Genomic DNA, 136312 nt, shown 5'->3' on the forward strand with positions numbered 1-136312 from the left:
ATTTCATTACTGCTAAAGTGTTGTGTTTTTTTGTGAACCATTGTGAAAACCAGCACCAGAACTGATATATTTTGTTTCATAAAGTGAAAATATATCCACTAAAGGACTGGCAGTGTCACTAATGATCTCCCTGCAGAGAGAGGCAAAGTGGCCTCAGTGAACTCAAAACGCAGATTTTAGCCAAGTGAAGCACACAAGTGCAGTGTTAAGTGTTGGGCCGAACAATCCAGCACTCTTTTAAGGGTCAGTTATCCCCAATCACACAAAAACATATTTTGCAGCTAGTAATGACAGTTTAGTTGATGCGGACAGTTTTGATTGGGACGCTTCCCTCAGAAGAAAGTTTGTACCTCGCCAAGAAAAAAAAAACAAATCTTTGACAGCCAGTTTTCTGACTGATGTGTGGGTGTGTGGGTGTTTTTGGAAGGAACCAGATGGTTTACAGTAACAAAACTCAATCAACTGGATGCTAGCTGAGCTAAATGCTAATGGCTGCATGTTAATATGTGATCATCACAATATGATCACTCACATATTACACTTAGACAGACACATGTACATCTGGTTTGTTTTCTCAGACACTAATCAATCACTAACATTGCTTTCAAGAAGTTTCCCCACAAGAGGTCAAAGCTGCCAGAGACACTTCTTATTGGCTTTTTTGTGTCTGAATGATCATACATCATATTCAAGTCTGTCACAACCTCATCATTCATATGTTCAGTAACTGGAAAACAATAGACACTTTGTGTTGAGTCAAACCTCAGCAATTCTTAAGGATTGTGAGTTATCTTGGATGCTATTGCATATTTCATCACCTCTTCTTACTCACGTCCAGCTATCTGTGGCTGTATTGGAATTGATGTGACTTACATAAATCATATATTTTAATGTGTTCAATTTGAAAATTGATTCATTTCAGCACAAAAATCATCTGACGTGTGACTGTTGATTAAACAACTGACTTGGCGTGGAGTCAGTAGTTTACTCTACACTCTGCGGTGACATCTGTTGGCACAGCAAACAGTAGGATATCTGCTTACACTCTCCAGCACACACACACACAGGCAAGGTCAGTTTCTTTAATACAACTCTGTCATTTTTTTCATTCAGCCGCAGTGGGATATTTTGTATAGACGTTCTCTTTGATTTGGTGGCTGCACTCCACTGTTCTCCTTGATCATTAAGTCAAGCGTTAATGGGTGGATTATGCGTGTTTCTTTGAAATCACACAGCAGGTGAATACTGTGTGTGCACACTTTCTGCTTCTAGTGTGTCTGTGTCTCTCTGCGAGAGGAAGTACGTCTGATACCAGATTGTGCACCGGTATGGCTGTCCTTCCACATCACACAGAGCCTGCTAGAATTAAAAGCTAACAGGCTAATTAGTGTTTGGTCTTTGGTTTTTCTCTAACGACCCCATGGTGCTCTGTGTCCTGATTGGCTCTGGCACGGCAGGCCAGCACCTAATTAGATCAACACGATTTGCCAACATTCTTACCAATGCTTGGATTTCTTTTCATGCATTGATTTGCTGGAAAAAACTTCATTTAAATTTCATGCGATGAGACATGTATTCACACAGATTTCATGGGTGCACGTCAATCTGTTCACTTTCAAACACATATTAGTACATATGTATGTAGTGTAATCTCTGACCTAAATCTCACACTGTTGGTCATATATTGCTTGATGATAAGTTGCTGTGAGCAGCGGCAGTTTGTAATTTTAAATGTTGAGTAAGGGGAGACTTAGGAGTTAAGATAAAGAGGAAGCTAAGTGCTTTGTTGACAGCTGGAGCCCTGCTTCAACTCTGGTTCCATATCTGAAAAACCAACATGTCAAATATTTCATTACCTCGTGGGTAACTGTTTTTACAGCCCCTTACTTATGTCTTCGATTTAGCTCCCCCAAGGCTCTCCCCCCCTCCCCTCTACATTTTCATTTTTCCTTTACTTGTCTTCGATCAGTGTCTCTTTTTTTGCCCTATACACCATTTGATTTAAAAAATCTTATTATACAGGCAGAAATAAATATTGGGCAAGACCTGTCACTTCCTGTTACATTGAAAAATGTTATGCTCTCCCTTTCTCAACAGGCAAGGTATCAGGTCTTTATTTGAAGCTGGCTTGTATTAAAGGCAGGTTTTTGCCTTAAAATAAATAAATCAAACAGCATAGTTACATCACTTTGAAAGTGTATAACAATACATTTAATGTTTACCTGCACATCATATGACAGGAGTTATTTCTTTATTCATCATGTTTATATGTTTTACACACATTTGGGAGCAAACCCTATTTTTTTGTGTTGACCATTATCAGAGATCTTGCTTTTAACAGATTTTTATTCAATAAAATACGATATGCAGAAGCATGAAAAGTTACTTTTAACAAATGCAGCCTACCAGGTGTTTCCAGCATATAATAATAATAATAATAAATATTAATAATAATATAGACTTACTACATAATAACAAAGACTTAGCACAATCCTGAGGGACAACTTGTCTTTTTAATGGTTTTTAACTCATCTCTGCACTTGCCGGTATTTTTATATAACCATGGATAAAGTGCGCAAAAAAAAAAAGTTCCTCATGGCTCTATTGATTTTTGTCACTCAGCTGGTTTCTGCCTACATTTGACAGTGGATGAGAATTCAGCAGTTAATAAGACAGATACTATCCTCAGGAGTTGTTAGAGACTGAGCTAAAAGTGTGATGGATGTTTATTTGTCTGCTAATTGTGTCAGAGAGGTCAGTTCAGTATTATATTTCTACTTCAAATCCATCTTAATGTTCTCCTGTACATATGTAGGTCAGTATATCATGAAGTGTGGCTAAGGGAGGAAGGTGAAATGGACATAATGCACAAACTAATTAAATAGAAATATATTGACAAAGACAGAGAAGGATCAGTGAAGACAGAGTGTGTATATGACTGTTGAGAGAAACCACTTCAGTTCATCTGCTGCCCATTTGGCTCCAATTAACATGCAGCCCCCTCTAGTTCCAGCTTCCTCTTTCTCTACCTCCCTGCTTCCCTGCCTCGTCTGTTCTCTCTTTGCACCCCCCCCCCCCCCACACACACACCACCACCCCTTAGCTCAGCTTCCTACACCAAACATCTCTGACACAATTACCTCCAGTAACCTTTCAGAAAAAGTGGTACGTGCGTTGATGCACATGTGCTTATGTCCACTTTGAGGCCTCTGTGTGTGTGTGTGTGTGTGTGTGTGTGCTTAGCCTCCTGCTGCCTTTCTTAACAGGCCACCACCAAGGCGGTCCCCCCCTGTCTGTTTGAAGCACAAATACTGAACAAAGCCCTACAGTTAGGTCCATGGAGCTGCACTAGTGTTGGGATTTGTAAATTGTTGTATGGGTATAATGAGCACTAGGGGGTATTTCAACATGTTGGATCAAATGATGCCTCTGTGGTGGTCATGATATTGACAAAAATGTTCTGTGCTATGGTGAAAACTGGTGGATACAGACACCACTGCAGTTTAATAACGCCACATTCCAGTTGGCCATTATGTCATGAAAATACCTCTCTCCACTTGAGTGTACAGGCATGTGTTGGTGTAGAACATGACACGGCAATGGATGACATCACCCTGAGCATATACGCACGTATTTTTATTATTGCAGTTATTAATTCAGGTTCTCTCTTGGCTCCTTGTGTTTGTTCTACTCTGATTGGCCAGGGGTCCACTCAGGATAAGCGCTTATTGAGTCATTTAGAGACTCTGGACTGTGATAGCACCAAGTGAATAACCTGCACATCGCACCCTGTTCTCGTCTGTGTGTCTCCTAATCATAAAGTAATTAATGTAAACAAAAAAAAAATGTTAGAGAAATAGAACCAACGTGAAAAAGGAATGTAATTAAGAGACGGAGGTGTGTGGAGGTTAACTGAACATAAGGAAAGGCACCTCCCAGAAGGATAAATAAGAGAACTTCAAATGACAAAAATCATTTAACCTCCATAAATGATTATAATAAATATTTTAGAATATATCTTGTGTTGATGTATCCAGGTTGAAGAAGCTCTCTTGGCAAAAGTATGTAAAATTCATCGTTGCATTTTTCAAGCCTCTTGGGCCTTACTGTGTCAATTTACCACACCTCATTGTTAAGACGTACAAACAGTTTGTGTGGTATGTCTGGTTTGGAGATCTATGCCTCATAATGTCTTTACTTATCTCCTGTTTAGAAGAGAACAGCTGTGGAGGAAGTTTAGAAGGTCAGCTGCATCTAACAATGAACAGTTGCAGAGTCCAACTTTAACTGGTCAGAGACAAGAGGGACTTAAAGTCATGCTGTGTTTTAGTCATGAGTGGTTAAGCGTACAGTAAGTCCCTGTTTGTACCAGACTAGGCATGAGTCTTACTGATAAATGTTGTTGTTACTTAACTTTATTCCTTGTATGGAAGATAATATTCAATTTTGCAATGCAGTGATATCCACGGTTTCCACCAGAAATATATGGGAAGTGCATGTTTGGTAATAAAACACATTCACGGCAGACCGGGACAGATTTGTTTTAACCAAATACGGATGTGAATCACTCCTCATTGTAATGCTCAGCCCCTGTTTCAGCATTCAGCAACTGTAAAAAAAAAATGCCTGTGGACTCAGGTTAACTCAGTGTTGAGAAAGCACTTTGGATCAAAGAAACCACCAAATGGCATACAATGCTCCAGCCTCCAGATGGTGAAGGTTCTGCAGGGGAGTTCAGTTCCGCAAAGCTGGTATAGATGTCCAGTGGTTTTTATTTCAGGTTAGAGTGGGGACAGAGGCTAACCAACTGACAGTTAACAAATGGTCTCCCAGCTTTTATAGAGCAGGGGAAAGGAAACCATAATGCCACTCAACTTCCTCCAGCTGCCACACAGTCCTGCAGGCCACTAAAAACGTGATGAGGAGCGGACTGACTGCGGTCACATTTACAAGAAGGCTCTACAGCAACCTACAGTTTCTTAAACAGATTTAAGAGGGATTATGTTTTATTTTTTGGTTAGTTATTACACCGCAATGTACAAATACCCTGCTTTTATCAGGGACGCACATATATTTCTTATTATCTGAATTACAAGAAGGAGGGTGAGTTTAATGATTCTATAGACCTAAGGCTGGACAGGATGGACAACATGTCAAGGATTAATGACTGGACATAATAATGATGTATTGTTACTAGCACTCTTGAGATGTTTTTAGGAGGTCTGTGTTTGGAAAACATCCAAAATATGACCACATCCTCTGAATTTATAGAAAATCTCTATCTAAATCACATCAAAAGTAAACAGTGATTAACTTTATTATGTTGTAGTGTTGCAGAGGCCTCATATGTAGATAAATAGATTGAAAAGAAGAGCAGTTAATTCCTAGACTTTGAAGTAGCAAAGTAGCATCAATTTTCTTTATCCACTTTGTCCTGTGACATGGTCACAGGGGACTGGAGCCTATTACTGTCAATGGAGGAGAAGCGGGATACACCATGGATAGGTCGCCTGTCTGTCTCAAAGTTAACAAAATCATTTATCTGCAACTCATCAATGGTGCATCCTGGGAACAACTGGTGTAACCAGGGGATATCCGGATAACACAATCCGACTGAAGGTTGCCTGTTTACAGTCATACTACACCAAGTTTATATGTGAGAATGGAGTTTACACTAAACAGTCTAAAACCTCAACAGCTTTGTTTAAGGTATTTTCTTGATAAATGTGATATCATTGCTTGCTTGTTGACAAGGTATGGCAAGCCTGTTATGTTCTCCTCTTGGACTGTTTACCTGCATGCAACCAACTCAAATGTGACTGATCAGAATGCTACAAAGCAGCTACAGAATGCTACAAAGCAGCCTTCTTGAACCAAAATCTAGCCCCTTACCTGAAGGTTCTCCATTAAGCTGACTGAATTTTCAGTGTTTATATTCTCCTGCGGTCATGTGAATAAATGTATGTAAGATTTTTTGGTCATCATCATGAAAATGGTAGAGAAACTTGTGCAGTGTGATGATGCCCGAAGCTGTAAAAATTAGGGATGTCCCGATCAGGTTTTTTTGCCCTCGAGTCCGAGTCATTTGATTTTGAGTATCTGCCGATACCGAGTCCCGATCCGATACTTTCAAGATTCTCTATAAAGGCGGTAAATAGCAAGTCACTTGTTGCAGCAAAACCTGTGTGTGTGTGTATGTGTGTCCAGAGCGCCACGCTAGGTGATTTTAGCAGCTCATCGAGACCTCGAACCCAGGATCTCTCGCACCAAAAGCAACTGTCATACCCCTACAATACAGGACACAGAGCCACCCTGCACAGAAGGCGTTAACTTTGAGAGCCCTAATAAATATATATCCGAGTCCTGATCGGGAGGCAACATCCGATTCCGATCGAGTCTGAAATCACGTAATCGGGATTACCAGATAGTTAATTATATCAGTTAAAATATCATGAACAACAACTTTAAGCCCTGAATAACACAGGCTACAGTGCATCTACTCTGCATCTATCTAAGCTCCATGGCCACCCACTGAAACTACACTTGTTACAAAACACAAAGAGGAAACAGCATGAAATCAGGTAGCACTCCAGCTCCCATACTGAACATCAAACAGTGTTCCCCGGGTTTAAACAATTTTCCCCTTCAGTGACCATGTATCTATTCACTCCTGTTACCTTCTATTATACAAGGAAGCTGTTTAACCCTCATCCCTGACCATGGGTCAGACATTCAATTAAACTAGTAAATCTGAGTGAATCAAGCTGGAATATATCCTGCTTCCGAGATGAGTCCGATTCAAGTTGACCGGCTCAGGCTGTGGTCACAGCAGTGCCTCCATTCACTCGTTTGCTGGGTTTGGTTCACTTGGCTGTAAACGGACACCATTAGCCGGCAGTGTCGTTAAGCCACTTAGACCAATTAACTTCCCTTGACACGCAACACACCCAGCTGGAAGGCTCATGTTTGGGTTTTAACAAAGAGAAAGAGGCGAAGAAGATGGTGAAGGGAACAAGACGTGGATTTTTTTTTTACATTATCACTTCGTCTTTCATGTTGCTCAAAGTCTATTATTGTGTTGTGTCAGTGTACTAATTAAAGGCTATCTTGGTGCAGATGTAACCGCAGTTAATGCTGTGGCGTAGATGAAAAAGAAGTGGGGAGTGAGAGGAAGGATATGGAAATGAGAAGGAGCAGAGGTAGAAAGGTCAGGTAAGGAGAGAGTGAAAAAAGTTAGGGAGGAGCGGAAAGGAAGCAAGGCAGTGAAGCAGAACTTTAGTGCTGTTTTCATTATGTATCCCAGGGTAATCTGCAATATTTTCAAAGGATATTTCAGCATTCTGAAGACTAAACTGCAACACATGCACAGCAGCATTTTCATGCAATAACTATAAATTATGAAGAGAACTGTAAAGCTGTAGAGCTTAGCTGGTACAGTACTTGGAGCAGCAACAACTAATACTTGTGGAGTAACATCACTGAGATGAAACAGTGAAAGTTGAAACTGTAAAATGAGACATCTGTAATCACAGAACAAAATGATAAGAAAGCCAAACAAAAATTACAAAAAAAATGTTGTGGTTTCTAAATTACAGAGGAGAGAGGAAGACAGAGAGAGAGAAAGAGGGAAACACTTGAATGGCACAGTGAGAGACGTGTATATACAAAAACATGAAAAAAATGCAGTGACGATGTGAAGGGATTATGCCCTTACTCCTATACCCTGCAATAAAAACTTCCTATAAACTGTTGAGCTGTGTATTTACTAAATGCAACCACTGCACTGTTTACAGTCTGCCTCAATTCTACAGCAGGATGCATGTCAGGTTACTCCCAGACAAACAAGAGAGAGGCTGAAACATTATATATGACAAAATGAAAGGGGGAATGTCCCTCATAAATGCTCTGTGTAATGCAACAGATTACATAACACTGGCCTTGTATACTTTGATTACAGAGTGCATCGTGCATATGTAAACCAGCTGGATATGATACCACAGGAAGTTAAAGATGTATGCACGTACATATACACAGAAGACTGATGCTCCATGATGATTCAGTCTGATACAAGTAACCACAGTTTGGTCAGCCGCTGCACCGAATGTGCTACAAAGAGAGCGCTGTTGTTGCGCAGGTTTGTTTTCCTCCATTTACAAGAAGCTTCTCCACCATTTATTTGGTAATGAGTCCCACCCATTGACAGTAGAAATCTATGGATGAATGAATGAATGAATGAATGAATGCGTGATCTTCTTCCGTGAGGTTTCTGAAAATTGTTTTTAGTCCCTGTGGGAGGCTCTGACCTTCGCCATGTTGGCAGTGCCTACAAAAGCTCCAGATACAGACTAAGTTGTGGCCAAGTGGAGCTGAGGCAAATGGGCACTCGCAGCCATGACTAATTATGCATCCTAACATAATTAAAACAAATTAAAATTCACTCCCTGTACAGTTGTCACTAGAAAGGAACTTATCAATAAGGACCTGATTTGTTTTTTGAACCAGGCTGTGAACATGTTTATTTGCTGTAAAGTTGCACTTTAACATGGTAGTCTATGGGGATTGACTCACAATTTTTAATGCTTCTGCTGAGGCTTCGTGTATGAGCCCTGAAGGGTCCCTCTCGGCTCCACCCTGTGGATTACATTTGATATGCACTATATTTAAATAAGCACAGGCAGACCACAATTACATCCTGTAACGACTATAATAATCAGAAAATAAGTGTAATTAATAGTGCAGGGGTACAATTAAAGTCATTGGTGCAATAAAACCAAGCAGCTATAACAGCTTTCTATACTTCAACTTGCTAGAGGTTTAAAGTGAACTCACCACAAATGCTGAAAACACAATGCCACTGCACTGCCACAGCACAACAAATGGCACATTATGAGTGCCAGTAATGTCTACAGTCTAACTTCCTGGAGCTGCTCAGGCTTGTGCAACAACTTAGCCTAAATTCTTGCATGGAAACTTGGAACAACAAAGCTCAGGAGCTGTGCCTTGCCAGGCAATATATATATATATTTTCTTATAATCAACAGTCTGTCAAGTGCTGCTGGGATGGGAAAAAAGAAGCAGTGTTTCAAGGATGACAAGACTGGAAAACGTACAGTGGCATGAAGCAGTGCTCATCGCTTGTTGTCACATCACCCCGCACCTAGCCGTGATACAAAATAGTGGTTGGGCTAGCAATGAATGTAATTAGAGGATGTAAAGCAGAATTGGAACAACTCTTTTACTCTAATAAACGTCTCAAATTGCCCTCTTTTTGTGCCTTATTGTACATCTCTGCTTGTCCTTTTACATTTACTCTGTCAAATGTCTCTCTTCATCTTCTTGTCTTTTCCCCCGCTCTCCCCTTTACAGTATTCACACATCCCCATAATTTCAACCCTTGTGATTTCTCTCCCTCTCTCTCTCTCTCTCTCTCTCTCTCTCGCCTTTCCTTTTTCCCAATGTTTCTGATTCTCGAAGCCATATGGTCTAACTGTAACCATGTGCTTGTTCGATGAGTGGTAGCTCTGTCAGACTGAGAAACATTACAGTACCATGCAGAGGTGGTACCTATACAGACACGCACATGCTCACAAACAAACACACTTGCATCAAGCCAGCGATGACTCCACTCATACTACGCACATTTCAAACGCACAGAGGAAGCAATTTTTAAAGCGTCTCCTCCCAATTCATGTCATTGCGGTGATTTTTTTCACATCATGGTTTTGTGAAGTGACAGTACCCTAAACCGCAAGGATAAGTGATTCACAGAAATGGAAATGGGGTGATGAATTGTTGGGGGAAATGGACCACTTCCTCTTTTTTGTGTGTCTTGGGAAAACATAATACTGCCAAGTGTTGTGCATTGTGTTTGCTCAATTAGAAAGAAAGCTCTTTTTGTCTTGCAAAACAAAGAACTATGTAGATTTGAAATCAATGAAAGCTGAGGCATAGATGGAATAAGAGAGAGGTGGGAGCAGGGGGGCAAAGAGGAAGAACAGAGATTTGGTTTCCCTTCCTTGCTGTGACTTGTAGGATTTGGGATTTTTCTTCATCAAGTTAATTGGAGGAGATGGGATGCTTTAAAAAAAAACCTATTTGCTAGTTGAGAATTTTTCGCATCATTTTGCAATCTGAAGAAATCATCTGCAAACATCTCCTCCTTTTGAACAGCAGACAGTAGCTGGATCCGGGCCTGTTGGCTCTACTGTCCACTGTTGTTTGAAAGAGAAGCCTGTGCTGTGTAAAACAGCTTAATCCAACACAAGACCTTGTCATTTTCTGTCAAACCTGCCTGTGTGTTTACTGACACTGTGAACTTAATTGACCTTTCAAAGCCTCTGGACGTAATTAAGCACCGCTCTCCTGAGACTCAAAAGGGATCTGTGCATCCAAAGTTACTTTGCCAGAACACTGTGGGAGCACAGAGAACGCTCTCTTCAGGTCATATCGTCCTTATCCTTGTGCTCTTATAAAGTAGAAAATTCATAGCCTTTCGTGTGGAGCCCCCTGATGCTAATCTCCTACTCTGCTCTTTCTCTTCTTTTTTTCCTCCTTCCTTCCTAAAGTGACTCCTCCTCCTCCTTCTCCTCCTCCTGTTCATTTGCTGTATCATGGTAGTATCAACAGCTGTGTCATGGTTGAACCTGAACGTGGGAAAAGAAGTGGGTTTTGAGGTTGCAGCGATAACAGGATTTATAAGCTCCCGAAGGATGAGTAGTCTGTGAATGTATCGTTACCAAAACAGTTTCCTGATTACACTCCAGCTGTCTGCTGTTTGAATGGGCCAAAACTGCTCACCGGGGGGAAAGTACAGACACAACACACATATAAACACACACATAAATGCACACTAACTCCACAATCCTTCTTTGAACTAAAGATTCTTTGTTTCCTAAATTGCCACTCTCTTATTTCAGAGATAAAGATTTAATTGTTTGGAGCCTGCAGCTTTTATGAGAACCACTCATCATTCTGCATCCTTGTGTCTTGAGCAAATACACCTGCTATGACTGTACTCTCAGCTTTGTTTGGGTGCAAAACTTCTAGTTGTTTAAATTTCCCAACATAATCATGACTTGTGCAGGAAGAATGAGGTGTGGAATAGCTGCACCATGGATGGATTCAGGTTGTCAATGGCTGCAATGATTCAACAAATGGAGTGAAACCGAGATATGTGTATTATGTGTGTGTTTGTGTATTGATATGATAAACAAAACACACCAAAAATGAACCTATAAATGAGCTAACACACGTAATGTGACAGTCACTGAATGGAGTCTACTCAGTCTTATTATGCAGAAAATGAACTGCAGTCAGTGAAGTGCAGGCTGTAAAGCTGTTAGCCACAAAATGAGAAGCACTTATCCCACAGTGCACTTCACAGTATCTATGGTGGAGTGCGACGAAAAGTAGAGAAGAGAAACTTACACAAATAAATGTGCCAAACTTTAAGTAGATTAGATGATTGGGTGTGGGGAAAAAATAAATACACACAAGTGCAACAAAACGTCTTCAGGAAACTCTACAAGTTCAGCTGATTGGCTTTCAGCTCTTGATGTCAGGTCTCCTTCAGATGGTTTGACTTTATTTTAAAAAAAGTTGTATTACCTATTTTATTTTGTTAGTTCTAACACTCCCTCTCGTTTGAGGTGTCTTGTCTTCCTCCTCCTCGTGTATTTTCCCTCCTCCCGGTGATTACCGGCCTGCCCTGATAGTGTGTCACCTGTGTCCTGTTGTCTCCCTCTTCTCTTCTTGTATTTAGTGTGTGTCATTCCCTGCACTCCCGGCCACAGATCTTGCGTGTTTTCAAGACTTCCAGCCATCGTATTCATAGCCCTAGTTCTAGTTTGACCATTCGACTGACTGTGTATCGAACCTTGGATCTTGGAAACCTGGACTGTTTTACTCTGCTTCTTCCTTCACCTGAGTCCTCCCAACCACACAATCCTGACACTTGAATCAAACTGACCTGAAAGACAGAATCTTCATCAACATATTTTCAAGCCAACAATTTAAAAATGACTTCTTAAATATGAATTTGTTTTACACAGGACGCCTCTCTGCACCATCTACTACTAGTAGCAGCAATCTTAGGATTTTTTGTAACCTGAATATTACTCCTTATCTATTTCAGCTTGTTGAGGAACTCCAAGGGTTTGCACGCTTATTGCTTAACATTTGTTGTTTCAGAGTGGGGGACTGAGTCAACAACAAACTGGCAGATGATGGACAAACAAACAGAAGGAAAACCCTCCACTGATGTCATCCTGGGAATGTATAAATGCAGAACTGTCATCCAAGTCGTATATTCCCGATCTGTCAGCTACCATCTGACCACACACTGAAACTGTCATTAACTACTGTGACAGGATATTGTGCCATTAAATCAACTTTGATTCTGCTTCTCTCTGTGCTTCTCTCTCTGTCTGTCTCTGGCCTGCCCTGTTTAGATGTTAGTCCTTTCCAATAGTTACCGAATGACTAATTAAAGAGTCTCATCTCTGTTTATTCACTGATAGGTTGGTCAATCCTCCACCCTATTACACAGCCAACCAGCGTCCAACTATATAAAGTGTGATGAGACAGACTTTTGGCTCCCTCTAGTGGTCTTTTATTCAAACCACACTTGAGGCAATATCTGGTGATTTTGATGCACACTGTATGATCATACAGAGTGTAGAAAATAGATGGAACCTGAAATATACAACACCCATACCTGTACTGTAATATTAGAAATGAGGAGGAATTAAACATCAAGAGTGCTCGTTTATAATGTCATGTAGTGAGTTACCTACTCAGCCATTATTGGATAAAGCCTCATTTACCTTATGTATTTTTTACCCTCACTTGTGGGCATGTGTGCAGACGTAACAATGCACTGTTATCATCCTTTAGTTAGAAAAATAACTGATTTACTGTGGTACTGTTATTATATGACATGTAGTCATTAAAATGCATAATGTGTAAATGGTTAAAGGGCATATTGCTCAGGTGAAATCTGACCATCAGCTGTGGATGGTTGCTTTGTCCTGACGAGTCTCACGTGAAGGTCGGGTGTGAACCTCCTCCATTTTTGTCCCACCATCATTTAAATGTTCACCAATCAAGTTGGTATGAATAATAAAAGAATAAATCTCCCATTAACTCCTCTTAAAGATGAGGATAGAGGTTAGTAGTGACAAACACCTACTAAAATCAATAACTCAGTTTTCCTGCACATGGTTGGAGAACACATCTGCAGTTCATTTTGACTGTGTTGATCTGGAAGTAAACAACATGCTGCAGCTCAGCCTTTACCTTTTAATCATGACACACCCTCTAATCGTCAATTTAAAAAAGAAACAGACACAAAATGGTTAAAATAATCTTCAAATATGCTTTTCCCTGCACATAGACAGCTTATCCCCCACTGTGCGGCTAACCTTTAAATGGCTGCATTAGCAAAGCAGCATGCCACACTATTTCAAGGTGAATTAACTCTGTTTTTACACACACACATACACTGCAGAGCTAGTGACTGCAAAATCAGTACAATGTTAAATAAAACAAATGGGATCAAACTTCACTAAATCTATCTAGACAGCAAACGTGAAAATGACATTTTTCTTTTTTCTTGGAATCACACAAACAGCAATCTAAGGGACAAACTTTATGTTTTTTGGCAACAAAATCCTGTTCTTTTAATAAAAAAAACAGCCTCAGCTGACATCCTGCTTTAATAATACAACACTGGAACATTTGTTTTTTGTCAACACCAGAGGAAATCACTGCAGAATAATTAATGTATGAATCCATCAATATGTACCTTGTTACATGAAGGATGTGATGCATGCTGAGGCCAAGGTCAGAATCACTTCTGAAGTGGATCCAGTGGAGGTCACTGTTGTGTGTGAGCTCACTGAGTTGTGTGTGTGTGTGTCACCTCAGGGCAGATTCACCAGTATAAACAGCTGACCTCAGACGAACCTTGGTAAATACTGTGAGTGTGTTTTTCTGTTTTTCTGTGTGTGATGCTCAGTCAGAGGTGTAGGCAGGTCTCCCCTGCTGCTGCTGGTGGTGGTGGTGGTGCTGCTGCACAGTGCATGGCAGCCTCCAGCTGAGAGAGAGAAAGAGAGAGAGAGCACTGCAGCAGCTCCACACCTCACATCACATGCATACAGGGAGATACAGCGGTGGGCGGGGTTAGAGCCGGTAGGTGGGGACTCTGTCGTCGTAACAAACGCCCCCATCTGCTGCTGCTGTAATATTCAATTAGCTCCAAGCACAGAGGCAGGCAGACATCAGCACAGGGGGGCAAGTTGACGGCAGCAGGACGCAGTTCATTCAATTTTAGAGCAGCAGGCATGCTCCGTGCAGACAACGGCTCTGTCCAGGCTGTTTTGACGGAGAGTTGTGTCACTTTCCACCGCCTGCTGCTAAACTTTTGACGGCTGTAACACCATGGAGCCGCTGTGGACGGACACCGGCGCCTCGGTACGGCATGCAAATACGTACTCTGACGTCGGCGATCATGTGGCTTTTGGCGTAGATCCTCCTTGTGATCGCCAATTTTTCCTTTCCTGTCGCCTGTTGTGTGCTCGCTTATCGGGCCGCTGTGAGAGTGTTTAAAACAGCCTCGGCGTCTTCCTGGCTTTTAGCAGACGCTTTCGGATTGTACCGCACTACCTGAGCGTCGCGCCAAAAGCGGTGGGGCAGGTAAGAAATGGATAAACTCTTCCTCTGTTTTTCACCAATACGTGACAAAAGTCCCCCAAGTTAATAACTGCTAACTGTTTTAAGGCTGGCTCTGCCTTTTTGCGTGGCTCCCGAACAGCCACACGCCTCTGTGTAAATATTTTAACTTGTCTCGCCGCATGAACTTTGCCTGCCCCGGCCGTTTACACCTGCGTACTCCCGACAATGTGTCCACCAAGTTGATAATTGGACGTTTTCTCCTCCGTGTTTTTAAGTTTCACTTCGATATGTTGTGACCGTGGTGGGGGAGAAGACAGAGGAGGAGAGACATCGTGTCTACTTTTCCTCCTCCTCCCCGTGTCGACATAACCAGCAAAACATGGCCGTCCTTTGCCGACATGTTGTTACGTCGATGGCGAGAGGGGGAACATTTGGGGAGAGTGTTTTTCTGCGCCCCTCTGTCACATCTCGGGTTGGCCGGGCTGAAACGACTGTTCAAGTCGGCTCCTGCTGTCAGTGTAGTCGGTCACATTCGGCGGGGCTGAGGTTTGAGTGCAACTTTTGGAGTCCGACGTTGTTTATACACTTTGATTTGTGCGACTCTGCGATGTAGGCGTACCGTTACCCCTGGTGATGCCTCCTCCCCTCCGAGACCACGGCTCTTACTGCAGGCAGGCAGACAGGCTGTACTGTGGCGCTGGAGCTGACTTGTATCCCTTCATTGCAGTGGCTCTAAAACTGCTGTAAAAGTCAGGCGTGGTTATTCATCTTTTTCTTAATGTAGAATATAACTTTGCTTATAACAAACTGTACGCAGTCTGCACTGGAGCCAGCGTGTCCTCACTGACACATTTCTGGAGGGCTGATTCATTTAACTGCGTGTTTGCACTGTATGAGGTTGTATCCATGGAGATATATGAATATGGGTAAATATCGAGCACAGATGTTAAAAAAAATATTTATCGATTAGGAGAAACTGGGTTATATTACAGTTGCTCCCACAAATAGATGTTGAATTGGTAAATAAATAAAAACATCCTTATCATATTACATGTCATAGTTTGAGTCCTTAAATCAGATATATGTCTTTTTGCTGCATGAATGTGAACTGTCAAGATGAACAGATATGACCCACATAATAATAATAATACAAAAAAACAATGTGGCTTGTAATGTGATTGTCTCTCCCTGTTCACGTGGCCTGTCCAAGGCAGGACTCTTCCACCCATTCTGTAGATTTGTCCCAACTGAGGACGTGGTCGAGGTGTAGCCTTCAAAGGTCACACCAATGGATGTTAAACAGGGAACTGTTGGTTGATATTTACATTTAGTAGAATCCAGCTATTGCCAGCATGCTATGAATCCTGGGATATCGGGCAGCGAAGGATCCGTCTGATGCAGCTTTCCTTACTGGGAAATTGCACTTGAAGGGTTGTGCCCTTAAGTTGACAGTGGAGGTAATGGCAGAGTTTGCTTCATGTTTGCTTTGAATGGAGCATCCTGTATGTAGGGACATCCGGCAGTTTTAGACTATAGGCGTTGTTTGTTTGTTGTGAATGAGCAAAGCAGCAAAAAGATGGCGACATCTGCAGGTTAAAGCATGATCTCTATGTGAATTTAGCTACAAACTGTACTCTAGGATAGTTTATTCTGGTTTATTCCAGAATGTGCTTGCCATAATGTTTCCTGTGACTCACAATGTCTTGGGTATTCCTGTTTAATTAATACAGTTTTTTGTTAACACTTTAATAAAATATGTAGTTTCTTCTGTTATTTATTCAGTGATTATAATTATTTTTTATAATGTAAAATTATCAAACATTCATGTTATAACTGTAGTATTTAGGGTAATGTATTGGTGTTGTGATGACTACATCATTGGGGGTGAAGCAACACCACCTGGCCTTACAATAGCAGTTACATGTTGACAATCAGCTTGGAGATTAAAATTAAAGTAGCTTTTCCCAAGTGTTGATAAACAGCCCCTTAAGCAGATTTATTATGCAATAATTCAAAGCACCTGTACAGTAGTGTTGCAGACTTAGTCTGTACACTTTGTCCCACAATTAATTGGAGAAAAGATGGACATGGATTCAGCTTTCGAGATTTCTCGACTGAAATGAAATATGTTTTTCATTAGACGCTGTTCTCTCTGCACCAGGAAGATCTAATGTTTTGTATTTGTAGACATTCTCTGATCAGTGCTACCCCTGCCTCCCTCTGTTGTAAAAGATGTAAGTGATTTTGATCACAGTAGTAGTTAACCCTCCTGTCAGGCCCCGTTACCAGCTATTCCTCTGGGTATAAACTTGGCTCCCGCTCACTAAGCCACGCACTCTTGCTCTTTCCATGTGAAGAGAAATTTGGCTCATGTTTGTTCTTCACATGGCTTCCTACTTGTGATCTGCCAAATCACAGATAATGTTATATAAATTGGAATGACAGGCGGATCATTTTTATTGGTGGCTGAACAATCAAAGCACGTACCTGCTTCTGTTGATGAAAGAACACTAATCGCATCGTAAACCAAACACACACACACACCGATAGTTGTGAAGCCAAGCTTTTAATTTTGCAGATCAATGGGAAATACAGATAAAGTGGATTTTAGTAATTCATAAGAAATCAACATATGTGCACTGGCAAATCATTTTCAATAACAAACCAAGATTGTTGGAAGTCAGTGTACTAGAAAGATGTCTTTTAAAAAATGTGTATTTAATATCCCCATTGACTCAGATATGGGACAACATCACAGAATTGTTACAGTTTGACAGATGCAAGATTAAGTCAGCTTCATTTTTTGGAAGGGGGGTTGTTGTTCTCAGCATTGCTCAAGGGATTAGTGAAATGCACAGATGTTAACATCCTACCTTGTTGTCCATAACGGTGATTGGACCACCATCTACTACACTATGGCAGCAATGGATACTAAGGAGACTTCAGCAAGAAGAAATACGTGGCCACATAATTGTTTCATTTACAATAGGAAGTGGCTCAACAGATCTATCTTTCCCCCATTTAAGTGCAGGTCCTTCCACATTTGCCCATCCACGCAGTCTCAATGTAGTGTGACCTCTCAGAATGTCACAGCCAAAACATCCAGCTGTGAGGTGATCCGCTCTATTTGTTCCTAGAGGCGCTTATTCGTTTGCTGTAGTCAGACAGTGGAAAATGGAACAAGACTCAGTCTGTCACTTTTATTTATATTGGGGGGAGAAATTACAGCGCATCAAGAATTGGTGTCAAATTATAACAGAGGTTTTGAATGAAAGCACAAAGATGTTTCTGTTTAGACAGATTTGCTCAGACAGCGCGCACACAAGCTGTTTCATATCAAAACACAGACAAAGGTGTGTGTTACTGTTGTAATGTCAAATTAGTACCTTATGTTTTTTTTTAATAACATCTCAGGTGATAACAAAACATTTTTTCTAAGTGTTTATTGTTGTCTTACATGATTTATATAAATGACATGTGGTATGTGATTGCTGACAGTCATCATACTGCCAGATTTTGAATGTGTCAATTATAATAGAAAGAGCTTGTAAAATTATCTGAAGCAGAAGGTTGACACGTAAACATACTTTTATTGAAAAATTGTGTTTGGTTTTGATAAATGCAAGTTGACAGGAGGCAGGTACTATGTCTGACGAGTGTGCTTCTAATGTTCTGTCTTTAGAAGAAATTTGTTTCAACCGTTGACTATATCTCTCTCTCTCTCTCTATATATATATATATGTATATATATATGTATATATATATGTATATATATATATATATATATATATGTATATATATATATATATATGTATATATATATATATATATATGTATATATATATATATATATATATATATATATATAAGTGATAATATGTTTTATGTTGTGTATGTCTTTATCAGAGGGAGAGGATGAACAGCACAGTAAAAAGCTGTGCACTCAGTACTACAAAATATATATATATATTTATAAATTGGCGGCAGGATTGGCCACACTTTCGCTGCTGGTGGCTGGCAGTATAGGTCATAACCCTGCCTCCCACATGTTAGTGGATGCAACAAAGACCTAACTAAAACCTTAAAGCACTCCTCAAATGTTTTTTTTTCCCAGAGATGGTTTATGGCTTGTCAGCTAGTTTTTAATCACACTGATCTGTGTTCAAGTGATAATATGTTTTATGTTGTGTATGTCTTTATCAGAGGGAGAGGATGAACAGCACAGTAAAAAGCTGTGCACTCAGTACTACAAAATATTATTAGATCCATAGACTAGTTAGATTATCAGGTTGCTTAAAATAGATTTTCAGTACTAGTAATTACATTAACGTTGGCATTACAATTCACTTTAAATTGTCATGCTACATTATTATTACTACAAAAATAGCCAACATTGGATAAATTGACTTCAGACGTATAATATTATTAGATGACACTGACAGCTGTGTTTGTGTAGCTGCTGTTCATGTCAGAATGTTCAGAGCTGATTTTTATTTTGTTGGGTACAGGCACATTATACTGACTGTGTTGAATGAACTCTAGCATCTTTATAACAGGCTTGTGGTTGATTTAGCAGTATATTACAGTCAACCATAAACCCATGTTCCTTCTGTTTTTACTTTCACTACTACTTTAGACATTGCTGACAGATATAGTTTGGGCCATGTGAGTTTTTGTCTTGGGCTCATCCCTACTTATTCTACAATAAATATGTATTTGTTATATTTAGAGTCGTGCTAGCTGGCCAGTGGTGAGTTTCAGCACCTTTTTGTTTTTCATATTCATCATCATTTTCCTGACCACACATCACATTTTCACATCCAGCCCAGAGCTATATAATGGCTGTCCATTCTCCTGGTGAAACACTGGAATGAGTCATCACGGGTTGGAGTTTGTTGTCATCATGGCCTGTTGTGCTCTGCTTGGCTCTGTGATGACATCACCAACATGTACACTGTGCTTTGTTCCAGTGATTTTCGGTTCAGGTCCTCTTGCTGCGCCTCTGCCAGCTTCTCAGACGTGTTGTTAGGTGACTAAGGCAACCACAGAGATGAGCTCACCACCTGTAGGTGGGGCTGAGAGGGAGCCGTGATGGAGGGAAGGAGACAATTAGCGAGGCAGAAGAGGAGTTACATAGGGACAGACAGAAAGGGAGCATGAAATCACTGTATGTGTGATGTCTGAGAGACAGAGCGAGACAGGAGAAGAGACAATTGAATGGCAGTGCATAAAAATGGTGAAACGGGATAGTGAGAATGTGAGACCGATGGAGACTAAAGCCCCACATGCACCTTAAACTGTAAAAGCCATTCTCCATGTTGGTGTCAGGTCGATTTTCAGCGTGAAAGACTGTGATTTGCTAGTCCAGGAGCTTGTTGGATTCCTGGAAATCTTCCACTCCAGCAGCAATATTTCCAGGTAAAGCACACAAAAGGTCACCGCATTCTAACATGTAATGGTATTATGTGTCCAATAAGATCATTTCCATCTCTATTGGTGTACTTGATATGGCATCGGCAGCTACAGCTCTTGGAAATCTTGCTGGAAAAATCTGGAAAGAATGGAATGTACGTCTGTGGTACTTTACATGTTTGAAATTCAAAACGAACTATAGATGTCAAGAGAGAAAACTAGTGAGAGAAGCAAGCAGCGACAAAGCAAAGAAAGAGGACACTAGAGTCAGAATGTCTAAGCGGTGTGAATGAGAAACAGGAGACGGCCTAGCATTGAGACGGCAAGATAAGTGTGTGTGTGGGAGATAAAGTGCGTGCACTGGAACCTACCATTAGTATCTCCAGCCAGTCATTTCATAAGCTGTGGATCACTGTATTTTATGAGGGACCCCACTGCATCATTTCTGCATTGATTATTACTTTAGCATAAAGGTGCATACAACAATTTGTACAGTGGTGTGGTTTTGCATGTGTTAAGCTACCCTATGTACTTCATCCACCAGTAAGAGGTAATTTCAGAGCAACTGCAGAGTTGCAGAGCTTAAAACTGCTTCTGCAAATGAAATAAACCCTCTGCTGAAATTCTAAAAGAAACAACCAGCCCATAAACCTTGGAAAAGGCTAGCTTTATTCTCCTGTATGTCAGGTGGGCCATTCATGCCTGTGCATGTGTGAAGCCTGGCTTCCCCCGTCCTCAAGATTTCAAGTTTGGAGGGGAAAAAGGAAAGAAGAGAGAGGGAGCTTAGTATAAAGGCTTCTGCACTGCACCACGTCAGCCACTGGAAGAACGGAGACACGCCCCCTGTGCCAGCCTGAAACCAATGAGGAAAGGCTGGAGACCATCCACAAGCCACACCCACTGCAGGGAAGGCAGCGATTGACAGGTGGAAAAACTGGCCACACAGGAGTACTGAATACTCGCTGATGCTCAAAACAAATGCGAAATACTCTCAAGGCTTTCTCATTTGAATTTGGATAGAGAGCAGTGACAAAACCTCCTCTGCCGCTCATGCAAGGGAGCGCATGTGAAGGACATACTGTATAAAAACATTACAGTGTGATTTCAGTGGCAGTGATTCACTGTGGTGAACCTTGTGCCATAGTTGTTCAAAACAACTCCCATGTGCAACTGTTGACCTAATTTGCCGGCTGCACGTTGGCCACATGATGACCTTTGCCTTACTCCACTTAGTGTAACTAAAAAGGCACAATTCACCCCTTCCCAAACACAAGAGCACACAAGAGTAGCCTATTTTTAGAGATGGTTAAAGCTCTTAAGAGTTGACGCTGTGGAGTACAAGATTTTTAAGTGAGAGTAAGACAGTGTGTTTGTCTGGCTGGCTGTGCAGAAGGCCATGAGGGACAATGAAAGAGAAGAGTGTAGAGGGGGACATGGTGGGTAACAAATAGGACCACAAAACTGAGCCACACATGTTTGTTCAATTGTTTTAAAAAAGAAAGAACTGCCCCACATTCCGTCTGCTTTTCATTTCTTATCTCAGCCTGTGTATTATGTGAACGCGCTGATGTATCAGCCCCATCATTGGGGTCATTTTGTGTGAGTGCAGAGGGTTTGTAGCAACAAGTTGAACAAAGGCAGCTTCAGATGTTGTACAACAGTGTGTTGGATACGAAGACAACACAGAATCTGAGGCCTCTGGTGTGTGCAGAATAGCTTATTGCTGGCCTGTAGTGATGATTTTTCTGTGACTGATGTGACCAGCGCTCGGAAAAAAAAAATCTTTAAAAAACACATGTACGTCCAAATGAGATTTATACTTCATAGGTTACGTAACGTAAATCTTACTGCCACCCATAACGAATAAAGTTGAGATGAATTTTTTTAAGCAGTGATTTCAAACATCGATGTTGTCGTGCCACTGATTGACCTCTGCGGGGTTTCTGCTCCAGGATGCAAGCGCACACGCACGCACACTTTCTCTTGGTTACAGTGTTACCATGGTAACCCAACAATCAGCCGCAGAGTGGGTGACACTTGGATATTTTTATAGCTTGCCCTTTGTGTGTGTGACGGTGCGCCTGTGTGCGTGTTCAGTAAGGAGACTGATCTGGCAACGTGAGACTAGTGTGTGTGTGTTCAGTTTTGTGCGTACCAAATTAAATGGAAGACTGGATCCTTGATCAAATACAGTGCAGCCTGCTTGACAGTGTATGCAGTATGTAGGCCATTTGAATAAGGTCACTGCAGTGATGATCAGGCTAGTTTACCAGAATGTCCATGTGAGAGTATGGCCGCTTGTCACAAAAGCTGATAGTTGTGTGTTGGTAGGAGAGGAAGAGTGCTAAAATTGGCAAAAACAACAGAATAACATAATGTTAAATTCAAAAAGTTGCTACTCATGCACTGTTTATGCTTCTAATTGTGTCCCAGTGAGAACGAATTTTCTGCTCATTTTGAAGCATTATCAGTTGTGTATGAATTTAATGTGTAATCAGAACCTATAGAACACCTTTACAAAAAAAAAATATTTGCTGTTAATGTTGCAGATCTGTCCAAATACATGTACCATTATCTGCACAAAACAATCCCCCCCAAAAATAACAGTATTTCCAGTAGATGAGAACACACCTGATAGGGGCTGTGTGTGAAAAGTCACTTCCAGACAGTATCTCTACTTGATGTCAGACTTTTGAATAGTCCTTGAATACACCATGTGACACAACACAAAAAATTCAAATGAATAATTAAAGAATTTCCTCTATTTTCCTCTCTTTGTTTTTGACTTTAAACCTGTTGATTACAGTGGTGCAGACTTAGAAATTGTGTATAATGCAACTAAACATGAGAGAAACTGAGGCTCTGAGGGTTAGTAGCAAATCTAAAATAAGTAATTTTATATATTCACCAAAAACACACTGTTGGAAATTTAGTCCGGCCCATTTTCCTTACGTGTGTACAGCCCAGGAAAGGTAGTGCGGCTCTGTTGCTATGCAGAACATACCAAGCACTCAAACACATTACAGCACTTTGCTTTGCTCTAGAGGAGCCGCGTGATGAGATTTAAATTAATTCTGCAACGGTCCGAAATTCTGCCTCTTCCCCCTCCTGCTGGGACACGTTGTATTAATGGCGGTGGTGCTTCTATTCACCCACACAAGTCAGACACATGCATTGTCCTCCTCACTGTGGTGGCTGACTTGTGGAACAAGCAGTCATGAGGGAAAACATACTTAAAACAAGACAGGAAAAGTGTGCGGAACACAACCCATACAGCAAAGCTAACAAAGCAGAGTGTGCACTCCCTGTGTGTGTTGTATGTGATGGATGTGTGATTTGTTTTTTGTTTTTTTTTTATTGAATGTGATTATTTGTGATTTTATGCTACCATGATGCCTTGTGGTTGTTATTTTAGCTCCACTTTGACTGGCTTATTTGTACTTCATGCATGACTTCAAGTACAGGAGCAGCAGAGGTTGCCAGTCACATGCCTTTGTGTTTCTGACTGTATTTGTGTCCTTGTATTTGTGTCTTATTCTAAGAGCAATAATAAGTTCGCCAGAATGTGTCAGTTGTTCAGCCCAATCTTAGATCAGCTTGTCCAAGAAAGAGGTGAGGCACATTGTTTCATATTTCAGGCACAGCATGGCCTTGAAAGAGTGTGAATACCCGATGAGTCTGATTATGATGTTGATATGGTGTTTGTGTACTGTGGGTACACAAGTAGTGCAGGTATTGAGACACTGGCACGTAGGTTATTTGGTTTGGAGAGATGCTTTTTTTTCCACAAAGACATCTGCAACAAAAGCCCCACAGATTTTTCTAAACTTTCATTTTTTTTTGTAGACACAGTCTGAGACACTTTTATCCACTACTCCACTTTGAGATTACGTTAATGGCATCCAGAAATAGGAACTGCTGCTGTGAATCATCTGTTCAGAGTCATTCCCTTCTCACTGCCGTTTGGCTAGAGGTCCTCTTTATAGCCCTGTTATGTTTTCGTCATATCGAATCATCTGTTTGTCTCCATACATTAGAGGCTGCTCAGTGGCATGCAGCATTTGTAATGATTCTCCTGTGGTCCCAGCAGTATGGATGCCACTGTGTAGCTTAAAATGATTAGTGCCCAGACTGACAAATGCTTTTTGCTGCCTGGCAGCATTAAACACAACTCCTTGAGAAAGACGGCTGCGCTAATATAATGCACCAATCAGACAGACAGTCAGACAAGAGGAAAGTACAGACAGACAGACAGGCAAGCAAAGGGCTGCCAGGCTGAGTATTCATACAAGTTTAATGAGCATCCAGACAGTAGGGAGTTTGTGGCTCCAGCACTGAGCTCACTGTGCACACAGAAGCTGGCTGCCTAGGTTAGACACACTAACGAACAGGTGGAAGACTGACCGTTTGACCTGGGTTATGAAAGTGGCCAAGTTTATCCACAATTAATTTTTGTCTTTCAGTATAATGTGATTGTGTGGGAAGCTCAGACATCTGAAAGTCTGAAATATTAGTTTGAGCACATTTCTTTCAGCTCTAAGGCAGAGATGTTTACAGCTAAATAATCATACAGCTTAGATCCAAGAGAATTTTTATCTCAAGGACACAAAATAATTATGTTTTATCTGTACGACTGGATCACATTGGTATGCCTGTTAGAAAGACATAATTCAAGTTATTTTGATAAAATCTGAGTGACTGTTAAATAGAGTTCTACATTACCATGGTTATTAATCACACTTCTCCTTTCCATGATGGCATTCACTGCTCCCAAGTAGCCAGCCAAGGCAGCAGGAGAGCAGCCCCTCCCTCCCTCTTCTCCTGAAAATGATATTGGAGAGAGGAAGAGGCTGTTGGTGCCAGTGTATCCTCATCAGTATTTACAGTGGCTCCTCTCTTTGTTTGAGACGGTAATTGCACATGTTTAACTTCACTGCAGCAGCTTAAACTGCAGAGCTGTTTGTGTTTACATTGTGTAAGATAATGTTAATTTGTGTGAGTCAGCCTCAGCTCAAAATCTGACTTGCTGTGAACATTTTTTTTTTTGATAAATGACTCAGTGCGCACTTCGTTATTATGCAGACCACTGCATTGATTCTGATGTTTGTGAAGTAGTTGACAGTGCTGACGTTTTTTTTTTTAACTGAATAACAGTTGCTATAAGTTACTAATGCAGATGTTGCATAAATAGAATTGCTCATCTTCTCTCCACTCTGCTTGTGTGGGTTAAACACAGCAGTAGGAGGTAAAAATCCAGCTATAGCTTGGTGATATTTTTCTTTCTGTTTCCATTCTGTTCTGCCTCGATCTCTTATCAGCACATCCAAAATGTGTTCAGGCTGTGTCAGCAGTAGTTCAGCAGGTCACATGAAGTGGCACTTCAGATGCAGCTGACAGATGCATCTCCCATTCCTTCTTACCAAATGCTTGTTACTCTGCTGGATTTTGCAGAGGCCAGATTTGAGGCACACTGATGGTGAAGGGTGCACTGATATGCCATAATAAACCAAGGACAAAAAAATTGGCCCTGGCATTGTAGCTTCAACCAGCCTATCACATCGTTGCAATACTTTGTAATTGCTGAAGATTAACAGAGAGGAGAATTGAAACTCTCAACTCCAGCGAATACTAGAACTAGCAATAGCATGCTGGATGGATAAAGGCAGAGAGAATGAATGATCGATCAGATGTTCTGCATGTGCCAGTGTAGTGCTGAACAAACTGCAGATGTATTAGGTCAAAAAGATGACTGTAAATTCATGAATACTTAAAATAAAACAAGTAGAGCATATGTTTATCAGGAGGGATGGAGTACATATGATAAATGATTGATCAGCTGATTAGTGTATTCCAGCAGAGTTGCCCAGAGCTGGCTTTGCCCTTTGCAATGCAATGCAGTGTTTTATTATAATGTTCAACATAACTTTGCAGATATAAAGTGGCTCCTATTTTTTTCTGTAGTTCACTCTAAGCTAATAAAAGTTTCAGATATAACACCACCATATTTATATTCTAGTGTTGACAACATGCATGCTTATGTGCTTAAAACTCATCGGTATCTAAAAACAAAGCATCAGAAGACTTGTAACAGTTAGTGCTACCTCAGCAATCATTTCTAATGGTTATGACTGCTTCTTCACCTCTGTTGTCACCTTTCTTTAAGTTAAGCTTACAAACTCATGCATAACATTCACCAGCTTCTGCGTGTTATGTGAATGGGATTTCTCAACCTATTAAAACGCACAGCTTCATATTTATTTATTTATCATTAGGATTTTTTTTATGCCTTTAAAAACACCATGCCTCCTGGTGGTGCCTGTACATACAGCCTCCGTCAGTGACACGGATGTCCCTGCCACTTGACTACAGCTCTACGTCTACAGTTGCTATAGCGACACCATGGTAATGAGTCTGCATTCTAATGATGCCTCAGTGAGTTGTTTGAGGAGTTGAGATGTCTCGGGACAATGAGTCGGCTTGCAAGTGACAGTGTTCAAGCCTTGAAGGGTACAGTGCAATTTCATTTCTGTGCTGATATTGGAATGGTCCAAATTAGGCACTTTTATGTGATTATAAAGTGCAGAACCAACATCCCGGCTTGACAGAAAAGCCTTAAGTTATATTTAAACACTCACCATCTCCTCATCGTGCAGCACAGCTTCATTATTTGGAAGGGTTTATTCTATCAGTATTTCTGTATGGGCATCACATCATTAAGTGGTGTCATGAAGAGGAGATTTGGAAGAGGACGTTCTCTCGTCCTCTGCTCACTTGGTTTTATGAAACCTCATTATGTCCTTATAGAGCTGCTGCATCGACTCATTTGATTTTTACTCATGTGAATATGAGTATGAAGCTTCTGCATGAGGCCTTTAGAATATCAATAGACTCTTTCTAGTCAGATCAGCTCCTTTCTCTCTCCTCCCACTCATTACAATATCACCTTAGGTACAGTTCATCTGCTCACTCTGCCTCAGCTTTTTGTATATGTTATTTCTTGATGAAGGTGACATTTACACGAAACCTAAATAAACCATCTCCTGACTCGTTAAAGACATGTATCTCAACATGCTTTATCGCTGATGTCTCACTTCATTCACACTTGGGAACACAACCTGATTCGTGATTAGTCAATATTTTTCAGAACAATTTTTCTTACTGACAGCAGCAGACCTGTCGGCTGCATATGTTTGCATATCAGCTATATTATCGAAACCACTAATCAATGATGAAAGTTTTTACTATACATAAAAAGCCACCAGAATAGTATGGTTGCTGATAATTTCAAATCTCATCTGGTCTGTTAACATAGCTGTCAGATGTCTGACGTACAAGAGAAAGTGACAGACTATAATTATGTCAGTTGTGTGTTAGAAGTAGGAAAAGTCATTATGGTTTGCATCATACTGACTTGTTTATTGTTTCTCTTTAGCATAGCATGTGTAGCAGCTGGTATAAATGGTCGAGTATTTTTTGTCTGGCATCAACAGACACAAAGGTGTGTGTGTTTCAGATCCACCACTTTGCAGCTTGTTGCTGTCTGCAACTTTAACACAAAGAAGTTTGACACTCTGACAGAACACAACGAGAGATGTCATCCTGGGGAGAGCAACTTTAAATTCTAACGACTTGTTTATTGTTTCTCTTTAGCATAGCATGTGTAGCAGCTGGTATAAATGGTCGAGTATTTTTTGTCTGGCATCAACAGACACAAAGGTGTGTGTGTTTCAGATCCACCACTTTGCAGCTTGTTGCTTTTCTCCTGATCAACTCATTGTTTATTCTCGATACTGCAATATCACTAAATCACTCCTGTGTCATGTCTCTCCCCTTCCTCCTCCAGTTGTTTTGATTGAAGTTGATTGAAGTCATTAGTAATATTGCCTTTGGCTTCTTTTGTGACTTTGGTTCTTCACTTGCTACTCAGTCTATATTAGTTAGGTTTTCCTCACACAGGCTTCCACCCTGCTGTCAGCTCGAAACAACAAATGCTCATTAAGGAGTCCACAGTGGTTTTTCAGTCCTCCAGCATTGAGTGATTTTTACTTTACTCCTTATGTTCACTGCCGTTGCACAACATTTTGAGCGTCTTACACTTTTGCAGACTTTTTCAGAACCATCTTTGACCGCCTGTAGGCTGTCTGCTGTGCTGCACTGTTTGTCAGCTGGGTTTTTCATTTTGAATCAGTTTTGCACACTAATCAGCAGTTGGCTCTCCCTCTTTTGGGTGGTGGCTTTCTGCAGAGCCACATGGGACTTTGTTCAGCTAAAATCAAACACATCATGCTGCAGTTCTTGACTACCATATTTTTTTTTCTGTACCCGTGCTGTTTGTGTTTGCTTTTTTTGCCATTGAAAGGGGGATTTAAGTTTTCAGTGGTGTCAATGCATATTAGGGCTAAGTGGCATGGACCAAAACAAATAAGACACTTTTTTATTTCCCAGTCATTCATGATATGTTTTGTCAGTAGGGGAATTTGTTTAAGTGGATATCTGGTTTTCAATTTCAGTGTAGTAATAATAGTATTTCCCATTAATCATATGGGAATTATAGCTACAGTATTTTAAAAGCTTAGGGCTACAGCCATAGCACTGCAGAGTTTCATGACACTAGCTGCACATTCTCCACACTGGAACACTTCTCTTCTTTGTTAGATCCTTTTCTATGCGCACAGGTATGTCTGTGTTTACCTCTGCAGTGGTTTTGTTTGTTTGAGTTTTAAGCTGAATGAAGGTGCATCTGTGTTTGCATCTAGTCTCTCTATATAAATAAACATGGGACAGTTGAAAAGCATACAAACACACGTCACTGTCAAAAATTTGAAAGTTCTGAGAGACACTCTGTAACACATAATTTAACTGCAGCTGATAAAATATATCTGTGTGACAGCTCACCTTTCTAAGGTGAAGATTTGTCATGATTGGTCCATGTGTATATTATGTTTTTTTAACTTATTAATGACTGATTGTATGGCTGCCACGCTCTTTGAAGATGTGAAGGATATTGATACAAACAATGATTTTTCTTGTATTTCTTACATGAAAATAAATTAAGGGTATTGCCGGGCCCTATTAGATTTATTATGCAAACTGATATATCTTTACATATTTAAATAAAGCTGCGTCATCTTTTTTATATAATAATTATTCTTTCTAAATCCTCATTCAGGTAGCTTCCTGTCATGCAGTTCCAGGAGGTCAGCCAGCACTGGAGCTGACACTGTCAGCAAAGCCAGCCTGCGCTACACTACACCAGCCTCATCTCTACCAGACCTTCACCTCCCACTGCCCTCCCTTCTCTCCATGCACTAATCTTACCCCAGGGGAGGACTGCTCTCCTTGGCTGCTGAGTCCAATCCCAGAGACTGTCCTGTGTTTGCTACCTCCACTAAAAGCCTGGGCCTTTATCTGCATTCTGCCACCAGCCAGTCCTCCTGGCTATATTTCAGCACCTTAGGCTGTCTTTCCACAGTACTCAGCCATACCCTCCTTTACAACATCCTTGTGCTAGCACAAGCGCTGATCGAGGACAGCTGTCAGCCAGGACAGACCAGGATCTACTGTCATCATGTCGAGTCGACGGAAGGCCTCCACTCCCTGTATGATTCGACCAGAGCAGACTATGGTGGAGCTGGATGATGAGGCAGAGGAGTCAAACAACATGGAGGTACATTCTATGTGCCGGTTAAATAAATCAACAAGGATTTTGTCTTGTATGGAGCTGTCATAGCTTGTATGGATGTCATAGCTTCTGGAAAAGCTGTCAGTAATGACTTTGTTCCTTTTTTTCCCAGACAACAGAGAACCATACACAGGAGGGACTTATAGATGGAGACCTACACACACAATCAGAGCAACCCATGGATGTGGATCTGCTGGGCAAAGCCCTGGACCTCCCTTCTGCTCCTGACAAACCAGTGACAGAGCCACCAGCCCTTTCCAAGCCTCAGCGTAGACAGCAAGGGGGCTATGAGTGCAAATACTGCACCTTCTCCACACAGAACCTCAACACTTTCAAAGAGCATGTAGACGCCAACCACCCAAATGTCATCCTCAACCCCTTGTACCTGTGTGCTGTCTGCAACTTTAACACAAAGAAGTTTGACACTCTGACAGAACACAACGAGAGATGTCATCCTGGGGAGAGCAACTTTAAATTCAAACGCATCAAAATGAACAATCAGACAATCTTAGAGCAGACAATAGAGGGCTGCAGTAACAACGCTGTCATCTACAACACTTGTGGTGTCATATCTGGCAAAGGGGATGAACTAGGCTCTATGCCACCAAGCAAACCCACCACAGTCAAGCTCAGCAAACCAAAAATAATGACATCCGAAAACAAACGGACAGATTCTCAACTGGGTAAACTGACCCCTGATCTCTCCAAGAAACCGATCACAGCTGTCAACGTGAACGGGACAGTGATCATACCAGAGTCAACTCTCCTCAAAGCAGATGGCCTTTCTCACATCATGCCTTCCCTACAGCGGCCTCTAAACTATACCCAGGTAAGATGAACTGGAGTAATGAAAAAGAAAAAAGTAAAGGAATATTTTGATATTCTGTGAAAAGTAATTTGGAAAAGATACAGCCAAGCTAGCTGTTGTTAAGGTCAGTTATTTTTTAAATAGAAATAAGTCAGTTTGTCTCATGCTTACTAAGCTAACTGTAACTCTTGATTTGGCTGAATATTTAATGTGAAGCTAAAAGTGGGCTCCTTTAACATTTGGCAAAAACACAAGTATAACTATTCCCTGCTTCTGTTTGACAAAATTAACATTTTAATGCTTTATTTTATTAGCTTTTTAATACCTTCCAAGGAAGTCACCTGGAAAAACAATGTACTCTAGTGCTCATTATAAGCATAAAAAAATGTGGCAATTTGATTAATTACCAAGTAATTGCTAGTCTAGATCAGTTTATCATGCAAGAATGTGTACAAAGTAAGCAAGTAATTATAATTATACAATACAATAATTACAAAGAATTTTCCTTTCAATTATTTATTTTATTTAAATTTATTTGAGTGATTTTCTCTAATTGGCAATTAATTTTATAGATCAGTTCACTAAACTTCAGAAGAAATTATTTGGAAATCATAGAGACAAATAATTGGAAATTGTTGTTTGTTTTCAGGTGCCGAAGATTGCAGTGCCCCTCAACACAACCAAGTACAACCCGTCCCTGGATGACAACCTGACACTGATCTCTTCATTCAACAAGTTCCCCTACCCAACACAAGCTGAGCTGTCCTGGCTCACTGCAGCATCGAAACATCCAGAGGAGCAAATTAAAGTCTGGTTCACAACTCAGAGGCTTAAACAGGGTATTAGCTGGTCACCTGAAGAGGTAGGATATTAATGGAGATGGTGAAGATGTTTTATCATTTGTAAATGTAGCTGGTATAAAAATACGACATCTTTTCCAGGTTGAAGAAGCCAGGAAGAAAATGTTCAATGGTACCATCTCCTCTGTGCCTCAGACGTTCACTGTAGTTGCATCTCAGCTCAACTCCCAACCCTCCACCAACCAGTCAGGCCCCACCACAGCATCCAAATCCATGCAGCCGGCAGCCTCTGTCCTCCAGTCCCTCCCGTGTCAGCTCCTGGGACAGACCAGCCTCGTGCTGACTCCTGTAGCCAACGGCTCTACTGTCACTTGTGCACCTTTGGCACTAACAGTGGCTAACCAGGTGAACATAAAAAAAAACATCTTACAACACACAAACCGAAATACAGCAACTGGACATGTCATTTTAAGCAAGTGAATCTCCCTCCACAGGCTGCACAGTCACTCAAACGGCCCTTGGCCTCTCCTGTAATCGCCACGGAGAGCAAACGACCCTCCATCATTCAAACCATCTCTGCGCCTATGGCCACATCCAAGCTGGCATCACCGAAAGTGCTGAATTTCACTGTTGACCCAAATAAAACAGCAGAGCAGCTGTCAGTGCTGAGGGCCAGCTACACACAGTGTCCTTTCCCTGAGGAAGATGAGGTAAGAATAAGTGAGTGAAATGACATTTCTTGTGCGATGCCATACATAGAAAAATGATTGTCACTGTATTTATTTTCTAATAATGGCTGCTGCCTTCTTAACTCAGAAACAGTTAAGTGCAGGTGGTTCTCAGTGACGGCTGTTTCTGTTTCTGTAGATCTACAGGCTAATAGAGACCACTGGGCTTTCCAGAGGAGAGATAAAGAAATGGTTCAGTGAACAGAGGCTACTCAATCTCAAAGGTATGTGGCCTGATCAGTGCTGAAATGTAAATTTTAGATTTTTTTCATAGAAAAACTGATTTTTAAGCACCAACATTGAGTTATGCTAGTCATCAGTCAATATTTGTCTAGCATATGTTGGTCCTAAAATCTTTCCTTTTTTGCTTCTCTTGGAGGGGTTCCTCCACCACCTGTGCTGGTGAAAGCAGAAGCAGCATCACCACCTAAAGATGCCCTGGTAAAGAAAGCGGTGCCCAGCCAGTTTCCCCTGCTGGAAAGAGTGAAGGGAAAGTCATCAGAGCAGATGAAAGCGCTGGAAGAGAGTTTCCAGAGGAGCAGCTCTCCAACTGAGGCGGAGCTAGGTAAAAGCCTACAGCCAACCCTCTCACATGCACATGAACGTAATCTGTTAAAATGTGTTTTGTTCTGTGTTGTGTGTGTGTATATTAGGATTAGCAAGAAAAAAGGGGAGAGAGAGAGGGAATGCAGTCGTTTGCCATTGAGCTATATTTAATATATAAATTCTTTAAATTTATAATCTGACCTGTGCAGGTCCTGCCAGGCCAGCTGTTCTAGATGGCTCTATTTAATGTGGTGAAAGCCACATGTGTTGTACAGGTTGTGTATCTGTACAATTAAAAAAGTGCTCATTAAATAGGAAGTTTTGATTAAAGTCTGCCAAATTATCCAATTGGTTGTTTTCTTGTCAGGTTTATCTTTACTTTAGGACTTGGATGTTTAAATTTCTTTAAGAAATCCAGCAGTGTTTTCTTCTATTTGTACTAGTTCACAGCATGTGACTTAATTTTCTTTCACCCCAGAGAGAGCTGCAGGCCCATCTCTGGTGGGTGACTGCATGACAGGAATAGCAGAAATGTTTTTAATGAGCCAATTTTAAGTCCCCCTGGAGAGAGAATGAATTCCCAGGTTGTTGAAAAAAACCTTCCATGTTGAGGATACACGGCTTATCTGATCCACTGACCTCTGTTCTGCTACAGACCAGCTGGCTCAGGAAACTAGGCTGTCTAAGACGGAGGTGGACTGCTGGTTCTCGGAGCGCAGAGCACTTAGGGACAACATGGAGAAGGCTTTGTTGACCATGGCCTCAAAAAACACTGAGGACAGAACGGAGCGACCAGGAGTGCTGCTAAATGGGGCTTCTCACCGAGAGCAGGACGGGAAACCACCCCGCTCCTCACCTCACCCACCTGTCCTAACTTCTTCCTCCTCCTCATCCCCTCCTGTGCTAGCAGCTTCTTCCCCACGTCCAATAACCCATTCTTCCTCAGCATCTCCTCCTGTCCTCACTTCATCCTGCTCTTCTTCCCCACATCCTCCCATCCTGTCGGCCTCTGCAAGCCCGGCGTCCATCACCAGTCGCTCTCTCACCCTCCTCAGGGAGGTAAGTGGAGTGACTTACTGAGATTGTTGTGTGCAGCTTACTAAAGTTAGATGCAGTGGAAAACAAAGCATCTGTTTACTGGTGTCTTGACAGATGTTCTGCCGGACCCAGTGGCCATCTCCTGAGGAGTACAGCCAGCTGGAGGTCCAAACAAGCCTGGGACGCACCGACATCGTCCGCTGGTTCAAGGACCACCGCTCGGCATTGAAGAACGGCGAGACCCTGGACTGGATGGAAGGTTTCCAAAACCTTGCAGAGCAGCACAAAGCAGACCAGGAACAGAATGGCCAGAGTTCTGAGAAAAACCAGAGCGTTTCCTTGGAAGTGGAGCCAGTGAAAGGTACATGTCATTTTTACAAAGGGGTCGGATATACTTGTTTGTATTTCTGCTTCCTCTGTTTTCTTAATGCTACATCCCTGTGTGTAGTAGAGGAGGCTGCTGAGAACACAGCTGCTGCAGAGCACTCCAAACTGCCTGACCAAGACAAAGTGCAATGGCTGACTGACAGACTAACCCATGGTGTGACGGACCTGAGCCGAACCAAGCAGGACCAGACGAGTCCTAATACTGTAGACAAAGGGAGGTAGGTTGAGACTGATTTTCTGCCGACAAAATCATAATATATTGCCCCCCAAAAAAACATGCACTCGTTGTTACATTTTAGAGGACTATCTGAGGAGATATTGTATTTTAAGTTTTTTTTATGAATCAAAAAATACAGCACCCTACAGACACAGAAAACTGTAGGTGCTAAATTATCTATTTTTTGTTCAACTAGATTTTCATTACAAGTAGACTATTATCATTAGTATGCTTGAGTGCCTGTATTTTGCTGCTTCAATAGTGAAATTTCCCAGTTTGGGATGAAAAAAGTATTTTCTATTCTACTCTCTTGTCGTTTTCTTCTTTTGTTTTAAATCTTAACGGGACATTGTACGTGTTTTGTTGCCAGGTGGGTAAAGGTGACTGTGGCAGTGGGGGAGGAGAGTGAAGCAGGAGTGGAAAGACAGAGGCTGGCAGGAGACACAGACGTTCTTACCATTGAACAACCAGGGAGAGTTACTGGTTAACGGTATGAACTGGTTAAATGGCTGGACGTGAGCTTAAAGGAAAAAATGTCTTTGAAACCTGGATCATTTTTTTCTACATTTTGAAAAGGTTGTTGTTGTTGCTGTTTAAACATTCAGCAGACATGGAAACAGGAGGGGTGGCATACTGTGTAAGCTGTGTTGCTCCCCTGCTTTTCATGGTGCATGCTGGGAAACACTTCACTTCTCTGACCCCTCACAGGAATCATTTGGCATAGAGAATAGACTTTGGTAGCTTCGCTTTCTGACTTGGCTTGAATAAAGGCAAAATAAATGGTGAACTGTTCCTTTAAGATGGCACAGCTGCAGCCTCCTGCTACCCAGGAAGTTATTAGTGTATAATTATCTCTGATTGGTCCTTGACAAAGATGGCATACATACACCATCATTAGCATCACGAAGATACACATGCGCATCCGAGTATGTGGTTACAAACAAAGGCGAAGTGTGCAAATGTTCTTTGTGTAATTATTTGTGCTTTTGTAGCCAGTGTGGTTTTGTTTTTACTAAATCCCAATTGACAATATGAATATCAAACAATCATATATTTATATAATTATAATGTATTTCCCATTATATAGTCTAACAAATCCATGTTGTATCTGTTTTTATTCTAGGTGAAGATAATCCTTGTTGGCTGTCACTGGTGACCCCTCATGGAACCAGTGGTGCATCTTGTCTGTGATGTCATCACAAAGCGCCAGGGACTTTTAAAGTTCCACAATTATAGCACTGATGTGAGGTGCAGACCCTGACATTAAGAGGAGTGCCAAAGCTGGACTTCATGCATTGTTCTTACTACTACTTTTTTTGTTTTTTTGTTGGTAAAAGAAAAAAACTGTAAATATTTTTCTGTAATACAAAAAAAAAGTTTGTACAGTTTTACTGGGAGGGCAACTTTTGTTACATTTTTCTAAAAAAAAAAAAAAAAAAAGTCTGATTGTTGCCCCAAAACATGGAATGTTTTTTTTTGTTGCTGTTTAAGATCAAAATGTATTATAGTCTGTTATTTGCTGATAATCAGTCCTATTTTTTTTTTCATCATACATGCGCACTGCTCATTATGAGTAGACTTTGATGGCACTTGCATATATCCCGGTTGTAGTGATAGATATCTTCATACGCGTTTGCTTCATCGCAAACTCTTTGAAAACTGTAACTTCTCCTTTTCTCCTGCAGCCACACCTCGACTCGCCCTCTCAGAGCTAAGCCACTAAAATCACTCGCAAATGCTAAGGGTGGCGAGTAGAAAAAGACGGTGTTTGGGTTTCAGTCTTGCTGCTGAGAAACCCGTGAATGAACACACACACACACAGTCACATGGGCAGACCAGCACTAACAGCATTAAGACGGATGCATGAACACACTGTACATCCTAAATTCTTTTCCCATCAGCTGGCTGTGCCATCACTACCCGAGGCTGAAACAGTACAGAATGTTCACTTTCCTGATTTAGAGATGATTAATTACAGAGCAGAGTCGAGTGTCTGTTTGATCGCACCATGCTGCCTTTTCTGCTCTATTATCTGACATTTCCTGTCTGCCTCATAAGTGGGTAGCGATGATGTCAGTGCATCACTTTTTTTTCTGTTCCCAAAATATTCTTAACGAAACGTTTTAAGAGCATATTGGTGAAAAATGTTTTACGCATGATAAAGTTTCCTTTATTTGAGTCCTTTTTGAATCTCCATTTTGCTCAGCTGTGATCTGTGAACACACCTCCTGTCTTCTCTCTAGGCTTTCTGTTTTTAGGTTGGTTCTTCTATTCAAAGTAGGGTTCAGTACAGGACGCTCAAAGTGAGGTTTAATGAATGTGAAAAGAGATAAATGACCAAATGAGGATGTTGTGAATAACCGCAAAAAGCATTTGGAATGTCACAGCAGCGGCTCGCATGTGCTTCAACAAGTTTAACTCCTTCAAATTTAAAAAAAAATAAAAAATCTGAATTCTGGATCAAACTGAAAATCCATACAACGAAGAAGTAAAGCTGTCATATAACCCTGGTGTGAACAGCAGGTGTATGATATGCTTGCTGGCTGAATGTCTGTTTCTGCTGCTGCTGCTTTAGTCCCATGTTCAGACAAGTATCTGGGATACTGTACACTTGGTTGGCTAGTACAGAATACCGCTTTTATTTTCTACTTTAAGTCTACTGTAACTCAATAAAAACACAACCTACTGTAAAACCTCCCCTCCTATTTTAGTTTCAATGACACCCACTCAGATAAGAAATTACACTCAACAAAAATATAAACGCAACACTTTTGTTTTTGCTCCCATGTTTCATGAGATGGACTTGAAGATCTAAACTTCATTCCAGATACACAATATTACCATTCCTCTCAAACATTGTTCACAAATCTGTCAAAATGTGTGATAGTGAGCACTTCTGCTTTGCTGAGATAATCCATCCCACCTCACAGGTGTGCCACATCAAGATGCTGATCTGACATCATGATTAGTGCACAGGTGTACCTCAAACTGCCCACAATAAAAGGCCACCCTGAAATGTGCATTTTGTTTCTGCTTTATTGGCGGTCTGGGGACTCAGAACCAGTCAGTATCTGGTGTGACCACCATTTGCCTCATGCAGTGCAACACATCTTCTTCGCATAGAGTTTATCAGATTGTCTATTGTGGCCTGTGGAATGTTGGTCCACTCCTCTTCAATGGCTGTGCGAAGTTGCTGGATATTAGTGGGAAACTGGTGCACGCTGTCGTATACGCCGGTCAAGCACATCCCAAACATGTTCAATGGGTGACATGTCCGGTGAGTATGCTGGCCATGCAAGAACTGGGACATTTTCAGCTTCCAAGAATTGTGTACAGATCCTTGCAACATGGGGCCGTGCATTATCTTGCTGAAACATGAGGTGATGTTCATGGATGTATGGCACAACAATGGGCCTCAGGATCTCATCACGGTATCTCTGTGCATTCAAAATGCCATCAATAAAATGCACCTGTGTTCTTCGTCCATAACAGATGCCTGCCCATACCATGACCCCACCACCACCATGGGCCACTCGATCCACAACATTGACATCAGCAAAGCGCTCACCCACACGACGCCACACACGCTGTCTGCCATCTGCCCTGAACAATGTAAACCGAGATTCATCCGTGAAGAGAACACCTCTCCAACGTGCTAGACGCCATCGAATGTGAGCATTTGCCCACTCAAGTCTGTTACGGCGACGATCTGGAGTCAGGTTAAGACCCCGATGAGGACGACGAGCATGCAGTTGAGCTTCCCTGAGACGGTTTCTGACAGTTTGTGCAGAAATTGTTTGGTTATGCAAACCAATTGTTTCAGCAGCTGTCTGAGTGGCTGGTCTCAGACGATCTCGGAGGTGAACCTGCTGGATGTGGAGGTCCTGGGCTGGTGTGGTTACTCGTGGTCTGCGGTTGTGAGGCCGGTTGGATGTACTGCCATATTCTCTGAAACGCCTTTGGAGACGGCTTATGGTGGAGAAATGAACATTCAATGCACGAGCAACAGATCTGGTTGACATTCCTGCTGTCAGCATGCCAATTGCACGCTCCCTCAATGCTTGTGGCATCTGTGGCATTTTGCTGTGAGACAAAACTGCACATTTCAGGGTGGCCTTTTATTGTGGGCAGTTTGAGGTACACCTGTGCACTAATCATGATGTCAGATCAGCATCTTGATGTGGCACACCTGTGAGGTGGGATGGATTATCTCAGCAAAGCAGAAGTGCTCACTATCACACATTTAGACAGATTTGTGAACAATGTTTGAGAGGAATGGTAATATTGTGTATCTGGAATGAAGTTTAGATCTTCAAGTCCATCTCATGAAACATGGGAGCAAAAACAAAAGTGTTGCATTTATATTTTTGTTGAGTGTATAAACCTGCACTTCTTTACTTCAGTACAAAAAAAATAAATTACACAAAGAGATCCAGCACCTACAAGTGAACACACACCGGCTTGTCAAATGCACAAAGGTGCACTTTTTACACTCTTTGGCCTTCTAAACAGCAACTCCAGAACTGATTAGGACACTCTTTAAATAAAGCTTCCTGCCAAGAGCCCACTGACCACAGTACATAAATATCAATGCTGCGTATATACACGTTAACTGATGAAGCTGCTTGGAGGAGCAGCAAAGTATTTCTAAGGAAATCCAGTTGCCTTTTGGTAATATTGGCTTCTGATGGCTGGAAAACTCTGATCCCCAAGTTAAGGGTCTTAGACTAATAATCAACAGATGTCCAAATGTTCTTTGAATCAATATTAATAATTGTCTGGACAATTTTACTTTAAGCACATTAAAAGAGTTGCACAGTAATTACTGTTTGCTCGTGTGGATTTGAATGCAGCAAACTGCTCTGATAATTTAATGAGTCAAAATAATCATGAATTCTTCTTGAAATACAAGTGATAAAATGTCATGTAAATGCGATGAAATGATTTTTGAATTGTAAAAAAATTGTGATTGGAGTTAAGTTGTACAGAGTAAATTTATGCTTTATAAATAAACAAGACTTTAAGAAAAGGATTAGAGAGCACATCTGCGACAAACTCGGGGTTAAAATGAATATCTGTGTTTAGCTCTGTTGGATCCACAAGTAGTTTTCACAACAGAAGTAGTGAACGGTCCCAACAATAATTAGCCCAAAAAACATGATGTGCAGAAGTGTCCTTATGTAAGTGTTATGCAATATAGAAATATGCTGTATATAGCACGATGATCACAGACTCAGACTCACTTATCCTTTCAATAAACAATTGTTATATTTACATAAAAGAGCAACATCCCATCTTTACCTCATTTTGGTTGAGATCAGATTTTGTGACAAAAAGATGCAACATGTGCCACAGAGGCAGGAAATGTTCACATCCGACCTGGAAACAGAGCTCTGTAAATAGCTCTGTCCATGTTCTGCTAAGGGATGCGCACTCCCAGTGTTGGTAATTACAATGTAATCTGATATGGCATCGCAGAAAGAGAGAGAGAGAGAAAGAGGGAGGAACATGAGAATCAAAACCAATGGCGTGCTGATGTGCAGCTGCAACAACGCGTCTTCATAGTCCAATGGCAAGGTGTAGAAAAAAAGGCAGAGGAGGGGTGAAAAGAAGAGGACAGCAAAGAAGAAGGAAAAAAATGGGATGGAAGCTCAAGAATCGGCACCAAAAAAAAAACAAAACTTTTTTTTTTATCTGCTTCACATGGACACATCTGCAGTAGTAGTAATAGAGGAGCTGGCTTTACTTCGTTAATTCAGCCTATAGCCAGTCTTGAGTCCTGCTGTGCAGTGTGGTCTCAGCTAAATGTAGGCTTCCTCAAATTTCCCTCCTAAAAACGTAACATGAAAATGTATTAAATCTGAGCATTTTAATTCCTTCACACAGGAAAAACATGAGGAAGCAAACATTTAAACCAGAAACATCAAAGGCCCAGCCATTTGTTATTAGGAGCTAAGGAGCTGTAGTTCTCTCTTATTCTCCCCCGAGGCGGAAGCCTTGGCCCCAGTTGTGACGTCCTCTTTCCTGCTCCGGGGCAACCGGCCTCCTGGCAGGAGGGACTCCGAAGCCTGACACACCTCCTCGCCTGCTGGGAAAGAACCGATACCTGGAGAGAAAAGGTCATCTTTTAGGGAATCAAGCAACAAGTATATCTAAAAAATAAATAAAGGAAAGGAAATTTGAAATCTGACAACACAGCTTTAAGTCTCTTCTTACAACCAGAATAGTTCTCTTCTTTATATTGACAAAAAATGCATATAAATAAAAACTTACAAAATCTCTGGTGTGGTCAGGAAGGCACGTCCTCCCAGGTCTATGGGGTACTTGAACATGAGGAAGAAGTAGAGATGGCCGACCAGGTTTCCGGTCAGTTCATCCACTAAACTGCAAAATAACAAAGAGAGAAAAAAAATGATCAGACCTCACGGGAACACACGTTTCCTAACGTACGGCATAATCACTTATTGAAATATTAAATGTGTACTTACGAGCCTCCAATGATAAAGTTGAAAACCAGAATGACCCAAGGTAGATAATATGCCTTAAATGAAAACATTGGGATTATTGTATGTTTGGTCATACAGACTAGTCTACATCTGTGTGAAATTCAGCACCTTACCTTAAACTGTGTTCCAAACCAGAAGGACACAACCATGTCTTTGTTGAACTGAGCCCAGACATACAACACTGACATAACCATGGGGATCAGCAGCAGCTGCAAACATAAACAACAGTTTATCTGCATCAACAAGTCGCTTGTGTATACAATACAGTGGTCATAATTCATGTTGGGGTATACAGTAAATATGGACAGATGAGGATTCTCACCTGCATGTTCATCAACAGCCCAGTTATCTACAGTCACAGAGTCAAGGATGAAAACCTCAGTGTAATCATAGCTGTGGCCTTAAGATTAGAGCAGCTGGTGAGTGGAAGGTTGCCAGTTCAAATCTCCACACCAGCCAGTTACTTATACTGTCTCTAGCTCGAGCAAGGCATCTGACCATGGCACTTTACCCCTCTTTCATAACGGAAATGAAAGTGGGTGTAAGGGTTTGACAAAAAAAGAGTTTATATTAGGTGTAAATCAAATAAAAGTCTGGCCAAGGAATATATGTGAAAACCTAAACAAGCAGACTCATCAAGAGCTGAACTCTTGACAAAACACCACAGTGTTCAGATGTGGGCCGGACTGTTCTGCTGGTGCTGCATGTGACCTAGATTAGGTTTCTCTGCTCTGCAGGGGGAGACTGACACTGGGCCACTGGCACAGAGCCACCCTGACATGGCACACTGCTGCAGTGACAGAGTGTGGGGTTCAGAAAAGGCAGTTGAAGGAGAACCACAAAAAAGAACACATGGAGCAGAGTATAAGAATTTGTAGCAGAGTGGAGTACCAATGACCCTCCTCGTAAGAAGGCACAGAGCAATAATAAACAGAAGATGACTTGAATAAGTATGAGGAAAATAAATAAGAGTGTATGGGATTTAGACAGCTGATTCACCAGCATTATATTTATAAATACATTTAAATATAAAGACATAAAAACCTCCCTTTACACAATATGGGACCAAGAATTTATATCAAAGGATACAGCAATGCAGATCCAGTTGAAAAGAAGCATGAAGATGTAGTCTGCAGGTTTGCCATCAAATACCCCTGCAAGGCAAGGAGATGAAAATATTTTCAACATAATATAATGTCATAATATAATAAAAGAACTGTATCACATAAACAGCACTGTATGCAACTGCATGTGCACCACCAGAAGTCTCACCTGTTTCCAACCGAGTGGAGTAGTGGTAGAGGAAATACAGGTTGACCAGGTACTTAAACCCAGTTGGGAAATAAAAGGTGGCTGTGACCAGTCTCCAGATCTGAAACAAACAGAGGAGACTTGAATCAGACAGAGCTGACAGTGTGTGACATCTCTTTTTACATAACACTTTTTATTACATATGTTGTAGCTTATACTACATAGAGTGTATCGCAAAATAACAGCAAACTACGTAGAAAAGTCATATATTAAAACTTGCATGTAAATAAAATATTTGATAATGTATCTGTGAAGGCTCTCAGCAAGCTAAGTGCCTGAGGGGCTAGTTTATAATGAGCATCCTAAGTAATTACTCTAAAGTCTCCACTTTCTTTAATATTACTAAATAGTATCAACTTGAACATTTAACCATGTTCACTAGTGATAAAAATTCTATGGTTTTCATTATAATGCTAAAAAACTAATATTTTTTTTCGGCGTTTTAATTGTTAGTAACATTTTGACAGCACCCGGAAGTCCTACCCTCCTGCGTCGCGTCCTCTCATTGGCTGTCACACAATTCAGGCCTGGTGACCATAGCTAGCCCAGCTAGCCACCTGCTAACTAACCGACCACATTCGAAACATAACCACACAGCAGCATATAACGGCAAACACTCACACACCAAGACACCGAGCAAAGCTAATAAAGAACTTACTTGAAATCTGGTGAATACCAGCTCCGGAAACAATATGAGGTTCCTGAAATTAATCAATCCTAATCTCCCAATAAGGGGAAAAGCAACCGAAGCTCCAAACCATGCCCGGGTGATTAAAGGGACGCTCCTGAACCACTCTGTGATATCTGACATGTTTCCATAGAACTAATGCCAAATTATAAACCTGAAATAAAAGCTTCTCTGTGAAAATGAAAACAACTGCAAGTCCTTCCTCTCTTTATATTACAACAGCTCCACTGCTAAGTTTACATGACGTGGCTAATCAGAAGGAGCTAGCTTCTCTAACGGAAACATCCGGTTTAGATTTTCAAAGTAAAAACGAATCAACGTATTATACGTGAATTAATCTCATGAGGAAATGTTTATATTTTATAGATGATTTAGAAATAATGAAACTGAATAATAACATTTCTCCACTTTAACGCTGGCTTTAATATTGCTAAGAAAAATTTCTGTTCCGACTAATTAAAAAACACTCTTATTAGGCAGTCACATTTTTAAATGCCTTTACCTTTTGAAAATATTTAACATAAATAAGGGTTTTTGTCAACTGATACTAAAGGTGAAGTGATGACCTCTTAATCTGAAGGAAAATGCTAAAACCGGATGTATTTTTAGTACTTGTACCGCATTATTTTGATATGTTTTGCATTATTGTAGTATTTCCTGTCAAATTTGCCAAACCATTCACTTGACCATTCACAGGCAGCCAGCAACAGAAATAGGCGTGTAAAAAAAAAAAGAAAAGAAAAGAAAAGAAAGAGGCGTGCCACCTGTAGAGTGGCGATAAAACAGTGAAAGAAGACGTAACGGATGGAAAAATCTGTGACAGAGTGAAGGAAACAATGAATATAATTAAACAAATACAATATCATTATTATATACAAAACAGTCGGTAGTATACGATCCCTTTTGTAAATGTAGGAAATCTTCATTTAATTCACAGTTGGAACTGCCTCCATGCGACGTCATCATTGGGCGACCAAATAACCGTCTTCAAAACAAACATATAAATTCAGATTGTTAACGTAAAATTTGCTAAAGCGTTATGAGGCTACTGAAGAAAGAATAACTCCATACGCTGGTGAACTTTAAACGATATTTTGTGGCCTCTCGCGTTGTTATTTTCAGCTAAATCTACTGATTATTTCTCATTTAAATTTCGCGCTGTTTGCTCCGCCTGGATTAGCGGCTAACCTGTTAGCTGGGAAGCCATGTATCAACAGGGGTATAAACATTAAGTTAGGTAAAGGTGTATTTTTCTAAATGTATGCTGTAAGTTTGTTGAGATTTCTTTAACATGGAGGTGACGGACATCGGAAACAAAGAGGAGGGTAAAATCTGGCACCGAAAACCAACACCAGGGAAAAGGTAGGTGCGATTTAACAAAAAGGATTATTGACTCCCAACCAACCTGTCTGCAACTGATGTTCAATGAGTAACATACCTACTGCGCTGTTCATGTGCCATATAGCACGCTCTTTGTCCTTTAAAAAAGTTATATAGGTATATATCATGTCATTTTTTATGTGTTCATTTCACTTAAAAACCAACACTGAAGCTCTTGTTGAAGCATGGTGGGTCAAAACCTTCCAAAAACTCACCTGTAATATCTGCTGCTTGTCGCACAAATTCATACAAATCCATAGCTGCATGTGCAAGTGGTGGTTAATGATTGTACAAGTGTTTGTATCAATGCAGCAGCAAAGTATACTTTGTCATTTTCTGTTTAAGAAATATAGTATTTAATTATTTTTGTACACTTCCAAAAGTAAACTGTAGCCACTAGAGAGCAGCCATGTGTCACTCTTTTATTCTTTATCCTTTCTAATGATCACTGCTTGTGTTTTTCATAGTGTGTTGGTGACGGTTGTCCGTACTGCTCAGCACACCAAGACTGTGCGTTTCCTGCATGTGGCCTTTGACACCACCGGAGATTCCTTCCTGGCTGGAGATCACCATGGCAATATTTACGTCTTTGACATCAGTAGAAACAGGTGAATATATGAAATGCTAAATGTGGTATTTTTTTACTAGTTATTAACCTTCAACTGTACCACTTGGCATGCGCTATTTGTTTGATCCAGTTCTTTTCTCCTGTCTTGGGGTAGATTCCGGCTGGTGCAGAAGACAGGACAGGCTTGCACTGCTCTGGCATTCAGCCTCCGTAGGACCGCAGAGTTTCTTGTAGCCTTGGCAGACTACACTGTCAAATGCTTTGACAAAGGTAGATTTGAGATGTCTATTCATTTAGCATTTTATTGTCTTTATTTTGTTGTTATACTTTTTTTCCATCAGACTAAAATGAACTATGTCATTTTAATTGAGTGCTATAAAAAAAACAATATTTTTTTTCCTTTTTTTCCCCCAATACTACAAAGACACAAAACAGCTGGTCAGTTGGATGCGAGGTCACGAGGGGGCAGTTTCATCCATCTCTGTCCACAGCTCAGGACGCTATGCCATCACCACATCATCAGACACAGCTCAGCTCTGGGATCTGGACACTTTTCAGAGGAAGAGGAAACTCAACATCAAGCAGTCTGTTGGCATACAGAGGGTAAAAATACACTTACTGTATTTCAATCAAATGAAAAGACAAGCAAATCAAAGTTTGATGATCACTTCAGTAATGTAATCGTTCATGATGGTTTTTAAAATGTCTGTTGTTGTCTTTCTCGTGGCACATTGTGTTGCAGGTGTTTTTCCTGCCCCTCAGTAACACCATCCTTAGCTGTTTCAGTGATGACTCCATTTTTGCATGGGAGAGCGACACACTGTTTTGCAAATACCAGCTCCCTGTTCCTGACTGTGGACCCAAAATCTCCTATAAGGCCTTTGCTGTCACACGGTGGGGGCGCTGTTCATTATATTTTTATGATTACATTTCACAACATGATATTTTAATGCTGAGAAGATGGATGGGTGGGTATTTCAATGCCATCACGATAATAATAAAAGTTGATTTAAATTGTGATCAGAGGTCTGTGACCAACACTGACATATACTGTATGTGTTGTGTTGACAGTGATGGTAAGAACCTTGCAACAGGTGGCCGCTCTAATCTGCTTCACCTGTGGTGTCTGGATAGCCAGCAGCTGGTCAGGGTGATTCAGATGCCCACACAAGTTCGAACTGTCAGACAACTGGAATTCCTGCCTGACAGCTTTGATGGAGGAGCCAGCCAGGTACAGAGATCAAGACCTCGTTGTGTCATGGCTTATGTCCTCAGACTCCGTGTTTTTGTGTGGCTAAAGATTTGTGATTCTGGTTTTTGGTCATTGTCTCATGCTGACAATGGTTGCCTTAATGGTATTGTTCTAAAACGATTGCACTTTACCATGTATCTGTTTAAACAGTGTGTAATCTCTGCAGAACCTGTGTGTTTATGTCTTTATGTTTCTCCATAGACACTGGGTGTATTGAGCCAGGATGGCATGATGCGTTTTATTAACATTCACACATGCAAACTCCTCTTCCACATGGGTTCCCATGATAATGCCATTACTGCAGTGGCAGTCAGCCCTAATGGCCGACATGTTGTGGCTATTATGGATAACGGCAGCATCAACGTGTACTGTGCTCAGAGTTTCACACAGGAATTAAACAAGGTGATGGTTGATAACATAAGATTTATCTGATTTGTTGTTTTATTACACTTTATTTATATCATGTGTTGTTCTCTGCCCCCAAAGCCTCCTCCCTCCCGGGTGGCTGTAGTCTCAGATGGTACTGCAGATCAGGACTTGTCTAACCTAAAGGTCAAGGTCAGGTCAGAGGTCACTCACAGGCCAGCTAAGACCTCAGGCCGGCAAACACAAGTGAAGATACTTAGACCACCTGCTGGATCTGGAGCTGAGGATAAAGAGGTACAATCAACATACACACACATTTTTGTCCAAATCAGTCTCCATGTCAGTTTATAGTTTTTTCACTTTATAGGCTGATGATTGAGTTTAGACTTGTTTTTCTTTAAATAGAATGAACTCCCAGCTGGTCTGAATAAGAAGAGACTGGTGGCTCTGCTGAAGGCGTTTGGAGAATATCCTGCTAAATACAGGTGCAAATATCTGTGGTTGTAACCCAGTCACGTGTACTGATGACTGAAATTTGTATGCAGAATAAGATTCATACCTGTATCTGTGTTGCAGGATGTTTGTGTGGCGCTCTTTGCTTTGTCTGCCGGAGAACCATGCAGCATACAGCAGCCTGACAGACAAAGGCCTGCATTCGGCTTACCTCACTCTTCATGATAAATACCCCATCAAAAGTCACAAACTGCAGCGAGGACTGCAGAGGTACTCTCAGTCGTACACACAAGTGACACTTAAATGTTTACTCCTTTTGAAATGAAATGATTGTCAGTGAACCCATGATTGTGTTTCTTTGTATGTTCTACAGGGTTTTGTCTGCCTTAGCTCACTGGGCAGCCATCTTTGGAGAGGTCGAGTACCTTCCTCTGATAGCGTTTCCTTTTGTCAAGCTTTTCCAGAACAATCCAATGCTCTGCTTTGAGGTGGTGGCCACTGTCATAGGTACTATTCTGCAGTGCTCTGTGTCACAGCAATACATTGTTTGAGAAATGTTTTTGAAAAATTAAGACTTTATCAGTCAAGAGTCTTTTTTCTGGAATCATTACTATTTTGGGGTTTCATTGTGCAGTGAACTGGTGCCAGCATTGGTTTGAGTATTTCCCCAACCCTCCTCTGAACATCCTGAGCATGGTGGAGAATGTTCTGGCTCATCATGACAAGGAGCTGCTGCAGCACCTGGTAGACTGTGGCATCACTTCACAGGTAACAGCAGCTGGTCACATGGTTGGATATGCTGATCTATGACTGCATGTGCTCATTTTTTTTAAGATATGTCTCTGTCTGTCCCAGCTTTATGTGTGGCCCCTGCTGGAGACGCTATTTTCAGAGGTTCTGACTCGTGATGAGTGGCTCAGACTGTTCGACAACATTTTCTCCAATCATCCCTCATTCCTGCTTATGGCCTGTGTGGCTTATGTCATCAGCTGCCGCGAGCCTCTGCTGCTGTGCTCCCAGAAACAAGACTTCGAGGTATCCCATTCTTTACTTTTCCCTCTCATTTTAAACTGCAAGTGAACACAGTCAACATTTCCATCTCTCCCCTGCCAAAAATTCTTCTCCTTTCCTTTCTCTTCAGTATTTTTTTCACCATCGCAACAATCTGGATGTTGGAGCCATGATAAAGGAGGCATATCGACTTATGGGCAGCACACCAGCTGACATCCACCCTAAGACTATGCTCTCTGACTTTACACCACTGACAGCAGGTCAGTACCCCGTGTTCAACCATTACCCAGAATTCATAGTGGAATACCAAAGCCGGGAAAGGGAGAAGATACGACTGCAGGAGCTGGAGTATCTCCGTGAGAGGTCAGATTTATAATAAGAAAGTCAGATATTTATTTTTTTAAAATAGGTAGGTATCGAAACTTGTGTAAATGTGTGTGTCGTCTACAGACAGGAAGTGTCAGCATTGCATGCAGATTTTGTGCGTCGCAAAGCTGAAGAGGAGGCCTATTTTGCACAACAGGTAAACTGATTGTTAGAACTTTTCATTGATTTTGTCTGAGTGTAACAAAAAGAACCGATTACTTTGCACAAAGTGAACAAAAGTTTCCTTTCTTAATTCTCCTGAGCACAGGAGTTGCTACAAAAAGCAGAGGAACAGCGCAGAAACATCCTGGCACAAGAAGAGGAAAAACTAACAGAGCAGAGGGCAAAGTAAACCACTTGTACTTTTAGTAATTTGTTTTATGTTGTCAATGTCGGTGTCAGTTTTGTTATTGACACTGCTTCGTCCTGTTCAGGTTGGCAGCCATGAAGAGAGAGCTGAAGGTGAAAGAGTTACAGCTGCTGGATGCAACGAGAAGACGCTTCCTCAAACAACAACAGGACCTGCAGTCCTCACAGATACAAAGACTAGACCATGAGATCAAACAGAAGGTAAATGCAGCCCTGTATACAGAAAATGTATTTCTATAGCTTCAAAGTGTCATTTTGAATTCTGTCATTTTAATTTATTCTTAGAGTATATTTAATAAATTGTTATATTTAATAAAGTTTTTTCATCATGTTAGTCACCCTGGTCTGTTATGAGCCTGCTTACAAATATTTGTGAAACTATAACCTGTAAATTCTTCTTCAGATTGAGCTTCGTGAGCAAGAGACTGCTGCAGCAGTCCAGGATCTGGAAGTAAGACAGATGGAGCTTGAAGCTCAAAGGAAGAGACTTGAAGAGGTAACATACCGCCATTTCCTGCTATGTCATGCTTCTCTACCTTTTTATTTCTGACTTATAAGATGTCCTACAATGACCTAGATGTTTTATTAGTCCCTTCCAATATATCGGTATCTTTTAAAAAAAGATATATTCAGAAATGTCATCACACAGTTTGTCCAGCAGAGTGGGCTCTAACTTTACAGTTTGCAATATCATTTGGCAAATTTTAGGAATTGCAACTAAGCAGATGGTGGAGCAGAGTCATGCAGTGTCAAGTAGTTGGTTTAATACTGGGAAGTTAATATACTGTGGCCTTTTGTAAGCAAACCGACACTTAATGGCCCTTGATATCAGTTGTTGTTCTACTGTTGCAGACCTTTAGAAATGCCATCAATACTTACTCAGAATATGTGACATATATTTTTACCATTGTTCATGTAATTTGTGTTTCTGACTTCCCTGCTGCTACTAAAAGTTTCACAATGATTATGTTTTGTCTCAGCTTTTGCTGAAAGAGCAACAGCGTGTAGGACGGGAGGTTGAGGAAGAGGTTAGGTTGAGACTGAAGGAGGCAGAAAGACAGGAGGACAGCTACACAGAGCTGCTACACGGCGCAGAAACAAACATGCAGGTTAGTGTGACATGATCTTCTGTAGCCATCTGGTTTTACAGGAAACTGTCTAAACAACACAGTCTGCCAATTTTCTAGAGGTACTTAAGATATCTTCTGTTTGTATTTGATTTAAAAAAAAAAATCTACATACACTCAGGCCCTGGAGGAGTCCCTGGCAGAGGTGTGCCAGCTGGGCTTGCAGTCAGACTGGCAAAGGGAGGTGGCGGAGCGCCTACAGCAGGTCGATGCTGAGCGGGAAAGGAAGAGGGAGAGGTTGGCAGAGCTTCACAGGCAAACCTTGGCAGAGGAGGAGAGACTGGCTGACACTATGAGAGATGTGGCAGGAAGGAAGGTGAGCAACATGTGACATGTATTTGTCAACATAGCAGTTAAATGATGTATGGGCTTTCTATTTCCAGGAAGAATTACTGTGACATAGTGTATGCTCTTTTATTATGATTCTGTCTGGGAAACAAAAGCTCCTAATGTCATAAGACCTAACGAAGTAGGACTACTACACTACTGTACTTAAGTATTGAAAGGCTGGGTCTGACTTTAATGAAGTCTTATTTTTTTTTCTCCTACTTCCACTGTTTTGCTACATATTTCGATGAGTTGAATACTTTTACTCCGTCACATTTTCTATGAGCAGCATCGTTACTCGGCACATAGACACACCCGACGGAACACTTCTGTGCAGCACAGCGGTTAATGAGCACATACCTGCCTGCGACTGAGGCCGAGACTGAGAGGAGGTCGATGTTTCTCAGCAGAGTGTGTTGCTGACCCACGAGTAAACAGCAGTTTGTGTTGTTATTCAATGAGCCAGATGCCTCAGTTAAATAGTTCCTCCTAATCCTGTGTTAGTTCAATTAATTAGCAATACTAGCGGTTAAGATAAGAAGATAGATAGATTGAGTAATAAGAAAGACTGTTCCGCTCTATGAGCTCTATATTATGGTGAATGTGAGGTTGTATTTCCAGTATAGCTTTGGAACAAAGTTGTTTTTAATATGTTTTTGTTCTTTTATAAATATTAGAGCTTTGTGCAAAAGAGAGAATAACATATTTTAAATCCACCGTGCCTGGTGGCTATTAGATTGTAGTACCTATTATTATTATTATTACTTCAAGGAATTTGTTTAGGCTAAACTAATGACAGTTCTGTCGTTCCACTCCCTCCCATCTACATACGTAAAGAGAATCCCTCCCTGTATCCTCTGTAGTCATGTTGTTGCCTTAAGTTATGCACTGTGTGCTCAGTACCTCCATTACAAATCCAGTATTGCTGCCAGAGCAGTATGGCTCTCCAACTGATTTCAAGCAGGTTTGAGTGGAGTCTTGTCATTAGATGTCGTTCAGTTAGCTCCTGCCCTTCTTCTTGGTTTGCTGCAACCACAGAACCACAGAGCTATATGGACAGAAGCTTGGATTGCTTTCTTTATTACTACAAAACATATTAAAACAGCATACCGGTACTTGTTTTTTTTCCTTTTTATTTTAAATACTTAAGTACAAAAAAAGTTGAATACTTTAATACTTCTACTTGAGTATGGTACTTAAAGAAGACTTTACTTCTACTCAAGTCATTTTTGGTAGAGTATCTGTACTTATACTTAAGTCTGGGTCTCTGGTACTTTATCTATCTCTGATTAAGACAAATGATTACTGATGTGACTTGTTGATTTGCAGTGGGATGAAGTGATGAGCGCCAGAGCACAGTTACAGGATCAGCAACAACCCTGCTCATCAGCAGGTATTATTTACTATAAACACACAGTTTGTTATCCAGACGTGTTTTTAATAGCAGTGTTTGCTTCATGTTAGATGGACAGAGCCAGCCGAGGATAATGTCACAGTGTCCGATTAGAGGGCTTCCTCACAGAGCTGGTGTCACAACTGCTGTTTCTGTTGGAACCGAACACGTCAGTCCAAGAGTCAGAGCCAATGCTGCCATCACTCCAAGGAAGGCAGGAACTGACATGGTGTGTCTGAACGGCAGCTCACCTTCAGAAAGCACCTCCACCAACTGTAAGTCACTGTAGCTATCTCACGGTACAAGAGGCAAAGTGGTCGGATAATGTCCTGTTATTTATCACTTCCTTCAGTAAAGACAGGGGAAATGTATTGCTTAACAAACATACGCAAATTGATGTAGACCACAACATGGATCTCATTACAGCTAATAGATATTTTAAAAAATGTGGTCAGAGTATTTTTTTTTTTAATATTCCTGTTTTTCTTTCCTTCTTTGTATTCTGTCAGTCTCCCTGGACCGAGGCCGGGCCCAGCTGGACAGCAGCGAGAGAAAACTCCTGAAGGAAATCAGAGAGCTAAGACAGAAGCTGTCAGCCAGAGCCAAAGAGGGCAGCTCTGCCTCCTCACAGTCTGTCCACACACTGTCCTCTGTCTCCCAGTGACCACAAACTGTCCTCTGCCTTAATGGTGTCAGGAAAACATATTCTTTATCTCACTGACTGACAGACTGAGGAGCATACTGCACTGCTGTCAGTTTACCACTATCCAAGCCAGTTTGCAATATAAGGATGGGTTCATCAGTTAATTATGTGATGTAACAGTAGGCTCCAAACTTTACTTCATATATGGTTTTTAAAATGTGTGCTGGTGTTTCATTTTGAATTTTTATTATGAATTTGATATTTGTTTTATTTAAAGCTTGTTTGGATAAAATTAGTTTAAAAAGTTCTGATTGACTTTTCTGGTTTATTGTGATACATTTATTGCTGACTGAATGCAATTAGATCTGATGATTATTAAGGCAGTAAGAACTCTGTTTTCTGCCCAGACCAGCAGCTGCTCAGTCTGGGTGTGCCTCGATGCATTCAGGTGCTGTTTGACATGAACTGAAGCGACAAGCATGTGCAGTCCTGTCATTCATTTGTTTCTGTCCCTCCACCCTTCTTTTATTTGTGCTAACATGCTGTCCATCATGTGTGTCTCAGGCCCCAGGAGGGAAAAATAGCCCACAGTCCTGTCACTTCTCACACTTCTCAACACTCAAGTCTGGTGCTATATTAGAAATAGAACAAGTCACCTGTTACCCTGCTGCTGTGAGCCCTAATTATATGTATGGTATACATTCCTGTATATTTGATTCTGAATGACTTTAACATGCAGTTCATACCTGTCATAACTCATCATGGGCTAGGAGATCAATTTGCCCCTTAGCAGGGGCGGGATCTTCTCTCTGTGTGTTCAAATCAGTAGATCTCTTTCCTGCAGAGCTGTAACATCATCCTGTTCCTTTTGCATCTTATGTTTTGTTAAGTCAGACTTTAATGTCTATCATTTATGGATGCCTGCAAGACTGTATCTGTGTTGTCGTACCGAGAGTCCAGACCTCTGGGGAAGGTGAGACGACGGCTTCAGGACCTCCGCAATCCTTCATCCTCCGTTTATGACTTTATAGCCAGTGGACCCACGTTTGACCTAAGCCACAATGAGAGTGCACGACTTGCAGTGGACTGCCTGCTCAGCCAAGGCTTGGAGGGATACCACAAGATGTTAAAAGCAGAGGGAGAAGTGGATTTTCTGTCAGAGCAAGAGAAGAATTACATTCTGGAGAATGTGAAGGATTTCAACACCGGTACATTTTTATAAGTATCACCTCATCTTTGGTAACAGGACTGCAATCAGAATGATTTGTATTTACCATGGCTTTATACAGTGTTTTGCTTTATGCAGATGATTCTGATGTACCAATCAATGATGACGAAAAAGAGTTGGAGAGCTTATCTGTTGGCTCCCAGTCTCCCACCCAGTGCCAGGCCGCGTCAACAGACAGCGATCCTACCGTGGCAGAAGTGGCCCAGAGTAGCCTGAAAGGTAATTATAGAGTAGAAACTTTTATTATTTGCTATGAAAAGTGAACCTGGTTGTGTTTATTTTGTTAAATGAGTGATGCTCCTGCCTTTCCAGATTTAAAATTGAGTGATCCGGTCCAGGATGACCCTAGCACTGAGGTTTATTTCCAGTCTGACAGCAGGGCAGCCTGCATGAAAGACTTGCTTCGACAATTCATCAGAAGAGCTAAACAGGTATGTTAGAAGGTATTTTTTTCCCCCATGTGTGCACATGTGAGACTGAACATAAGCCTGTCAATGTGAGAGGAATTCTTAACATTAACTGTCTATGCTGACCTGTCTGGTGCACAGTGCCTTCTGTGAATCTCTGTAGATAGTCTGCAGACTCTAACTGTGTGTGTGTGTGTTTAGGCCCTGGCCATAGTGATGGACAGCTTCAGTGATGTTGAGCTGCTGTTTGATCTACTGGAGGCAAGCAAGAAGAGAAATGTGTCTGTTCATTTGTTGCTGGATCATCTCAACCTGAATATGTTTGTCAGTATGTGGCAGGACCTCAAACTCAACAGCAACAACTTCCCTGTGAGTCAGTTCACCTTTTGTAAAACAATCCCCATTTCACATCACTACTTTATAAGTATTGAATAAATGTTGTGTGTCTAGAACCTGTCAGTGCGAAGTGTCCATGGACAGACATACTGTGCCAAGACTGGCAGGAAGCTGACTGGGCAGATCACTGAGAGTTTTATTATCACAGACTGGACTGAGGTGCTAACTGGTTCATACAGGTACACACAATTATGATCTGTTTATGCATTCTTGTTATGTATATTTTGTGTTTTTATGTCTGTTGTGTGTGTGTGTGTGTCCTCAGTTTCTCCTGGCTGTCCTGGCAAGTCCATCGGAGTCTTGCGGTTCATATAAAGGGCAGCTCAGCCACACCTTTCCAACAGGAATTCCAAAGACTCCACACCAGCTCCAAACCAGTCGCCGGCTTCGTCACCTTTATCCCTCTGCCGCACACTCTTTGCTCCACGTCACATGCAACTATGGATGACATCACTGGTGGCGGTAAAGAGAAGTCAAATCACAAAGAAGGAAGTGCTGCTTTACAAATGCAGGGCAAACCTCCGCAACCGTACCCGGTTTGGTTGCAACCGGTTACTTCTGTGGAAAAGTACACAGTGGGACCTGTCCGCACCATGCATGATGCAAGAACAAATGTGGAGCTTCTGGAAAAGAATCCAAATCACACAAGGAGTCATTTAACTCCTCTCAATCAGACCCACTTCTCAAATGTTCAGCATGAAATTGCTGGCCTCACCATAGCTGAAAACAGCGTGTGGTTTCAAGATCCAAACTCTCCACACACCCCTTCCCTGCAGAGGACTGTACTAACCCAGTCACCTTTGATGAGGACTTCACATCTTGACCAACCAGATGTGGGTACCACGCAGCTTTTCTTTCAGCAAAGGAACAGGAACATGTTGACACAACCTGCAGGGCTGAATGCGCTTCAAAGACAATGGAAATGCTCCCTAAATTTTAATTCAAAGGTGGACCTTCCATCTGAGAATCTCAAACTCCTCTCTCATACACTACAGCAAAGTCAAGAAAAGGCAATCCTCCAGTTCCCTTTCACACATCTAAGAGGACACAACTCAGGGCGACAGACTTCTCTAGAAACCAGGAGGCAAGATCAGCCTCCACTTCAGCCACGAACTCTTCTCAGTTCTCAGCTCCAGAGAGACTCTATGCTGTTTCTGCCAGGAGCAAAGGAACAATTACAGATGAACCCTCCTCCAGGGCTAAAGTGGACCCCCCAAAATCATCCTAATGCTGCACAACCCAGAATGCTGGCTCGCCACAGCTCCTTCATCACCAACCATGGAATAGGACAGACAACAAGGACACAGCTGGGCTGGAGGCCATTCCAGAGTGGCATGAACGCAAGACTGGAAAGAAGCAAGAGCATGACTGAGAGACGTGCAGCAGGCTTCAGTTCAAACAGAAACCAGACTTGATGGAAATAATCTGACTATATGGAATGTGGAAAGCTGTTTAAGTCATAAATAAACATGTATTTATTCATTTCCACATTTTTTCCCTGGGGCTTTCTTCAGACCAGAGCAGCTGTATCTTGAAGAAAACTGACAGGCATCAGTTGCTGTGGTCTGAAGAAAGCCCCGCCCCATCATTTGCATATCATGGCTGGAAATATCTTTAAAAAAACTCAGTGTGGAAACAAATAAATAGGAAATTGTTTGTACATTTATTATGACTAAAACAGCCATTGGTGATCTGATCTATTGGCCCCTTATTCATTAAATTATAAAAGAGGGTTACATAAGTCGTAGATATATTAGTTGAATGTTTGCGTGATATTACACCATGTACTGCGGACCCACACGTGTTTCGACTGGTTAGCTAACTGAATGTGATGTGAGGAGTTGTGTGTTGTTTCATTAAATGTCATGGGAACAAATCACACACAGCATAACTCCATTGTCCTGAGAGACAGGGTGTGATCAGGCAGTTAAATGCCAACAGCTGCTTATCTGTGATATGGGATTGCTGGGGATTTTATTATTCATTTAATACAGAGGATACAGGCTTTATTAACTAATGGCTCCTTTATGTTCTTGCTTCCTGTTTAAACAGTGTGAAAGTGGTTAGGGTTTGATTTAAGTAAAAGTTTAAGTATAAACAACATATTTTATTTATGGATATGTAAATGCATAAGTTACAGTTTTGGTAAAAGATAAAAACATTTCGTTTGCAAAGCAGGCACAGAATTACTGTCTTACAGTGGATAAAACATTAAGATTTAACAATGACCGCAGTCATCACAGTTCTCCCTGTTCTTCAGATACATTAAAGTACATTCATATCTGAACCATCTTTAAACGCTGCAGCTTCAGGATTTTGTGTCTGTCCGTGTCCCATCAGTCGCCAACACGCCTGTCAGTAAGATCTTGTCCCACCAGCGCTCTCTGAAGCTCTGCAAACACACGCTGGTCAGACTCTCCCCGTCCTGGTAGTCCTCCCTCATCTTCTCTGGGATCAGGTCCTCTGACATCACCTAAAACAGATTGTCACTGTGTTAAAGTGATCTGACTTAAGTCAAGATTAACCTAAAACAAAAACACAGAGCATGTCCTCACCTCAGTGAGTGCCTGCAATGTTGCTTCTCTGGGATTTAGTTGCTGTAATGCCTCTTCTGTTATCTGTAGGACGCTCTCACTGCGCTGCAACACAAAGGAGGACTGCTGCTGCCGAAGGATTCTCAACAGGAGTCTGTGGAAAGCATTACGATTTGCAGAGGTCTGATGTGGCCGCATGTTCGACAGTGGAATCACAGATTATCTTACTGCATTGGTGTTTGAAGAAATATTGTTTCTCATATCTGTGGTAACATTTAAAATATACTTAGGAATTTGATTGAATAAATCCATGCATCTGATTTGCTGTGTGTGTGTGTGTTATATGATAAGTGCTGTACCTTGTCCTGATGTAACAGGTGCAAGCTTTGAGCCAGACTCTGTCCTCCCTGAGCTCTGCTGCCTCCTCCTCTTGCTCCTCAGTTTCTTCACTCACCTGTTTTTCTGTTGTTTCACACCTTTTGGAGGAAATGGAGCCTAATAAAAATACAGCAAATCACGTCAGAGGATCAGGACAACACCTCTACGAGGTATTTAAAAAAAGATGATAAAACAATTAACTTGTATAATTGTTCAGGAAGTTAACTTTACCTGTGGTTGTGTTGCTTTCCAGAAGCTGTAAACACGTCTGTCCCAGGCTGAACCAGTGCCAGGGGTTGAATGGCAGCAGGCTACACAACTGCTGTAGAGACGACATCTTTGCCCCTACTGCTCCAAAATGCTGGTAGATGCTGACTTTTAGCAACAAGAGGCTGGTCAGGTGAGAGGTGTTGGAGGCTTCTTTGCTCTGGGAAAAAAAAAGATTATGAGGATATGACTTTTGCTCCCTTAGCCATTTTAGCTTCATATATTTAATCCAACAAGTCTGTAGAAAAATGAATTACCAGTAAATCAGCCAGGTCCAGTGCCCTGTCTCTCTGTCCTAGTTTGGTGCAGCATCTGGCCATCCCCTCCAAAACATCTCGTCTAATGGTCAGGTTGTTGTCAGCAATCCACAGCAGACAGCTGCTGTAGGCATCCAGGGCTTTCTAAACCAAACACACCAAAAAAACATAAACAGATCATTCTACATCACACAGTGGGCAGTAATAGGATCGAGAAATGCCAGCGTGTTTTAGACATATTATAGGTAATAACATGTTAGATATGTTATGAACACAACATCAGCTTTTTATGTTTAAAGTTGTTCTTCTGTTTACATTATGCAAAAAAGACCCACTGGCTTTCCTCCAGCCAGTCACACGTCAACCACTGTAGAGGAATATTCAAATACTAGCACATCAAAACAATCCTTGAATCCTTGAACTGAGAGCTTCTTCGTGTTTTCACAGGGTGCTTTACACTCAATGTTGGATAACTGTTTTGAAGAGAGAGACAGCTTGATACCTGATAGTTGCCCTGTCTAATGGCCAGGTCACCTCTAAATTTGTAGACTTTCTGTGTCTCCAAAGAGTCATCAGTGTCGAGAGCAGCGCTGTCACAAAACCACTGCAGAGAAACCACAGGAGAGTCAGCTCAGTGCTGGAGGACATGTAATGTTTGCAGCGGTTAATTCCATACATTACACACTATCACACGTTTCTTTGTGTTGGTATCATTTACAGTTTGTAATTTAAATGGCTAGTTATTTGTCAACAAATAGAATAACTATAGCCATGCTAGCTAGCTAAATAAAATGTACCCCCGTCATTATCATTACGATCTTTTTTTTATTGTCATCATAAAACATTCATGACTGAAGCACTTAGAGCCACGAAAACACGGGGTCTCTTACCTCGGGTTCACAAAATTTGGCGTTGTAAGAGGACAGAGACGCAGACACACGGTCTCTCGCCTCAGAAAACACAGAGTCATCAAACGTGCTGCCTAAAATCTCCATCAGGACCTGAACTATATCAATAATCAGTTTAAAAACAAAATGTGTCTTAAAAAAACGGAACTGAGCTTTGTTTGTTTGTTTACACCCTCATGGTTATGTAGTCCTTAACTCTAAATTGCACGACGAATACAGCGCCTATTAGATAGTTCCGGGCAGAAGGGTTCCGCCTAACGACGGGAGTGTGAAGGAGGCAGCGCACACACAGCTGGTGTGAGCTCTACGAGCATCAAGAGAATAAACTGTATATAAACTGTAATAAACTGAATATTCGGGTTTAATTCAGTCTCGATGTAAACATCACAAAGACACTATTGTGTGTCGTCTTATGTTGAATTGTGTGTTAGGGAAATGTGCACACAGTATATATGGACACATACATTTTAAAAGAAAGTCAATCTAAAAAGCAGCCATCAACAGGTAAAGATTTATTATGTAGCCTCTTTATTTTAGAATAATAAAACAAACATCATTTTCTGACACACACAGTCCTCAAAAAACAAAAATCATTGTATAATAATGATTTGTTAGACATTCATAAAACACATTTTAATCATTTGCAGATGTTATTTTGACCCTTAATCAAAAGTGAACCATATTCATCATTAAGAAATATCTAATAACAAATCATTTGTTTCAACATGAAAAGAAGTTAGTAATTTCCTCATCTGTGTTTATTAAAGCCAAATCATTATAAGAGGTGAGTAAAAGATCAGCAAGTCATTTATTTTATTTTTTTAGATACTTTAGTAATCCCAGAGGGAAATTGTTTAAGGCTGCTGCCAAGCAGTGTCATACAATGACTAGCAAGGCGCACCACACAGGCACAGGTGAAGTGTCTTGCCCAAGGACACACAACAATGACTTAGGGACTATGATTTACAGGTCTTTATTTAAGAATGTCTGACAAATCATCTGTTAAATATGAATAAACAAATGGTACAGTACACTATTTCACCAATAAGGTAGATCATATTGAAAATTAGTTGCTGATGGTTAAATGATATACAAAAATGTTGACACAGCGTTTTTAATAATGTCTAAATCATAAATAAATGTTGCACAACTTTAGTTAAAATGGTTTTATAATCATTTCCAAATGTGTATAAATAGTTTATTCATGAATAGTTCAATATCTACTAATAGCTTACGAATGTCTTATAACTTAAGTAATAAATGACGTAATAATCTTTTTCTAATGTATATACGTACTTTGTTCATGATTAACTAATATATACTTACAGCTTACAAATGCCTTATAACAGATCGTTAGTGTTACCAATATATTTCTTACCTCCACCAGTATTTATCTGAAAAGCTGCTACCCTGGACCTGAACCCATCAGTATATTAGAGGAAAGCCTCACACTTTGCACCTGGGACGGTGGAAGTCAAAAGCAGGCGGTGCTGCATCACCCTCTGCACAGCTACTACTGGAATGTATCTTCTGAACAGATGAAATTATGCTTCTGTTCATCAGGCGTAGGAACCCACAAGTAGTCTGATTTACGCATGACAGCACTCTCATCACAGTTGTTTGTTGTGTTCCTCTCTGGATCCCAGCGATCAAACTTTACCACGTGATCACTGATCCAGAACCAGAAGTTCAGGGTGCAGGTGTAACGAAGGCCAAGCCACACATGAGCAGAGACCGCATTCATGGCCTCCAGCTCAGCCCAGGCCTGGGTCTCTTCGTTGATGATGGAAGCCAGTTCCCAGTTTTTGTCTCTGCAGTGTTCTAGGGCTTCTACCCACGTCTTATCCTGTGTGATCAGTTTAAAGGGTGAAGCTAGCAGAAAAGAACACGGTGAAATGATCAGAAAGCAGAAGCTGCCGTTAGCATTCAGAATGTAAAACATAACAATTAAAATTTGATCCATCACACTTTTTGTCCACTTTTAATATTGAAGAGATATTTCTGCATAAACCTATCAGCAGCTACTGATGCATTTGGATGGAAAACATTTGTTTACCTTTCTTTGTGGCATTGATATTGATTTCACACACAACTATAAATTCAGATGCTGATGAGAAAACGGTGATGTAGCGCCCAGACGCACTGACACTGTAGTTATTGTATTGCCCTGGTGTGAAGCTTGTGATGTTTATATACCTGAAAAAGAGAAAAGAATCCACATACAGTTAGAGGGACAGAAACAGAAACATCTTTTAAAACATTGTAACATTCTGCGTTATATTAGACTTTATGCTGATCAATGGAGCTTAAAAATATTTAGAGTGCAGTTTGCCAAAAACTCTGCAGCCTGCAGTGCTTCTTTATCCATTTAGGTTGTTTTACAGTGGTTTACTGACTTTGTTCTGTCTTTACAGGATATAAATTTGCTTGCAAAATAAGAATATCTGATGGCAAGATATTTGGGGATTAATGATCTATGAAGTTGAATCTCTAGTGGTGAACAAGTGTCAATTAACATTGACTAGAGATTCAAACAATTTCAAAAAAGAACATGTGCAATAAATAAGTCAGATGAAGGTATTACGTGCTGTTGGCTGTGAAATGGTCCTTCCGAGAGTTGCTGATGTGAATCTGAGCATCCTTTAATAAAGCATTCCCATGTTCTATATTGTATATAGTGACTGAGGAAATGTCATAGACACCCAGCAGATCAATGTTCCACCAGGAGTTGGCCTTCTTATCAGTATGAGAGCATGTTGTAGTGTTCCCATCAATTGCTTTGTCAGCCTCGTGCAGCTCTTTAGTGGGGTTAATGTAGGTTGAAGACTGTGTTACGTTTTTTTGTGTGAGATTCAAATTTTCTGCATTGCAGACAGCTGTAAAAGCACACAGAAAATAAATCACAGTTAGCTCAGAGATGTTGTGGTACTTTTGACAAAAGTCATAAGAAGGGATTTTTGATATGCATGTATTGTTGAAAGTCCATAAGATACAGGGTTTCACAGTAAAACAGAGCTGCACTTACCAATCAAAGAGATGAGCAACAGACTCCTCTGCATCTTTTCTTTTGTAGGAAGAAAAACCAATGTCACAAGCTGGCAAACTTAACGACTTAAAATCCACGTCTGTGAATCTGAACTGTAGCCCTGTGTTCAAAGAGTCAACTGAGAACTTTTCCTCACAGCTGACTGATCTTACAATGAGCCCTTCCTCCAGCCACAGCTACATTTATATGGCTAAAGCTGTCCATATGGAGTTATAATGTAATATCTGTCAAATGACTTTTCCATCTTATTTGCCTTTGTCAGTTTTCCAGCTTTTCCCATTATGTTGAAATTTGCCTCACTGGCGCAGATGCTTCATTTCCCTATACAGCTCATTCCTTCCTGCTTCTGATTAAAGCAGTCAACTGTTTGTCAGGTGTTAAGTGAAATTCAAAATGCTAATAAGCCTTCCTCAAACAATCACTGTATGAAGTACTGCATCATGCAGCTGTTTTGCATGCATCATTTTTTCCATCCCTTTTTGCATTTTCTTAAAGAGGCACAATGCTTCTCATACAAGTGCACATCTTGATCAAAATTTATTGGGTTTTGTCCTCAAACAAGTATAAAATATAAATCTTTTCTAAATCAAGCCAGAGCCTCGTGAACAGCTGGGATTTAAATTAACATTGCACAAATCGTCTCACAGCTGGTAGCTTCAAGCTGACTCCCTACTCCCCATATGGGGAGTTCAATGTAGGGCACCATACAGTGAACTCATTGTGAAAGCATTTTCAGACATTCCGGATTTGTGATTTTCTGTCGCCGTTAATGACGTCATTGCTGTCACAAATCAAACAAGCCGATCTCTGCCGGCTAATAAATCTCTGTTGTTAGCAGTTATAATTTGTGCCTTTATAGCCCAATAAACGTTTTACGCAAAACACAAATAAAGCAAACACAACTTCCATTCCCATTCTATTAGCCGGTCTGTGCAATGCATGATGGTACATATTGCTAACAGTAGTGACCATCGGATGGACACTACTTGTCAAGATGCATTGTGGGATACATTGAGGGCCCTATAATGGGTCTATAACTTCTCACTTAGAATTCGGAAAGCACTACAAAATGGCGGAGGCTCTATAGGGGCCATATATAGTGATTAGGGAGTGATTTTGAACACAGCCAAAGATTTTTCCTTTTTTCTTTTTAGCTTTCTAATGCAATGGTGCAGAAGCGCTCGCACACACACACATACTGTGTTTAATCACTTTATGACAGATACTCAACACACTTTTTATGTGTACTGGAAATGTTAGCTCCATAGACACAGACTGTTTTTGTGGTTGCTTTTTTTTGAATTATCTGGTTCCTCAAAACTTTGCAAAAATTTGCACTTAACTTCCAATAAGTCCGCTGAATTCCTAGAATTCCATGTTATGGTTTACAGATGAGGCATATCAGTTCTTGTTAGATGTTTACAGGACACAGATCAAAACCGCTGCAAATGTCTTACCTGTGTCTATGGAACCAACTGTAACTTAATACTACAGCAAATGAAAATATGCATTGTGCTGAAAAAGAAAACGAAAAGAAATAAGTTTAGTTTAGGTTTAAGAGTGAATCGTGCCAATTAGAAGCAACAACTTGGGGTAAAAACTATGTCAGAAAACAGAAGGCGAAGATTTCACTGAAAAAAAAAACACACTTCCATCTATACGTACAGTATATTACAATTTTGACAAGGTGTACTTTTTTGTAACCAAAAAGATGGCTGCTGTAGAATGAAAACATCTGAATCTCTGACTGCTGTACGAAACATTCCCTCCACTGGTCTCTATTTGCATCCATGCATCATATATTGTGCTCATACTGCGTACTGTACTCTGATTTGGATTTTAGTGACACTTATACTCTTATACTCTGTACTTAACTGTAATGAATGTAACATGATACCCTCTGGCACAAGAATTTCCTTCGGGATTAATAAAGTTTTATCTTATCTTATCTTATCTTAACATGTCTAAATACAGAGAACGAGTGAGGACTATAGCAGGAGTACAGCAAAGGACACAGACGTGACGTATGAGAATAAGAGGAAAGCACCCAGATCACAAGGTTAGCTCTTTGCTCTACTGCACAAGGTTAACTGGGATACATGATGAGTGTTGGCTTGTAGAATCACACCTCAAGGAACAGACATGACACTTTGGAAATAGACACTGATTACACTGTTACACGGCAATGCTGAACAGAACAGAGCAGAGGTTGGAGTAACTTCTGCAGAGAGAAAATCAGGGCATGTAAAGCAATGTAAATTCACAAATTTCTGCCGGTTCTCGACTCTGACCTCTTGCTGCTGTCACTCTATAGCATAAATGACAGCACCTAGATTAGCTGGCTCAAATTTGGATTAAATTATTAGAAAGACAAAAGAAAATAGGTTCACGTCTCTTCTGTTGAGTTCTGATTCCACAATTTTGCAACCAAAGTACCAAAAAGCCACTTGGCAACACTGACTGAACTCTAAAATGGATTCTATTACAAAAACACTATTCTATTGTACAAATTGTATGAGTCTGTCTTGTTAACAGGGATTCCACTGATGCCTGGACAGAGCTGTAATGACACAGTTTTCTTAGATACAAAACCATTCAGAACAGACTGACTATAGTAAGGAAAGAGCACACTGTAAAAGACTGTGGGCTGGATACCTGCAAGCAGAGTGAAGCCTAACCTGTGCCACATCGTTAGCAGAAAGCTGGAGCTCAGTCTTACGTCTTTCTAACTTACTGTGCATGTATGTGCAGTGCAGTCAGGAAGGTATCAGCTATTAAAGCTACACAAGCAAATAAGCCCAGATTAGACTTCCACTTTGCTAAGTACACCAACCCAGAATATTGTATGTACACACTTTGCTGTTGTCATGGTTATTGCATGCAGTATTAGACAAACCTTAGCATTTTGAATTTGTCATGTTCACACTACCCTGGACCTGAACCCATCAGTATATTAGAGGAAAGCCTCACACTTTGCACCTGGGACGGTGGAAGTCAAAAGCAGGCGGTGCTGCATCACCCTCTGCACAGCTACTACTGGAATGTATCTTTTGAACAGATGAAATTATGCTTCTCTCCATCAGGCGTAGGAACCCACAAGTAGTCTGATTTACGCATGACAGCACTCTCATCACAGTTGTTTGTTGTGTTCCTCTCTGGATCCCAGCGATCAAACTTTACCACGTGATCACTGATCCAGAACCAGAAGTTCAGGGTGCAGGTGTAACGAAGGCCAAGCCACACATGAGCAGAGACCGCATTCATGGCCTCCAGCTCAGCCCAGGCCTGGGTCTCTTCGTTGATGATGGAAGCCAGTTCCATGTTTTTGTCTCTGCAGTGTTCTAGGGCTTCTACCCACGTCTTATCCTGTGTGATCAGTTTAAAGGGTGAAGCTAGCAGAAAAGAACACGGTGAAATGATCAGAAAGCAGAAGCTGCCGTTAGCATTCAGAATGTAAAACATAACAATTAAAATTTGATCCATCACGCTTTTTGTCCACTTTTAATATTGAAGAGATATTTCTGCATAAACCTATCAGCAGCTACTGATGAGCTGATGAATTTGGATAGAAAACATTTCTTTACCTTTCTTTGTGGCGTTGATATTGATTTCACACACAACTATAAATTTAAGTGCTGATGAGAAAACGGTGATGTAGCGCCCGGACGCATTGACACTGTAGTTATTATATTGCTGCATTTTGAAGTCTGTGATGTTTATATACCTGAAAAAGAGAAAAGAATCCACATACAGTTAGAGGGGCAGAAACAGAAACATCTTTTAAAACATTGTAACATTCTGCGTTAGACTTTATGCTGATCAATGGAGCTTAAAAATATTTAGAGTGCAGTTTGCCAAAAACTCTGCAGCCTGCAGTGCTTCTTTATCCATTTAGGTTGTTTTACAGTGGTTTACTGACTTTGTTCTGTCTTTACAGGATATAAATTTGTTTGCAAAATAAGAATATCTGGCGGCGAGTTATTTGGGGATCAATGATCTATGAAGTTAAATCTCTAGTGGTGAACAAGTGTCTAGAGATTCAAACAGAGATACATTACAATGTTAAAAAATGTAAAAAAAAAAATGTGCAATAATAAGTCAGATGAAGGTATTACTTGCTGTTGGCTGTGAAATTGTCCCTCCGAGAGTTGCTGATGTGAATCTGAGCCTTATCTATATTACCATTGTTACTATTTTTATTGTATATAGTGACTGAGGAAATGTCGTAGACACCCAACAGGTCAATGTTCCACCAGGAGCTGTTCTCCCCTTTAGTATGAGAGCATGTCTCAGTCTTCCCATCAATTGCTTTGTTAGCACTGTACTCATCTTTATTTTGCGTGGGATTATCGCACCAGGTTGAAGACTGTGTTACGGTTTTTCGTGTGAGATCCAAACTTTCTGCATTGCAGACAGCTGTAAAAACACACAGAAAGTAAATCACAGTTAGCTCAGAGATGCTGTGGTACTTTTGACAAGAGGCATGAAAGGGATTTTTGATATGCATGTATTGTTGAAAGTCCTTCAGATACATTGTTTCACAGTAAATGAAGCTGCACTTACCAATCAAAGAGATGAGCAACAGGCTCCTCTGCATCTTTTCTTTTGTAGGAAGAAAAACCAATGTCAAAAGCTGGCAAACTTAACGACTTAAAATCCACGTTTGTGAATCTGAACTGTAGCCCTGTGTTCAAAGAGTCAACTGAGAACTTTTCGTCACAGACGACTGATCTTACAATGAGCCCTTCCTCCAGCCACAGCTACATTTACATGTTTTTTTTCCCCTAAAGCTGTCCATATGGAGTTATAATGTAATTCATAGCATTTTGCATCTTATTTGCCTTTGTCAGTTTTCCAGCTTTTCCCATTATGTTGAAATTTGCCTCACTGGCACAGATATACATGATACTGCTTCATTTCCCTATACAGCTCATTCCTTCCTGCTTCTGAGTAAAGCAGTCTACTGTTTGTCAGGTGTTAAGTGAAATTCAAAATGCTAATAAGCCTTCCTCAAACAATCACTGTATGAAGTACTGCATCATGCAGCTGTTTTGCATGCATCATTTTTTTCCATCCCTTTTTGCATTTATTTAAAGAGGCACAATGCTTCTCATACAAGTGCACATCTTGATCAAAATTTATTGGGTTTCGTCCTCAAACAAGTATAAAATATAAATCTTTTCTAAATCAAGCCAGAGCCTCGTGAACAGCTGGGATTTAAATTAACATTGCACAAATCGTCTCACAGCTGGTAGCTTCAAGCTGAAGATCGCAGGGGACACAGGGAAGTTTTTTTTTTCTTTTCAGCGTTAGCAGAAGCGCTCGCACACACACACACATACTGTGTTTAATCACTTTATAACAGATACTCAACACACTTTATATGTGTAGTGGAAACGTTAGCTCCATAGACACAGACTATTTTTTGTGGTTGCTTTTTTTTGTATTATTTGGTTACTCAAAACATTTGCAGGTAACTTCCAGTAAGTCTGCTGAATTCCTAGAATTCCATGTTATGGTTTACAGATAAGGCATATCAGTTCTTGTTAGATGTTTACAGGACACAGATCAAAACCGCTGCAAATGTCAGTTAAATTCAGGAGTGATGCACGCATTTATTAAGGCAGAGCGTCAGGTTCTTCATTCCTATCTGTGTCTATGGAACCAACTGTAACTTAATACTACAGCAAATGAAAATATGCATTGTGCTGAAAAAGAAAACGAAAAGAAATAAGTTTAGTTTAGGTTTAAGAGTGAATCGTGCCAATTAGAAGCAACAACTTGAGGTAAAAACTAAGTCAGAAAACAGAAGGCGAAGATTTCACTGAAAAAAAAAACACACTTCCATCTATACGTACAGTATATTACAATTTTGACAAGGTGTACTTTTTTGTAACCAAAAAGATGGCTGCTGTAGAATGAAAACATCTGAATCTCTGATTGCTGTAAGAAACATTCAACCGACTAACATGTCTAAATACAGAGAACGAGTGAGGACTATAGCAGGAGTACAGCGAAGGACACAGACGTGACGTATGAGAATAAGAGGACAGCACCCAGATCACAAGGTTAGCTCTTTGCTCTACTGCACAAGGTTAACTGGGATACATGATGAGTGTTGGCTTGTAGAATCACACCTCAAGGAACAGACATGACACTTTGGAAAATAGATACAGATTACACTGTTACACGGCAACGCTGAACAGAACAGAGCAGAGGTTGGAGTAACTTCTGCGGAGAGAAAATCAGGGCATGTAAAGCAATGTAAATTCACAAATTTCTGCCGGTTCTCGACTCTGACTTCTTGCTGATGTCACTCTATAGCATAAATGGCAGCACCTAGATTAGCTGGCTCAAATTTGGATTAAATTATTAGAAAGACAAAAGAAAATAGGTTCACGTCTCTTCTGTTGAGTTCTGATTCTACAATTTTGCAACCAAAGTACCAAAAAGCCACTTGGCAACACTGACTGAACTCTAAAATGGATTCTATTACAAAAACACTATTCTATTGTACATATTATGAGTCTGTCGTGTTAACAGGGAATCCACTGATGCCTGGACAGAGCTGTAATGACACAGTTTTCTTAGATAGAAACATACAAAACCATTCAGAACAGACTGACTATAGTAAGGAAAGAGCACACTGTAAAAGACTGTGGGCTGGATACCTGCAAGCAGAGTGAAGCCTAACCTGTGCCACATTGTTAGCAGAACGCTGGAACTCAGTGTTACGTCTTTCTAACCTACTGTGCATGTATGATGCACACAGTGGGGAAAACATTTTGAGAGCTCGTCAACATGTAAAAAAAAACAAAAGAAACAGAAGAAAATTAGACCTCATTTCAAATTCTAGTGGCAGATAATGGAAGAAAAGTGTCACTCAAAACATAAAAAAAGTGCAGTCAGGAAAGTATCAGCTATTAAAGTTACACAAGCAGATAAGCACAGATTAGACTTCCACTTTGCTAAGTACACCAACCCAGAATATTGTATGTACAAATGTTGCTGTTGTTTGTCATGGTTATTGCATGCAGTATTAGACAAAGGCAGGTATACCTTAGCATTTTGAATTCATCATGTTCATGGCCAGGCACTTGTCACATTGTCGCCCACAGCTAACAGACGATGTGGCGTCTTGTGTGACAAGTGTCTGTTGACAAAACACATTTCACTTAGGAATCCTAAGGTATCTGTTTAAGGACAGTTTCTGATGTAACTTCAGAGTACCTTGGCATCTTTTAGCGTCAAAAAAAAAAAAGCAGAGCTTGATCATGCATCACAACTCAGTTTAAACAGGTCTTCCGTTTAAGGTTCACTCCAAGGTTTCTGATTTCAGAAATTTAGTTTGAACAAGCGTACGAGCCATGTAGGCACATAGGTTTACCTGCAAAGCTTCATCAGAGTCTCTCCCCTATAACAGCAGTCAGGACAGTTTTCAGTCTATTGTCCCGTCACCTTAAATGCAGTAAAGCATGAAGAAAAACACAAAGAGGAGCATTATTTGGTAGATTTCCCACCACACGGGGACTGCTGTGCTGTGCTGTAACACTTCACCACGTTCGTTTTCTGAACACTTTTTTCAGTTTTTCGTGTAGCCCATCTGCGCGTCCGCTTGTTGCTGCAGACAATTGGATGAGACGGAGAACAGCTAACATTTACAGAAATGTCTTGGGAAGTGCACATCATGAGTCTAGAGTCTTTTTCATTTTACAAAAGGAGGAGAAGGGCACCGTTAACACGGGGAGGGTGACTGGAACACTTCTCATGATTTAAAGCAATAACACAAAACAACAATTATAACACAGTTTTAAAAACGACAACAAAAATACTAATAATGGGGCTCAAATTGTGCAATTTAGTGGCAGAAAGTGGTGGGTGATTGTTCTACATGTTTTTTTTTTGAGCAATATAAACATCCAACTATGAAACACATCTTGTTAGAAAAGTGGATACAATGGTTATTTTCACTGTGAAAACACATCAAGAATAAAAAAGGCAAAATACTGGTTAAGTTTATAGTCATACAAAACAGATTTGGTCTCTCAGAGCCATTTCATGGTATAGTATGAGATTAAGGTGCCTAATCAGGATTTAGTCCACTATCAAGTGGACAAAGTGCATTTTTCTAAGTTTTAGGTGCTTCAGTTTTTTCTCTCTCTCTCTCTTCAGTGCAGAACGGAGTCAAATTTAATTTGAAATACTGTCAAAACAGTGTTTCTTAAAATTCTTGGGTCAGGACCCAAAATGATTCACAGGCCTCATGTCGGTGATTTGATGCTGACTACAGTCTTGTAAATGTGATTTGTGGAGTATTTTACTCAGATCTTACATGTATATGGTTTGGATAGAACCTCTGCTTCAATCCATTAAACACTGCAGCATTTTCTTCTGTCCTATTATGTATTTTTGTTTTTCAGTGGAGCCTCACAGTGGCCATTTTTTTTTTAGTTTGCAAATGGTGCCTTTGCTGTAAACTGTAGCTCACTGATCAGGAGACAGCACATTCAGCTTTGGCACAACAGCCTCATACTGTCTAAATCTATGTAACCCCGATTTAAAAAGGTCAGAATAGAACAGGATGTGTTTTATCAAAAAGGTTAAGCAATAAATGTAAAAACATGATTCATAGTGCATATTAAACACATTCTGTGGCATATCTCTCCCATTAGATCGTATAACACGAATGAAACAATGAGCCAGTAAAAAGGGAAGACTTAAGTAGACATCCTGTGTTGTTTAAAAGCATCATGGCGTTGGCATTCATTCAGCATTAAGGTACTTTTTCTGCTCATCGCGGCCATTATTGGCCTTCATCTTTGACGGATAATGTCATCATCAGTCCGTGTCAGCACAAACAGCCTGCTGATAATGATGACCTTGTCCTTGCAATGATCTTCACAGGTGCAACAGAAAACATGTAATAAAAATCATCCCCATGCTTGTATGCTGGTCTCACAGTGGGATGTTCCACAGCAGTGACATCTAGCTGTGATACGTTTTCAAGCACCTTTCTAAATGCAACAAGCAAGTCTTTTTTTTTTTCTCCGAAACATTCATAAAGTTAGAGATTGAAGTTTGTACTTAGGTCTGTGCTCATAACAGCCTCCTTCTCAAGGAAAAGTAACATCACAGGGGGGGAAAAAATCTCCCTTCATTTAAGCAAGGAGTGCAAATTTAAAAAGAAGCATGATGAAGTTATCTCCTATGTAAAAAGGATAGATGAGTGTGTCTGGATTTTGGGGGTTTCAGCTCAGCTTAAAGATTGCACTTCATGGCGTTGCTTTGTGATAAAATATTGTGAATAATTACTGCTTTATAGCCTTTGATGAGCCTGTTAGCATCGGTAGGGTTTGATTTTTAACCTTACTATTAAGGGGGGAACTAAAGCTAATAGTCCATGTGTTAGTCTTGTGTAGATATGATTCAGAAACAGTGACTACACATGCAAACCAGTGGCAACAAAACACTTGGTTTAGCTAACTTTCTTCCAGCATATATCACATGTTTCTCCTGTAACATTCTGGGCAGTTTCACTCTGCTTCCCATAATCTAGTCTTCAGAAAGGGACAAAGATTTTCTGACGCTACGTGACGGCTCCCAAACCTCACTGTCATCCGTGTCATCGCCGTCGTCGTCGTCCTCTTCTTCATCTTCTTCATCTCCCATTCCTGCATTGGTCTGGTCCTCCGAAGCCATTGATGCGTCTCCTCCTGCTTCCTCTTCGTTCTCCCCTCCTGCTTCACCTCCACCTTTTCTCCTCCTTGCAGTCACCTCCTGGAAGGGATCTAACCCCATGTCCAAGCGTCGCTGAACCTCGGCAAACCACTCCCTCACCTTTTGATAGTAAAAGAAACACTTTAACAGGGGTGTATTTTAGATGATGAAAAGCGAGAAGCTATGATGTAAGATGGATTTTACATGACTAAGGTTTTAATAAATGGAGCCAATGAAATATTAAGTTCATTACCTGCTCATAGCTCATGTTGGTCTTAGTGACAAGCTCATCAAGATCTTGTTCGTTGAGGAAATGGTGCTTCAGGTAGTATTCCTTCAGAATATCTCTACTAGACTTGAACTTCTTTGATGGAGGTAATCTGTCAACATCTGTGCTGGAGGAGGCAGACCTCCTTGGCTGCTTCCTGGTTCGGGATCTTCCCCAACCACGATTTCGACCACGTCTTTTTCGACCACCGCTGCTCCCCATTTTCCCACCTCCTCCACTATTCGGTCCTTCGATGTTGCCGCTTTGGTACTGAAAGAACCATTTCAAGTTTCCGTTCTTCCAGGAGTACCGAGAGTCCCCGAACCAGCTGACGATGTAGGATCGGGGAAGGCCACTCTCTTCAGACAGCTGATCGTACTCCTCTGGTGTGGGCCACTGGGTCCGCACAAAGGCACTTTTCAGAATGTGGAGCTGCTCCGGGGACTTTTTACTTTTATCTTTAATGTCTTTCTTGCTGGTGCTGGGCAGCTGCTTACTGCGACTCCCAGGAGGAGTTTGGCTACCCCTACGAGATGAAGAGGCAGAAGGAGAAGAAGACGTTGCTCCTCCATCTCCTGCTTTAGCTCCGTCTGTCTCATTTTTTCCACCCTCAGAAGAATCTGGGGAAGAGGTGCTGGCGGTCATCTTCCGTCTCTCAGTGAACCATGCATCTATCTCCCTCCGTGTCAGTTTAGTCTCTGTCCTCAGACGGGTCAATTCTTCATCTGATGGAGTGATGCTCCTCTCAAAACTTTCCTCCAGCACCACTAGCTGCTCTGGCGTCTTCTCCTTAAACTTCTGCAGTGTAAAGTCTGGGAACGGGTTCCACGTTTTAGGCCGAGTCTCCTTCTCTTTTGCAGGTGGTGTACGTGGAGGATGGGGCGAAGTTGGGGTCTCATCACTTGAGTCAATGACAATGGTGGTGCTTGCAGTGCTGCTACAGCTGCCAGCTCCTCTACCCCCTCCGTCATTGAAAATAATGACATGGCTGTTCTTGGAGTTGCGCTGATTGTACCGGGTGTCACTGAACCATTTCTTGATCTCCCCCTTTGTCAGGTTGGTGAGTTTCATCAGTCGGGCGATTTCTGCATCAGTGACAAAGTGATTTTTCAGATAGCTTGCTTTCAGCTCTGCCAGCTGCTCTTTGGATTTCTTAGGTCGCATACTGAAGGTGTCAGCACTGAGGGCCGAGTTCTCCTTGGAGAAAGAAAGTTAATAATGTGTACATTAATAAATTGTTTCTGCAAAATTACCATTCATCTGCAAACAGAAAATCAAAATGGCCAAAGGTGAGATGGGTGCAACAAGTCATTCAATTCATAAAACAGAAGTGACACCAAGTAACCACTTGGTACACTGACTGAGGTCAAGAAACCATAACATTTCTTAGCAATAAGAATCAAGCCATATTTGTTCCCACCTGTGGAGAAAGTGAGGGAGGCTGGACAGTGGTAGCCCGTTTCAGCTCGCTGTTTGTCAGGGTGGGCTGGCAGGAAACTCTGCTAGAGCTCTGGGACTGACTGGGTAACCCTGCCACTGTCAGGGTGATGGGACTGGTCACTGGAAGGTTCCCCCCTGGTCCAACCTACACAGAGTAGGCAGCCATAGATGTGTTGGTTAACAACATCACATACAGTTTCGCACCATGCTGCATTAATGCTGTGCTCAAGTGTTCAGTGTTTTGTGAAATATTCCAAAATTAATGGCAAGTCTTTACTGTCAAATGTGTGTTTCCTTACCTACCTGTGTAAACACAAGGCCAGGCTGGCCCACAATCTGGCAGGTTTGAAGGATGGACTGCAGGCCATTAGCAGCAGCTGATAGTTGGTGAGCAGGTATGACAGTGATGGTCTGAGGCACTGTGTGCACTGTGCCATTAAACTGTTTCCTCCTAGCCTCCTCCACTTCCTCTGGAGTCCAGCTGACACCATGCTTCAGTCGCTGGGCTGAGAACCACACCTAGACAAGAATCAATGACGTATGAGGTAACCTTTTTTTTTTGGTACAGTGTAAGAGTCAACAAACAATCTATTATAGATTATCTGTTGACAAGCTCTACTGATACCATGTGCCTACTTTTATCTACCTTGATCTGCTCCTCTGTAAACTGTGTCTGTGCTGCCAGGCTGCTGATTTCAGCCATGGAGGGGTAAGGAAACTTCTTGTATGTGGTACCAAGCAGAGCGTTGGTGTCCATAGCTGCACTGTAGGAAGGGATGCTGCTGAGGGGTATTAGTAGCTGGGGCTGAGCTGCTGCTGTGTTTTGCTGGGCCTGGAAGGCAGAAAGCACCTGGAACAAATAAGGAAAGTGAGATCATACTCAACCTCTCATGATTTATATCTATGTTATTTAGCTTCTCTACCTGTGTAAGACCTGCAGGCAGAACTGTGGGGTTTAAAATAGATGACTTCCTCTGCTGCTCTAAGGCCGGGCTGACCAGCAAGCCGGCACCCCCGAGCTTCATGGAGTCATGGAGCAGCATCTCCACAGGTGTCATTGGGCCCAGTGGAGCTTCGATGGGCTCCTGCTCTCCTCCGAGCTCTCCCTCGCCACCTCCTCCAAACCCCTCAGCAGCCTCATCTGCAGACTTCAGGGACACAGCGATCCTCTTGGGTTCAGATTTGGTCTTCATCCTCATGATCGGGGTCTTGCTGAGAGAGATGGCAGACACCGCTGTGGGATCCCCACCTCCCTCCTCAGGGGCGTCACACTGTTGTTCCTGGCTTGGCTGGTCACTGCTGGGATCCTCAGGAGGATTTGCAGCAATGCGCTTCAGTGAGGGAGCAGGGACGTCTCCATCATCTGCAGTGGAGACACTTGGTTCATCTGCATTACCAATAATAATATAATCAGAATAATAACTGTGACACGTATTTCCCATATTATTTCTGTTAATTCAAATTTACACTGCATGTACCCGAATCTGGTGGAGTAGGGACGACCACTACGGCCTGATCCAGCTCCTCTGCAGTCGGCCCCTCCTCTGTTCCCTCCTTCACCTTCCCCTCCTCGTCCTCCCCTGCCTCTTCGTTCTTTGTCTTTTCTGTTTTGTCCTCCACTTCTTCCTGCTCCACCACATCAGAAGGTAGCACCATGCAAGGTGTGGTGGATTTCCGGCGGCTCGACATTGTCAAACCAAAACTCTGTTTACTTCTACTGGAGGTGAAGAAGATTTTGTGGCAAAATTGACACAGCTCACATATCGTAGGTGATAGTGTTCAATTGTGAGTAGGTCCTGAATTCATGGTTTTCTGGGGGGAAGACACAAAGCAGATTTTTAACAGTCAGACTGCTTTACTGGAAATTTACCTAACGTATTTGATTAGGAACAAAGCTAGGTGTGGTCACAAGTGCATGATCTCTAAGAAAACATCAGACAAATCAAGAAGATTATGAGTTAATATTTCTGGATTAATGACTGTTGGTGGTCTGGTCTCTCCTTAGGTTTCAGGGACATCTGGTGTACTTTGAGGCCATTGCACTGGAAAAGTCCATTGCACATAGAGCAGCACACGTTTGTTTGTTTGTTGTTTTAGTGGCGCAAAAGTAGAAAATCTTTAGACTCTTCTAGACTTTGACCTTTTGTCATCTACACCTCTGAGACATTTGAAATTGCTCTTAATGTAAACTGTTGTATCAAGGGTTTAGATTGTGTTCAATAAACAATAATTAATAAGAAATTCATCAGTGACTAATTATTTTGCAGTATTTTTACCCTCTATTAGCAGATGATGAAAACACTTTTTGAAAACATTAATATTCTTTAATCTGTGACCAGGCCTATATTTACCATACCTTATAGACAGAGGTCTGATTTTGACCAGAGACAATTAAAGTTATGCTCTTCCCTTTAAAATTGAGATGTGTAACGTCAGAGTGTCCTAAGAAAGCGCTATATAAGTTCGATGTATTATTATTATCATTACTATTATTGTGCCAAGAACTAAGGAGCTGTTCAGAAACTGGCTTATAGATGCCCATGTTTTTTAAAGATCCCCAAAATATTTGAATTAAATATTAATCTGATCTATTAACTTGAATTAATAATGTGCATATAACATGAACATAAATCCTCGTTTCAGCACATTTTCAACAATGAACAGTGGAAAGACATGGGGGGGGTGGAACACTGATAGAATATTCCAGCAGTGTTAGCAAGGACCATTATTATAACAACACCCAAAAAATAATCTGAGGAACACCAAGGGCATTCTTAGCTTTGTGGCACACAACACCACTGTACAACAAATATTTAGGATCAGTTTATATATCTGTGCATTAAGAGTATAGGAGTGTTACAACAAATATTCACCTGTAAAGACACCACTGTAACATGCTTTGGAGTCCCTTCTCATGGCTGGTAAAGTCTAACAGAGGATACAGTGGTTACAACAGTACGCTATGCTGCTCTGCCATGATGAGATCATTTGTATTAACAGTTAGCAGCTCAATAATGTGGAGGTGTGAGCTAGCTAATTCGTTATTATTAATGTTATAGCAACACATTTCTGTACGAGGAGCTCTACAGCATCTAGCATGTGTGCAATGTGGGCCAACTAGCCAGTGTTAGCCGGGCCAGTCATTATTATTGTCTGGCGGTAAACTTACTGGAACTACTGAAATGTGCACTGTGTTGCTACCAGGCTGTCGCGACGAGGCGAGGACTGATTTCCTGGGTCTCGGCAGAGCAGCCTTCAGGATCTGTTTGGCGGTTATCTGTCGGTATCTCTCCTTCCCCCCGGCTAAACCATTCAGCCCCAGCCTGGCCGGGACTGCAGTAGCGTTTTAACGTTATTTGGGCTTTGCAGGCTCTCCCAAAACCCAGCCGAGGGAGGCAGACAAGACAGACAGGCGGACCGGTCTAATGGCTACGGCTCTCGTTTGCAGATGCTGGAAACACCGGACATCTCTCTCTCTCTCCCTCCCTCGTCGGAGCAGGTTATTTTTGAGCCAGTGGCGCGTCTTTGTGAAAGTTATAACACCAGACGTTCGGCAGACACACTCATAACGCACCTTGTTGTTTTGCTGACCTAATTCTCAGATATTTTTTTAACGGCAGATTTTTTTAATGATCAAACGGCGTCGTCATTCAATGTGATACGTCCTGACGTCATTCCTCGGCGACTCTCTCTGTGTGTGCTCTAAAAAAATTGGGCAACTTAGTAAATATATTTAACGTTTCACCAATTTAAATTACTTTTCATGAAGTTAAGATAATGTTATAATGTGTCCTGAAACAAACCAGGCGTAAAACTATGTGTAAAGTGGGTCGGGATCTCATCCTACTCCCGAGTCGGCTGTCTGCCAAAATGTCCTTACATGACCTGTCAGGGCAGAAAGAGAAGCTACTTAAGGACAACACTGACGCTGCAGAGTCTGCTGTCAGTGACGCTGCCAGCTGTTTCTGCTCAGGCTTTTCACTTTGGGTTGTAAATAAACTACGCTGTAAATCACTTTGCATGTGTTGTGCAAGCTGCTGTTTGAAACAATAGAGGAAAAAATGTAATATAGCAGGAAGTCAGTCACAGTTGATAGAGAATGTGAACATAAACATACAAACACTTACCTCTTTGTGTGTGTATGTATCTATCAATATCTATGTTCTGAAACGTTTTTTTCCATTTCTTTTCAATGATTTCCTCTGCTTCTGTCTCATTATCCTCTTTGTAATGCAGCAACCTGCTCCAAAAGTTTGAATGATTGATAATGGACACTTGTCTTTGAAAGTTTTTCTTTAAGCTGTTTGAAACATTTCTCTTTTGTAACATTTTGTCATTCCACCAGTTAGCCTACATGTATTTGTGGCACAACAGCAGACATGTGTCCTTTCCACAAAAATCCTGGGTAAGATGTATCTGAATGAGCAAATGAAATGTTATCAGCTCTGAGGTTAGGTTTATAGCATGTTAGAAAGTAGTAGGTAGCAACGCATCACACCTGGATAGCCTGTGTTATACAACTGATACATATTTGCATGGACAATTTCTGGGTGTGACATCCTTTATTGAGACTAATTAAAGGGGCTAAATGAAGGGTTGAGGCAGGGCAACTGGATTTGTAGAGATTCCTTGAAGACATTTCGCTGCTCCTCCAAGCAGATGAAGCTGCTTCAGCAATTCCAGTTGCCTTGCTTCAACCCTTAGAATGAAAATTATCTGGATGGCTGAGAATCTTCATCAACACTGAGGCTAATTAAATGTTAAAATTATGGAAGGACCTGAAGTTCAAACAGTAACATATTGTGATTCCAGCGTGAGATTTTTGAGCATGATAAAAACAAATGAAATGTGTTTAATACTCCATATACTCCTTTGTATCTTTGTACACACGCAGCCTATAGTTAAATATGGGACATTGAATAACATACCAACACAAACCTTTATGTTTTCAGCATCACATTTTATTTAATGTAATATTTAACAAGACTTTAAACCTATATGTCTGCTGATGTCAGCATTTTCCCTGGAACAAAAATTATGGAGATCGTTGGGAATATACAGTCACTACAGCTGCAGCACCATCCTCCCGCCACAGGTGGCGCTGTCTATCACTGTCAACATTTTTGTCTATATCCGCCGACTGGCAGCAGCACTCATGTCGCAGATTCGACAGAAACGTATGTGCACGTAAAGAAGAATTTGTCACTAAAAGTAAATTCATAGATTACATTTAGACGTACGATGTTTCTTTTATTATCGATAGAGTATTATTTGTTTGAGGTTTAGACGTAGCAGAAATGAATGGACGTAATTCAGGTAAGATTTTTTCGCTAGCTTTGAGTCGAATATGTTTGTCGTGTCTTCATGTTAGCTTGGGCCAAATCAAAATAAACAAGCGTGTCTTGTTCGAAAGTCGTGCTTGTTGTCATTTCCAGTCTCAATTCTGTTAAGGCTTCAACAGAAGCTTTATCCCGAGCTATCTTCTCCTGAGTCAATAAAGTAGCCTGTCACGTTTTCGTTGACGTGTTTGTTACAGAAGGCTCATATGCCTCCTATTTTTATCTACTGTTACACATGCAATATAGAAAATCAATCGACAAATGAAAAGAACACTGGTCTGGTTTCTCAACTAAAAGAATGTGACTTCTACACCGAAACAGGCTAAATGTAATACTGTATCTCCCTGTCGTTTCAGCAGTGTTTATGTGTCGGCTGTGCAACCTCTTCTCTCCCAGTCACTCTCAGCTGCTGGCCCATTGCTGCCAGGTGCACCCTCAGCATGAGCCCCCAGATGATATCATCATTGCACTGCAGCCTCTCATAGCAGACCCTGTGGAGGGCCTGGCAGGTGAGAGCAACACAGCATTACCATGGTTATTATCACAAAATGTCATTCATCACTCCAATCAGTAATCCAGGGATAAACATAAAAAGTTTTAAGAGAAAAACTACAAAAAAAGGCTGAAAAATGTCGCTACCTTCTTATTGGCCCACAGATGGCTCAGTAAAGAGAAAACGAGGACGACCAAAAGGTTCCACCAAAAAGATGCACACTGATTTGACAGCAGGCAAGGCCATCTCCACCAGTTCTCAAGATGATAATTTTGAAACAGGAGAAATGAGCAACAAGAGGGTTGGAGACCAACAGTGTAGTTCAGCAGAAGGTAATATTGCTGTCCATATATTTTTTTCTAACCAACTAAACAAACTAGCTACTGCATTTCAACGACTTTTGTTTTCTTCTGTGAAGCCAAAAGCTGTGATGTTATATCTGGGCTGGAATGCAAAGACTGCCATCGCACATTCAGCAACAGACGACAGATCCTAAAACACATTTGCCTGAGAGCAGATGATGAAGAGGAGGACGAGCAGAAAGGTGAGCAGAGAAAAGATCAAAAATGTGAAATTTCACACAAAAAAAGTCAATTTATTTAGTTTCTGATTAATAGACACTTATTTTCAGGAAGCATATCTGGTGAAGCAGAAGGAGAGAATTCTGAAAATTTGGATCCAGGTGGAGCTGATCCAAAAAGCATGAAACAAAATCCAAAAACATCAGGACACAAGAAAGAAAAACGTTCAAGAACCAACCGGACTCGTGAAGTAGGCCTACCAACAGCAAACAAAAAGGCAGTTGTCAGTGTTGTTCTAACAGAAGATGAAACATTTCCAGGTCAGAGATTTTTGTGCTTCTTTGTTTTACATTTTGGCTAAAAAACTGAAAAAAAAATAAAATAAAATTGCTTACCTTCAATCCAACAGGTGTTTCTAGGATGGTTCCAGTAGAGGACAGTTCAGCAGAAACAGAGTCTGCAGCTAGAGAATCACAGCCTCAGGCAAGTACAAGAATTACACTGAAAATTAAAATGTCAAACCCCCACATTTTTATACACATATCCTTACAGCAAAATCTGTATTGCTGTTGGTGTTTTTTTCCTGTTGTGATCCTAAATATGTTTTTTTTGGTCAAAAATGGATATTGGCAGGTAAGTCACTTAATGTTTTGGATTTATTTATTTATTAAGTCTTTCTGGGTATTTAGGAATCTGCAGCTTTCGAGAGTGACTCACAAGACCTTCATAGCGAAACCACTGCCAGTGAACATAACCCTGAAACAGATCAACACTCAAGGTTGTGTAATGGATTTCTGACTGAAAAAGTTGGTTAAATAAATAATGTCTTGTTGGGTTCTGTAGCGGTGTAACCTTGCTTTGGTCCAGACCTTTGAATCTCTTCACTCTAACAGAGTTGAGAGTTGTTAATATCAGGCTGTGACCTGGTTATGTTGTTTGCTGTTCTGATCTATTGTTTAATATTTCTAGCTCTACTCTGCCCCCCACAACAACAACAGCAGCAGCCAACAAAGGCTTCCAGGAATATTCTATAAAGCAAGACGATACCAAGTATGTTATCTGTGCTGAATTGTTGAATAAACTGAGCTATAATTAACAAATTGCAGTGGCAGCAGCCATGAACCTAGTGAATTAATATAGTGATTTTTTTGTCTTCCAGTTTACTTCAGAGCCAGTTAAAGATCTTTGCTTGTGAGTTCTGCAACAAGATCTTTAAGTTCAGACACTCACTGGTTGCCCACCTCAGAACACACACCCAGGAAAAGCCATTTCAGTGTCCTCACTGTGACTATGCATCAGCCATCAAAGGTGAATACACACTCTTTGACATGCAGGGAAAATGGTTTTATACTGCACACAAATAAATATTTTGTTTGATGTTGGATTTTTGCCAATGCCTTTCATACAGTATAAATTAAAGGATAATTTTATTTTTCTTCAAAGCCAACCTGAATGTCCACCTAAGGAAACACACAGGAGAGAAGTTCAGCTGTGAGCATTGTCCTTTTAACTGCTTCAGTCCAGGACACCTTAAGGCATGTTTATTTCTGTTATGAATATATTTTTATACTGTTACTGATACTTTTATCAGTAAAACATACTTTTTATTAGGTTTATAGACAATTTAATGATTTTCTGTGTCTCTCTCAGTTTATTCCTTGCAATGCCTTTGATTTTCATTTTAGTCTTATGTCTTTTTTTTATTTTCTATATCTGATCAATTGAACATATTTTGAGTATGAAGCCACGCCTTTTGTCTAGTTATGTCTTTGGTTATGCAGGTCCACATAGAGCGAGTCCACATGAAGGTCAAGCAGCACTGCAGCTTCTGTGAGCAAAAGTACTCTGATGTGAAGAACTTGCTGAAACACATGGAGAAACGGCACAGCCTGAAAGACCCTGCTGTTTACCAGACCTACCAAGAATTGAGGTTTGATTTTTCAGCTGTGAGACATAAGGGAAGTAGGAGAGGGGGTACGGAAGAAATGCAAGGCAAAGATGATTAGAAAGGATGAACAAGACATGTTTTAGTATTACCATACAAGATGTTTGAAACCTACTGTCTGATTTGATCTGATCAAATTGTCTCTTCAGGTTAAAAACCCGCCAGGGCCTCAGACAGCTCCTTTACCACTGTCCAACCTGTAACCGCCGCTTCAAGAACCACCTGCAGCGGGAGCGCCACCTGTTGGTCCATGGCCCCCACCGCCCCTTCGCCTGCCAGCTCTGTGACCATGCTGCTACCAAGTTGGCAGCTCTTGCTGCTCACGTCAGGAAACACATCTTCCTGTATGTGTGTCGTGTGTGTGAAGAGAAGTTTGTCAGCTCACAGAAGCTGAAGAGTCACCTGAAAGAGTCTCACCCTGAGCTGGACCAAGAGCAGGCCTTCACTGAATGCATCAATAACAGCTACTATCAGACGCAGCCAGGAGGAGGCCTGTGGGGAACAGAGGGGAGCGAGGACATACCGAGAGGGAATGAAGAAGAGCACAGGATAGGGGAGGAGAATGAAGATGACAGGATGAGGGAAGAGGGTGAAGGAAGTAGTGAAGGCTGCAGTGGTCGGCAAGATGCTGAAAGAGAGCACGAGGATGCTCAATCTCAGGAAGAAGGTGTAGAAGCAGTGCAAGTTATAGAAAGACCAACCGAAGAAGAAGGAGAAGTGGAAAACACAGGTGTTCAGGATGCTTCCCAGGACAGACAAGATGAGGCAACAGCTGGTGAGAAGTCACCTGATAAGACAGCAGACTTTGCTGCTAGAAAACATGAAAAAGACAAACACACCTCTTCATCACTGGAGAGTGCTTACTCACCTCTCTCTGAGGACAGAACTAAAGAAAACAACCACAGAGCTGCTGAGAACACACGTGCAGTCAAACACACACAGCAGCCTGCACACAGCCTGTCAGGAAACACATCTGATCCGAGTGCACACACAGATCCTCTGGTGGATGAACAGACTTCATTTTCAGAGAATGTAAGTTAAATGAAAGAACTTTTTTAAACTAATATTAGCACTAATTTATACTAGCTGATGACATAACTTCTATGATCTTTAATATTAATGGTATACCCAAGAAATGTTCCTGATTTTGTCTTTTTTGCTGTAAGGCGCCAGAGATTTCCCATCAGAGCGCATTCGAGCAGGTGTTTTCATCTCTTCAGAAGACTCCGCTTAACATAGAAACTTTCCAGCAGCTCAGGAAAATTTACGGAGACCTGGAATGTCAATATTGTGGTGACATGATGAGTTTTTATCTCTAATTCAACTTAATTCGGTATTCATTTAGCCGTTCCTGTTTGTGTTTGTAGTGTGTCTAATCACATTTTTTTCGGTATGGCGCAGGTAAACTGTTCTGGTACAAAGTCCACTATAATGTCCATGTACGCACGCACACCAAGGAGCACTCTCATTACTGTACAAAGTGCAGCTACTCTTCCATCACCAAGAGCTCTTTAAATCGACACCAGATCCAGAAACACAGTGGCTTGCTGCTGTCTTGTTCAAATCCTGGCTGTACATACTCCACGCCTGACAAATACAAGCTTCAAGCCCATCTGAGGACACACCAGAAGCAGGTAAACCTGTTTCACATAAAGGCTTAATCATATAAAAATGGCAGATTTTTTTTTTCTAAATCCATAACATTTTCTGAGTAAAGAACAAGTCTTCACATTTCCGTCTTGCTGATCTTTATAGGGGAAGAGTGTGGCCTGTCCTGTCTGCCACTGCAGTTATTCAGAGCACAGGCTAAAATGGCACATTAAAACATCCCATCCTGGTAACGAACAAAAGTCATCTTTTTAAGAGCAGGTTCTATTATTTGTCATCAGTATCTAACTTTCTTCCCCTCTTTGTTTTAACAGACAGTGTGCCTTTGCCTGGTAAAGGACGCCTGATGGTGCAGCGTGCAGAGAAGTGCCCTTACTGTGACTCCTACTTCCTGAAGAACAGCAGTGATTTTCAGCAGCACATCTGGGCCCACCAAGGTGTGATATCCCTCTGCCTTTTTAACACATATGCACACACACACACATCACAAGTCTTTAGAGAAACACACCTGGGTTCCTTCAATGTTTGTGTTTATCATTACTTTGAGCTTCCATCTGTCTCTCTTCTTCCTCCTCCTGGCTGCTCTCCAGAAGACATGACTACCTTGAAAACACATATGCTGAGGATGTTGTTGAGGGAATTTGGCCTGTCAGTCATGTTACTTATGAAATTATACTTATGGAAAAAATAAGCAAGCCAAACTGTCTGTGTGTGAGATACTGATTTTCATAGTGGTGGCACAATATAACATGTGTATTTTTTAAACTCTTGATGAGCCACTTACTTTGAAGTTACATCTATCCTGAGGCTCTTTTAACTCACAGCAGAACTGCAGCACAGGTGCTGATGGAGGTCTCAGAGAATGCTGCTAGATTTTTTTGTCCCATTTTTATGCAGTTGAAGGCACATATCACGCCAGTTTTGTCTTTACTGAACTACTGGTCATACATCTTACATCTGTGTTCCATTTGTGTAGGTCTGAAACCATACGTCTGTAGTATGTGTGACTATGCTGGCCGCAGCAGGAGTAACCTGAAGACTCACATGAACCGACACAACACAGAGAGACGACATCTGTGTGACTTGTGCGGTAAAAAGTTTAAATCGAAATTCACGCTGAAGAGTCACAGATTGAGCCACACAGGCGAAGGTTTGTACACTGTGCTTGTTATTCATATATTTATCATCATCACTGTATGCATTAGAATTAATGAACATTTTGTTTGTGTTACAAGTAGATGAGTAAGAATTCTGGGGTAAAAATTAATGCAGTGTTTCTGTTTGTCCAGGAAAGCGGTTTCAGTGTTCGGAGTGTGACTTCACCTCAGTCTCTAAACCTGCTCTAATCCGACATATGGAACAACATGCTAAATTTAAGGTCAGAATACACAGAAACACACACAAGACCTTAGACACATTCTCATACATCACCCGAGTAACAGAAAATTGGTGATGTGACAACATGAACTTCCTTAGGTCTATGAATTGGCATTCATATGCTGTGTTTCTGTCTGTCTTCTGTTTGTAGCCATTTCGTTGTGCTCACTGCCACTACTCCTGCAACATTGCTGGGGCTCTGAAGCGACACTACAACGTGAAGCACCCCGATCACAAGTATGAGAATGCTGGACCTGGACTTCCAAACCCAGACATCCTGAAACAGCAAGGTCATAACTCTCCTTCTCTTTTGGCATATCTATTTGCTTGATGTTTAAATGATTCAGGACGTGTAAAAATATAGAGTTGGCATATGAAAAAAATCCAATGCAGCATTTATGTTTGTCTTTGTTTAGGTGGTATGAAGTGTCCTGAATGTGAATTTGTTTATGGCACAAAGTGGGAGCTGAAGCGTCACTTGAAAAGCAAACACAGCCTGAAAGTGGTGGAAGGCACCTGGGAGGTAAAGATATGTAAACACATCCAAGATACAATGACACACAAATTATTTCTATATGGGTTTGAAGTAGCTAGCATTACCATGCATCATGTCCACCTGCTAACAGTAGCATTGCAGCACTGCAAATACAGATGCACAGAGCGTTGTTGACTGTTGTCTTATTTTTGTCATAAGAATAAAATTATGTTTATTTGAATATGCAGGTAGGGGAGGAGGTGGAGGCTCAGTATGTGTCTGTGGAGGATGAAGACCAACTGACAGAAGCACCTCTAGCAGCCCTGCAGGACAATGGTAAAAACAGCATCAGTGTCATATCATACAGTAGATACCTTGCATCCACCTTTCCTACACAGAAAAATGAAGAAATAACTCAGTACTGTTTTTATGTCTCTTTTTTGTGTAGTTAATATCCAGCAGATCACTGAATTCAGCTCAGAGACCCAGGAAGCCGTCACATCCATGGTTGCCATGGCCCCCGGCACTGTGACTGTGGTACAACAGGTAAACATCCCCACATCACCTTCTTGGGAAGTGATAAGATAATTCTTTGTTAGTCCCCCACAGGAGAAATGCTCATAATTATAATTGGTTAGAGTAAAACTGATGGTAACATGTGGCTGAAGTTACAGGTGACTGATGAGCAGGAAGTCGGAGACCAGCTGATGGTGGTGGATGCAGAGGGAGGTCTAAATGCTGACCAGGTAATGGTGGTGGAGGAGGCACATGGCCTGGAGGCTCTGACTGTCCTTACTCAGGGAGAGAATACACACCACTACATTGTCTACGTCCAGGAACACACGGTGGAAATCAACTAGGAATATCAAGCATTTCAGAATCATCATGTTACAATTAACAATAAAATCCTTAGTTAAAGTATTATTTTCTTTATCACAGTGCAACGCAGTTGTGAGATTATGTATTCTGTTTTGTAATGTATTACATATAGTATATTTATATTAAATTCTGAACTGCTTGAATTGTGTGACTTCATTATTTCTGCCTAAAATTGTATGTTTTACTATGGTTTCATGCCATATATGTGTGTATTTGTGATTAATGGCTTAATATGGCACAATATGGAGGATTGTTGTTTTGACTTTTTAAAACAATGAACACGTGTAACAAAAACAAAACAAAAACATGTAGTCACACATTTATGAAATAAATCAAGGACAGCTCTTATTACCAGACGTGCAGACCGTTTGATTCATGTTGATTCATTCATGTTACTCTGGTAGTTCAAGCTCAGTCCACCAGGTGGCGGTGGCGCGCTTTGTATGCTGCTAATCATCAGGGAAGAAGAAAAGGAACTGGTGGGAAATTTGACAACAGTGCGCGAAATAGCCTCGTTCCTAGTTGTTTATATCAGAATAATCGTAAATAAATTGATGTTTACACGGAATGGATCGTTACGTGTTGGCTATATCACTTTGCCAAAGTGATGACCACCCGGTGGATGTCTGTCAATGTAAGTTAAATTTCGCTTTGAAACTCTGCTCATGTCTGTGCTGCTACATCAAGCTGTGTTAGCCATTAGCCTAAAAACTGTGCCGCTCTCTTGTAACATTTCTGGTAGTTATCAATTAAGTTAAAATATAAGAAGTTTTAAGTGAAAAAAACGAGGACTGTAAGTCAATATGGATGTGATAAACACTGATAGCTCGTTTGTCTTTGTGCGCAGGTTTGGAGCCAGTTAAGCAGACGTATGACAGACTTGTGGACACCTCAACTAAAGTGAGAGGGAACTCTGCGTTTCCAGGTACAGAGAGCGTGGACATTTACGTGTTGTTATTCCACCATTTTTCTTACATTCTTCCCTCCTCGTGTTTCCTCAGCTTGTTCTCTGAGTGGCAGCCCATCAGCTCAGAGGTGGTACTTTGCTGTTCAGGCTTGCCATGGGGTAACGCAGGTGAGACAGCTTTGCTGCAGGCATGCATGGGTGTGTGATGTGTCAAATGCTAATGGTTGGTTTGGGAAAATACAGAAGTAGGTGAATTTTCTACCCTGATAAATGTACACTGTTGTCCAAAGACATTCCTCCTTTTAGATAGAGATAGAGAATAATCAATAAAGTTTTGAGTTTTGATTGTCACCATCTTTATGGGCAACAGTGTACATTTCAGCAGAATATGAAGCCATGGTGGGCATGGTAAGTAGCTTCCAAAATAAATATCTAAATAGGTGAATTAACCTACTACACACTATTTGTGATGGTCGCTTCCAGCTGCTGCCATTTTGAGGTTGCTCTAAAAATACAACACTGCATCCCTTTTTATTTATTATAGTTGCCTTAGTGTACCTTGTCAGACACCTGTGTGTCAATGAACTATTCTACTGATTGGAGAAAAGGATTTTGATATGCTCTCTTTGTCTATTCTTTTGTAGTTTTGCAGTTCCGACTGGGAAGAGCTCTGCACAGGTCATCAGAAAACTGACAGTGAGGAGGAGAAGCCTACTGCTGTTGAAGAATGTCTGAGTTCACTGAGTAATCAGGAAGCACCAGACCAAAAAGCCACACAGGCAGCACTTACAGAGTGAGTGAGAATGCTTTCTGCACTAAGATTAGTAACAATGTTTTTTTTTTGACTAATGAACTGTGAACATCCTAATTGAACAGCCTGATGGAAGAGACAGCAGAAGGACTGCAGCTGCTGTCAGACCAGCTACCACCTCCAGGTACAGTTGACTGGTCCACAGTAGTTACTTTTTTACTCATTTTTTTCGAGTCAATACTTAAATTATTTTAAACATTTTTTGTCTGTGATGTTGAATCCAAAATGTGTCCACACACATTACACTACTACATTACCTACCTACACTGCTCTTTACAACACTGCACTGTTACTTCCACTTTGTACTAATAAGCAGAAAACCAATTGTCTAGTTTGCTGATAAGGCAAAGGAGCAAGTTAGCTGCACAAAGCAATGCCTCAAGGGAGACTTTTGTTTAGCCAAAAGATGCCAATAACAAGGAATTAAATGTTTTAGTAGAGCCAAACTCCTCAGCTGTGTTTCAGGAATCCACTTAAATTCCAAACGATTAGGTTCTGAAAATTGGAATGCTGCAGCCGTGTACAAAAGGTTACCCTCCTGTTCTGTGCTGCATACATATGCACTCACTACCACAAAGATGCTCTGATTTGTGCTTTGCTAGTCTCTCTCTTGAAGGAAAGTTTCGCATTTCACAGCACAGCACCTCCACAGGAGCCCAGGAAACCTTCAGCATTAGATGCCCTGAGGTGCTGCAGTCACTGCTGGCTTCTGGAATGTCTTCTTAACTCTTATATTTTGAATTCTGCCTACTTGTTAAAAACTCCTCATGTAGTCTTAAAGAAACATGTATGTGTGGTAAAAAGAATGAAACTTTGATTAAGTCCTCTGGTTTTTCTGATGCCTTTCTGTCAGGTAAAGCCCTGCTGGACGTCCTGGTGCTGGCCTCTGCTGAGTCGTCTCCTCCTGTGAAAGACCTGCTGCCTCTGCTGGGGGCTCTAAAACATATGTCCTGCTGGCATGCTGCTAAGATCAGTGTAGTCACACAGCACAGCAGTGGGTGAGTAATAAATACACAAATGCACTGTTATTCCCCATTATTGATGTTGTACAGCAAAAATGAAAAACAGGTCAGTTCTCCAGTCATTAAATATAAATTTTATGTGCTTTTGTGTACTTTGTGTAATTTGTTCATAGTAGTATTAGTGTATTTGTAGAATGCTCCCACTAGGGGGAGTTAGACCAATATATATATGAGCAATCTTGACCTGAATTTATGATCAATCTGGATTACCACAGTGCAAGCTATAGAATAGACAGAGAGAATGTGACATCTTCATGGATCATGTGTGAAGCTAGGCTTTAAATAGTGTACGACGTATGTTAGAGGGTCAGCTAAAGATGCTAGTATACAATATTTTTATTTTTTGTAAGCATACAGACCGTTAGTGTCGCATTAACGATTCTGCATCTGTTTTCCTATCTTTTGTTCTCATATTAATAACACATTTCTACAATGTCGTATTGCTGCTGTAGTTTTTTTTCACAGCTTGACATGATTTAAAACTAACTAAAAGACTGGTTCTTGTTATTCAGGTGGCAGAAAGCAGCATCCCTTCTGAGTGCTGGTCTTGTGGAGCCTCCTGACCTGGACAGTTGTATTGACCACAAGGAAATGTGGAGGGGAGGCCTGCTCATCAGGGAGAAGAAGGTAAAGGTCAACTAAGGATTTATTCATCTTAGAAAAATGGAGAAGCGAATGGAAGGATTCAGTTTTGTGTTGAAAGTTTGAGAACAAAAGTGGATACAAAAAAACTTGAATTCATACTTATATCAGGCACTGAATGACCTGCCCTGCAGTTTTTGCTGAAAAACAAGGCAATTGTTACAAATACAGCAGAGCTGGTCTTTATGACACAAAACTCTGGGGGGCCTCATTAGAATGAGGACGGATTTTCAAGAATTGTGTGGACGCTGTGTGCAAGCCTCAGCAGTGTATTGTTTGCAGTCTGTCAGTGACACAAAAATTAAGACATTTAGAAAAGTATGTGTGCATGTGGTGTGTGGATTCATTTTTGCTTGCCAAAGAGAAGACAATCAGGTCTTTGTGTGTTGCAGAAATCAGTAGCTTGTATGTGTGTAATTGTTGCATGCTTAGCACTGTGGGTGTGATGGATCTTTTAAAAGCAGCAATGGAGGAAAAAAAAATCTTTTGTCTCATTTGTGCCTGTGTGAGGTTGTGTGTGTGTGGACGAATACTGTAGAGGGCATGAGAAAAAGCTGTGTCCTCTTAAACCTACCAGCTTGCTTGCCCTGGGCTTTCTATGATGAACAGTGTTTTCTATAGGCTGGAGCACACAGCAGAGAACCCTCTGTTCCAGGGCTAATCATGGTTTGGAGACTCGATTCATACCTCAGCGGTTGTTCCCGTATCCTTTTCATATGACATTACTCATGCAGCGCACACAAGGCCATAGGGTACATTTTCATGTATTTCCTTTTGATTTTAGTGAATTTTTGTCTGGGCTGGAGATAAGTCCTTTTCTGCTACTGAAAGAATCTTGAAGAATCACTGGAAGTCATTGAGAGGTCATGTGAAATGACTCTTTTTTTGCTAGTTTGCTTGGCCCTGTTTGGCCTGACTTGACCCTGGGTGTGACCTGTTCTCTCTTCCTAAGAATATGGCTGAATATGGACCTCATTTACTTGATGGACAAGTGTTAGATAAGTGCAGTGCTGGTCTTACTGACATTCTAAGTATAATGTCATTCTTTATATTCTTTAGATTAAAAAAAATGCATGCTCGTCCTTCGGTAAGACATCAGACTCTAAGCTGCACCTGATGACAGGTCAATATCTTGCATAGCTGGTAAAAGGCAAAAATAGTGGTTAAATGCTTTGTACACTGTAAAGGTAAAAAACAAAAAATCTCTTCAAAGCGCTTAGTCCATCAAGATTGTGGGAGCAGAAAATTGTCTCCTGGGAGATCCCTAGTCACTCTCAGGCCTCAAGATAATGCCTCCATCAAGTTCTGGGTCAGCTCCAGCACCTCTGCTTAGCTGGGTTGTATCTGTGAGGTGTATAAAAGAAGACGCCCAGGGAATATCTATATCTGGTGCCTAAACCACCTCAACTTACTCCTGTCAATGTGAAGGAGCAGCTGATCTACCTAAGCCTCCAAACCTGATCTTAGAGCATAAGGTTTGACAGAAGAGAACATGCCATCCTTTGCAAGGAAAAAAAAAGCCAGGCAAATCTGCATTCCTCACACACACTCAGCCGCAGTTGTTCAAGTGCATCCTGGAGGCTCTCTTGCAGGCTCACTTGCAATGGTGGCAGAAGGGCCACATCACACTCACAAAGAGCCTGTGCTGTTGGGATAAATTCAGTAATGCTCCTGTGGCTGGAAAAAAAAACAAGTCTCTGCAGCCAGGTTCTAAAATGTTGTGCAAAGTGCTCCCATAAGAGCTGAGGCTGTTAAAGCAACAAATTAATACCGTTTGAGAGGTTTTAATGATCGAAAAGGTGTGACATTCGGGTGTCCACGTACCCGTGACCATGCATTTCACCGTATTTGCTGCTTCACAGCAGGTAAGTGTGTTTTTTCTGTGGCAAGTGAATAAGCTGAGGTGAGATAACAGCTTTTTTTGCTGCTCCTCAGGAGATTACTTCATGCCCACTTGTCCTTATTTCTCATTACGGGGAAAACTCTGGCAGGTGCAGTAGTTTTCAGTCTCTGGACAGAATTGGCCAGTTTTGTGCTATCCTTTCATGGCTCCCTGGGGAGAATCAGCAATCTGTTTCACTGTGGAGCTTACTTGCATCTCTCATACCGGTGCTGTTTTTTTAAAATCTGGCTGAGACTTTCAGATTTTCTGGTGCCATTTTATGATGTATTTCTTTTTATTATTGCTTAACGTATATCTGAAAATATAAAGCTGGGGTATCTCGAAGTAGTTTCAAAGTTTTTGTGCATAAACACAAACTTGAACCTGCTGTTTAGAAGCCGTTGGTATCAGCATTTGAATGCCATTGACTGTTGTAAGTTGTTGAATTAATTTCCCAGTTGACTGGATCCTGCACGCTTGACAAACGTTTTCTCCAGTCATATCTGCTGTGTCTGTTTTGCTCCGAGTATGCTGAGGCAAGCATGTGGCTTCTCCTTCACTAACGTGACCTTTTTCTGAGCTCCTGCCTTCAGAATTGAGCAGCAGCAGTCAGTCAGTAAAGGCTTCACAGATGGGGGGGAGTTGAAACAAAGGAGAATTCCCAAAGGAATAAAAGTGTGTGAAAAAAACCAACAGCACTTTAATGCTCTGGAATTCAACTAAAAAACATGGCTAGTTAATGTGACAATAAATGCATGTATATCGCTAACAATCGTGTAAAGCTAAACAGTTTATGTGCTTCTGCTCTTGTGTGTAATTCATCATCTCCCTTTGTGTTTTGTTTTCTTCAGTATGCGTCAGAACTCCGCTTTGATGGCTTCTCTCTGCGTTCTCCAGTGCATCAGATATCGGAGTCCAGCCTCTTACAAGCTCCCTACACAACTACAGACCACAAACTCCAGTCTGAGGTGAGTGTTCCGCTGTCTCTGAAATCCTGAATCACTATATTTTTGGTGAATTTAACTTCACATAGCCCCACCCTTCAAAAATACGGTGAGAGTTCTGAGTATTGTAGGGCCACACGTTGGCAGTGAGGACATTTTATATTGGCTGTGTCAGTCTTTATACAAACTCTGGGGAGGGTTTTGATTGACAGGATGAGTAGATAATGACTGAATTTCTATTTAGGGAAGAAGTGTTCCTTTAACCCCACTTAGCCCCCATCCTACCCTGTAGCTATACAGATGAATGAGCTCCACACATGACTAATGATTTCTGGTGGCTAGAAGGAGATGAGTTCAGAGGGTCACTTCCTGGTTGCCCTTTGTTCATACTATAGAACCTGTGACAGGAGGCCCATCGGTCAGGAGAATCAAATGTGTTTTATCTACAAAGTAGCTGGTCCCTATTGTATATAGGACGACCTTGCAGCCAGAAAAACGTATTAGAATACAGATTTATCATTGCATCTACGTAGGCCAGAGTCCAATGGTTCTGTGGGGACAGATCTTTAGCTATTATCAGTGTGTTTAGTATTCAATATTTTTAAGGGAATGTTTTTTGAGTTATTTGTTACTTTTTGCTGCTGCTGAAGAATGGCTTACTTACCCTCCTTTTATTTCGTGGTTGCAACAGCCATCAGCTCAGAGATGGATTGTATCTTTAGAATAATTTATCCTTAAGAGTAGGAAGTAATAAAGCCCTCATTAATCTGTTATAGCAAGTAACACTGTGTGTTTCTCTTTCTGTGGAGAAAACACACTCCGTGCAGTGTAAAGGTGTATATTTGCAGAGGCCGCTTACCCTATGAGCAAGCAGGTCTTTAATAACAGTATATCACCTAGTATAGTTCTGTAATGAGTTTTTGTATGCAGATTAATATGCACAGCAATAAAACCACACAGGAGCTGCTCCAAGAATTATGGCCTGATTCGGCCTACACACACACACACACAAACACATACACAAGCAAGCGCACAGAGCCTTTATTAACATTAATTGGATTAGCAACAAAGACAGTTAGTTAAAAGGATGGATGGTCCACATATTAAAGACATACTTTAAAGAATCATTAGCGCTTTAGTGTACCGTGTGGCTCCATAAGTGTAATATTGTATAATATTTGTTGTGTCTATCTTAAGCATTGTCTGCACTAGGAGTGTGTGTTTGGCAGCAGGTAGTGTTTGTGTTGTGTTCATTATTCTGTTAACACAGCAGAGTTCTGTTAAGGTGTGTGTGTGTGTGTGTGTGTGTGTGTGTGTGTGTGTGTGTGTGTGTGTGTGTGTGTGCACGCTTGATACTCATTTACGCATCCATGGAGAATGAGGCAGGGAGTGTGTGTGTGTGATCTCATCAGATCCCCGCACAGAGAAACAGATGGTGATGATTGTTTTGGCACACATTAAAACAAAAAAACTCTGAGGACAACAGAACTATCACATCTCCACACTGCTGGGATAAATGACTGTGTAATGATTTGCACCCAGACACACACTAATGCACAATCTAAACTGTGCTCAGACAAAAACTATCAGGGCTGCACACTGTCAGGAGTAACTGACATGATAATTGCTAACACACACACACACATGCTCTCAAGCTCAATGGGCAGGGAGGCCATGCTGTGCTGTGTATGGATGTAATACGGATACACAAATAGAATATTAGAATAGTTATAGCCTGCATTTTTGTACCAGGCTGTAAAGTTATTTATTTGAGCTTATTTGGGATTGACCTGCTCAGCCTCAAGAGGCCACTTGAAGAACTGCATAAATCCACAGCCTCTTCTCGCTGTTGTCTTTTATTTTATGATGGAGAGCTGTGTCTTGGAATCACGCCCTACAGCATATTTAAATATTGACATTTGGTGTCTTTGAGTGTCCTTTTAAAAGAGAGCCTGTTTGTCAGGAGAGGAAGAGAACTCCATGCCACACTCTGCATCCAAAGACTTTTCCCACTCCTTACCCTGCAGTTGAGAACCATGCATCACTTTGTCACTCAGAAATTTTGTCACTAACAAGCAACAACAGCATGTGTAGAAAGACAAAATACTGTAGGGATGTGTTGCGTATCTGACATGCCAACTTCTTAAAAAGGGTTTGGAATTATTGTTATGGGTATGTTTTAGAGTAGAGTGTAAGGAAGTCAGCCTCAGCATCCCATATTGTTATACATGGCAGATCTGTGTGTAGCATCACACATTTTTCTCAAGCTTCAGATAAGACATTTTGATCTTCAGCTGTTGAGAATGTGTGGGTGGGGGGTCCTTCTTTCCACCTCAACAGCACTGTGAGACTAAAACAGCAGCAAAAACAACATCATTATATACTGTTGCTTTCCAATGTGAATCTGCAGCTTCAAATAGGGCTACTCAGCGTGTGCCGGTCAGTGTAGGGGTCTGCTCTTTTGTAAAAAATAAAAACCCTAACAATAGAACTAATGAACAACACTTGGCATTGGATGCTGCTGGGCTATTGAGAGGGGACAAAGGACAAAAGCAGCAATCAAATACAAAGTCACTTTTGCAGTAATTACATCTGGAAGTCACATTTAAACATTCACAAATATTTTGACCACAGTCATCACCAGCAAGTCAGGGTTAGGGTTACACTTACAAAGTGTGGTCGCAAGTTGTTGTAAATAATGAGGACAATTAAAAGTAGAAACTGGAGGTCTTAATGGCCTCTCTTGGGGTCACTACATTAGTCAGAGTCTTTACTGGCATGGACAAAGGATTAATACATATTCCCAGCTGGAATTTAAAACAGCATCATTAAAATGTTCATCTACTCACACTCGGAAACAGGTCGACTCTCGAATAAATGATGAGACTGAAATTTCCCAGTTTTCTTGCTGTTCCTTTTTTTTCAGTATTAACAAATGACCTGGTTTTTCCCCAAACGTGACACTGGATTTATATATTATTGATTTGCTCTCAATACAGTGAGCTCATTAGATAAGTAGGACAAATGTGTTGGATTGTAGGTCTTTTTTAAAATGCGAGTACCTACTGTAAGTCTACTCATAGCTTTGTTTAGCGGAATAATTAATAATTAGATTCTAGCTTGCTTGTAATTGATTCTTGTTTTGCATTTTGAAAAAAATGATCAGTTGTGATCAGATGTGACTGTACATTGTTCCTCCATACATGTGAATGTCCCACATGATCTTAGCCTTGAAAGTCATCAGATCAGATTAGATTTGATAGATGTATCACCACATTCATAAATCTGTCACCCCACTGTCTTCTTCAAGGACAGCCGAATCCCCAGCTGATGGATGATTTCCAAATTTTAAAGCTGCCTCACAAGCTGCTGTAATTTATTAATTTCCATTTGAATGCTGCTCTCTGTGATAACCCTGTTGTTTTTTTTTTCTTCATTCCACTGCGCTCTTCTTTCATTCACTCATCTCTCTACCTGCCCTCTGTCTGTCCGTTTGCAGGTCTTCCATTATTATGCACCAGTTTTAGACCTGGTTCAGATGATTAATCTGTCAGACCTGCCCAGTTTTCTGATGTCCAGCACCCAGTTTGAACTGTATCCTTAATATATGCGTTTCACATGTTGATTGATGATTTTTTTTTTCTGTACTTTAACATTTGTTTAGTTTCTGATGATTTGTTGATAATGGCACTCTTTTGAATATTCTACTGCTCCTTCACTCCTGACAAACAGAGCCCTATCAGGGAGGTCAGTGAAAGCTAAACTTCTTTTGGACCAGCTGAGGTCACTGCATGGAAAGGTATCGGCTGCTAAACTCTTAAATGAAGTTTTTTTTTAAGTAAATAAATTAATAAAATGTATTCTTGCCCATTATTATGCCTCAGAGGCACATCTAGCAGATCTGTTATTCTTGATAATCACTGATGGATCTAGGGGGACTGCATGTGTTTGTCTGTCTAATGTGTTTCTACCTCCAGGTTGGAGCTTTGTTCAGCCTGTCCTGTACAATCACTTCCATTGCCCAGCCTGCAGCCAGCCAACTCAGCTCCCAGCGTTGGAGAGAGTCTTTAGCAAGGAAACCAAAGTCCTTAATGGGTAAGGCTAGAAGTCTTAGTTAACACTTCTCACATTTGAGTTGTACAGCGAATTAACACCTAGTAAAATATGGAAAAATTACTTTCTTTTTCATTTCTGAATGTCATCTGTGCCCTCCCTGCCTCATTCTGTAGCCCCCGATGTTGAGCTGAAAGGTGAGAGTGCCATCTACCTCCTGTTGGTCCAGGGCTCCGACGACATTGGGCGTGGGGTGTGCAGGGTCAGGATGTTGCACTCGGACAGTCAAATTAATGGAGCGGCTGCCATGGCAACCGTGTCTGGGTTGCTGAGAGAGAAGTCTCTGTCATCGTCAGGTATGTTATGTGGTTATGTTTCTGTTGAAATTCTCTTGTGTTTGAATGACGTTTCTCTTAAGTTATCTGTATGGATACCATGGGAACATCTAGAAGCCGCATCAGGCCTGCTCTCTAGAAGCAGCTCCTCAGCTTTGAGTAGAAACATGAAGTAGACATGTGCTTGTCACTGAAAAGGAAAGCATTGTGAAAGACTACTAATAGGACATGGAGGAAAAAGGTGTCATGAGGAATGATTGAAGGTGGCGTGGACTTTCCTGTTCAGATAGGTGAACGTATATGAAAGTCGTTCTTGCTTGTTTTTGCTCCCTAAACTAAAACGTTCTTTTCTGATAAAAGCCCTTCACTGTTCTTTGGCTTTGTATGAGGATTCAGGAATATCTACTGTGATGTTTCCTCCAGAGATTTCCAGTTGTTGTGAACATTATATGCAACCTTCAGGAGACACTTTTTCTTTTACTTTAGATACTTTTAAATGCAGAGTTAGACTATGAAAGGTGCCCTAACTGCTTCAATGACACAGCAGTTTTCAATAAAATATGAAAGTCTTAAAAAGCACACCTGGGGGTTGTTGCTCCTCCAAAATCATGAAATGTTGAAGATCCCTTTGAATCATGTACTAGCAAAATGTGTCTGGGTAAGTTTAAAGTCTCATTTGCCAGAAAATGTGTCCAAAGCATAATTAATCAGCCATATGTTTTACTGCTGAGTAAATACTAACCTGAGCTTGGCATTTCAATATCTGTTCACTTTAGTATAGTCACTGCATATTGATGACTATTTGCACTGTTTACTCCATCTTGCACTACTTGTACACTAGTACCACCTCACCGACCCATGTGGTACCTATTACATTATTACACTGTTTCACTCGTTCATATAAGGGTCTATGTTTGCCATTACAACCACCACTCATTTTATGTTCTGTTCATTGTATGTCTGTTATGCCATGTCAATTTAGCCTTACTTTAGTTTATTTACCTTATTTACCTAACTTAGTTCTATCTTATTTCATGTTAATTATTATATGTTCTTGTGTATGCACCAATCACTAAGGCAAATTCCTAGTAATGTGAATCCCCTTCACTTACATGGCAATAAACACGATTCTGATTCTGATTCTGATGAAGCCACTACCTGGGAAGTGCTGCAACTAGGATGAAGATTACGCTTAATTATCCGTTTGCTATCAGGCCCAAGGTTGAAAATAGTGTCAACAGTTTCTTCAAGTATTGTTTATTTGACCTTTGTCATACGGCTAATGAGTTTACTGACATCTTAGTTGTCTTTGGTACCCCCAGGTTTGACTTTTAAACCTTTGGAATTTGAACAAAATTTCCTTATACTGTAAACATTTGAGCATATAAACATTTGGAACCTAGGTAGGGTAGGAGATTTTGAAAACTCAGTGAGAGTCAGCCAGATTTGGAAAGTAAACACACGCCCCTTTCTCTCGGAGCTCACCCCGAAACCACGCCTCCCAATCACATGGATGCGCATTACCTGAAGACGGGCTGCGGTCTGTGACTTCGGCCATCATGCACGTACCTCTCTGGTGCGCGCAGAGCAGAAGGAGAGTGACAACCAGCCAATACTCCGCGCAGGGTCGTCCCGGAGGATTAGCTGATGTTTTTAGTGTTTTATAGCTTCAACAGATGATTAATATTCGTCGTTTTAAAGCAAAACTGCAAAACGAATTGGTTGTTATCGGATTGTAAAGAGAAGTTACACTAATTTGGCAAAAAGTGCATCAAAATGAAATCTCCTATCCTACCTTTAACATAACAATAGATGCAGTATCATAAACTCCAGTCTGTGTTATCCTCCTAACAGGATCATGCATCTCAGTTGGATGTTAAATCCCAGTATCATTTAAACTTCATGCCTGGAGTTTTCACTGCATACTCATAAATATTGAAAGTAAAGTGATCTTTTAGTGTGTGTAATTAGCTTTAACACTTTGGTACCTCTGTTACAACTAGAAGAACATCAATATGTTCTCTAAGCTACATATAATAATCCCCTTTTTTCTTTCCTGCTCACTATTTCTCTTCGATCAGGAGTGTCTTTGGGCAACATTCTTCACTCTCTGCCATGTCTCCAAGGAGACAGCCTGCTGAAGAGAGAGAGAAAGGTGACCCGGGTTCAGACCCTGGTTCTGAAAGAATATTTAAGTAAGTAGTACATTTGAAGAATATTCTGGCAAAAACAAAATTGTAGAATTAAGTATCATTAGACGATTTCAGACCATTTTCAGATTTCATCACCATTTCTGTCACCATCGTGGTGTTACTAATTGCTTGCTTGCTAATGTATGATAATAGCCAAGATCAGCCCTCAGTATAGCACCTCCAGCTCACTTAGATATGTCAATCTAAATTTTTAAGCCCCCAGGGTGAGGAAGCAATCTCTCACAGAGAAGAGAAGGGATTTTTTTTAAGGGAAGATTTGTTAGCTGGAGTATATCTTATGATTGTTTAACAAATACAAAGCAGCTATTTGAGTAGGATGCATTGGGTGATGGGTGCTGGTTTAAAAGGGCATCACAGCCTTCTTTATTGAGACATTTTTTTTCTCCAATTATCATAACACAAGAACTAACACATTACCTATTTTAAAATATGAATGTTTTTTTTTCTCAGTCAAAGTTCAACTCAACGCTGGCATCATAATATTCTGAAAGAAGCCCTTTTTATTAAATACCTCACTACATATTTGTGCCAGTTTGGACAAACGCTGATGATATGGAACTGTTCCTATTCTGCTCAAACTTCTCTTTACAAGTAACTACACTAAAGCTTGATCACTGGAGTGCTGATATGCTGCCTCTAACTATACATATTTGTTTAATTCAGTTAGCTGTTGGAAGAAGTGTTCTCAGAGTTCTCAGAGTTTTCTGTATAATGGATCTAAACTGTCATCAGTTGGGAGTCTCGGCTCTCTTCTGCCCTCAGCACAGACCGGTCCATAGAAAGACTCTCTGGAAATATCATTACTCCACAGACACGCATAATGTCCCTTTGGCAGCCAAAGATAGTGAAACACCAGCGAACCAGTGAATCCAGATTAAAAAGAAGTAGAGTGAAATTCTTCAGACTTGAGAAAAAGCAATAGGCTTTTTCTTTGAAAAGGCCATGAGCCTCAGAGTAGAGACCGCAGGCTTTAATCAATTCACCACAAATCATTCTGACTGGGCATCAATTTGAAAAAGCCACATGTCTGTATATATTTCTAAAATTATTGATGAGAATTCTTTAAATATTGTGTGTATGTGTTTGCACAATCATAGCTGCTTCTTTTTATTTCATGGATTGTAATAAGTCTGTGTGTGTGTGTGTGTGTGTGTGTGATGAATATGTGTGCCAAGGACTTAATTTATCATTCTCTTTTTGCTTCACCGCCTTTTAACTATGAAACCTTAAAAAGTTTCACCCAGGTTCAAAATCTAAAACTCTGCTTCTACAAAATGTTGTACATTGTATAAAATGCAGAAAAGACAGAATCAAAAGATTTACACAACCATTAAAATGTGTTTTAAACTGCAATTAGTACAAAGACAATGAAAGCTGACAGATTTTATTGTGTTTTGAAAAATATCTGCTCTTTTTGAATTTTAGACCAGTAACACATTTAATTTATTTAGGACAGTTTACCACTGTTTACCTCCATGTTGCATCAGCCTTTCTTTTAAGGACACTATGTTTGGACAGGCTATGTTGCCTCAGTCCATTCTAAACAAGCCCAGACAAAGTGACTCATCTCAGGATCTTTTTTTTAACATGTTTTTTTCTTTGTATTGTAGAGTTTTAATTTACATTTATGGATGCATTTTTTGCAATGTTTCACAAGGTCACATTTGTCACCTGGCTTTAGGTCTGAATTTCAATAAAACCTGTTTGTTATTGTGTGACCAGGACAGAAAGGAGAAGCTTCAGGCTCACCTTCGATACCCGTCAATGACTTAAAGGTCATTTTAAATCTGGCTAGAGAGCAGTATCTGAAGATGTTTGATTCAGCTCTGCCTTCTGCTGCTACCTGTCTGACAGATGATGAGATCTCTGAGGACTCAGGTATGGACTAAGACACAAAAACAACACATTTCACACAGATCTCCTTTTCCTGCATCACCTTGTGAGGTTAAATGCTTGGTTTTTCTTACATATATGAGACAGTTTTTAAGTTATTATTCCATTTGTCAAATTATACAACAATAGATACAACGGTGCAACATAGCCTTACTTCATTTAGATATACAGTGCAAAGGAATCTCACAGACAGCACTGTGTGCCAGAATGTCAGGATATCTATTTACTAAACACCATTAATTCCTTGATCAGTATTCATCCAGTGTCATACTATAATAGTTTTAAAGATAATTTGCAAATAAATTGTGAGTAATAAACCATATTTCATGTGGCAGCTTGAGCTGAATGTGCACAATGAGGGCATCACTAAAGGTACTAAAAAACGCAGCTGGTGGGCTGATAATCCCAGTTTTTAATGTCACAAATGCTTTGGCTTTATGTTTAGAGTCTTCATATTAATGTCCTTCATTATGTTTGCCGGTGCTTGTATGTTGAGGCATTGGCTCAGCCTGTGTGAGAGTATTCGAATAAATTTTAATGGACAAACACCTTTACTAGCAAATCTACATTTTCATCACAACAGCCCACAGCATGGTCATATATGAATGCGTATCTCATGAATTTTATATTTTCTACCATTTACATGCATTTACTTGTTTCAGACCTCCTGCATAGGATATACTTGAATTTCATAAGATGTAAACCAGCAAGATTCAGAAAGAGAAAGTGATGATATGGTGAACACAGTTATAGGCATTCAGTAGAAACTGCAAATCAAGTTATTCTGCCCATAATATTTCTCTGCCACCCTCTGTTCTGGAGATGAGAATGTGTTACCGCAGTCCATTAGGTATGTGTTTTGCATTTGTGTGTCTGCATCGCCTAAAAGTGTGAATGACTTTGTGTGGGATGTCAAACCCGCTGGCGGAGAGCTTCAGTGTCTTCTTTGTACGACACACTGTCACCCTCTGGCCGTCACTGTGTCTCATCAGTGAACCTGCTGGACCTGGATTGATGATATTTCCGTCTTCTTCTTTTTTTATGTCCAGGCACTTAAAAAAAAAGTGCACTTGCTAGTATTTTGGATGCAGAGAATTCATCTGTTGAGGGTACAGTCTGCCAAGAGTTCAGTGTGTTGACCTGTGCCCTTTGAAATTTCAGATAACTTTAGCACGATGTGAATATGGTGCAACAGATCTGCTGTTACTGTAGATATGCCACAGTATATCCACATCTAATGTACAAACTATTAAATGTCTTACTGATTAGTTCCGGCAGTGGCAACTTCATTTCCTTAAATGAGCTGTGAATGTTCATCCATCTCATTTGGAAATGATGGATAACTTGAATTTCTTCTCTCATGTCATCTGCTACTGTGAGCTTTTATGGTGAGCAGAGATAAACACTACACTGGCAACTGAAGCTGAGCAACAGTCATTTCAAATGTTTTAGGCATATCCATGTCTAATAGCTTAGATGTATACAGAACTAAGCCTCGTAATACTGAAATGTAAGCTTGTTTACTCATAAACTGATTGGTAAGCATAATGTACTTTTAATGATCTGTCCTATGATAACTGTCATTTCTTCAGTCACCACATTATATATATATATATATATATATATATTTGAAGTAAGTCAGTGTTGTTATTTTCATTTTAGGTGTTCAGTCTATTTCCCAGCCACCATCTGACTGGCCTGAAAGAAGCGTCCTCCACAACATAGAGAACCTGCAGAGGAGACGACAGAAGAGAAGGTGAAGGGTTTTGTCTCTTGTTTTGCCCCGAGTAGTAAATCTTGGAATATTCATCATGTTATTGTGTTTCAGATTTGGTCTGTTAGGTCCAGGCTCTAGTGATAGTCTACTGGGTCCTAAAGACAGCCACAGGGTCTCCTCTGGTTTACTGGATGCCAAAGAACTTCTAAAACACTTTACATCCGATGGACTGCCTGCTGGGGAGCTTCACCCATTGACTATCAATAGAGGGTAGGTTCAACCATCAGATCCCCCACGATGCATACGCTGCATTTAGCCTTAGTTGAAGCTTTTAATTTCATAAATACTACTACTACTGTAGGCCTTGTCAGATGAACAAAACATTCTGTCGCTGGGTAAACGGTGTCTGTGTGCTCATATGAGTTTGTTTTTTTAGAATGGATCTGAATGACAAACACCAAATTTGTCCATAATTAGAATTTGATTACGATCATTAGCCTTTTACAGTCAGTGTGCAACTTTTAAAGATATATCATTGAGCTCTGTTAAACAAAATGGAGCAGAGCAGTCATCAATTAGCTCTAATAAAAAATCTGTCAAACTAAATTGTGTTTAATTAGGTAAAGAGAAGATAATATTGAATGGAGAAGAAAAACATCTCTCTCTCTCTCTCTCTCTCCCCCCCTCGCTCTCCCTCTCTCCCCCATCACTCCCGTCTTTCTGCTTCTGTTCTCTTTAGTAATAATGTGTTTCAGTTGTCACCAGACCTCTCACCAGGAAAAGTCACAAAGATGCCCTTCAGAAAGGCCTCAGCCTCCCATTACCACGGCATAGAGTAAGTTTGTATTTGTACATCCATTGTTCAGCTACTGTAACTCACGCAGTGCCTTTTTTCCATGTAGGTTCTGCTTGGATAATCAGCGATCCTTAGACCGGGACCAGGCCTTTGTACGGCTCCAGTCTCGTCTGATTCGATATGAGACACAAACCACCTGCTCCAAGGAGCCCTGCGCTCTCCCCTTTGCCCTCAGCCCGGCCCCCTCACCTGCTGTGATGTCAGAACCAGGAAGCGTCCCCGATGGAGAGACTCTGCAGAACAATGACATTGCACGATTCAAGCGCAGGTCCAGGGAAATGGATATCAAGGGAGGCTATCCTCACAAACGGTATGGTGTTGTGTGGTTTGCAGCTGGAATAAGATAAAATGACTGAAGTGTCATAACCTGTTATCTGTTCGAATGATGCAGGCTGGCAAAGTCAGAGAGCAGCGACTCTCTCTGTTCTCAGAGCAGCGGCAGCAGTGGGACGCACCCGGTCATTAGGTCTCTGAGACAACAGGCGACCAGATCCCAGTCCACCTCCTCCTCCATCGGCACTACATCCTCCTCAGCGGCAAGGCAGACATCAGGTAAAACAAAAGCAAAGCCAGTGAGCACCTGCCTATTTCCTTCCATTTAAATTGAACATAGTTACTAATAATAACTTGTAAGGTCTTATTGTTGCTTTTCCTGCCTTCACTCCTCAGGGTTGGCGACCTTCCCTTGTGCCGACAAACCAAAATTACAGCAGCAAAAGACACATCAAGGACACACTGATGATAAACATGCCAAAGAGTCACGCTCCCAGAAACACAACAGGGTGAGTTCAAGTGTCCATCTTATTTGGAATAAATATGCTTGTTTTATGTTTTACAAAATGTTACACTTAAAAATTGAACTTAGACTAACTGTTACCACAGAAACCACCACAGTTATCATCATGTGCACTTCTATTTGAAGACCAAAGTATAGAAATAAATAATACCACATTTTTCTTGTTATTTATTACATAAGTTGCCCTACAGGGGAAGTGCTTCTGTAAATCATGGGGACAATACATACATCTTAGTTGTGCCCCTTCTCTCCTTGAGATGTGCTTTTGTAATCAAAACATTCTTAAAAAATGTGGCACACTGGGTCACAGGTAAGATGGTGACAGAGGGAAAAAGCTGGTACAAAACAGAGAACTGGGACGAGCCTGTGCAGCATAGCTTCCTGGCTTCATGGGGGGGGTGGTCACCTACACTTGACTCAGGCTGAATTAAGTTACCGTTGAACCACAAAGGTGGTAAATTGGCTCCGAATTTGAATCACTCCCTGGAGAACCTCATGTAAAAATGCTCAATAGTAATAAACCATTTTAGCAATTAATTGCCAACATGTTCCTTCACTTCTCCAAAAATCTGAAGACATATAAAGATGCATGAAAAACCCAACGCACATGGTGACACACACACAGTTTTACTACTATAGATAGGTGCTTTAATACAGCATGAGCAAAGATCAATGTTTTGTATTTTGCATACGATCATTGTGAATGTGTGGGCTGCGTTGTGATTTGCGGTGTGGCAAAATCAATTTAACAACTATACCAGTATCATATAACCTGCTGCCTGCCTCCACACACACTTTTGTCCACCATCATTTACTTCACTGTGTGCACTGTGTCAGCCTAGAAACATGTGTGGACAAGTAAACGTAAACCTCCAGGGGTTTTTTTTTTTTGTTTTGTTTTGTCCCACGCATGGCACACAATCAGCATCCCGACCTTGACTCGTTCTGATTTCTGATTACTATGCAAACACGCTTATCTTCTAAAAACCCGTGTATAGAAAAGGAACAGTTGGCCTTATTCAGAAATAATGATAGCAGTTTATTCAGGGCAGAGATTAAAAGCTGCCTTTCTACTCCTCATGAGACTGAACGGCGCCGATGATTTCTCACAATAATTTATGGTGTTTCCTCGCAACAGGCACTGTGACAAGATTAAAGGTGGATCTATTTATTTCAGAAATGTGTTTTTCCCGTCGACACTAGCGGTGAAATATATGTATGTTTGTACCTGTGAGCTCATGCTATGAATGTAAAGGTGTGCATTTCTGAGCAAGGACGTCCCCCCCAAAGTCAAGACATTCTGACATCCCTTCTGTTTTTTTTTAATATATAGAGCTGTGCTAAAATTAGTCTGAAGTGGGTTAGCATTTGGTAGTTTGGGAATAAACAGAAGTGGATTTAATGTTTTGCATTATTACTGTCTGTCTTTTGTGTCCTCAGATGCTGCAGGAGGTTGTAGCTAAAACACTCAAACACCATGGGATCACTGCTGAGCACGAGTGCTTTGAGGCCTGCAGCAAAAGATTGTTTGATATCTCCAAATTCTATCTCAAGGTTTGTCTTTTTTTTTCTTTCTTTTTTTAACTTCTCTCACAGACTCACTTTTGGTTCACGGTTCCTTTATTTGTATGCCTCTGCACCCCACACTTGTTACAGATCTTTGTGACAAATGATCCCGATTACAGGAGCTGTTTGAAGAATCTCATTTTCTCTTTTATCTTGATTTGACAACACTCACTTTTTCCCTTTATGCTTCCTTGTGCCTTTTTGATTGATGAAATATAAATATAGAGGGAAAACTCAACTCAAATCAAACGTAACAGCAGTGTGCACCCGCCCCATCCATCTTTGAGGCTTCACTGGTCACCATTTTGAGTGTAATGTTGACACTATCGCTGCTGTGGACCATGTCTGGAGTTACAAGCCATTCAGCCTGATTTCAAACCAACACATAACATCCCCATCAAATCCAGGATGATGAAAGCGCGGTGCAAAATCTGTGGTACTACTAGCAGTGTGCCATGGAGAACAACAGTCTGTAGACAAACGCTGATACTTGAAGGAGGAGAATTACATACAAGCAAAGCTGAAAAGACTCTGTGAGGCAGTTTAAAGCTGAATCAACAGTGTAGCTACACAGTTACTGGTGTTACCGTAGCAACCCCTTTATATAATCTAGTGATGTTTGGACACATAGGTCCGATCTGATCTCTGACAAATAATATCGGTTGGTACTAAAAATGTGGCCTCATTCGGTCTGTATTACTGAGTAAGCGCTGTTCTTTTGTTTGATCCCAGGATCTGAAGACATCTCGGGGTCTTCATGATGAGATGAAGAAGGCAGCCAGCAGCAATGTTAAACAGGTGAAATGGCCAAACCCAAGTTCTTTTCCACTCTGTTTAATTATTCTAATTTGTGTAACTTATTGTCTTTGTTACAGGTCATTGACTGGGTGTTGGAGAAGACCTCACAGAAGTGAAGATGCTCCTAGAGAATGAGCAGTGGATTTGTTTTTATGTTTTTAATTTTTTTGTGTTTTACATTTTAACACCTTTTAATCCTTTGTCATTGGTTTAATTTATTGCAATAAGCTTTTTTTAATTAATGTAATCCTTAATTTATTGTTATTTTCTTAATGCATTCCACCAATTTAAGCTCTGGAATTTGGATGTCCTCATCCACTTTAATGTAATCCTGCTCCATAGCCTAAGAAAACACTCTCAAGCTAATCGGCTGCATACACTTACAGTTTTCTTTGTAGCATTTTCAAACATGATTGGGGTCCTTTAATCACTTGTTCTTTTTGTTTCTAAAGATAATCATGTTCAGTTTTAGAATTGTACATAATTTTATTTGTTTCTTACACAATAAATGTATTTGACTTGAGCAACTACCTGAGTAGGTTTGTATGGGAAAGGCTGTGTGTGTGTGTGTGTGTGTGTCTGGGAATTATTATATTATCACTTCTGACAGCTAACAAGCCCGTCCGGATGGTAGCTGTTGTTCAGACAATGAGAACAAAAGCCACAAGCCGTGCACATTATACAGCGCTGATTATACCTGACAGTCAGATTTGTTCTGTTTCTGTCTTAGTACAGATGCTTCTGGGGAGCAATACCAAGATTCCTCCATCCTTATGATAAATTACAAAATTACAGCACGTTTCCAGTGTAAACAATGTACAGAGAGCATCCGGCCAAACGTTTCTGGCAACAATGAAATCTCTTTGCCAAAGTTACATAAAATAATTCATTTTTTAAAAACATCAATTCAAACTTCTTGTATATTTAAACAGTGGATTGTTAGGTCAACGGTCATTTATCAAAGTTGTCAGGTTCTTTTGTGAACCATTAAATTCATTGAACAATCCAAAAGTTGTAATGACGCACTACGTGTGTGCGTGCATGCGTCTGGATACTGCTGGTGCCTGCAGCTTCATGGTTTTGAACTTGAACAAATTTATTTTATAATTTAAATCTGAAGTTGGTCCTGTGTACAGTACTGTGGCTGCCTACTACAGAAAATGATGTTTGCCTTGTAAGATTTTAGCTTTAGGTTGTTTACACCTATACTATAAAAACCTGTATATGCTGTAAGGGCAGTGTTAAAAAGTTGGGGGAAAGTTTGTGGGAATGGAGCGTCAGCATATCAGAACTAGCCGGCTTAGCTGCAGACTAAGTGTAATATCAGGATGTAGAGTTTGTTTCACAGTGGACCAACTAAATAAAATCTGTGTCAACAAACTCCTTGGTAGGAAATACAGAAAAAATACTCAACTGCGGAGGAGGAGGATGCCGCTTATCAATAGTCCTTAGTCCAAAGTGATAACAGAACCCTAGCCTGATTTCTTAATATGGGGATTACCAAATATTTATCAAAAAAACACAAAGCTGCTGCTCCTGAATCAACACATCTGCTGCTAAATGTGAAATCCACAGAATCTCATGTATTGTTGCAACAGATATAGTTTACTTTTTATTTCAGCAGGACATTAAATGATTTACACACCTGTAGTAAATTAAATGAAAGCAACACAGATTTAACGAGTTGGCCATCTGTGGATGCTGCTGCTTAATGTAAGATAAATGTTATCAATAGCTGTGGGATGTTCTTGTTCTAGGGACTCAAGGTTGGTCTTTACATCTAAACTGTGGTGCGTTTCACCCATCCCTCTTACATCAAGTTAGGGTGTCACATTAAGCTGCGCATTGACCATCTTTATATATATATTCTCTGGTCTCTATTATTTGTCACTCGACATTTGATCAGACCTGAAGTCAGGTTTTATACATTGATCGGTTTTCACTAAAGATGTGTGTAAACATTGCGAAAGGGTCCAAATAAAAGAGTTCAAGGCTACAAAACAGCTGTTTGCAGAGCACAAAAGTATAAAAGTCCCTTCTGTGTGTTCGCATGCAGACTACATCAACTTGCAAGGTACTTGTGAACGTCCCGACTTTGGTAAAAATGAAATGATACATGTTGTTTTTCTTGTATTTTCTGTTTTTTATTAGTAAGAGTCATTTTGGCAGGTAATCACATCCTGCACATGTGTAGAAGTGCAACAATTATATTATGTCTGTAGCTGTGGCAGTAATGAGGCAGATTTAAAATGCAAACAAAGTTTGACTTTTTTTTTTTCCAAGTGATCGTGAGTGAATGATAATCTTTCATCTGTCTCTACAGGATGATGACCTCAGCAGTTGTTATAGTCTTACTGTGTGTTCTGGGACAGATAGGCAGCTGTCATGGTGAGATTATACTTATTATAACTACTGGTATCTCATATTGTTAATGTTTACTCAAATGCGACGTGTGTTTAATACTATATGTTTAGTATTTTCTCACTGAAATTGTGCATATTTTTTATTGGACAGTTTATTTATCTCTGTGTGTTTGTAGAAAGTAAAAGTGCATGAAAAAAAGCTAGCTGTTTAAATTATTATTTTTGATCATCTCTTCTAATCCTCTACAACGTACAACTTTCCAGCTGCAAATATTGCTCGAGCTGGAAAAGTCACTCAGTCTACACAGTTTGGGGACCCTAAGATGGCCATTGATGGAAATCGTACTAGCATCTTTGATTATGGATCATGCACACACACAACTCATGACCAAAACCCATGGTGGAGACTGGACCTCATGGACTCCTTTAAAATCGACACCGTCACCATCACCAACAGACAAGACTGTTGTCATGAAAGACTCAATGGAGCCGAGATACGCATTGGAAATTCCCTCAATGACAATGGCAATGCTAATCCCAGGTAAAAGTGCAAATGAATGCATGCAATTGCAGAGTGTTTTATACTGTAACCCTGTTTAATCCATAATTTTGTTTCTTTATTTTTTTCTTCAGATGTGCTGTGATCACAACTATCCAACCTGGAAGCACCCAGTCCTTCGATTGCAATGGAATGCGAGGTCGTTATGTGAACATCATGATTCCTGGGAGAAAAGAATACCTGACGCTCTGTGAGGTGGAAGTCTACAGTGGACTTTCAGGTAAGGTCTTCTTAAGATGATACCCTATGCTGTTGTGTTGTTCTTATTATCTGTTCTAGGGCAGGTTACATTTGACTTGTGTAAATACTCTATAATGAATGTTTCAAGTATTTTCTCATTGAAATTGTGCATAATGCTTATTGGGCAGTGTATTTATGTTTTCTATTTGGCAATACCGCTACAATATATAGAAAGTAAAAGTAAAAAAGTGGACAGAATAGAAGTGAAGCTACATAAAAAGTGCTGATAACTCTGCTGAAACTTTTTCAACTGTTATACCTTTCCAGGTGAAAATATCGCTCTACGTGGAAGTGCGACTCAGTCTTCACCATTTTGGTATGGTCCTGAAAGGGCCATTGATGGAAATCGTGGTGGCTTCTGGAATGATGGAGCATGTACACACACAAGTTATGATCGAAATCCCTGGTGGAGACTTGACCTCCTGGACACGTATACAATCACCTCCGTCACCATCACCAACAGACGAGACTGTTGCCATGAAAGACTCAATGGAGCCGAGATACGCATTGGAAATTCCCTCAATGACAACGGCAATGCTAATCCCAGGTAACAGTGCTTGACTCAAACTCTCCAGAAAACTGTAACTGTCACCACAACAGCATCATCAGTACCTACTGCTGATGGTACCTGCAGAGTGTTTTATACTTTAACACTATCTAATCCATAATTGTATATGTTTATCTTTCTTTTACTTCAGTTGTGCTGTGATCACGACTATCCCAGCTGGAACCACCCAAACCTTTGAGTGTAATGGAATGGAAGGTCGTTATGTGAACATTGTGATTCCTGGGAGAAGAGAATTCCTGACACTCTGTGAGGTGGAAGTAGATAGTGAACCAAAACGTAAGGTCTCTACAGCAGACACCATTCCAGCAGCAAATATTGCTCGAGGTGGAAGAGTGACTCAGTCTTCCCAGTTTGGTGACCCTAAATTGGCCATTGATGGAAATCAGGGTAGCATCTGGGGAGATGGAATATGTACACACACAGGTTATGATCAAAATCCATGGTGGAGACTGGACCTCATGGACGTGTATAAAATCAACACCATCACCATCATCAACAGACGAGACTGCTGTCATGAAAGACTGAATGGAGCCGAGATACGCATTGGAAATTCCCTCAGTGATAACGGCAATGCTAATCCCAGGTAATGGTCTTTCTGCCTTATTCTATGTTTGAAGCAAACTTTATCTGTCACCACAACAGCATCAATATAATCTCAATTCAACTAATGGTTAGATATTTGTTACACTGTTCTGATGATTTATCTTTCTTTCCTAAGATGTGCTGTGATCACCACTATCCTAGCAGGAGCTACCGTAACCTTTGAGTGTAATGGAATGGAAGGTCGTTATGTCAACATTGTGATTCCTGGGAGAAAAGAGTACCTGACACTCTGTGAGGTGGAGGTCTACAGTACTCTTTCAGGTAAGATCTCTTGTTTTCTTATTAAATGTTCTAGGGCAGATAGGTGGTTGTTATTGTGAGCTTGTACTTTTGACTCATGCTATTGGATTTCTAGAATTAAAAAAAATTCACCTTTGAAATATATGTTAGATACGGTATGTTGCATTTCTGATTATTTTCTCACTGACATTGTGTGTGATATTCATTGTCTATGTTGGGAATAATGTAATGTGATGATGTAGCTGGGACTACACACTGAACAGTTCTCAGATTTTATATATGGCAGAACGTTGGCAGCAGTACAGGTAAATCTAAACATATATATACTATATATATATATATATATATAAAAAATTGTGCAAAATCTTTGTCAAACCTTCCAGCTGAAAATATTGCTCGAGGTGGAAGAGTGACTCAGTCTTCCCAGTTTGGGGACCCTAAATTGGCCATTGATGGAAATCAGGGTAGCATCTGGGGAGATGGAATATGTACCCACACAGGTCATGACCAAAACCCATGGTGGAGACTGGACCTCCTGGACACGTATAAAATCAACACAGTCACCATCACCAACAGACAAGACTGTTGTGATGAAAGACTCAACGGAGCCGAGATACGCATTGGAAACATCCTTACTAACGATGGCAATAATAATCCCAGGTAACAACACCTGAATTACACAACCCGCAGAAAACTGTATCTGTCACCACAACAGCATTATCAGTATTTACTCACAACATGTGATGTGATAATTGTGAATCGTTTTATTTTTTTTAACTCTTATTTGTTTTTTTGTTTTTCTTCAGATGTGCTGTGATCACATCCATCCCAGCTGGAGCTACCCAAACCTTTGAGTGTAATGGAATGGAAGGCCGTTATGTGAACATTGTGATTCCTGGGAGAAAAGAGTACCTGACTCTCTGTGAGTTGGAAGTCAATAGTGAACCTAAACGTAAGGTCTCTACAACGGACATCATTCCAGCTGCAAATATTGCTCGAGGTGGAAGAGTGACTCAGTCTTCCCAGTTTGGTGACCCTAAATTGGCCATTGATGGAAATCAGGGTAGCATCTGGGGAGATGGAATATGTACACACACAGGTTATGATCAAAATCCATGGTGGAGACTGGACCTCATGGACGTGTATAAAATCAACACCATCACCATCATCAACAGACGAGACTGTTGTCATGAAAGACTGAATGGAGCCGAGATACGCATTGGAAATTCCCTCAATGACAACGGCAATGCTAATCCCAGGTAATGGTCTTTCTGCCTTATTCTATGTTTGAAGCAAACTTTATCTGTCACCACAACAGCATCAATATAATCTCAATTCAACTAATGGTTAGATATTTGTTACACTGTTCTGATGATTTATCTTTCTTTCCTAAGATGTGTTGTGATCACCACTATCCTAGCAGCAGCTACCCAAACCTTTGACTGTAATGGAATGGAAGGTCGTTATGTCAACATTGTGATTCCTGGGAGAAAAGAGTACCTGACACTCTGTGAGGTGGAGGTCTACAGTACTCTTTCAGGTAAGATCTCTTGTTTTCTTATTAAATGTTCTAGGGCAGATAGGTGGTTGTTATTGTGAGCTTGTACTTTTGACTCATGCTATTGGATTTCTAGAATTAAAAAAAATTCACCTTTGAAATATATGTTAGATACAGTATGTTGCATTTCTGATTATTTTCTCACTGACATTGTGTGTGATATTCATTGTCTATGTTGGGAATAATGTAATGTGATGATGTAGCTGGGACTACACACTGAACAGTTCTCAGATTTTATATATGGCAGAACGTTGGCAGCAGTACAGGTAAATCTAAACATATATATGCTATATATATATAAAAAATTGTGCAAAATCTTTGTCAAACCTTCCAGCTGCAAATATTGCTCGAGGTGGAAGAGTGACTCAGTCTTCCCAGTTTGGGGACCCTAAATTGGCCATTGATGGAAATCAGGGTAGCATCTGGGGAGATGGAATATGTACACACACAGGTTATGATCAAAATCCATGGTGGAGACTGGACCTCATGGACGTGTATAAAATCAACACCATCACCATCATCAACAGACGAGACTGTTGTCATGAAAGACTGAATGGAGCCGAGATACGCATTGGAAATTCCCTCAAAGACAACGGCAATGCTAATCCCAGGTAATGGTCTTTCTGCCTTATTCTATGTTTGAAGCAAACTTTATCTGTCACCACAACAGCATCAATATAATCTCAATTCAACTAATGGTTAGATATTTGTTACACTGTTCTGATGATTTATCTTTCTTTCCTAAGATGTGCTGTGATCACCACTATCCTAGCAGGAGCTACCGTAACCTTTGAGTGTAATGGAATGGAAGGTCGTTATGTCAACATTGTGATTCCTGGGAGAAAAGAGTACCTGACACTCTGTGAGGTGGAGGTCTACAGTACTCTTTCAGGTAAGATCTCTTGTTTTCTTATTAAATGTTCTAGGGCAGATAGGTGGTTGTTATTGTGAGCTTGTACTTTTGACTCATGCTATTGGATTTCTAGAATTAAAAAAAATTCACCTTTGAAATATATGTTAGATACAGTATGTTGCATTTCTGATTATTTTCTCACTGACATTGTGTGTGATATTCATTGTCTATGTTGGGAATAATGTAATGTGATGATGTAGCTGGGACTACACACTGAACAGTTCTCAGATTTTATATATGGCAGAACGTTGGCAGCAGTACAGGTAAATCTAAACATATATATGCTATATATATATAAAAAATTGTGCAAAATCTTTGTCAAACCTTCCAGCTGCAAATATTGCTCGAGGTGGAAGAGTGACTCAGTCTTCCCAGTTTGGGGACCCTAAATTGGCCATTGATGGAAATCAGGGTAGCATCTGGGGAGATGGAATATGTACCCACACAGGTCATGACCAAAACCCATGGTGGAGACTGGACCTCCTGGACACGTATAAAATCAACACAGTCACCATCACCAACAGACAAGACTGTTGTGATGAAAGACTCAACGGAGCCGAGATACGCATTGGAAACATCCTTACTAACGATGGCAATAATAATCCCAGGTAACAACACCTGAATTACACAACCCGCAGAAAACTGTGTCTGTCACCACAACAGCATTATCAGTATTTACTCACAACATGTGATGTGATAATTGTGAATCGTTTTATTTTTTTAACTCTTATTTGTTTTTTTGTTTTTCTTCAGATGTGCTGTGATCACATCCATCCCAGCTGGAGCTACCCAAACCTTTGAGTGTAATGGAATGGAAGGCCGTTATGTGAACATTGTGATTCCTGGGAGAAAAGAGTACCTGACTCTCTGTGAGGTGGAAGTCAATAGTGAACCTAAACGTAAGGTCTCTACAACGGACATCATTCCAGCTGCAAATATTGCTCGAGGTGGAAGAGTGACTCAGTCTTCCCAGTTTGGGGACCCTAAATTGGCCATTGATGGAAATCAGGGTAGCATCTGGGGAGATGGAATATGTACACACACAGGTTATGATCAAAATCCATGGTGGAGACTGGACCTCATGGACGTGTATAAAATCAACACCATCACCATCATCAACAGACGAGACTGTTGTCATGAAAGACTGAATGGAGCCGAGATACGCATTGGAAATTCCCTCAAAGACAACGGCAATGCTAATCCCAGGTAATGGTCTTTCTGCCTTATTCTATGTTTGAAGCAAACTTTATCTGTCACCACAACAGCATCAATATAATCTCAATTCAACTAATGGTTAGATATTTGTTACACTGTTCTGATGATTTATCTTTCTTTCCTAAGATGTGCTGTGATCACCACTATCCTAGCAGGAGCTACCGTAACCTTTGAGTGTAATGGAATGGAAGGTCGTTATGTCAACATTGTGATTCCTGGGAGAAAAGAGTACCTGACACTCTGTGAGGTGGAGGTCTACAGTACTCTTTCAGGTAAGATCTCTTGTTTTCTTATTAAATGTTCTAGGGCAGATAGGTGGTTGTTATTGTGAGCTTGTACTTTTGACTCATGCTATTGGATTTCTAGAATTAAAAAAAATTCACCTTTGAAATATATGTTAGATACAGTATGTTGCATTTCTGATTATTTTCTCACTGACATTGTGTGTGATATTCATTGTCTATGTTGGGAATAATGTAATGTGATGATGTAGCTGGGACTACACACTGAACAGTTCTCAGATTTTATATATGGCAGAACGTTGGCAGCAGTACAGGTAAATCTAAACATATATATGCTATATATATATAAAAAATTGTGCAAAATCTTTGTCAAACCTTCCAGCTGCAAATATTGCTCGAGGTGGAAGAGTGACTCAGTCTTCCCAGTTTGGGGACCCTAAATTGGCCATTGATGGAAATCAGGGTAGCATCTGGGGAGATGGAATATGTACCCACACAGGTCATGACCAAAACCCATGGTGGAGACTGGACCTCCTGGACACGTATAAAATCAACACAGTCACCATCACCAACAGACAAGACTGTTGTGATGAAAGACTCAACGGAGCCGAGATACGCATTGGAAACATCCTTACTAACGATGGCAATAATAATCCCAGGTAACAACACCTGAATTACACAACCCGCAGAAAACTGTATCTGTCACCACAACAGCATTATCAGTATTTACTCACAACATGTGATGTGATAATTGTGAATCGTTTTATTTTTTTAACTCTTATTTGTTTTTTTGTTTTTCTTCAGATGTGCTGTGATCACATCCATCCCAGCTGGAGCTACCCAAACCTTTGAGTGTAATGGAATGGAAGGCCGTTATGTGAACATTGTGATTCCTGGGAGAAAAGAGTACCTGACTCTCTGTGAGGTGGAAGTCAATAGTGAACCTAAACGTAAGGTCTCTACAACGGACATCATTCCAGCTGCAAATATTGCTCGAGGTGGAAGAGTGACTCAGTCTTCCCAGTTTGGGGACCCTAAATTGGCCATTGATGGAAATCAGGGTAGCATCTGGGGAGATGGAATATGTACACACACAGGTTATGATCAAAATCCATGGTGGAGACTGGACCTCATGGACGTGTATAAAATCAACACCATCACCATCATCAACAGACGAGACTGTTGTCATGAAAGACTGAATGGAGCCGAGATACGCATTGGAAATTCCCTCAAAGACAACGGCAATGCTAATCCCAGGTAATGGTCTTTCTGCCTTATTCTATGTTTGAAGCAAACTTTATCTGTCACCACAACAGCATCAATATAATCTCAATTCAACTAATGGTTAGATATTTGTTACACTGTTCTGATGATTTATCTTTCTTTCCTAAGATGTGCTGTGATCACCACTATCCTAGCAGGAGCTACCGTAACCTTTGAGTGTAATGGAATGGAAGGTCGTTATGTCAACATTGTGATTCCTGGGAGAAAAGAGTACCTGACACTCTGTGAGGTGGAGGTCTACAGTACTCTTTCAGGTAAGATCTCTTGTTTTCTTATTAAATGTTCTAGGGCAGATAGGTGGTTGTTATTGTGAGCTTGTACTTTTGACTCATGCTATTGGATTTCTAGAATTAAAAAAAATTCACCTTTGAAATATATGTTAGATACAGTATGTTGCATTTCTGATTATTTTCTCACTGACATTGTGTGTGATATTCATTGTCTATGTTGGGAATAATGTAATGTGATGATGTAGCTGGGACTACACACTGAACAGTTCTCAGATTTTATATATGGCAGAACGTTGGCAGCAGTACAGGTAAATCTAAACATATATATGCTATATATATATAAAAAATTGTGCAAAATCTTTGTCAAACCTTCCAGCTGCAAATATTGCTCGAGGTGGAAGAGTGACTCAGTCTTCCCAGTTTGGGGACCCTAAATTGGCCATTGATGGAAATCAGGGTAGCATCTGGGGAGATGGAATATGTACCCACACAGGTCATGACCAAAACCCATGGTGGAGACTGGACCTCCTGGACACGTATAAAATCAACACAGTCACCATCACCAACAGACAAGACTGTTGTGATGAAAGACTCAACGGAGCCGAGATACGCATTGGAAACATCCTTACTAACGATGGCAATAATAATCCCAGGTAACAACACCTGAATTACACAACCCGCAGAAAACTGTGTCTGTCACCACAACAGCATTATCAGTATTTACTCACAACATGTGATGTGATAATTGTGAATCGTTTTATTTTTTTAACTCTTATTTGTTTTTTTGTTTTTCTTCAGATGTGCTGTGATCACATCCATCCCAGCTGGAGCTACCCAAACCTTTGAGTGTAATGGAATGGAAGGCCGTTATGTGAACATTGTGATTCCTGGGAGAAAAGAGTACCTGACTCTCTGTGAGGTGGAAGTCAATAGTGAACCTAAACGTAAGGTCTCTACAACGGACATCATTCCAGCTGCAAATATTGCTCGAGGTGGAAGAGTGACTCAGTCTTCCCAGTTTGGGGACCCTAAATTGGCCATTGATGGAAATCAGGGTAGCATCTGGGGAGATGGAATATGTACACACACAGGTTATGATCAAAATCCATGGTGGAGACTGGACCTCATGGACGTGTATAAAATCAACACCATCACCATCATCAACAGACGAGACTGTTGTCATGAAAGACTGAATGGAGCCGAGATACGCATTGGAAATTCCCTCAATGACAACGGCAATGCTAATCCCAGGTAATGGTCTTTCTGCCTTATTCTATGTTTGAAGCAAACTTTATCTGTCACCACAACAGCATCAATATAATCTCAATTCAACTAATGGTTAGATATTTGTTACACTGTTCTGATGATTTATCTTTCTTTCCTAAGATGTGCTGTGATCACCACTATCCTAGCAGGAGCTACCGTAACCTTTGAGTGTAATGGAATGGAAGGTCGTTATGTCAACATTGTGATTCCTGGGAGAAAAGAGTACCTGACACTCTGTGAGGTGGAGGTCTACAGTACTCTTTCAGGTAAGATCTCTTGTTTTCTTATTAAATGTTCTAGGGCAGATAGGTGGTTGTTATTGTGAGCTTGTACTTTTGACTCATGCTATTGGATTTCTAGAATTAAAAAAAATTCACCTTTGAAATATATGTTAGATACGGTATGTTGCATTTCTGATTATTTTCTCACTGACATTGTGTGTGATATTCATTGCCCATGTTGGGAATAATGTAATGTGATGATGTAGCTGGGACCACACACTGCACAGTTCTCAGATATTATATATGTCAGAACGTTGGCAGCAGTACAGGTAAATCTAAACATATATATACTATATATATATATATATATATAAAAAATTGTGCAAAATCTTTGTCAAACCTTCCAGCTGAAAATATTGCTCGAGGTGGAAGAGTGACTCAGTCTTCCCAGTTTGGGGACCCTAAATTGGCCATTGATGGAAATCAGGGTAGCATCTGGGGAGATGGAATATGTACCCACACAGGTCATGACCAAAACCCATGGTGGAGACTGGACCTCCTGGACACGTATAAAATCAACACAGTCACCATCACCAACAGACAAGACTGTTGTGATGAAAGACTCAACGGAGCCGAGATACGCATTGGAAACATCCTTACTAACGATGGCAATAATAATCCCAGGTAACAACACCTGAATTACACAACCCGCAGAAAACTGTATCTGTCACCACAATAGCATTTTCAGTATTTACTCACAACATGTGATGTGATAATTGTGAATCGTTTTATTTTTTTAACTCTTATTTGTTTTTTTGTTTTTCTTCAGATGTGCTGTGATCACATCCATCCCAGCTGGAGCTACCCAAACCTTTGAGTGTAATGGAATGGAAGGCCGTTATGTGAACATTGTGATTCCTGGGAGAAAAGAATACCTGACGCTCTGTGAGGTGGAAGTCAATAGTCAACTTTCAGGTAAACTCTACAGGATTGTGACTACATCTGTCATGTTTGTCTCATTGTGAGACAGCTCTCCTGGTGCCATTATGCTAACTCATATAGTTGATAATCAATAATCCTTATAAATTAGCATTTCTCTCTAATTTCGGTGTACCTTTGTCAAACTTTCCAGCCACAAATATTGCTCGAGTTGGAAGAGTGACTCAGTCTTCGCTGTATGGTGCCCCTGAAAGCGCCATTGATGGAAATCGTGCTAGCATCTGGGATTATGGATCCTGTACACACACAGGTTATGATCAAAATCCATGGTGGAGACTAGACCTCCAGGGCACGTATAACATCAACACTGTCATCATAACTAACAGACAAGACTGTTGTCCTGAGAGACTCAGTGGAGCTGAGATACGCATTGGAAATTCCCTCAGGGGCAATGGCAATGCTAATCCCAGGTAACAGTGTTTTCTGCCCCAAACTACATTTGTAGAAAACTGTATCAGTATCATTAAAGATAGTTGCAAAGTGTTTGATAGGGTAACTCCATTTAATCCATAATTCAATATCTTGTTTTCTTCAGATGTGCTGTTATCACATCTATCCCAGCTGGAGCTACCAAAACCTTTGAGTGTAATGGAATGGAAGGCCGTTATGTCAACATTGTGATTCCTGGGAGAAAAGAGTACCTGACACTCTGTGAGGTGGAGGTCTACAGTACTCTTTCAAGTAAGTTGTCTAAAAGATGATATCACAGTTGTATTTGTCTTATTAGCTGCTCTAGGTCAGTTATAGTGAGACAGAATAACATCTTATATGTGTGTTTAATACTGATAAACCTTTGTCAAACTTTCCAGGTGCAAATATTGCTCGAGGTGGAAGAGTGACTCAGTCTTCACAGTTTGGAGATCCTGAAATGGCCATCGATGGAAGTCGTGCTAGCATCTGGGGAGAGGGATCATGTACACACACAGGTCATGATCAAAATCCATGGTGGAGACTGGACCTCCTGGATACATATATAATCAGCTCTGTCACCATCACTAACAGACAAGACTGTTGTCATGAAAGACTCAATGGAGCAGAGATACAGATCGGAAATTCCCTCAGTGATAATGACAACGCTAATCCCAGGTAACTGTGTTTTCTACCTTAAACAACTTTTCCAGAAATCTGTATCTGCAGGCACGGAGGCATGATCAGTATCCAATCCCAGCTGATGGTGAGATGTTTGGGTTTTCTAAGGCAACCATGTTTATGTTTCTTTTTCTTCAGATGTGCTGTGATCACATCCATCCCAGCTGGAGCCACCAAAACCTTTAGGTGTAATGAAATGGAAGGTCGTTATGTGAACATTGTGATTCCTGGGAGAAAAGAATTCCTGACACTCTGTGAGGTGGAAGTCAATGGTGTACTGTCAGGTAAACTCTCTATAAGTCTATACCGCAGCTCTCAGTTTTATCCTCATCTGTTTGAGTCCAGATAAATTGCTGTTGTGGTGAGGTTATACTTTTAACTCATTCTGTTCATGTGGAAAAATGAAACTTGCTGACAATTTTGTGTTTAAATTAGTATTTTCCTCTAATTTCTGCAAAACCTCTGTCAAATTGTTACAACTGTCCAGCTAAAAATATCGCTCGAGATGGAAGGGCAAGTCAGTCTTCACTGTTTGGCGGTGCTGCAAGGGCCATTGATGGAAATCATGATAGCGACTGGCAAGAGGGATCATGCACACACACAGGTCATCAGCAAAATCCATGGTGGAGACTGGACCTCCTGGACACATCTAAAATCAACACAGTCACCATCACCAACAGACAAGACTGTTGTCATGAAAGACTGAATGGAGCCGAGATACGCATCGGAAATTCCCTCATTGACAACGGCAATGCTAATCCCAGGTAACAGTGCTTTCTGCCCTTAACTACATGTGCAGAAAAATGTCTGCCAGCACACCAGTATCATCAGTATCGTATCACAACTGATGGTGAAATATTTGCAAAGTGTTTTACAGAGTAATCCTGTTTAATTCATAATTCTGTTCATCTCTTTTTCTCAGATGTGCTGTGATTACGACTATCCCACCAGGAGATACCAGAACCTTTGAGTGTAATGGAATGGAAGGTCGTTATGTGAACATTGTGATTCCTGGAAGAAAAGAATACCTGACACTTTGTGAGGTGGAAGTCAATGGTCAACATCCAGGTAAAACTAGTTCAACTATAGTTGAGTTGGGTCAAATCATGATTTGTAACAAGTATCCTGTTTATTACAAACAATGCTATTATTGCATGTAATAGTTTGGCTTGTCCTATTGTTCAAGCTGGGAGAGCGACTCAGTCCTCAGTATTTGCCAATGCTGTCGCTGAAACTGCCATTGATGGAAATCGTGCTAGCATTTTCAGTGAAAGTTCATGTACCCATACAAGTCGTGAGGACAATCCATGGTGGAGTGTAGACCTCCTGAACACGTATAAAATCACCTCCGTCACCGTCACCAACAGAAAAGACTGTTGTCCTGAAAGACTGAATGGAGCCGAGATACGCATTGGAAATTCCCTCAGTGACAACGGCAATGCTAATCCCAGGTAACAGTGCTTGCTGACTGTATCTGTCACCACAGCAGCATCATCGTCTTATCATCGCTGTTTAATCCATTATTCTGTTTGTCTTTTTCTTCAGATGTGCTGTGATCACATCCATCCCAGCTGGAGCTACTCAAACCTTTGAGTGTAATGGAATGGAAGGACGTTATGTGAACATCGTGATTCCTGGGAGAAAAGAGTACCTGACACTCTGTGAGGTGGAAGTCAGTGGTGAACTTGTAGGTAAGGTTGTGTTTTATGTTACCGTTTCTGTAATGCTTACAGTCATATCTGTAAATCTTCTTCTCCTTTCGGCTGTTCCCTTCAGGGGGCAGCACAGCGAATCATCCGTTTCCGCCTAACTCTATCCTCTACATCTTGTTCTCTCACACCAAATAACTTGACATCCTGAAAGTCCTTACTCTTGTCCCATTCAGTTGCTTTATATACTTTAAAATGTTCTATCTCACTAAATATATTTAAGTTCTTTTTTCTAACATCTGGTGATTTTGTAAACCAAAATGTCAATTTGAGGGTGATGCAAGAATTTAGCAGAATCCAGGTTACTTCCAGCAGAGTGCAAAGAAAAACAGGGCACACAAAAACATTTCAAGGGATAGGTTTCTGTATAGGGAAAGCTGAAAGGAACCTACATGTCAATTTAAAATGAAATCAAAAGTGTTGCTACATAGTTACTTATGTTACCAAAACGATACACATCTGGTATTTTGTCACACAGATCTAATCTCATCTCAAAAACATTCTGCCCTAAAGATCCATCCATTATCAACTGCTTATCTGGGGCCGGGTTGCAGCCCCACACAAGATCATACTTTAAAAAAAACACATCTGATTTTCCTGCAGTTTGAAAATATATGTTTTTATTTACTCTGTATGACTGTACCCAAGTACAATATTGCACTTTTCTTTGATCTCAGAATCTGAAGACATCACATGGTCTGAGTGGTGAGGTGGTCGATGTCAAACAGGTAAAATTACTTTATTAGAGTGAAATTAAAGCATCCAGTATCACATACATCAGTTTATTTACTGAAGAGAATTAACTAAAATTAAACAATAGAATGTGCAAAGATGCTCAAAAGCTGCAGAATGAAAAAAAATGAATGTCCATAGAAATTATTCAGACTGTGGCTGAGGTCGTGACCCCTGGGCACTCAGTGACTGAGGAGTTGTCTGTTGGTGGAACAGGTTAGAGACAGACTCCGCCACTGAAACCAAACAGTCCAGCTCTGCGCCCGCCACAGATCCTGCCCTTCGGATCAGTTTGTCCAGCCCTTTTCTTAATGCTGCCTCCCCAGCACACCTCAGCATAGAAAAGAACGCTGGCCAGCAGTTTCTTGAAGATGTTGAAGGACGCCAGCCTCCTCAGAAAGTTAAAGGTCATTGACTAAGTGCTGGAGAGGTCCTAAACAAAGTCAACATTTTTGTAAATTGTCTTGTTCTAGGCACTCAAGGTTTGCCTTGAAGAGAGATGTGACAATGAGATGGAGAACAACAGAGAGAAAAGACATACTTCACTAACTAAACAGTCTAAATGTAAGCAGTCAAATTTAAGTGTAAAGTTGCCAATAAAAGCTTTAATTCCTGCTGCTTTGGGATTTTCTGTGATGAACATGCAGATGACTGTATTGTCTTTTGTTGCTGTGCTGCTACAACATTTTTTGGCCCATTGCCTTTGGGGCAGTGGTGTGTTGCACCCAACCAATAACAGCCAGAGATTTTATTATAGAAGACATCACTTGTGCTCTGATCCATCAAACTATTGTAATTATGGTAATATCATCACTTTATCAAAAACAAAATGAGAAACAAGTCACGACACAGAGGTAAACTGTACATGTGATCCCCAGGTGCAACCTGATATGGGAGACTTATCATATGTGTGACAGCTACAGTAGCAACACCTGTAGGTGTAATGTGCATGCCGGGAGCCAAACTGAGTCATCTGTAGGGTGCCAGTGTGGCTTATGAAAGACATACTAAAGATTGGCTTCCTAAAATGTGTTCAGAGGTGTGCAAAGGTCTGTTTTAACCCATTGCACAATGCCTTTGTAAACTTAACCAGGTAGGTCGAATGCCCAAACCTAACAACGGGTGGAAATAAAAGTGACAAATGAAAATTGAGTTTTTAAAGTGGGTTCTGTCCCATTGAATATTAAGGAGGCTGATGTGTTGACTTCCCCTTTCTTTCACATTGTCCCTCTTTGTACACAGTCTATGATCTCTTCTGTCTATAATTGATAATTGACCATACTCTGGACTTAGGTCTCATACACAATGGTAAACAAACAGCTGTTTGCATAAAAGTATAAAAGTCCTGCTGTCTGTGCACACATGTGGAACGCTGCGAGTTTCTGCATGTGAGTACTCTGACATATCTCAACTGCGGTAAAATGAAACGATTCCCTTTATTTTTCTTCTCTTTTCAATCATATTTGTCCTTTGAAAATATGTCTGTGGATGCTCTCATTGATCCAGGTCATCTTATGTCTCTTGGACTTTATGCTTTTAAGGTAAGAACGACTCTCTGCTACATAGCTACACCCCAAACTCGATAATTTAGTGGATCTAGTTACATGTTTTTACAGGTTAGAATAAGGAGTCACAAATGAACACACAATGTGACTACAATGATTGACAAGTGATACCTGATCTTTACTTGATACACAGATTGTGTAGCTATATTTTCAATATTATGTTTACCTCACACATGTGAAATCCCATTTACTTTTAAACATTTTGAAAAAAAAAATTCTTGATGATCACTGTGTAACTCTGTGCCCCTTGACAGATCAAAGAAAAATTAAATTCTACAGTTTTTATTTTAAATCGCTGTTTAAACAATGTCACTGTTCCAAAGAAATCTGGTAATCTTTAATCTTTCTCTACAGGATGATGACCCCAGCTGCCCTGTTTGTTTTATTATCCCTTCTAGGGCAGATATGTGACTGTTATGGTGAGACTTTTAGCTCAATATTGTTGATGTTCACCCAAATAGAAAAACATATTTTACAAAAACTTACAATTTGTTATTATTATTTTAGGTATTTAGAAGTGATGACCATATGCTGTTAAAATGAACATTTTCTGCCTTTGTCAAACTATTATACTGTCCAGGTGCAAACGTTGCTCGTAGTGGAAAAGTGACTCAGTCTTCTGTGTTTGAGGACGCTGCCCCTGAAAGGGCCATAGATGGAAATTGTGCAAGTCTCTGGGAAAAGAAATCATGTACCCACACAATTTTGGAAGAGAGTCCATGGTGGAGACTAGACCTCCTGAACGCATATAAGATCAAGACTGTTGTCATCACCAACAGACGAGACTGCTGTCATGAAAGACTCAATGGAGCAGAGATACGCATTGGAAATTCCCTCAGTTCCAATGGCAATGCTAATCCCAGGTAACAGTGCTTTCTGTCTACGTCTGTCATTACAAATAATGGCGAGATCTTCGTAAAGGGTTTCATTATTGGTTATGATAAGGTAACCTGTTTAATATTTAGTTCTGGTTGTTTTTCTTTAGATGTGCTGTGATCACAGCTGTAGCAGCTGGGCTGCCCCAAGTTTTTGATTGTAATGGAATGGAAGGCCGTTATGTGAACATCGTGATTCCTGGAAGAAAAAAATACCTGACGCTCTGTGAGGTGGAGGTCCACGGTGAACTTTCAGGTAAAACCCGGTTCAGCTGTAGCCTAGTTAAACTGGCCTGGGTCAAATCAAGACTTCAATGTTAGTATTTGTTCAGGTTTTCCTATTTTACGAAATGGAAGAGTGACTCAGTCTTCACAGTCTGGGGATGCTGTCCCTGAAAGAGCCTTTGATGGAAATCGTGCTAGCGACTGGATAGAGAGATCATGCGCGCACACAAATTTGGAGCAAAATCCATGGTGGAGACTGGACCTCCTGGACACGTATAACATCAGCACAGTCACCATCACCAACAGACGAGACTGCTGTCATGAACGACTGAATGGAGCCGAGATACGCATTGGAAATTCTCTCAATGACAACGGCAATGCTAATCCCAGGTAACAGTGCTTAATTTAAACCATAATTACAGAAAAGTGTATCCGTTTCCACAATCATCAGTCTCTAATCATAAATAATTGTGATATCACTGTCTAGTGGTTTATAATGTAATGCAGTTGAATCTAAAGGTTTTTTTTTCTTCAGGTGTGCTGTGATCACAGCGATCCCAGCTGGATCCTCACAAACTTTTGTGTGTAATGGAATGGAAGGTCGGTACGTGAACATTGTGATACCTGGAAGACAAGAATCCCTGACACTTTGTGAGGTGGAAGTCAATGTTCCACCTTCAGGTAACACTGGTTCAACTATTATCAAACCGCTTGGGGCCAGTCAATCAAGACTTTAGTGTAAGTATCCCAATCTGTGATTGTTCAGGTACTCCTGTTGCACTAGGTGGAAGAGTGTCTCAGTCTTCACAGTTTGGGGATGCTGTTGCTGAAAGGGCCTTTGATGGAAATCATGCAAGTCACTGGGACAATGGATCATGTTCACACACAAACTTGGAAATTAATCCATGGTGGAGACTAGACCTCCAGAACAAGTTCAGAATCAGCAGCGTCACCATCACCAACAGACGAGACTGTTGTCATGAAAGACTCAATGGAGCTGAGATACGCGTTGGAAATTCCCTCAGTTCCAACGGCAATGCTAATCCCAGGTAGTACTACTTTCTGCCTTAAACTACATTTGCAGAAATCTGTACCTGTCACCACAAGTATCTAATCATCAATGTTTGTTGTTTTCAAAGTGTTTCATCCTGTTTAATCCATAACTCCCCCCCTCAGATGTGCTTCGATCACAGCCATGGCACCTGGGTCCTCACAAACCTTTGAATGTAACGGAATGCAAGGCCGTTATGTGAACATTGTGATACCTGGAAGAAACGAGTACCTGACACTTTGTGAGGTGGAAGTGTTTGGGTATTTGATGAATTGATGAACACCCGGGTAACAGACCTTAAGTAATAAATATATATATTCATTTACTGGTGATACCAACGTGTGACAACCCATAATTTTGTTTTACCAATTTGTGCAGGCCAGTCATTCATGTTGCTCATCTAACTAGAAAAGTAATATTCTTCAGGTCGCTGTCATGTTGTGCTAACGCTAACATAACAGTTTACTCTCTTATCGTATGCACATATTGCTGCAACATGCAAGGCAGCTCGATCATGCACTTTGCAGATAGCTGACTTTATCCAGGAAGTTTTTTTCTCTTTAAACTTAATGTTTCTCACAATACAACTTCAGTAATATCTGAAGCTATATTTTTTTTTCAAAATCACTGCTACCTTCCCACCTCGTGCCAGCTGAAACACTGGTGTCTTTTTAATCCAAAGCATTTGTTGAGTCTTTAGGCAGCCGTGTGGATGTTCGACGTCGCGCATGAATATCTCTCTCCTAGCGTGATGATTGATTCTCTATACCTGAGCTGGAACTGTGATGAGCTGGATGTTACAGGGGCCCAACAAGTCCCAGGAGAAACAGGCTGACAGATTGCTACGCGTGTACATTTTATAGAACACTAATTAGTGCAGAACAGACTATAGGAAGAAGCTCTGACAGTCAAACTGTTCAAATAAGAGTGTGTGTGTGTGTGTGTGTGTGTGTGTGTGTGTGTGTGTGTGTGTGTGTGTGAGAGAGAAGGTGGCTGATTTTAAATGGGTGCATCATTGTGTGACGGCGCTCATTTTGGTGGCAGAAATACATATCACCAAATGTTTTATGAGACTCGATGATAGTAAGGAGACATTTAGCTGAAATTACAATCCTGATTGCCGTCCAGCCTGCTCACAGCAAGGCATAGTCTGAGCCATAACTTCAATCTTAGAGAAAATACTGAAACAGACAATATCAGACACACAGCAAAGAAAAAGACAATGACTTACCTATGCATTTGATACATAAACGATGGAATGGATTTTTCCTGCTGTTGTATTAATAATAGTAACATACAGATACTGCCAAAGGCCATGTAAGGGTGGGCTGTGTACAGTCAGTGGGAGTACATAGTTTCCAGAGTTGAGGCTCTGTGTAGGTTATATGTAGGCGGGTTGTTTTTGAGAGTAATGGCTTAGAGTACAGACCTCGTTAAGTAGGAGTGTCACAGCAGAAACACGGGTTGCAAACATGCCTCTGTCTGTCTGTCTGTCCTGTAATGTCGTACGACAGTGTGTCTGCCTGTGTATGTTTGTGTACAGTGAGTATATGATGTTCCTTCTGTTTATTAACAGGTAACGGGTTAGGAGATGACCCAGTTTTTCTTTTTTTTTAATTTCCTCTTGCACGGCCCACAATGTGTGTCTGACATATTGTGAATGTGTATATGTGCCTACTGTTGTAACGTAGAAGCACCCTGTAGGTTTATTGGGGTTTAAAGGGACAGTTCACCCTAAAAACAAATTTTCGTGTTTAAAATATAATTTAACCAGAAAGTTTATAGAAAGCTCAATATATTAAACTTTTCTATGAGTTATAAAGAAGTTTGTCACATCGAACCAAAACAAGACATCATTTTGGGACAGCATGAAATTGTTTGGCAAATGTTGTTTTCACTTTCACAGCCACGACACGATGAACCGCAGGTAGCTGTATTACTGTGCAGAAGGCAGCATGCACTCATCCATGGTGAATGTTTCACTGCAAAGGTGCCGATAAAGTTTTTTTGTTTTTTTTTTCCAAACAAGAGCCTGCCGCCATGCATGCTGCTTCCTGCTCAGTGATATAGATTCTGGGTGTAGTTAGGTAGAAAATAGTTTGTGTTTGTTCTTTTAGAATATAACACAGCTGTGCCATGAGACACTTACACTATGCAGGGGATGTAGAGACTCATTTGAGGCCGGCCGTGTTTCCAATAATCATCAACCTTGCGTGTCTTTTGCTCCCATGTCTGAGCAGCAATATATAAACCATTTATCTGCACTTGATAGAACAGAATCACACACATATGTTACTGTAAAGCAGTAAGCACATGTGTTAATGTAGCAGCTTGTTTGGTTCAATATGAAAGTAACAAAATTTAAAATATACTTAGTTTTAGAAGTTGAGTGTATCTTGGCTGAGAACAGGAGCTTCTTGGAATCTCTATTCATTTCCTGGCTGCTGGAGCTCAGTATCAACCTAGCCCAGCCAGTTCCCCCTCTGGTCCTTGTTTTATGCTAAGCCAAGCTGTCCAGCTGCTGGATGTACCTGACATTTAATGGACAAATGTGAGATATTGACCTTCTCATATAAGACTTTGCAAGTAGAATGAAGTTTGGGGGTTTAAAAGCACCATATTGGGGGACTTCCGGTATGAAGCTGAAGAGAACGGCAGCATAAATCAGGAGCTCCTGCTAGGTCTTGTTTCTCCCTCCTGAAATATCAGTGTTGTGTGTTAAAATAACCTGTCAGAAGCATGGAAGGGGGCAGAAAAAGAAAGACAAAAGGAAAATCGCAACAGGACCAGAATATCAACGATAATTCATTGTCAGAAGGCGAAGACGGCCATGAAGCTACTAGCAATTTAGCTAAACACGATGATATGGATGCTATCCAAGCTAACATTATCACAGAGATAAAAGCAGTCCGCTCCGACATGAAGAGGGAATACTTTGAAACCATTGGAGTACTGAAGAAGGAGCTGACGGATTTTAGAGAGGATATCAACCGGAAACTAAGTGCTATCGGCAAAGATCTGCAAGAAATAACAGAAAGAGTTGGAGAGACGGAACAACGAGTGGCGGATATGGAAGAACAAAGTGTTGACATTAACGAGCTGCTTTCACACACCCTGGAAGTCCAGCAAAGCATTCAAACCCAGCTTACAGACCTTGAAGCTCGATCCCGGAGGAACAACTTACGTATTCATGGGATTCCTGAGGGGTCTGAAGGTGAGAATATACAGGACTTTGTTGAGAAGTTCATTAACTCGGAGCTGGCTCTCCCCGAGGCCGGACTCGGGATACAGCGCTGTCACAGATCCCTCGGACCGCGGCCACCACAGGGATCCAGCCCAAGGTCTGTGATAATCTACTTTCAGGAATATAAAATGAAAGAAATGGTTCTCCGATCTGCCTGGAAGAAGAGGGAGTTGCGTTTTGAGGGGAAAAGAGTATTCTTTGAACAAGACTACCCAACCGAGATATTAAAAAAGAGGAGAGCCTATGCCGACATCAGAAAGGTGTTAAAAGAGAACGGGCTGCGTTTTCAAACGCTGTATCCTGCAAAGCTCAAAGTGCTGTTTGACACCGGCTCCATCTTCTACAACAGTGCAATGGAGGCAATGGATGACCTTAAGAAGAGGGGATTTACATTGGACAGCTCTAAGACCGGGGCCGCTGTGGGACCCCCACCCACAAGCGGACCCAGACACCATCCATGGGAAAAAGCAGGTGCAAGACCACGCCGCGACCGCCAGAGACAAATCCAAGAGAAGTTAAAGACGTTTCAGCGGGACATGAATGCTACAGGGCTGTCAGGTAGTAAATAGAGAGGCTGTGTTACATGTAAGAGATTGGTAAAAGAAACATCTTAATAACATCGTGGGCTGAAAGGCGCCAATAAGCAGATCTGTAAACATGCACATTCAGAGACAATGCGATTTATCCTATCATAATCTTGAAACATTTTAACTGACCGTGGAGCGGGGGAACTATGTGTAACTCTGATGTGCACTGCTCTGAAATTAGACAACACTATTCAGAGATATCAGCATGCACGGGATGGGGCCCCTTCATCGTTAAGGGTTTCCCCACCAAATCTTGAAGTTGAGTTCATACTTCATGAGTGGAAGTCAATTGAGTGTAAAGTGTGTAGTTACATGTTCAGTTTTGTCTTGGTTCATAAGACAGAAGTTTGTTCAGGTCATCTAGTCAGTTTGAATACTCAGATGTTTTCTCTCTTTGTTAGTTGAAATGAGTTATCAAACCTACAAAGTTATCACTTTGAATGTAAATGGGTTACACAACCCTATAAAGAGAAGTAAAATGATTGCTAAAATGAAAAAAGAGAAACAGGATATAATTTTTTTGCAAGAAACGCATCTTTCAAAAACCGAACATGATAAGTTGAGGAAAATGGGTTTTAAAAACACATATTATTCATCATTTGAAAGAGGGAATAAACGAGGAGTTGCAATCTTGGTTTCAAACAGAATAAATTTTATGTTTTCTTCTCAAATTAATGATAAGGAGGGACGCTATGTACTAGTTAAGGGCTTTATTGACCAAAAAGAAGTCACCCTACTGAATGTTTATAGGCCACCGGGAACTAATAAACAGTTGATTGAGAAAGTCTTTAATTTAATATCGGCAGAAACCTCGGGGGTGTTAATATGTGGAGGAGACTGGAACATTCAACTGTGCCCAACCATGGATTCTTCAAATAAGATAAAACAGATGAGATCTGAGGCAATATATGTTAAAAGACTGCTTAAAGAATTTGGCATGATCGACATATGGAGAGATCTCCACCCTCATGATAAGTATTTTACTTTCTTTTCTCATCCCCATTCAGTGTACTCAAGAATTGATTATTTTTTTATGTTCAACTTAGATAGACACAGAATAATAAACTGTGATATAGGAGTGAGGGACATTTCTGATCACGCAGGGGTTTACTTGGTATTACACTTAGACAACAAACCTAAAGAAACTTTGTGGAGACTTAATACAAATCTTTTGAATGACCCGCATTTTCAGAAATATATAGAGAAAGAAATAAAAGATTATATTACTTATAATGATAATGGAGCCGTATCTCCAAGTACACTTTGGGATGCTGCTAAAGCAGTTCTTAGGGGTAAACTTATAGGATGGTCTGCTCAGAAGAAAAAGGAAAAAGATAAACAAATTAAAGAACTGGCTGAAAAGTTAAAATCCTTAGAGAGTAAACATATGGAAAGCAATGACTCTGTGGTCCTACAACAGATTCTACATACAAAACAAGCCCTAAATAATATTTATGAAAGTCAGATAGCAGGAAGGGCTAAGTTAATTAAACAGAACTTCTATGAAAATGGTCCCAAATCTAAAAGACTTCTGGAGGATACATAAACAACAGGCAGAGAGATATATACACAAAGTAAAAGATCCCCTGACAAATGAAACATGTCATAAATTAGAGGATATTCAAAAATCATTTGAGACATATTATACTAATTTATATGCACAGCCTGAAGCAGCTGGTATAAGTGATGTGTCCAAATTCCTGACTAGCTTAGACCTACCATCTATAGGAACGGAACAGAACAAAATAATAACTCGAGAGATAACAGATGCAGAAATAAATAAAGCTATATCAAGACTGAAATCAAATAAAATGCCAGGTGCTGATGGCTACCCATCTGAATGGTATAAAAAGTTTAGGGAAATAATAATACCGATGCTAAAAGGAAGTTTCAATTATGTACTAAAGGGGGGAGTTCCCCCTATGTCATGGAGACAAGCGGTAATCTCAATAATCCCCAAGCAGGGTAGAGATAAGACAAACTGTAGTTCCTATAGACCTATATCTGTTTTAAATATTGATTATAGATTATTTGCATCGATACTAGCTAAACGATTGGAAGATATAATCCCAGACCTTATAGACACAGACCAAACCGGCTTTGTTAAACATAGGCAGATCCAGGACAATGTGAAACGGGCTCTCTACCTAGTTGATCATATAAACAGTAACAATATTGAATCAGTGATTATCAGCCTTGATGCGGAAAAAGCTTTTGACTCAGTCCGATGGGACTATCTGTACTTGACCCTTAAACGTTTTGGTTTTAATGACCAAGTTATTGGTTGTATAAGGTCTCTCTACTGCTCCCCCTCAGGTAGAATCAAGATAAATGGAAACCTGTCGCAGCCAGTTTTCCTTGAGAGGGGATGCAGACAGGGGTGTCCCCTTAGCCCCACACTTTTCGCTATGTTTATTGAGCCATTGGCTCAGGCAATCAGGGAAACCAATGAGATATCCGGTGTACAGCATAAGATTTGTTTATATGCGGATGATATCCTGTTGACTCTTACAGAACCGAATATAAGCCTGCCTAAATTAATATCCCTTCTCCAAGATTTTGGATCATACTCTGGATATAAGTTGAATTTAAATAAAACCCAGACACTTGCCTTTAAATATAAACCACAGGGTAACAGAACTGGGATATGTAATTTTAAATGGAACGGTAAGGCAATCAAATACTTAGGGGTCCATATTCCCAAAGATCTTTCATCCATTTACGATATTAACTACAATCCTATAACCGGCAATATCAAAATGGACCTAAATCGTTGGTCATTACTACCTATGAGTATGTGCAATCGAATAGAGATAGTGAAAATGAACATATTACCAAAGCTGCTTTTCCTCTTTCAATCACTTCCAGTTGAAATACCCCCTAAACAATTCAATAATTGGAATAAAATGATATCCACCTTTATTTGGGGAAAACAAAAACCCAGGATTAGATTCCAGACATTACAGCTTCCTAAAGATAAAGGGGGGAGGGCTTTACCCTGCCTGGTAGACTATTACAGGGCAGCACAATTACGCTCTTTGGTGTATTGGTGTGACCCAACGTATGAAGCTAAATGGAAGGACCTAGAACAGAATCAGACTACGATACCTCTCCAAGCTTTCTTGGGAGATAATAAGCTACAGAGAAAACAATCGGAAAAGTTTAATACATGGATCAATGTTCCATTAAACATCTGGTATAAACAATTTAAAAATGAGAACTTTGAAAGAAACGTACGAATATTACGGTGGATTGCTTATGATACAGAATTTACCCCAGCAAATTTGGACAACAGGTTTAAACATTGGATTACTAAGGGTATCACCTCCTACTGTACTATCTCATCTAAAGAATGCCTGGACTGTTTTCAACGGTTTCAAGATATCTTTCATTTGGAGAAACAAGATTTTTTTAGATACCTGCAACTGAGGAATCATTTCAACAAAACTATTAAAGCATCTGGAGAGGTGGGCATGACTCTGATAAAGATATTTGTTGATGCATATAAGGGTAATAATAATAAGAAAATAATTTCCAGGATTTACTCATCACTGCAACTAAATAGAGGTCTCTCCACAACCTACATTAAATCTAGATGGGAAAGGGAATCTAATATAACACTTACCGAGGAGGACTGGTTAAATATTTGTAAAACACAATCTATAACTACTAATTCGGATCTTTGGAGAGAGTTTGCCTGGAAAATACTGTAAGGTTTTTCATAACACCCAAATTGAAAGGACAAAGAACCAAATGTCCTGAACACGGTCAATGTTGGAGAAAATGTGGTAATATGTCAGCTGGTCATTTTCACATTTTTTGGGAGTGCCCTGCTATAGCCTTGTTCTGGACAGAGGTGATGACAGAAATTAGATCAATAATTGGACTGACGCTCACTTTCAATTTTAGCACCACCTACCTAGGTAATCTGCCGACAGGACTAAAAAAACGGGATACATATTTATTGCGGATATTATTAGTGAGCGGTAAAAAATCTATAACCAGGAGATGGTTGAGCGAGGAACCTCCAACGGTGGTGGAATGGAGGGCGGTAGTGCAGGAAATCTATGTTATGGAAAGGATGAGGGTCATCCTTTCCCTTCCCTGAGGGGTGCTGCCGAAAGATGTGAAAAATACTGGAGGAAATACACACAGTATTTAAACAATTAATCATTTATTTTCTGCCTGTACTGTATGTAGCCCGTGAATGATCTTCTGTGGGAATGTGCTGTAGGCGAATCCTGAATGTTAGTTTCTTACCGGACTGATGACTGACCTATTTGTTGTTCTATGTCTGTTCTGGGCATGCTCTGTATACACTGTGTTTAACGTATTAAAAGAAAATAAAAATTAAATTTTAAAAAAAAAAAAAGCACCATATTGAAGAAAACTCAGGACTTGTGTTAAAGCTTAAATTCCTTCTATTCCTTGATTTATGAACCTGCTGTGTGCCTATAAGAAATGGTTGCTGCTGGGGATCTTTGAAAGCTTAAAGCTGCATTACAGATTTTGTTTTCTGCATGCTGGACATGTGGCCTGAGTAAGAAATTGTTAGTCCACAGGTGGTTTAACTGGCTAATTGTGCACAGCGAGGGGTGCAATTTACGGCCTGTTGGTGTGTTGTGTTCTGAAAGAGTCCAATCTGAGCTCTGGCAGATACATGCAGTGTGAACTCTGCAAAGCACATGAGGAATGATTGATACGTTGATGGCCTGATTTGTTTTTAAACATGACATCCATACAGGCGGAAAGCATGTATGGAAAGCAGTGAAATAAATCTGCTTTTACTTTACACCATGACAAATATCTGTTAAAAAATTAGTTAAAATATTGATGAGCCTGTTCATTTGTGTGTAGCATCTTCGGTGCTCCAAGCGTTTTAGCATAATTTTACTAAACTAAGACACATTTTAGTGATTTTTTCTTTTCTAGTTTCTGTATAGTTGTTATTTGAGAGATTATTTCAACTCAGCAAACTGTTTTTCCATCCACCTTGTGTGCAACACAAACAGCTCACAGCTGAGGAAATGAACTGTTCTTCCTAGAAAAATGATTGGTAAATGTGCCTGTATAATCATGTTCAGTGAGCTTGACTTGTTTTGACTGTGCCCTTCCTGTTGCTGCCCTTTCCCCCCCTCATTTTCTTCTTGCCCTGTTATCTCCTTGTTGCATTACCTAAGCAATTTTCAATCCAACACATACAAACATATAGACTAACTACATTCAAACACACACTTGTACGAAGAAGCCGTGCAGAACCTGTGAGGACCTGCCACGGCATTGGAATGCAACGAGAGACTGAGCCAAGAGGAAAGCTATTCATTCAGAGCCTCCCCCCACCACCACCACACATACACAAACAAACATTAGTGGAATGTCACTCAAATTTGGACAACACACACATCCACTCTGTGTTGCACACACAGTTTATGACTGATTGCTAATTAATCTGGCTCTTTTCCAGACCCTTAAAATGAAAAGCTGACAGTTTGCATCAATATGGCCCGTCTCTCACACTCTGCTTATGTCTCAAAACTGGCTATCAGTGTAACAGTGTGGGTTCATTTGTGTGTCTGTTCAGCTCCTGAGATTGTCAAAAACACAGCTTTCTGTGCGTCTCAGTAGGAAATCTGTCTGTGTGTGGTTTCTCACACGATGCAACAGTTGTTACCTGCACACGTTTAGCCGACTCCATTCAATCACAGCCTGAACAGAAGGGACAGGGAGAAGGTGGAAAAATTTGCTAGTAAAGCCTGTCAACTAGTAAACAATGTCAAGAGTTATTACTGTCTCTGAGGTCTCATCTATTTACCCTAAATAACATGAGTGTGCCCATCCATCTGCTTGTGTGTGTTGTGAATAGAAAAGGATGCCAACTCATTACCTAGCAGCCAGACAAACAATGTCAAGAGTTACAGCTGTGTTAAGTACTGCCTGCAACAAAACAGGCTCCATGATTTTTTTTTCTGCTGAGCTGGTCAATTAAACTGTCAGTAATATGCAGTAAATTAGCATGCGTCTCTTTCTAAAGAGAAAATACAACTTGTTGTGCCTGAGAGTGTTTACTATGATGATGTGTTACGGCCAAGCCTAACAGGATAACCAAAGTACCATAGAAAATCTGGATTTTAAAGAGAAATTGTAGTCAACTGGGTCTTTTTAGAGAATAACAGCTCAATATAGATTTGAATGAGGTGATAGCTTTGGTATGTCAACGCAATAGATGGATGTCAGGAAGTCATAGAGAATAGGAAAAATGATTTTTCCTCAAAAATGTAACTTGCATTTGTTGTAGATAAGAAACAAATAAATCAAAACACAATTTAAAAAAAACACACTCATTGTATTTCTGTTGTTAAATCCATGATTTATGTGCACAGTTTGAATTAAAAACTAAGCTTTATCATCATGAGTGACAGTACAGTAGCTGCCGAAGGCATCAGAGTATCTACATATCAAAGCAGCCTTTAGTCAAAGAGCTCCTCTCCATTTATCAGTAAGTGCTGGATTCTTGGTGTGTCTGCTATCTTTTTAGTATCAACAAACAAGACATTTCTTCTACAGTGGTAGAATAATGCATAAATCATTTTTCACAGTGTGTGTGTGTGTGTGTGTGTGTGTGCGGAAATGGAAACTGGATGTGGGTCTTATGATATAAAGCACAACACAAAATGACTTCTGCCGTGAGTGTTTCTGCTCTTGTAACCAAAAGTGAAGAAGTCATCATAGATAGTCACATGAATCGCTTCATGTTCATTGTTTTGT

General features: G+C 40.7%; 11 protein-coding genes across 34 annotated transcripts; 7 read left to right on the plus strand and 4 right to left on the minus strand.

Moving 5' to 3' along the window:
• The first annotated feature begins 14265 nt into the window (after window positions 1-14265).
• Window positions 14266-35817, plus strand: zhx2a (zinc fingers and homeoboxes 2a). Of its 4 annotated transcripts, none has more exons than XM_028424787.1 (13): window positions 14266-14472; window positions 29255-29752; window positions 29880-30596; window positions 31225-31437; window positions 31517-31780; window positions 31870-32085; window positions 32243-32327; window positions 32483-32668; window positions 33305-33708; window positions 33802-34048; window positions 34136-34292; window positions 34662-34781; window positions 35415-35817. In XM_028424787.1, the coding sequence occupies exons 2-12, from the start codon at window positions 29654-29656 to the stop codon at window positions 34777-34779; spliced, it is 2706 nt and encodes a 901-aa protein (XP_028280588.1). In that variant the 5' UTR covers window positions 14266-14472; window positions 29255-29653; the 3' UTR covers window positions 34780-34781; window positions 35415-35817. The 4 variants fall into 4 exon arrangements, with proteins under 4 accessions (XP_028280588.1, XP_028280587.1, XP_028280589.1 ...); XM_028424786.1 differs by lacking the exon at window positions 14266-14472 and adding an exon at window positions 14490-14694; XM_028424788.1 differs by lacking the exon at window positions 14266-14472 and adding an exon at window positions 14490-14694 and having other exon boundaries at window positions 34139-34292.
• A 3449-nt stretch (window positions 35818-39266) lies between these two features.
• Window positions 39267-43073, minus strand: derl1 (derlin 1). The gene is made up of 8 exons (XM_028424790.1): window positions 42767-43073; window positions 42070-42169; window positions 41887-41951; window positions 41120-41146; window positions 40911-41006; window positions 40780-40832; window positions 40565-40675; window positions 39267-40397 (listed from the first exon to the last, which is right to left on the minus strand). Exons 1-8 carry the CDS (start codon window positions 42917-42919, stop codon window positions 40265-40267), a joined length of 738 nt encoding a protein of 245 aa, XP_028280591.1. The 5' UTR covers window positions 42920-43073; the 3' UTR covers window positions 39267-40264.
• Window positions 43074-43777: 704 nt separating this feature from the next.
• tbc1d31 (TBC1 domain family, member 31) lies at window positions 43778-52215 on the plus strand. The gene is made up of 23 exons (XM_028425299.1): window positions 43778-44158; window positions 44644-44784; window positions 44899-45014; window positions 45169-45347; window positions 45487-45638; window positions 45816-45975; window positions 46198-46398; window positions 46483-46656; window positions 46768-46847; window positions 46939-47085; window positions 47189-47322; window positions 47450-47583; window positions 47671-47850; window positions 47957-48189; window positions 48277-48349; window positions 48461-48540; window positions 48627-48762; window positions 48965-49057; window positions 49542-49670; window positions 49810-50004; window positions 51345-51408; window positions 51480-51683; window positions 51918-52215. Exons 1-23 carry the CDS (start codon window positions 44088-44090, stop codon window positions 52070-52072), a joined length of 3231 nt encoding a protein of 1076 aa, XP_028281100.1. The 5' UTR covers window positions 43778-44087; the 3' UTR covers window positions 52073-52215.
• A 684-nt stretch (window positions 52216-52899) lies between these two features.
• LOC114448345 (uncharacterized) lies at window positions 52900-55497 on the plus strand. The gene is made up of 6 exons (XM_028425255.1): window positions 52900-53259; window positions 53358-53498; window positions 53592-53710; window positions 53888-54055; window positions 54137-54261; window positions 54348-55497. The coding sequence occupies exons 1-6, from the start codon at window positions 52965-52967 to the stop codon at window positions 55495-55497; spliced, it is 1998 nt and encodes a 665-aa protein (XP_028281056.1). The 5' UTR covers window positions 52900-52964.
• Window positions 55498-56168: 671 nt separating this feature from the next.
• c16h8orf76 (chromosome 16 C8orf76 homolog) lies at window positions 56169-58649 on the minus strand. Of its 2 annotated transcripts, none has more exons than XM_028425827.1 (7): window positions 58409-58649; window positions 58021-58122; window positions 57519-57662; window positions 57226-57421; window positions 56976-57111; window positions 56638-56770; window positions 56169-56555 (listed from the first exon to the last, which is right to left on the minus strand). In XM_028425827.1, the coding sequence occupies exons 1-7, from the start codon at window positions 58511-58513 to the stop codon at window positions 56391-56393; spliced, it is 981 nt and encodes a 326-aa protein (XP_028281628.1). In that variant the 5' UTR covers window positions 58514-58649; the 3' UTR covers window positions 56169-56390. The 2 variants fall into 2 exon arrangements, with proteins under 2 accessions (XP_028281628.1, XP_028281629.1); XM_028425828.1 differs by having other exon boundaries at window positions 58053-58122; window positions 58409-58648.
• A 5742-nt stretch (window positions 58650-64391) lies between these two features.
• On the minus strand, window positions 64392-66188 carry LOC114448085 (fucolectin-1-like). Its single transcript, XM_028424783.1, has 4 exons — window positions 66036-66188; window positions 65588-65888; window positions 65057-65196; window positions 64392-64864 (listed from the first exon to the last, which is right to left on the minus strand). The coding sequence occupies exons 1-4, from the start codon at window positions 66067-66069 to the stop codon at window positions 64506-64508; spliced, it is 834 nt and encodes a 277-aa protein (XP_028280584.1). The 5' UTR covers window positions 66070-66188; the 3' UTR covers window positions 64392-64505.
• Window positions 66189-69366: 3178 nt separating this feature from the next.
• zhx1 (zinc fingers and homeoboxes 1) lies at window positions 69367-76561 on the minus strand. Of its 3 annotated transcripts, XM_028424778.1 has the most exons (9): window positions 76067-76561; window positions 75771-75825; window positions 74376-74709; window positions 73821-74284; window positions 73544-73747; window positions 73201-73416; window positions 72878-73042; window positions 71443-72654; window positions 69367-71309 (listed from the first exon to the last, which is right to left on the minus strand). In XM_028424778.1, exons 3-9 carry the CDS (start codon window positions 74584-74586, stop codon window positions 71025-71027), a joined length of 2757 nt encoding a protein of 918 aa, XP_028280579.1. In that variant the 5' UTR covers window positions 74587-74709; window positions 75771-75825; window positions 76067-76561; the 3' UTR covers window positions 69367-71024. The 3 variants fall into 3 exon arrangements, with proteins under 3 accessions (XP_028280579.1, XP_028280580.1, XP_028280581.1); XM_028424779.1 differs by lacking the exon at window positions 75771-75825; XM_028424780.1 differs by lacking the exon at window positions 76067-76561 and having other exon boundaries at window positions 75771-75916.
• A 1475-nt stretch (window positions 76562-78036) lies between these two features.
• Window positions 78037-85590, plus strand: zfat (zinc finger and AT hook domain containing). Of its 6 annotated transcripts, none has more exons than XM_028424775.1 (23): window positions 78037-78213; window positions 78593-78745; window positions 78894-79061; window positions 79148-79273; window positions 79361-79570; window positions 79660-79733; window positions 79940-80028; window positions 80220-80300; window positions 80410-80558; window positions 80694-80785; window positions 81032-81180; window positions 81345-82227; window positions 82362-82488; window positions 82597-82829; window positions 82951-83032; window positions 83118-83240; window positions 83780-83953; window positions 84093-84181; window positions 84332-84470; window positions 84597-84703; window positions 84904-84991; window positions 85104-85201; window positions 85324-85590. In XM_028424775.1, exons 1-23 carry the CDS (start codon window positions 78195-78197, stop codon window positions 85513-85515), a joined length of 3645 nt encoding a protein of 1214 aa, XP_028280576.1. In that variant the 5' UTR covers window positions 78037-78194; the 3' UTR covers window positions 85516-85590. The 6 variants fall into 6 exon arrangements, with proteins under 6 accessions (XP_028280576.1, XP_028280578.1, XP_028280577.1 ...); XM_028424777.1 differs by having other exon boundaries at window positions 78596-78745; XM_028424776.1 differs by having other exon boundaries at window positions 78049-78074; window positions 78596-78745.
• A 415-nt stretch (window positions 85591-86005) lies between these two features.
• mtbp (MDM2 binding protein) lies at window positions 86006-106316 on the plus strand. 2 transcript variants are annotated; one of them, XM_028425697.1, is made up of 23 exons: window positions 86006-86168; window positions 86382-86459; window positions 86536-86609; window positions 87086-87234; window positions 87318-87376; window positions 88106-88250; window positions 88787-88901; window positions 91650-91766; window positions 95242-95336; window positions 95475-95541; window positions 95720-95837; window positions 95972-96151; window positions 98212-98325; window positions 100066-100221; window positions 101899-101992; window positions 102065-102223; window positions 102693-102788; window positions 102856-103119; window positions 103201-103361; window positions 103479-103591; window positions 105046-105159; window positions 105904-105969; window positions 106047-106316. In XM_028425697.1, the coding sequence occupies exons 1-23, from the start codon at window positions 86102-86104 to the stop codon at window positions 106083-106085; spliced, it is 2640 nt and encodes an 879-aa protein (XP_028281498.1). In that variant the 5' UTR covers window positions 86006-86101; the 3' UTR covers window positions 106086-106316. The 2 variants fall into 2 exon arrangements, with proteins under 2 accessions (XP_028281498.1, XP_028281499.1); XM_028425698.1 differs by having other exon boundaries at window positions 98215-98325.
• A 1636-nt stretch (window positions 106317-107952) lies between these two features.
• Window positions 107953-122614, plus strand: LOC114448621 (uncharacterized). 11 transcript variants are annotated; one of them, XM_028425684.1, is made up of 33 exons: window positions 107953-108043; window positions 108293-108357; window positions 108597-108873; window positions 108966-109111; window positions 109399-109678; window positions 109830-110282; window positions 110418-110563; window positions 110926-111202; window positions 111349-111801; window positions 111937-112082; window positions 112435-112711; window positions 112847-112992; window positions 113345-113621; window positions 113767-114219; window positions 114355-114500; window positions 114853-115129; window positions 115275-115727; window positions 115863-116008; window positions 116361-116637; window positions 116783-117235; window positions 117371-117516; window positions 117879-118155; window positions 118301-118446; window positions 118604-118880; window positions 119006-119151; window positions 119280-119556; window positions 119698-119843; window positions 120047-120323; window positions 120482-120627; window positions 120746-121010; window positions 121105-121250; window positions 121946-121996; window positions 122474-122614. In XM_028425684.1, exons 2-32 carry the CDS (start codon window positions 108294-108296, stop codon window positions 121975-121977), a joined length of 7428 nt encoding a protein of 2475 aa, XP_028281485.1. In that variant the 5' UTR covers window positions 107953-108043; window position 108293; the 3' UTR covers window positions 121978-121996; window positions 122474-122614. The 11 variants fall into 11 exon arrangements, with proteins under 11 accessions (XP_028281485.1, XP_028281492.1, XP_028281487.1 ...); XM_028425691.1 differs by having other exon boundaries at window positions 109830-109894; window positions 110483-110563; XM_028425686.1 differs by lacking the exon at window positions 122474-122614 and adding an exon at window positions 122217-122382.
• A 159-nt stretch (window positions 122615-122773) lies between these two features.
• Window positions 122774-127500, plus strand: LOC114448631 (uncharacterized). 2 transcript variants are annotated; one of them, XM_028425713.1, is made up of 9 exons: window positions 122774-123388; window positions 123507-123541; window positions 123920-123984; window positions 124146-124428; window positions 124551-124696; window positions 124773-125055; window positions 125201-125346; window positions 125432-125714; window positions 125842-127500. In XM_028425713.1, the coding sequence occupies exons 2-9, from the start codon at window positions 123531-123533 to the stop codon at window positions 125990-125992; spliced, it is 1368 nt and encodes a 455-aa protein (XP_028281514.1). In that variant the 5' UTR covers window positions 122774-123388; window positions 123507-123530; the 3' UTR covers window positions 125993-127500. The 2 variants fall into 2 exon arrangements, with proteins under 2 accessions (XP_028281514.1, XP_028281513.1); XM_028425712.1 differs by having other exon boundaries at window positions 122774-123541.
• Window positions 127501-136312: the final 8812 nt, after the last annotated feature.

Source organism: Parambassis ranga, chromosome 16 (assembly GCF_900634625.1).
Source record: "Parambassis ranga chromosome 16, fParRan2.1, whole genome shotgun sequence".
Classification (NCBI taxonomy): domain Eukaryota; kingdom Metazoa; phylum Chordata; class Actinopteri; family Ambassidae; genus Parambassis; species Parambassis ranga.

Bases quoted from the DNA above. Each gene is read 5' to 3' on its own strand.
- zhx2a (XM_028424787.1), top strand. From the start codon at position 29,654: ATGTCGAGTCGACGGAAGGCCTCCACTCCCTGTATGATTCGACCAGAG. The intron at 32,328-32,482 runs GTATGTGGCCTG...CTTCTCTTGGAG, and splicing joins GAGGCTACTCAATCTCAAAG to GGGTTCCTCCACCACCTGTG. The intron at 32,669-33,304 runs GTAAAAGCCTAC...GTTCTGCTACAG, and splicing joins TCCAACTGAGGCGGAGCTAG to ACCAGCTGGCTCAGGAAACT.
- derl1 (XM_028424790.1), bottom strand. From the start codon at position 42,919: ATGTCAGATATCACAGAGTGGTTCAGGAGCGTCCCTTTAATCACCCGG. The intron at 42,170-42,766 runs GTAAGTTCTTTA...TGTTTGTTTCAG, and splicing joins TGGTATTCACCAGATTTCAA to ATCTGGAGACTGGTCACAGC. The intron at 41,007-41,119 runs GTGAGAATCCTC...TTATGTTTGCAG, and splicing joins GGCTGTTGATGAACATGCAG to CTGCTGCTGATCCCCATGGT.
- tbc1d31 (XM_028425299.1), top strand. From the start codon at position 44,088: ATGGAGGTGACGGACATCGGAAACAAAGAGGAGGGTAAAATCTGGCAC. The intron at 45,348-45,486 runs GTAAAAATACAC...ATTGTGTTGCAG, and splicing joins AGTCTGTTGGCATACAGAGG to GTGTTTTTCCTGCCCCTCAG. The intron at 49,058-49,541 runs GTAACATACCGC...GTTTTGTCTCAG, and splicing joins AAAGGAAGAGACTTGAAGAG to CTTTTGCTGAAAGAGCAACA.
- LOC114448345 (XM_028425255.1), top strand. From the start codon at position 52,965: ATGGATGCCTGCAAGACTGTATCTGTGTTGTCGTACCGAGAGTCCAGA. The intron at 53,711-53,887 runs GTATGTTAGAAG...GTGTGTGTTTAG, and splicing joins TCATCAGAAGAGCTAAACAG to GCCCTGGCCATAGTGATGGA. The intron at 54,262-54,347 runs GTACACACAATT...GTGTGTCCTCAG, and splicing joins GTGCTAACTGGTTCATACAG to TTTCTCCTGGCTGTCCTGGC.
- c16h8orf76 (XM_028425827.1), bottom strand. From the start codon at position 58,513: ATGGAGATTTTAGGCAGCACGTTTGATGACTCTGTGTTTTCTGAGGCG. The intron at 58,123-58,408 runs GTAAGAGACCCC...GTTTCTCTGCAG, and splicing joins CCAAATTTTGTGAACCCGAG to TGGTTTTGTGACAGCGCTGC. The intron at 57,663-58,020 runs GTATCAAGCTGT...TGTTTGGTTTAG, and splicing joins TTAGACAGGGCAACTATCAG to AAAGCCCTGGATGCCTACAG.
- LOC114448085 (XM_028424783.1), bottom strand. From the start codon at position 66,069: ATGCAGAGGAGCCTGTTGCTCATCTCTTTGATTG. The intron at 65,889-66,035 runs GTAAGTGCAGCT...GTGTTTTTACAG, and splicing joins GTTGCTCATCTCTTTGATTG to CTGTCTGCAATGCAGAAAGT. The intron at 64,865-65,056 runs GTAAAGAAATGT...CTTTTCTGCTAG, and splicing joins TATCAACGCCACAAAGAAAG to CTTCACCCTTTAAACTGATC.
- zhx1 (XM_028424779.1), bottom strand. From the start codon at position 74,586: ATGTCGAGCCGCCGGAAATCCACCACACCTTGCATGGTGCTACCTTCT. The intron at 73,417-73,543 runs GTAGATAAAAGT...ATTCTTGTCTAG, and splicing joins TTACAGAGGAGCAGATCAAG to GTGTGGTTCTCAGCCCAGCG. The intron at 71,310-71,442 runs GTAATGAACTTA...TACTATCAAAAG, and splicing joins CCAACATGAGCTATGAGCAG to GTGAGGGAGTGGTTTGCCGA.
- zfat (XM_028424772.1), top strand. From the start codon at position 78,443: ATGCCTCCTATTTTTATCTACTGTTACACATGCAATATAGAAAATCAA. The intron at 82,830-82,950 runs GTAAACCTGTTT...TGATCTTTATAG, and splicing joins TGAGGACACACCAGAAGCAG to GGGAAGAGTGTGGCCTGTCC. The intron at 84,992-85,103 runs GTAAAAACAGCA...TTTTTTGTGTAG, and splicing joins AGCAGCCCTGCAGGACAATG to TTAATATCCAGCAGATCACT.
- mtbp (XM_028425697.1), top strand. From the start codon at position 86,102: ATGGATCGTTACGTGTTGGCTATATCACTTTGCCAAAGTGATGACCAC. The intron at 86,460-86,535 runs GTACAGAGAGCG...GTGTTTCCTCAG, and splicing joins AGGGAACTCTGCGTTTCCAG to CTTGTTCTCTGAGTGGCAGC. The intron at 88,902-91,649 runs GTAAAGGTCAAC...TGTTTTCTTCAG, and splicing joins TGCTCATCAGGGAGAAGAAG to TATGCGTCAGAACTCCGCTT.
- LOC114448621 (XM_028425684.1), top strand. From the start codon at position 108,294: ATGATGACCTCAGCAGTTGTTATAGTCTTACTGTGTGTTCTGGGACAG. The intron at 112,993-113,344 runs GTAAGATCTCTT...CAAACCTTCCAG, and splicing joins GGTCTACAGTACTCTTTCAG to CTGCAAATATTGCTCGAGGT. The intron at 113,622-113,766 runs GTAACAACACCT...GTTTTTCTTCAG, and splicing joins GATGGCAATAATAATCCCAG to ATGTGCTGTGATCACATCCA.
- LOC114448631 (XM_028425712.1), top strand. From the start codon at position 123,489: ATGCTCTCATTGATCCAGGTCATCTTATGTCTCTTGGACTTTATGCTT. The intron at 123,542-123,919 runs GTAAGAACGACT...CTTTCTCTACAG, and splicing joins TTGGACTTTATGCTTTTAAG to GATGATGACCCCAGCTGCCC. The intron at 123,985-124,145 runs GTGAGACTTTTA...TATACTGTCCAG, and splicing joins GCAGATATGTGACTGTTATG to GTGCAAACGTTGCTCGTAGT.